The sequence below is a fragment of the Micrasema longulum genome, unplaced genomic scaffold, assembly GCF_059751315.1.
Source record: "Micrasema longulum isolate JH-2025_06_02 unplaced genomic scaffold, ASM5975131v1 h1tg002224l, whole genome shotgun sequence".
NCBI lineage: Eukaryota > Metazoa > Arthropoda > Insecta > Trichoptera > Brachycentridae > Micrasema > Micrasema longulum.
In genome coordinates this window covers 10,135-154,313 of record NW_028279384.1, presented here as the reverse complement: position 1 = coordinate 154,313, position 144,179 = coordinate 10,135, and the positions used below count along the sequence as shown (strand labels likewise).

Here is a 144,179-nt window from a genome sequence, read left to right as displayed (position 1 = left end):
TTTCTTGACTTAACCTAATAAATTAAAATGGTTTATACAATTTAATTTTAAAAAGGTGTAAAATTTCATACCACAAAGTGAAAAATGTTTTATTGTGTATAAATATTTATTTCTATAAAAAAAATGTTTTTTGTATAAAAATGAACATCCATATTTCTTCAATTATTCTATCCGATTTTTGTGATGTGCTGACTGCTTCATTTATGAAACAAAAAGAAATACAAATATACTTCTGATTGATTTGATATGAAACATCAATAAATTGAAATCTTGATCAGATAATAATATGTACCTCATTATGTCATAGTTATTTATAAAGAAGTTTATGGTTTACTTTGCAATTCATGCAAGGTCAGTTTATCAATATGAGTTGTTATTTCTAAAATCACTCGTCATCCTAACATGCAAAATAACATTATAGATTTGGACCAAATTCCCAGCCACATGTTGTGGTTGTACTACATTTTATTATGTGCATTCTTCAAATGATAACTTGTTACCCGAAGTATTGATCCAGTTGCTTTGTCTCAAAATATTTTTTCATTGCCTCGAATTCTTTCCCAAGGTTTTAATTGTATTTTGCATCGAATAATTGTATCAACAGCAAATAAGTCAACAATATCTCGAGTATGTCCAAATGTTTACAGACGAGGCTGGATTTCACTGCCTCGGAAGTTATTAAGATTGAAATTTATTGCAACTGAGAGGGAAAACATTTTTGAGAAGGGAATATAAAACTCTTAAGGTTTCAGCCCTTTTACTTTGCAAAAGTCGACATATGGAAGAGTTGAGGAAATATGGATGTTTAAACATAGGCAGAATAGTGAATGTCACACAGCATGTAAAGTGGCCACTTACACCAGCCAATGATAGGTCATATGCTCTATAAATGCCTAGACTTCCATATTCCCCTTTCAAAAATGTTTTCCCTCTGTTATAAATTTCAGCAAATAAGTCATTTACTTAATTTTTTGTAATTTTTTTAAAACATGCAAGTTTGTTAAAGATTTTTTTTCTCTTTAATCTTTTATTTATGTAAGCGAAGACCACTTTTATTATTTCTAATTCTTAATTTAGATAAACGGAAACCACTTTTATTACTTATAATCTTTCATCTAGGTAAACGAAGACCACTTTTATTATTTCTAATTCTTAATTTAGGTAAACGGAAACCACTTTTATTACTTATAATCTTTCATCTAGGTAAACGAAGACCACTTTTATTATTTCTAATTCTTAATTTAGATAAACGGAAACCACTTTTATTACTTATAATCTTTCATCTAGGTAAACGAAGACCACTTTTATTATTTCTAATTCTTAATTTAGATAAACGGAAACCACTTTTATTACTTATAATCTTTCATCTAGGTAAACGAAGACCACTTTTATTATTTCTAATTCTTAATTTAGGTAAACGGAAACCACTTTTATTACTTATAATCTTTCATCTAGGTAAACGGAGACCACTTTTATTATTTTTAATCTTTCATTTAGGAAAAAGGAGACCACTTTTATTATTTTTTATATTTGAAGCAGTAACTTTGTGGTTATTTATTATAATAAAATAAATAAATCAATTTGAGATGGATACACTCAAAACTAGACAGAAGTGGATAGAATTAATCAGTTAAGTATGCTTTGATATAGAAGCTTGTATAGCTTTGAAACCGGTCAGTAGAAAAAATAAGTGGTTAAAAACAAAGTTGTTTTATTTATTTTATTATTTATATATATATTTTTTTTAAAGGCATTTTTAAGGCATTACATCAGATTTTAAATCAGTTATTATGACATATGAAGGCGTTTTTTCTTGAATTTTACAATAACGAATAGCATTTTACTGTAATTTAGAGTTACGACTCACTCAGATGGACTGTAATATGAGTAAATAATATAGTTGTAATACAAGCCCGTCTTATTAGAGGCTTGTATTAATTACCACGGTCTAGTGAGCAGCATTTTGTGCCAATATATTCTGTTCACACTCAAATCTTGCGCAAGTGACACGATTACGGCTCTCGCTCGTATTTCCCACGTAACTGCTTTTGCCTCTCCCGGCTCACTCCATTAACAACATCCATCTCACTGAAGAAATAAGGAAGTTCAAACATTAGCAGAATGATGAATGCTACGGTAAAGTGATCACTCGAACCTCCGATCTTCATAAAATCCCTAGAGGATTTATTCTAGTACATATTTTTTAATATTTTTTTTATGGGAGTTGCTTATTTTTTGCCTCGCTTATTATGTTCAAGGCTTATATTAAATGCAAAAGTATGTTCCTTCTAATTACTCTGACTGGTGAGAATCTGGTGGGATAATCGGCTGTGGCCTTGTTAAGGAACTCTCCGCATTTGCTTTAAGAAGAGGAAACCACAGAAAACTCATTCAGGAGAAGCCGGACTATTGACAGACATCAACAGATCTTCTGTTCCACTTTGAGAGTGTTTGGCATTTTCTATTCCAATTTTTATTTACTTCAACAATTACCTTTACTATTTTTACCATGTATGATATTACCTCATGCGATAAGTCCTTATGACTCATTACTATTAATCTAGTAAATATTACGACAGAGATGGAGAATATTCAATAGATATGGGGCTTATGACCTGTCGCTGACTGGTGTAAGTGGCCACTTTACGAATGGTGGAATTAAAAAAATATGGATGTTCAAACATAAGCAGAATGGTGAATATTTTACAATGTGTAAAGTGATCACTTAAATCAGTCAATGGCAGGTCATAAGCCCTGTATATGCCTAGACTTCTATTTACCTTTCTCTTCATTTTTTATCTATTTATCTACCATACACATGATTTTATACCATCGTTAATTATCATTAACGAATTGTTTATGTTTATATATTGAAATGATATATTTTTTAATTTAATTCTAGACATCTGATGAGACGGAGTTTTCTTCATCCCCATACTCGTACGGTGATGGACCCACTAGTTACGTCATCTCTAAACCGATACAAATTAATCTTTCTGAGCCCGCCCACAATCTTCACAACACATTCAACAAAATCAGTGGTAATTATAATGACTTTTAATGTAGGACTTTTAGTCCCATGGAGTTGGGACCTATGTCTCAAATTATGTACAGTAAACTTATGTATGTAAATAAATCAATAAAATAGATAAATAAATGTATAATATCATATTTCAGTGCTGCAGAACAGCGTTTATTCATTTTATTTAGAAACGTGTTTTAACCTTTGTTATTCGCTAAGTCTAGAGACTTTTGTTTGTTTTACACACATACACACATACATAAATACATTTATTAATTAACATTTACTGTAAAGTACTAAGGCCGGATATTTCTTTAGTTCTTTTTCTTCATTTGAAGGTCTTCCGTGTTAATAATGGTTTTAAACAATCACAATTTAATGTCAATTCTCCCAAGTAATTTGTAATTCAGGGAACGACCAGGAGTTAGTTAGTTTTTTATCTAGTGTGGGGAAGTGATCCACAATCAATTTGATGTCAGAGTTGTTTTACCGGCAGGACAGGTCTTCCTACATTTTCAACCTGCAATGTCTGGCCGAAACAAAAAAATTCAGCTTTGAAAAATTATATTTTTCATATTCTAGAATAAATTAGTTTCCTTGATTTATGAAAAAATAAAATACTACCGAAATTTTTCGAGACTCGAGTCAATAAGATTGATCACAATTATTAATTTAAAAAAAAACTTGTTGCATACAAGTGAATTAAATGGATTTGTAATTATGTGTTTTTAGGGCACTGCAGATTAAACAAACACCTTGCTAGAATGAACCTTCCCGAAACTTCTAGATGTAGGTTCCGCAGTGAATATGCGGAAACACCTATACACATTATATGTGAATGTGATGCTTTACATCATAAAAGGAGCCTCATCCTCGGGGGACCGCTGGTTGTTACCCAATAGCCCGATATTTTACGGATCTGGGCTTGGAAGGGGAGATTTAGCAAAATGAGAACTCTCGCCTTCCATTTTATTGCCAGGCTCTTTGAAGACCCGAGCTAGGATGGCGAGAACTGTTCACGGGAACCCGTCACAATAGATCTTCACAGGTCGCAGTGACGTCGGGAGCTTGCATAGCACTGACCCCCTCCTTTAAGAATAAAAATTATAAGAATTATGTATTTTTATTAACAGGTTCAAGTCACAGAAACGACTCCTTGGCCAACATGTCCCCTCCCAGTTTAGTAAGCTCCATAGCAATGGATGGCTCCGGAACATTCAACTCGGGAACATTCTCTCGCCAAGGGTCCATCTGCTCGAGGAAGGATATTACTCTTAATGGTAAAACTATTTAATTCACTATTTGAAATTATTTAAATAATTTTATTCAAATGTTAGAAATTACTCGATGCATAAAATGAAGAAAATGATTGATTATTATGTTTTGTTAGTTATCAGTATTTCTCTGTCCTAGCTGGCTTTGGATTATACGCCTGTGGTACGGTTCCAAGTTTTATTATTGTAATATGTATCTACAATTTGATTACCTTTCACAACCTTATGGTGTTTTTTTTGTTGCATTCGGCAGATGAGGAGGAAGCGAACTTCGAGGACCGCACGGCGCAAAACTCCCTGCATTTCGATATGACCAGCAGTATATTGGACGACAAGGAGATGAACACCAGCATGTTATCTAACTGCCACGGGGACAGTCTCATCGGCTCCCTTCCGCCCAGCCTAGCCGGTTCCATGGACTCCAGCCTTATCAATTCTACCTTCTGTTTACAGAAGAAAGATAGCATGGAAAGTAGTCTCATCAACTCGGGCACTTTTAACACCTTCCTCGAACCCTCCGAAGAAAATCTGCCTAGCGGAAAACCCAAATTCCAATTACGAAAATCATTCCTCAAGCCGGAACCGGACGACAATTTCGACAAATTCCTCATGCTCAATGCGAACTGTAACACTGAAGACTTACGAGGTTTGTCCGGCGATCTTATGAGATCTGTGGAAAAACGCAAGTGCGACGCTTACAGAAAAGACAATGAAAAAGAAAACTTGAGTTCTTCCATTAATAAAGACGATTCCTTCCTCATGACCGATGGAATGAGCGATTCTTTCCTCAAGGAGACCGGCAGGGAGAGCCTTAATATAACGTATAATAAATTACCGCAAGCGAACCCGCTAAGAACGCGGACTGTCACGAGACCGCAGATGGAAATGGAACAGACCATAGTTCTCCCCAACCAAGTATTATCCCCTAAACATAATAATCAGCCGGAAAATAACAACACCTTTACGAAGAAGTTAAACGGCACGTACGATGCTATTCCGAAAGAAAGAGAAACACCCAAACGGAATGGCACCTTTAGGAAGTTAACTCCTCCGTCAATACGAAATGTCACGGCTACTCTGATCAATACGGACATAGACGATGTCAAAGACGTCGATCCGGGTGTGGTGGATAGCAATAAACAGTGTTACGTTTCCACTGAAAAGCTTGTTAACATATCGGGGGCTGAGGAAAGTACGGAGGTATCTCCTACTGAGAAAATCGCCTGGACAATGCAGAGGAGAAAGGTACATATCGTTATATCAACATTATTACATACAATTTGTATTCCTTAACTATCATACAGGAAAACTAGAATAAGGCTAATTTCTTTGATCACTAATTGACTTTGCCGCAGTGAGGAGAGGGGTATAATGAAAGCTTTTAAAATGTTATTATTTTCAGTGTTTGACTGTAAAGAAATCTTACATTTTTCCTAAATTAGTATATCAAAAAATTACAGTCAATTTGCAATATTTAAGAAAAACACATTGTCTTTTCGAGGAAGGGTGTGCACTTTCGCCATCATTAAAAATTTAACTCACTAAGCCTATATATGAGGTGTGTTAAAACAAAGACGATATTCTCCACTCTTTTACGTTTTGAGTAATAAGCAGTAAATGTTTTTTTAGTACTTTTCCTATACTACAAGGATAATTTATTATTTTATTTAGTAATTGTTGCCAGAAGTTATATTTTATTGCTTAAGTTATATTTTACTAATCAGCAAACTATGAACTTATTTTTAATTAATAGACGGTTTTCAAAATTGTATGAGATACTGCCATTTATGCTCCGAAACCTTTTCAGTTGTCTTTTGTCTCTCTATCCATCGCCGTATCTAACTCATTTCAGACCATTGGTGGAGATTGCCGTCTCGGTTTTAACCACGGGTCTTCATAGAGTGTACATTTACATCTACAGCTGGAGCTGGCTTAGTGTTGTGTCTTACGAGGTATTTGTTCATCTTGTTAATACGATCGCCTGATGCTGTTTGTTAAGCAGGATAGTCTGACCATGGCGGGGGGATCGAGCGACAGCCTGGAGCAGAACAGCAGTGGCAGCTGCAGCCCGCACCGGGTGGCCCGCCTCAACATGGATGACTTGAAACATCTCGCCTACGAGCAAGAACAAAGTAAATATTTCGATAAATTAGATATTCTAAATGTTATTAAATATTTGTAAATAACCATTTACCGACTTTTCTATGTCTATTGGTTTCGAGACGTACCCGTCTCTTTGTCAGGACACCAATTAAACCAACATGCAAAACCCACTATACACCTTCACCATGTTGTTGCATAAAAATATGAAACCAACACGACATGCATTTTAATAAGCATGTGCACTGATTAGGACAAACATGCACTGATTAAATTATGAAAATATTCTGTTGTTTGAGAAATAGTTGAAAAAAGGTAGAGGGGTTGGAGGGAGGGGGTGAGCTTAATAGGTTTAATAGGGTGACCATTACAGTGGAACATCGTATAAAGGACTATACTGAAAGGTTGTTTGATTATTGATCAAAGGAACATTATTTTTTAAAGCTTTCCTAATGTGAAATATTTCCATATTATTTACTTTTAACCCTTTATTATTTGTATGTAAGATTTTACTCCTGCATTTTTATTAAAGTCATTTAAATTGATTAGGTGAAATGCGAATTCAGAGAAATCATTTGTGAAGACACCTCATGTGTTCTTTAACACGAATATCAAAATTTCTTAATGTTCTTCCAACGTAAACTGAAGGACAAGAATTATTTTTATCTTTATATTGTTATTTGTATAAAAAGCGGGTTTGATATAATTTGGTAAAAAGTTGGATACATTTGTGGATATACTCGTAGTATTTACATAAAGAATTCTTCTCCATTTATTATTATTATTATTATTATAATTACTGTTGACAGGATATAAAAATTATTTGATTGGTTTTTTCTTTAGTTTTCTATTTAAAAGAGTATTTATTAAATCAATTGTATATCCATTATTAATAGAATTTTTTTTATTATTAAATTTAATCCATTTTCGAAGTTGAGTTTAGAAAGAGGAATATTTATTAAACGATGCAACATTGAATGGAATGCGGCAAATATTTAATAACATTTAGTAAAATGTTTGACCACAAAGTTAATGCTTTAAATATTAATCACAGAAATTACTCACTTGTTGCAACAGCGACTGTTCATTCATTAAAGACATATTTAAATAAAGCTGCGTAGCAACACAAAGACAGTGTCCCTCTTGTTATACGTTCATGTTGCTGCAAAAATCAACAGTCACTACGCACACTATCGAAACTGCATTTTGCGAGGTTTACATGAGATCGAAAACAAAGATTGATAATGTTTTTCTGAATAAGAAAATCCAGCGTGGAAGGGGAATGATGATGATGTTGTTTTGTTAGTTTATTGAGGATAGAAAATAATAAATATCTGGCTGGAGTACTTGTACCAGAGGAAATGCGGTCTCACTTTTCTTCATACAAACGTATTCCTGAATTATGGCACTAGAGCAGTGATTTTTTTAAGCACTAGATATTTTCCGTTGCCGTATTTGTATCGTTTTGCTTTTTTGATAAATGGTTTCTTATGGGAGCTAGGACCATCCAAAAACCCAAAAAATGTCTAGTTTTATCCGCCGTCTTCCGACATACGGTATACAAATATGGTAAATAATTTTGAAAAGTGAAAAAACGTACCGATTTTTTTTCTAGAAAAAAAAACATGAAAATCGGTTCAGATTTGAGGCGTGGAAAACGAAATGGCAAAATGACGACTTTGTTGATTTAGGTTGCCCATAATCAGTCCGTTTTGCAGTTGTCTTTTTTGCGCTGTACCGGGAAAGGATCTGCGAGAAAGTGACAGATAGACAATGTTCAAATACCTATTTACCAAAATTCCCAGTTGTTGCCTTTCCTCTTAAGACACAATAAAACCATTATTATAAGAAATAATTTAATATTATTTATTAATTTATCTATTTATTAAGTCCGAACATTATTAAATTAATTAATTCGGAATAAAGAATTAGATGGAAAACAAAAAAGTTTATAAAAAATGTTTTATTTTTATTTACAGAGCTATATCAAGTTATCTCCACTCCCATATCCAAACCTTTACAGCGAGAGTTTGGTTCCGCCACCATGCTGTTCCGCCAGAACGCTCTGTCTCCGATCCCCACCCAGCCTCAGGGTATGGTCACTTCCTGCTCCTCCTCATCGGGCTCCAGCAACACCAGCATCTCCCCGACGGGCCCTGCCGCCAGCCCCCGGAGGCTGCTGCCCGTCAAGAGAGAATCTTCCGCGCCGGAGATAAAACCCAAACCCCCGACTTCCGCGAGGATGCCGTCTCCGCAGAAGTCAGGAATCAACGCGTTGAATAAAAGCAAACCTCCCGGAAGTTATGGATCAGATAATGGTGAGAATACTATTTTGAATTTCAGTTAAATACTTGTGTTAACTCTCAAAAGGCTGCTAAAAAATCCCCCTGGAGACGGTGCTGTAACGTTGTGTAACGTTGTGTAACATTAAGGTAAAGGTGACGTGTCCTTAAATACAGGTATTTAAATTTTTTTACGCAAAATATATTTTCCATAATTTATAAAAAAATAAAATACAACTTCATTATTAAAAAGATAAGAGACATAATATATATCGTCACCGTTCATGTAAAAGTTAAAAATTACCCAAATAACAGCATCGCAATTCTAACGTTTGGAGACTAAGGAAAAATCAGATTTTTGTGTTTTGGAAATTTTATATGCACAACACATTTCCTTCGTGTCTTTATAATAAATTACTTTTTAAATTTTTAAAAGCAAATTATTCTACCAAATTCCAAAAGGAACACTCCGACACTACCAGAAGTCAAACTAGAGGATGGGTCATGGGGTCTACCGCAAACTATGAATTCGGGCAATGAAATTTCAGGTTTCTGGGCTTCAAAATGTTCAATATGCTACCCAAACATCACAAAACTATGACCCGAATTCAATTAAATAAATTTGTAAAAAAATAGTTACTGTATTTAGGTAGAGAAAAATCGGAAAACTTACTCGAAAACATTCTATAATAATTTATTTATTTACATTTATAAGTTTATTGTACATTATTTGAGACATAAGTCCCAATAACAAATGGTATATTTAAATATTTCAAAACTATAATAAATGAACTAGTAGGTAGTCATGTTATTGTTTATTTTTGTATAAAAATGTCTGCCTTAAAACAGGTTGTACCTAGTTAGGCAGACTGGACATAATCCAGACAAATCTATTTCCTAAGCATGTATGTAGTAGATAATGAAATTGTAATTTTTTGTTAATAAACCATGATTATTATTATTATTAATATTACAAATATTTATAATAATGTTGTGGTTAAAAAATGTTTTAACGTGTTTGTTTTTTTATGTTTTACTATACAAATACCTAAACACAAGAAAAATGTTGTTTTTAGGAAGAAAACTGTCACGCTTAAAAAATTATAAAAATCACCCTAAAATGTCAATAAATTCTATCTGCCTTTAGTGATTTATTTCATTTCATTTAATTTTTTTCATTGATTGATTTATTTATGCTTTATTTAGTTAGTTCATAACATCTTAAAAACTAATATAAACTTTTATTAACATTACTCTTTTTTTCAAAATGTCAAAATTTTTCATTTATGCTTGTTGAGATTTTGTTGAAAGTCACACCACTGTTTTTCACTTAAAATTAAGCAGAGGATAAAAAAAATCTGAATCACAATTTTAATACCAACTCAACTTAGTCTTTCCCCGATCGCTCTTTCAATCTATGTTTTGATTGGAATTTTGAGAAGTTGAAACTTCTCAAATTAAATTAAATTATAAAATTATAAATACACAGTATTGAAGTACTTGTGTATTTATAAACTGTTAATATTAATTTATTTTTAAATCTCATATTTTACAAATAACTTAACTCCATTTATGTATAATTAATTGTGTATTTTTCTCCTTACATGTAAAAGGCACAAGGCACCATTAATTTGAGTAAAATAAAATGTTTTGCCGTAGGTTTGTACGTGTCGAGATCAGCGGGCGGCAGCCCCGCCAAGTCAGCGATCGGCGGGCTCGGTCGCCTGACATCCGGTCTCCCGGCCTCGGGCCTCCTGGCCGTCGGCTCCAGTGGGGACTTGCGCAGGAAGAGCGCGCTGCCGGCCTCTAAGCTGCGCCAGTACAGCTCGCACAAGGAGCTAAATAGAATGCCACGTGAGTAAAACTTATTCTTAATTCATTTCATATTTCTTCCGCATTCACAGGGGATATCATCATTAGACAGGTGACACCCACCTTCAGTCTGTCGAGGGTGATCATTTATAATTAGTAATTATAATAAAGGGAAGCTATCCTCCCTGAACTTTATTTCAGGGACATGCCAGTATCTGAAGAGATGCAGTCGAGTAAAGACATTGCTCTTCCTGCTGGCATTACCATCGGCTGGATGGTTCTGCAGGCAGGCAGACAGAACAGGTTATTTGACGTATTTTTAAAGAAGGAACAATGAAAAGAAAAAATGTACTAGATACGCACGCACACCAGCAAAGGTCACAATCCAATAATGTTTTGTTTCCAGCTGCTCCCCGCTGGTCGGCCCTGGGAGGCCTGGGGGCTCTGAGGCCCGCCTCCCGAGGGGGGCTACACGCCTCCAACCCCTCCCTATGCCCTGCGCCCCTGATCCGCCAGGCCAGCTACACGCTGGTAGCCAAGGTAAGCCAGAACTATTACGGTATTAAATGTTAGTAAATAATTACATATAACCACTTGTTGACTTTTTTATGTCTACTGGTTTTCAAATTTTACTAACTTTAACTAAACATGGACACCTACTTGTCTGTCGTTGTGCACATGGTCACGACCTTCATCGAACTGTCTCACCCATCTCCTTACCATCGAATGACTTACCACATGTTCTCCATACACCTCGCAGATCTGTCGATGAATGTGGACCGGTTACAGATCTTATCTCACAAGCGGCGAGATTTTCAATTTTATTTGGCATTTCAAACGAGCACCACGAAGCGTACACAACAGTCAGCTATCTCGTAATATCATCCACTCCTCCTCAATAGGTCAGGGTAAGTATCACGCGGGCGTGAAACTGCGATGGCAAGAAATACAATTGGAACATACTTTCTGAATACATCTCGTATATTTTATTTAAATAGAATACAATCTAAACAAAAAGTCTTGACGGAATAAACATTGATATTAAACAGATAAACACCATTGCTTACCAAATTACCGTTTCTTTAGGTGGGGTCCATATTATAAAATATTTCATTGGTGTTTTCAAAATTGGGACCACATAATTAGCAGTTTCTAGAATAATAAAACTAAATCAAGAAGTTTCTTCGACACTTTGTTTACATCGATTGGCTAATGTCAACAGGACTGTGGTAACAACATGCCCCGGAGGGACTTCGCCGGCGCTGCGCCCGAGGGGGCGGGGAGGGAGGCGGGGGGAGGGCTCTCCTACCGCCAGCCCATGAGGGCGAAGCATAATATTACTAATGTGAGTATATTTATTTATTTATTCAAAAAATACAACAAGAAACAACATTTTGCATAGTTATTTTATACAATTATGTACATTTTTGTAATTTCTTTATCTGCACCCGGGGGACAATTACAATCGGAAGGTACGGAAGCCGTACCTTTACTATGACAGTATAGTCGAATATAAATTCTCCCGAGCCATTACGAAGATACTCTACCGACCCTGTATCTTAAAGTACTGAGCGCACCATTACCCTACGGTACATTTACATTTGTTTTGCACCACAACAGGCCAAGAGGCCTAATTACAGTGGTGAATTACATCACAGAGCACCCATGCTTGAGAAAAATCACATTTTAATTTTTGTGTTCTCACCGGGAATCGAAGCCGGAACGTTCCGTGCGTTAGTCAAGCATCTTGACCACTACATCACGGAGGCCGCCAACGTACACGTATCTATGCACTGTAAGTGTCAAAAATTATTATCAACCGAGCTCTTTTCGCTTTTATTGAGATTTATTTTAATTTTCAATCGTTTTGAGGTGGCTGCTTTTTATCTAAGAAGCCTATTTTAAATACGAAAGAAAAATAAGTAAATTTTAATTTGTCACTGAGCGCAGATTAATTTTTGAAAATTTGAGGTAGTTGCAACGCATGCGTAAGATCATAAAAAATAAATAGATAGCCTTATCTTCCTGAAAACACTTTTCAACGTGTCATGTCGGTAAAGCCGGCTTCGTCATACCGAGGTTTTGTTTTTCTTAACTGAGACCTTTTACTGAAACATGATAATATCGGCTGAAAACAGAGATAGAGATGGTAAAAGAGTGAAGTTAGCGTTTGTTATTGTCCCCCTGGTAATGTATAGAGCACTATATTGGGAACTCTTAAGCTTTCTCTGTTTCTGTTGCCTTTCTCACATCTACTACTTGTCCGGTCGTACTTGCACATTTACAATATTACTGTCCCCCTGTTTAGATGGTCGTCCCTCCGAGCAGTCGGCCACCCGCCGTCAGCAGCCAGTACAGCAAGGCCCCCTCCAGCCTCCGGGCCCCCAGTGCCGCAGCATCAGGTAAGGAAGGCGGACGAGATAATACTACGGTTGTCTATATTGGCAGTGAAAGAGATCCTCGCTTGCCTAGTTCTCCGAAACAGAGCCCACCTGTTTTAACCTTCCGAGGATAAATATTTATAATAATAATAACAATAAAAGGATAAATTTCTTCAGAAATCATTTCCTAATACTACGAGGGTTGCTTGATATGCTCTACCCCTGACCTATTTCGAAGAAGGTGAAAAAATGATTCTGTGCCTTATTTTTCGACGAAGCTCCTCTGGACTTGTACGCACTTCTTCTAGCGATGCTCCAACATTTCTATAGCTTGCCGGTAGAACATTTGTCCGACCTTCATCACCCATTCTTCAGCATACAAGGCGTTAGTGTCAATGGCTGCTATTCACGAGGCTGGGTTTAAATCGGTCGAATACCCCCATATTCACTTGATCTAACCCTCGGTGACTACCGGCTATTCCGAAACTCGAGGAACATTTGCGTGGAAGAAAGCTTTTGACAACAATGAGGTCATGTGTTGCGATGAGTGGTCGGCTGGAGTCTTACAAATGTTTTACCAGGAAGCTATAGAAATGCTGGAAGAGTTGCGTACAAATCCAGGAGGACTACTTTAAAAAATAAAGGGAGAACAATATTTTCTCATCCATTTTGAAGTAGGTCAGGGGTAAAAGATATTGAAATCATGCGCGTAAAATATTAAATTTCCACCAAATACAAGATAAGTTCCGAAACCTCAGTTGAATGGAACCCAAGACGGGTGCTCGGTGCCGCATCCAGTGTGTTCATATATCTTCGGTCGGCGTGCCATTCCGCCAATCTACTAAATCAACAGTTTCCACGAGACAGGAAAAACTGCTTTTAAAATCAAACCTAACACATCATTTACTCCGATCCGCGGTGCTGTTCTTCTTCAGAAAGCTCGCCTACTATTCGATGAGAATTGAAAATCCCCCTGTATGAATTTTTTTTTCCAAACTTGTAGATTGGCGGTAATGCACGCCATCCGATGATATATGTGATTTTACTAAAACACCTGACCAATTGTAATTAACAATGCTAGTATTTACCAAATATAACACCCCTTATGACCGAAACAATGTCAATAATATAATACACGCATATTTAATTAAAATAAAAACCTTAAACTCTTCCTTAAATAATTATTAATCCTGTGTTTCGGTGAAAGAACTTGGGATTGTTTTTTTTAATGTAAAGTTATAATTTGGTGGTAAATTAATGTCTTCATTAATTTTTAAAATTAACACAACTGTAATTTCGGGACTGGGCCAAAACCAGACGGATGAGAAATACTGTTCCGAGTGTGAAATAGAACCGGAACCTTGGATGAGTGTTTTCCACAAGATAGCTACTCTCAGGTAAAAATCCTTAAAAAGAAAATCGGTCGGAGATAAGTCCACCTTGTAGTGCGGCGGTTGGCGCGATCGCCTACCGAGCTTGAGGTCCCGGGTTCGATCCCTGGCAGGGTCCACATGAAATATTTGTTTATGAGGCGGTTTCACACTGCAATATTTCATTGTCCCTGGACTGGCGGCTGAAGCGTGAGACTGATCACCCTGCTTTCCTGTTACAGATATGCTGCATTTGGTTTACTAATGCAGTGCCTTATGCACCATCAGGCGTGGATAAGGATTTGATGATGATAATTTCAGGGGATTACCTATTCTGTTGGTGGTGAAGTTGGGGTCAAGTTAAATGTCTGCATTCTCGTGATTTACTCGAATCATTTGATAATACCCAAGAAACATTGCAGGAATTTAACTTCGGACTTCTGATTCAGATCTCGCAGCGGTACCGCAGGCCCGCAACCTGATTCAACAATTTGTAATATGAGTCGACATAATGGAGTTATCTTCCTGAACATGACATTGATTAAATGATTTTTTTTAGAATAAAACATTAGGTGACACTGATACGAATTTTTCTGCATATTTCACAATAATGAATCGCAGAAGCGAGAGGTGATTCAGTCGGTCATAGTTAGAGAGTGAAATTAATGTTTGTCGTCTAATAGTTCCCCAACACGCGATACCGAGTGTCGCGAGCGCCCCGAGTAGCCAGAGGCTCCCCCGACCCAGCGGGCTACCGCGCCCCTCCACGGGAATACCCAGGAAGTCTTCACTCAGGTCAGTATAAGTCCGGTATTATAGACTGATGACTCCCCGACGCACTGTAGCCAGTGCAGCGACTCCGCAGCTACCTCAGGTCAGTATAACGCGGATCCCCGGGTCATCCAGTCGGACATTGCAAATACTCAAGTTTAAGGATAAAAATAAAACAAGCGCGCAAACAGTAACCAAAAGTGTGATATTGCGCACGAGTTGTGATAGTAACCGTAACTGGTATTGAACTGATATTTGTATTGCTCTAACTCGAGGGTCGGTATTAAAATGAACTAACTTTCACTAAATAAACATTTGGCTTGTATTATATAGTGCTCAAATAAAAGAAGATTTGTAGTGGTCAAATGTCCTGCTACAAAACCATGTTGTTCTGGTAACTACATACGATATGCTTAAAGCTAGATGAGATTTTATTTAGCACAGTACTCTCAAACAGCTCGGGTAAGGTTGAGAGTACACAAATTGGTCTATAACTGATGACATCGCTGGCATCATCGGATTTGTGACATCACCCACTCGTGATGTTTATTATGCATTGACCATAGAACACCAAACAAAACTGAAAAACATTGTAAAAACCCCCGAAACGTGGATGTCTCTTATAAACTAACAAAGGGAGTTGTAATGCGGCGTCGAGCCGGTACTTGCTAAGATTACAAAGCTCGGATTTTTCAAGCAATTCCAACCATATGCGTGATAGTTTTATATTGCTGTCACAAAATGAAAATAAAACAAATTACATTAAAAATTCTACATTGTATAAGCTAAATACAATTAGAGAACAAAATAATAATAGAAAATAAAGATATATATACAGAATACGCTTGTATATGAGGAGAAAACGAAATAGAATGAACGTAAATTTAAAGTAAAAAGTGAGATTGCAGACATTTTTTGATTTGTGAATCTCTCTTGTTAAAAATATCAACAATATTCCGAAATTTATTAGCAATAATTGCCAACTTATTAATAGCGTTATTGCAATTGATGTTGGTTCGGAAGTTTTACGTCTTTGTGGTACATGAAACCCCTTTAGTTGCACAATTACTGGGCAAACAAATACTGGGAGAGTCGACTATTTTATATAGTAACATTAAACTAGACATTTCTCCTCTGTCATACGATGATGGTAGTTTTAGTTCTGCTTGTAATTCTTTATAGTTAATCATATCTATTGGGATATTGAGCTCGTAGTTAATGCGTCTTAGAAATTAATATTCTCTGTATCGATTCAAGAAGATTAATGTGTACTATAATACGGAGACCATATTTGAGTACAGTATTCCGCAGTACATATTTTAAAAATAAATGTCTTTGATTGAACAGGGCTAGTATTCTGAATGCTCTTGCGGGGGTAGATAGAGGTAGCGTTGCTAGCACTTGATTATGATACCTTGATTATTTTTTATTTATTTATTTGCGTAAAAACATATATATTACAAAAAAAATTATGATCAACATGTAAATTGAGTGTCCAGAATACCTGCCTAGGTGATGATACACCATATTTATTTTCATATAAATTTTATAATGTGAAACACGAAACTTTGAATTTTTCAAAAAGCACTAAAATCCTCAATTCTTTAAGTGAACATTTCTAATTATATGAATATACCGTGCACGTATCTAATTTGGTTGTGACTTGTTAAATTAAAAAGTTTAATGTGAAATAAATTAATAAATTAATTTGAGTAATGTCAAACTAGAAATTTGATTGCCAGATTAGAAATGAGTTAATACTAGTTTATTTGTGTTCTAGGCCCCCGAGCACGTATTCCCTAGCCCCGCGACCGGGCGACCAAACTCCAGACTGCTACTAGCGCTCCCCTCTTCCCATGGGCCGATGCTAACATTACTCGTCATTCAAAATTAGTAAACTACCCTGTACTCGTCTGTTATTTATTCTGTGTTGTCTATGTTTGTTCTTTTATAGATAAACAACATTTACAGATTTACAAATTATATAAATAAATTGTATTTAGGTTGATATTACTGTTAATGTTTTCTTAGATTTTCATCATTCGCATGACATAATAATATTAGATAGTGAAGTAACGCTTGGAAATTTCAAATACGCATTTACATGTCAACATTTGAGAGGGGAAAACTTTAAGTCTACAACTTTTTAATTCCATGTAGACTTATATTTACGTATCCACAGAAAAATATGCTACTAGAAATTATGTAGTCGAAAAAGTTTATATTTTCAGTTTTCTTTTCAATTCTCAGTGTTGATTTTATTTTTTTTATAAACAAAACCATGATTCCTAATGTAAAAACTGTCACCCGTATTTATGGGCGTCTATTGTTTGAAATATGTATGTAATAGTATTATTTAGGTATTTATTAAATGCATTTATTAATACATATATGAATAAATGTTATTTCGTAGAACTGACGATGAGGAAATTTAGTGGTTTTATATTTTGAAAAATATATATTTTTGATATTATTATCGCTTGATTTTAAAGTTTTGTAATTTTGAAATTACACCGCCCGTGACGTCACGAGTTTGAGTCGGTGAGTTTTCCTGATATTTAAAAGTAGAACCCCGTGCCTGTCAAAACACACTAAATGTTGAAAAACAGGGCTACCCGGGAACCGGAAGTCTATCACAACACATAACAATGCTGATTGGTTATTGTTCGCATGAACCTGTGTCTTTTCAAAGTAGTTCATTTTTATTTATTTAATAAATAATATTTATCGATTTCCCATATCACTGGACTTCCTCATTGAAAATATCTACAATGTTATCTTTTACTTTTGAACTATAAATACGGGAATAAACATCTTGATTAATTAAAAATACTTATAGGATCCTCTAAAATTAAAAAGCTTTTGGGGGAATATTTTCATATTGCATTTAAAATGGGTCTTCACAAGTCTGAATTTTTTAAATATTACATGTTTAGCTTTGTAGCTTAGGGATTGATTCATCAAATTTATTTTAGCTTGTAAGTTTTTTACAATGCTTTATTTTTACATATAAATAATATATTATGTATAAAAAATATAAATGATCAGCAAATAATGTATAATTTTTGTGTACTAGTGCTCTGTAACCTTATTTTGCTCTAAAGGATTCTATTTTTAAATTAATTTAAACCATCGAGAACGTTGCCAAGTGTGTTTTCTTCGATGAATATTAAATGGTAACACTTACAAAAAAATACTTTATTTTAAAATTTCCATTATAAAAATACCATAAACAATTTTATTTGTATTTTGCGATACTTCACACATAAGTAGAGTGAGCGCCACGAAAGAAGTCCTGCAGACTCAGCGCAGCGATCGCCAGATGAAATGTTACCACTTTGAAAGATTTTATTTTCCAACATAAATAAATGTATGTTATTTACAAATTGTACAAAAATTCAAAATAAATACACACAAGAAACTAACTTAAAAATAATTTATCATGTTATCTGTTAAAAGAATAAAATAGATACCAGTCTTTAAGGTATTGTAAAAGTTATGTAAAATTAAATGAAAACCTTAATTATTAAAGCGAATAAATTATTTTTTTACGGCATAAATGACATTTAATAACGCGAGAATGCGATCACTGCTGGAATAGAGGGGGGACTCGACGCCTACGTGCCGATCCGTTACCAATACTCCGAGTAAAGTCGAGAAAAAAATCAATCCTCCCAACCAAAGAGGCTGCTGGCTGCGGCTATGACTGCATAATGAGGCTGCTGGTCTCTAAAATAACTATGATCACAGTAGATTGGAGTTATACAGGACATACTACAGTCACCATCACTTTCTGAATCTCATGTATAGGAATCTGCATCGTTCTCTGTAAACTCTTGCTGTCGATATAATAAAATTGTCAATTTCAATATCTAGCAGTGCATCGTTTTTGAAGTATTCATCTTCTGCATTTTCCAAGTGCTTGCACTGAATACGCCAATCTTCGGGTGTAATAAGCGAATAAGCGAAATCAGTTTCGGTTAAATTGATAATTTCTTTTGGATCTTGTGGAACATTTTTTTCCGCAGCGCGTCTTTTTACTAAGCTCCAATTTTTTTCTATGGGATTGAGTTCACAGTTGTATGGCGGCAGTTTTACAACTCTAGTAATTGATTTATTGCGAAAATTGGTGGCCCTTCGTTTTTTTTAAAACAAATTCTCACGCAGATGCGGGTCGAGAAATTGCGGGGAGCGATATTATTTAGCGGAGTGGGCTGTATTTTAATATCCTCGATATGCGGTATGCAGTTTCAATCGGTCACAACCCCAACGAATGAGATGGATTAGGAATGGATGCCACTATCCTGGTTCGTTCTTGATGGAATTGCAGTGGTCCGACTGGTCAATTACGAGCGGCACCAACACTAGGACAGGCCCCCGATCTGGAGCTGAACACTGGTGGTTGGTGGAAACAAAGTCTATGATGCGGCACATATTCAACAAAATAAACGCGCGATTCACTACACGAGGTCTTATTATGGCGGATAATCAAACGATACTAAGGTGGGAAGTGAACAGATTTTGTGGGTAAAAAGTATGTTGATGTTGTGACAATATTTTAACAATGCATACCCACATAATTCACAACCAAGTTCATATAGACGAGGTTTATTCTATTGTTCCAAAAAAGTCACTCCCTTTCTATTCAGCCATTCTTGCATCTCATATTTACAATTAACCATCGTTGGGGCTCTATTTAACTGAGTGCAATGATATGGAGCATTGTCCATAACTACGATTCTACGGTAAGTTCGGAACTACTTTTTCCCGCATCCATTTTTAAAAATTGATCGAGTTCATATCGTCATGATAATCCGAAGACTTGGATTTTGACTTAAAAATCAATAAAGAATTTTCAACGAATCCATCTTTCGAACCTGCGTGGGCGATTATACAACGATTACCTGCCGATTCAGAAACCAAAAGTCCTCGTTCTCGATCGCTCTGCCGACATTTATTTGCGTGATATGTGGAATGAATATATTTTTCATCCAAAAAAACAACAGGCATATCCTCAAATCTATTTTTCCTCAGAACTTCTATGTATCTTGAACGCCACGCTGCCATATCATAGCGTTCCATTAAAACTTTTAGTTTAGATCTACAATTTCTAAAACGAAAACCAATTTTTCGTAATATTCTTCGCAACGTCGTATTACTGCCTTGGAATTCTATAGCGGCATTTGATTCCATTTGTAATTTATTAACAGTTGGCAATTCTTTCTTCACAATATAAAAGTGATGTATTTTCTGGCCAACAACACTTACGGGACTTCTTTTACGGCGTCAACTCTATGTCAAAGATAAAAAGTTCGTTAGATGTTTTTATTTATTTATTGACATTTTCTTTGCGGAATCAATCGAAGCGTGAAACTATATATCCAAAGTTTTTGTTATATTCTCGGAGCATCCTTGTTTCATTCTCTCTCTGAGAAAAAAATAAATGGTTGTTCCGATGAATTATTATTTAAGAATCCTTTTGTCATGTTCAAGCGAGATGTAGCTTGGAAAATTGCCATGTTTTCAATAATTTGTTTATTGAAAAATTATAGCATACATGCACACCTTCACATGTGTTAGTTGTTATATAATATTTTAAAGATTTAATATAGTAAAAAGCTTTATTGATGAATCGAGTACACAGTGACTGTACGTAAAGCACAGGGTAGCCCGTAAAATACAATGAATATTGTATTTAGATCATCTCTCGCAGGAAGGTAAGGTGATCGGGTGATCTTCAGTTGCCAGTCAAGGAACAGTGAAATGTCAAACTTGTCAACAAAACCCAACCGCGACAACCGGAGTTGGTGAAATAGTTCAGTAATAATATTTTTATAAATTGATTGTTCCGTAATACTTCTTTATCCCTAAATTATTGTTTATAAACTAAATAAAATTTATTGTAAAATATGCAAATAAATTGCTGCAAATCTTTCTCGAGCTCATAATAAAATGGCATTTGGAAAAGACAATAAATTTCCTTGTCCCGGTGTAATAATTTATTAATCATTTAATTTTATTACAAATTAGCTAAAATGAACTGAAATGAACAGGGATACATAATTAGACGCGTGCGAGGTTGTGAAAGTAATGAGATGTCAGAACAACCAGCTGATGTTCTAAATCCCTTACTTGATAAATCTTAATGTTTTTACAGTTGATCATCTCCCTATTAAAATATGTGAGCTGTTATACATATATGTACTTCTCGTACGTGCTGAAAAATAAGCTGAAAAGTTTAAAAAAATATTTATTTTTAATATTTTAGACGCCAGAAGGCGCAGAAATTCTGTACAGAAATTGACAATCAGAAATCATCTCGAGATTGGCTGATTTTTCACTAAAGATGGAAAGAACCACTCAGGAAAGGAATGGTAAAGCCATTTATGTGGCTTAATATCTCTCATTGGTTAGTTCTTAGCTTTTCATGGCTGTTCAGATGCACTATGAGTTTTTCTGGGTTATTATGCCATGTGTTGTTCGCACTCTTTTTGACATTTCGAATCGCATCGCAGCATTAACTACATCAACCCTGATAATGGATGCAGAGAATTTTATTGATATTTACTGATTTTCCATCAATAATATTCTATGTGAAAAATTCTGATTTATTTTTTAAAAAAACATTTTTTTTTCTTTCATTTTATGCTCTAGTGCACGAGGAGATGCTAGTATGTATGCAATAAAAACAAACCTTTGAATAAGTTGGTTTAATAATATAGAGTTTTCTCAAATAAATTTATCCGCGATTGTGTAATTTTTTTATATTTAAATTTATCATTTTACTTTTTAAAAATAAAAGATCTGTTTGTATTTTGTAAAAGTATTTATACAGGATATTTTATAATCATCACTTGCAATATAACTTTGTCTGACAATCAGTATTTGCACATCTCTGCGTAGTTTGTAATAAATGCACTGTAATATACATATTTAAGCTCACTAATTATATTCCAATGTCTATTGCGAACCAATATTAATCTTACTAAAATTATAATCCCAAATAAATGTATATTTTTGCAGTTATTGTGCCTTAAACCAGTGAATGAATCACGTCGCAATATTTCATCCCGATGCGTGAGATGAGATTTTGGCTGTACAAATAAGCTAGTATTCAATATTCCACACACATTATACATATCATATTTGTTCAAAAATCTTTTTTTTTAATAAAAATAAATATTTGAGTTCTTATGATTTACCCAAATATTTAATTTTGAGGGCCATTTTCAACAAGTTGTAAATAACTCACTATTAGAAAATGGGAATCGAGTTGGGGTAGAGTGGGATTCGAACCACGGACTTTTGGTCCGTGAGTCCGAGACACTAGCTACAGGACCACAACCCGATTCACATCTGTACATATTAAATAAATTTTATTGCGCTACTTTCTCAACCTAATTTTGTTTTCAACAAATATGTTATATAGATGCATACTTTTTTTTAATGAGTTTAATGTTTTTTTTCCTATTCTTTGGGTTTTTAATTTATTCTGCAATGGGTTTTAAACATAATTTTCCCATACACATTTCTGTTGCTTTGTTTAAGAATATTTTTCCTTAGTTTTCGAATACATATAATAACAGCCAATGTAATAAATAAAAATGATTAAATTTTTAGCTGAGAAAGTAATACGACATTGTAAAGCCATCTTGCACACATTTTTACAACAATATAACAATATAAGCGTCCTTGAGGTGACAACAAAATAAATTATTTTAATTAAATTACAAATTTAAAAGCTTCAATTAAATTAACTTAACAATAGAATCACCATGTAAAGCACCCTTGAAGTATTTTATTACGAAAATGGCGCTATATAAGTTATCCATAATAAATAAATAAAAATAAATAGATTAGCGCCCTTGAGGTGATTTTCACAAAAATGGCGCTATATAAATTATCCAAACATTATTATTATTATTAAATGATTCAAAATGGTGTACATTAAATTATTATAATCATGTGGATCATTACCAATATGGAAATATCAGCTTTTTTTAAAACATGTTTAAAGTAATGATAGGTCTATGAAATACTATTCAGTAAAAATAAAAAATAAAGTCTCCTCATTGGTGTAGCATAAAAAATATTTTTAAATGAGTAATTTTGAATTCCCACAAAAACGGTCATTGCATTGGCCGCTCCCCTAATACGTCACAATTCATGTCGTCACAACTATCAGTCGCGTTTTTCTAGTGACATATTTTCTTTTTTAAAGATACATGTAAACATTTCTCCACAATTGATTTTGAAAATACAATTAATTATTCTAAATCCATTTCATATTTTTATCAGAATTCGTAGTATGTGATATTTCCCTATTGTTTCAACATATATAAATAATCATTGTCTGATTCAAACATTATATAATATGCACTACTCTTGTCTCATTATTTTACTACTTAGGACATAAATACAATTTATAATCATGCTGCTAATATGTCAAATATATAAATACCTGTAGGTATATTATAAATAACAATTATCACTTTATAAAACCACATGCGCAAAAATAATTCAAAACTACACTACACTCTATTTTTTGACAAAAAAACTATCACTTTAATGACTTATTTTGGGCCATCTTTAAATGCATAATTATAATTGCAATAAATATTTTTCCTGATGAAACACATATATAGTAGTAAAACAGAGCTTTTTTATATATATCTGTATATATATATATATATATATATATACATACCATGTGTGTAAGTAACCTGCTTATATAATAGCTAAAATTTATCAGGTGCCTTATGTTCACAAAACAAAATTGTCTCCAATGTGTTAATGCATATTTTTACGGGAATATATTTTAACTATGTTTATTGTCTACATAATTTATTTCAATAAACTTGATTTTCATTTTTATTCAATCTTTTTATTTCACACAGTAGGTATTTTCATTTTTAACTATTAACGACACCTTGTCATTCCTTACCTTCCCCCTCAGCCGTAAATATTGTTTTGCTTACTCAGCTTGAAATCTTCCGCCATTCTATAACCTCTTTGGCCACTGGGACTCAATACATTGCGTGTTGTCACACTTCTCGAAGATTAAAAAGGGAAAAAAAATTACCGTTCCTTTATTAGATTTCCTTGATTTTTTTACGCTGGCAGTACCAAATTATTTTGTGATTGGTTTAGACGAGTTGACAATGCTTCATTTTAATACTGCTTTAAGTTTACGATGAGAGAAATCCTAATAGGACACCGTATTATTTTCCTTTTTGAAAGACTATATTCAATTTTTCCTTACTCCATTCAAAAGAAAATACAGGCTCAAACAAATTTAAAATTAGAAAATTTGTTAAATGATTCATTAATAAAAAATGGAAGCATGATTTTTAGACGAAAAATCATATGCAGAGAGTCCTGTAAATGCCTACACATTATTTATATTACCTTCTATAAATTTGAAATTTATATAGCTTTCTATGAATTAAAATTTTTGCGACCCACAGGTTGATTAGCACTGCTATAAACATTTGTAAAAAGCCACAAAAAAAGAAGAAGATTTACTGGAACCATAGATGCATTTCATTAGAACAATATCCGTTTTTGTCTATGACCACGTGGTGAAATTTGACAGAATCTATGGTTCTTTTTCGTGGAGTTTTGCGAAAGCGTGGTGTGTCAAAATCAAGTCTTGATTTTTGACTATTTTATTACGATATTGTTGACAGTATCTCAAATTTATCATGTCTGCCCACTTATCATGGATGATCATACGCAACAACAACGCCTTCTTGGTGAAGCGGCGCAACATTAAGAAGCCTTTCAGTAAGGAACCCAACAACCTCACTAACTTGAACTCGTTCCGTTACAACGGATTGATCCACAAGAAGAGCATCGGAGTCGTCGACAGTCCCGACAAGAAGGGGTTCACGGTCGTGTACAAGAAGGCGAGCGCGCGTCGCAAGCCCGCCAAGAGCGTCGTCCGCAGGACCTTCAAGTCCGGCTCCAGGAGGGCGCTGCACAAGCTGCGCAGGCTCATCAAGTGCAACAAGTACCGCAGTGACCTCACCAAGGTCGCCCTCCGCCGCGCGTCCGCCGTGCTCCGCTCGCAGCGCCCCATCAAGCCCAAGAAGGCCAAGGCCGCGGCCGCCAAAACTGAATAACTTCATGTTCAGACACTAATATAATTTTATATTTTAAGATAATATTGTATGGCATTTTACAATAAATAAGTGTCTAAAAGCCTCATTGTTTTCATATTGCGTAAATTATTTTTTTGGTGAGAGTGAAATTAATGAACAAGGGAGTAATAACACCCTGTGCTGGGTGTTCTGGTATCTCGGGGAAAGCTGAAATTTTAATTTATCTGTGTTACTCAAAAGTGACATTTTATTTAAATAACAGTCTTCAAGCGGCTTGAGGTTATTGTAAATATTAATAATCTAGAAAGTTTTTATTTAATAAAATATTTAGCCGAACAAGGTTTTGAAGTTGCCTGTCCGTTGCGGTGCATTTTGATTTTCTGAAATGTATGCGAGTAGAAAAGGATAAGAATCTATCATATTCATCGAGACAGTAATTTATTGTAAATTAAGGTACAGATTTTTTGTTGGCAAACTCAGATTTAAAATGAGACTGCCAGATTTGATAGTTTAGTGCCCCAATTATTTGACAAAATCATATTGACTTCTTTTTTCTACATGAATGTTGTCAGTTACTAACTTTCTTCCCGTCACTGTCCCAACCAAACGTGACCCGTTTATAGAGCCACCCGTATGGACTAAAACTATTCTAGGATTATAATCAGTTAGCTACAGTTTACAGCAAGATAACAGCCTGTAGGTACTCAGGTTGAGAATTGCAAATTCAGCGACAAACTGTCCATTACATGTTTGTTGTTTAACCGAACCAAAAATTTGGAATGCTTTTGTTCTATGCAATCGAGTGAAAGGGCATCTCTATAAGCGGGTCGCAAATTATTACTCCGAGGTCCCAATTTGTTGCCTAGGTACGCTGTCGGGATCGGCTCTTCTCATTCTTAGGTTCAGGATGTCGCTTACATCTTGGTCGTTTCTCTGCAGGATTTTGGAGCATGGAGATAGAACCGTCAACTAAAAGTTCCACAGAGCATCCGGGCCTCTGTCGGCTGCCAGCTCCTCAGGTTCGTTTCTTGTAATTTCTGACATGCTCTAGCGATGAACAGTCTGCAAGATCCGGTCAGTCTAGAACCTATCACCTTGTAAAGTAGGCAAGCGTAGATGTTCCAATATAAGTCTGGGAATTTTGAGACAGCAAATGCTATGTATGTCGCACCATTGGGATCACATTGCAACGTCCATTGTCAGGATTAATAAAAGGCGCAATAACACGGAAAAAATCTATTTACATTTGAATTCCTGTGAAAATCTAAGATTCTTGGAGGATTTACGTCATCTGCCTCTCGCTGTCTTTGCCTTTGCAATGAAAGGATTTCCGGGCACAGCGCAGTAAAAACCGTTGGTAGGTGTTTTATAAAATATATTGTTTTGATTATTCCCTCTTAACATTTATTCATGAAGTTCACTTCGTGTTAATTTAATTGAACATAATATGACGAGTGAATGTGGAGAAGGATTATAAAAGAAAAACTAAACAATTTCAATAAATAATTTATTCCTCATTTTCTAATTAAACTAATGGAAACATTTTCCATTTTTAAAACAGTATGTATAAAAGAAATGCCACAATGGTTGTATGATAAGATGCATTCCTTTTACAATGTAAATATATAACTTATACGGTACACAATATTTCTACGATGTCATTTGATCGATTTAAATCAATAATTAAATTAAAGGCACAGTCATTAGATGAAGTGCGAGAGGCAACTTATCTTTCATTTACAAGACTGAATTCACATTTAGATACAATAATTGAGAGTTTTCCTTTTTCAACACACTTTCACCATTGATTCCACGGCATTTTATTATTAGTTATTAGTTGTAAATAGGGCATTAAATGAACACACCAGTAAAGACATTCAGTGGTTTTTGATTTTTTTTTATTTGTTAATAGACTATCAATGTTAAATATATCTATTTTTTTTAAACCACTGAACTTCCTCATTCCTTGAAAATGTCCATGAAAATTAAAATACTTGGGTAAATCACAATAAAAATACATACTCCCTTTTTATTTAAAAAAAATTAATAGATGTATGTATTTTTTAGGACTTATTCATTGTCTTAATTGAGCGTAACTAACACGGTTTAATCCAACTTATTCCAATGATATTATTACATACTATTTACTCGTCCGGTTGAAAGTGATGATCATTATATGGCACTTTTCCGGTGATGGTGATGTCATGTACCAGAAATTGTTGGTTACACACAAATAATTTTAAATACATAATGGTCCGCTCTTGCTCATGATACATATATTCTTAAACATACAATATTATAAACTTCAATTCTCTAAGCATTATTAATGGAATGTATTAAATAAATACGCACAACCGATACTTCTCAACAGGAAAAATTATAGCAAGCTGATATAAAAGTTTAAGAATATTCCGAAAATTGAAAACAGAAATTGACAAGGTTTCTTATTTGCATAAATTTGGTATAGGAACTAATATTTTTGGTGGATAGTAAATTAAAATAAAGCGATGGACAACGATAAATACTATGTAGTTTCATTCGTCAGTGACAAAAATTGTGTTTCAATAATTTCCGTAAAAATTATGCAAATACAATCATAAATCTAGGGCTACAAAATATAAAATAATAACCTAAAAAATCACCGATTATCCTCGCATTAGCAACAACATAAATATAAACACAATACTCACTAAACGACTAGATCTTTGTGCTCGATATTATAATAGGTACATTAAATAATACTTAGTAAAAATGGTTTTGTTCCATGATGATTACAAATATAAGTGTTTCGTAGCTCACTATTTGCCTCGGTAACAGATTATAACGATTATTGAAACTGTTATGTTTGTTTGCGCAAGCATGTTATGTACACACCAAACGACAATGCGGTTTGGTGATAAACATGTTTTTTTGTTACTGTTTTTTTAAAAATTGCAGTTGAACGATATGAAGAGTAAATGATATGTTCAAAATAATTTTATTGTAATTTTAGTTATTTTCTAAGTATAACAAATAGGCCCTATTTATCTCAAACTCGATAATCAGAATTGTTACAATTTTGTGAGTAACAGTACAATCAATATTCTTTTACAAAAATAATGCTTTTTTACATATTAAATAAACATATTTTTTATTTAGATAAAATTATTGTAAAATAAATTTAAACAGTGTAAATATTTGACTATGGAGATAAATGAATATGATTATGCTGCGAACGTGTGAATGAGGAATTTCATTTATATAATTTGTGTTGATATGAATAACCCGCTTATAATTTAAGCTCACATCATTACACACTATAAATATTATGTACATAAATACATATGATTTTAACGCAGGCACATTAAATTCTTTTTAATATTACAATGAAGATTCTACCTACTACAATTACATAAACATATTCTATTCTGGGGGTCGGTGCTAATTCAATACATATACATTTGACTTACACAAAGAAGTACACAATATTTCGACCGATGTGTATCCGGGGAAATGTTTACATGTAGCCAAATATTTAAGTACGCGGAAAAGATAGACAAATATGTATGTATGATCCGATAAACATTCTGCTTATATTTTCTTTCTACTTTCTTTGATATCTTTCAAACTAGATGAATATATTAAAAAATGAATACTTTTTAATACGCAGTTTTAGGTCACAACATAATGTATTGATTAGCAAATCGACAAAGACAACAAAAGAGCAAAGTGAACACAATAAGTAAAAATACATTTAATAAAGGAACGGAGAATAGTACAAAAACATCAGCTAATGAACTTTATTTTAATTTTAATAAAATAAACTAATACCTCGGATATTTGTGTAAGTAAGATATTGATAAAATATCACTAAATGTACTTGTTGAAGAAATTCATGCAATTTATTTCAAAATCAATATTAATAGAGTTCCTTAGAGATGTTATTTTTGAAAATATGTATTATACTATAGAAGAAGAAGAATGGCGGCCATAACACCATTTATATGTACATATAATTGCTTATTACTGGAGACTGCAAGTTGACTACATGCATAGGTGTAAAGGGAAATACATAAATCATAGAAAACAATATTAATACTACATATATAGGAATGTTATAAAATGACAAGAAAGCAATATTGTATAGGTATTTCTAAAATAATCTACATGTACACACTTCTAGATACATATATGAATAAATTTGTATATAAAATCCATTGAGCATATATTTGTGGCTTATATTGACACTAAATTTGTGCAAAACATAAAGTTGCACAAAATGTCACAGACTTTTGCATTTCGCACGATGGAAATGAGTGTTCATGTTACCGGAAATGTATGAAATACAGCACTATATAAAATTCCTAGGAAATATATTTAATACCCAAAATTGTCAGGAAACATGTTTAATAAAACCCGCTATACACATTTTCTATGAAATTGACTTATTTGCTCTAGTGGAAATGTGTATATAACATTTACATTTAGGGTAAAAGAAATACACAAGTGGCTAAAGATTTCCAACTATCAACACGATGTTGATAAGGTTTATACTATCATAACTTCTGTGACAGCCATACTAGAGAAGTATTGAATCAAATATATGTTGTAAAATGTGACTATCTCAGCGCATTCATTTTTGAATATCTCCCAAATTGATACAATAAATTGACACATTCATAAAATGAACATTTTTATAAACTAGAAACACGTGTAAACATTTAATTTATGTTTGCTTCTTCATCTCAGATGGAACGTATAAAATCAGCAAACTATCTCCAGGTCAAGCGTATGATGGACTAAAATATAACATTCCCTAAAACATAAGCCAGTAAAAAAGTTGTGTTAATGTTTGAGTTAAATCATTTTTTACCTTAAAACAATAAATGTTGCGATAATTTAACAATGTTTTATGTCTATTTAGTTTTTAAATAAAGTAAATAATATTTGTTGTGAATATAAATTGCGCACACGTGGGTAATTGATTTTGACAAAAAAAATTGTTTTTACAATTTTAAAATTCTTACATTTTAAAAATATAATATTTTAATTAAAAATATTTAACGACGGTCCGTTTTTTCCTAAACAACGCTGTTTCCCTGCAGATTCATATATCTTCACCTATTATTCTGACTTTTGACATGTCTTCAAGTTTTTGTTGAATTTGGTCATATTTTTCTCTGTCTTCCTGGTTTCATCCATTTGCTCTACACGCCCGAACCGACACAGCATTCTTTTCTTGATTTTGCGAGGATCTCAAAATTTGCGCTCTATCGTGCATCACTCACTCTCATACACGGGGGTCGGCATCATTGTGAAATTAAGGTCATTCGAGGGACATTTTGCCAGACTAAGAGACCTCGCCGAGCCCACGCGATGTACACAGATACAGATGATATAGAGAGAATCGCCGGCGACCGGATGCAGAAAGCGCAGGACAGAAATGTACGGAGGACTATGTCCACCATTAGACAAGAATGGCTCTATGCTGATGTGATGATGATTATGAGATTTATCCTAACAACTTACAACAAGTGACACACTTAGGTAATTCACATGACAAAATTAAACATTACATATATGGTTAGTGAGATTTATATAGTTGTAACTTTCCACCGACAGTTGTTAGCAGCTGTGGAAAGTGGAAATTATCAGCAGTGGCAGGAAAACAGCGATAAGACGTTCCAAAAGTGGAAAAAAGCCACGAGCAAATTTATGCAATTGATCAAACTGTTTGAAGACTCCAACAATTTTGGGATATATCACATTACTACAGTATGTTGTATGTTGTTACGATGAGCTAGCTAGGTCTCCAGGCAAAGTTTGAAGACCCCTTGATCGCGCCACTCGCCAGATAGCAAATGGACGCTCGAATTTTGCTTGTTTTACTGGTTCGTGGATTTGGCGTTGCTATGCGTTATCTTTAGTTACTTTGCCACTAAACCCCAATACGAATGAATGAACCTACCTTGTACTGGGATTCTTCCAACCTTAATGTTCGAACTTCTCTCTCACGGCAGGATCTATCAGATCCTGTGGTCAGATCGCCGATTGGCGGTTTCTTGATTATTGATTCATACAATAACACGAAACAGTGTATTAGAATGACTTATTTGATAGCTAAAATAAAATGTTAGCAATCATGCTGAAAATATCAAAATCACATGTACATTCGGTGACAGTTCAGTTGTCATCAGACTGGTCTCTGGAGAGAAAAATATTGTATCCACAGTAGGATAATTACAACATTTTCACTAGGGCTCAGTAGGTAGCAATAAATTTAACACAGCAACCTAGTAAATGTGCAATACACAATAAACATAGTACATGTGGCGCAACCACCCCTGGTGTACAGCATTCAAATACATTCTCTATATCTCTAAAAATTTGGTTTTCTTTTTTTTTTATACACATTTCATAAACAAGATTTGTATTTATAATTTTAAGACACGAGAAAGATTAAAATTTAATTTGGAAAAGTTATCAGAATCTCACAGAAATGATTATTTGTACTGAAATATATATATAAAACTATGATTTTGATATAGAAGAAGATCTATAACTTGTGTAATCGAGGAATGCGGTGAAGTGACCAGCACATGTTTATACAATACACCGAACTTCCTTACTTACTTACTTACAAACGAGTAATTAACATAAATCACATTTCCAGAAAAATTCCAAATGGTAAAACAGACATATTATTATGTATTTATATTCTTAACTAGTTCACCAGTCGTTTGTTATACATAGAACATACGTACTCCTTTCTTTTACTGTACATTAATTCTGCTAGTGGTGGAAATAAAAGTACATCAGTCCGCAGTTCATGTTCCGAGCGGTACAAGGAAAAAAATACATTTTATCATCACCACTCTTAAAGTATCAGGTTATGTATTTCATCAGCCCTCGAGCCGTTTTTCCAGACAAAGTGGCGCAGTTGGTTAGATGGCCAATCTAAAAAACTGGCATTGTGGGTTCGATTTCCGCCAAATGCAAAAAAAAACCAAAAATGATTCTCAATCGAGGACCGTTGTCACAAAGCAAAATATCTACAACGAGTAACATTTTCAGGAGAAGGTTTATTTATGATTAAAAGATAACTACTAGGATTTGAACAAAAATACTTTTTTTTAGAAATGTATCCTAAATCATATACTGAAAATCAGCAATATAGAATGAGTGGAACTATTCAATAAAATATTCAATCTTTCCGAATTTAAACTAAAATGATATACATATTTTGCGATAGGAATGTATAGAAAAGATGATTTGCGTTAGGAATAGAACATATTAGCTTACCTCGGTGTGAAATCATTATTAACAATTGTTTTGTTGAATTTTAGATGCCTACATATACCTATGTATATAGGTAGTGGCGTGCGTTCCATATGAGCACATAAGCAGTGCCCACAATACTACTACAATTTTATTAAAACAATAACAAAAAATAATATAAAATATTATTTACTATTTTTAATTTTATATGCCTACATATACCCATGTATATGGGTATGTTATTTCTGAAATATTTTCACATATTATTAAACAATTAAATGATAATTCAATACAATTCGACTAGCTACAACTTCGCACATATAAAAACGTTTTGCTAAAATTTTATTTCACCAATCGATAAATCTCATATAGAAGAATCGATTTCTGTCACTAAACACATTTTGGTTTTTTGTAGACATTTCGCTTTGTGAAAACAATCCGAGTGTTGTGGTGTAATTTTTAAAACTTCTTTCCATATCCCCCCCCTCCCACCAGCTGACGAGCTTCCGATACAAGAGAGTTAGCGGGAACTTTTTTTTAGACAAATTACAAGGAATCAATACAAGTTAATGTATTTTTTTTAATTCAATCATTTTTGTATTCTCTTTGTCCAGGCGAATGAACAATACAGTTCCGTGTGTGATATAGAACGAGAACCCTGGACAAGGAAATCCAGGAGAGATAAGTCCGCCTCATTGAGTAGCGGTTGACGTAGTAGGGTGGACATGAAACGCCGATTTTAAAGGTTGTTCAAACTGCTATATCTCACTGTCCCCGGACTGGCACCTCCGTGTAAGAGATGATCGAAATACGCTGCATTTGAAATAATTAGCGTTTTTGTATTGAACACCGCGCATTCCACCACTAAATGAATGCAGTATTGAATATATTACATTTAATAATACTGAACGTAGTACGGTTTTGGCCATCACTCGCAAGCTAACTTCCCGTCGAAGCTACTGAGCGCTATGGCGAACGCTTGCAGAGCGCACAGCGGGTAGCGGTAGTCCATAGTGAACACGTCCTCCGAGATTCTCCCAAACTGCATCACCACGTAGTCCGAGTCCGAGTCGTGGACTATTTGGAAGTTCTTCACACTGGCTTGAGTCACTCTGGGGAAGAACATTCGCAAATTTTATATGTGAAAATTTAATCATTTCAAGTACACATCATCGAAGAAAAATAAAATACTGAAAATTTCACTACTCGATTAATGCTTAAGTTGAGTCCAGGCGGATGAATAATACAGTTCTGAATGTGAAATGGAACCAGAACCCTGGACTAGTGTTTCGGACTCGATACCTACTCGACAGTAAAAATCCTAAAAAGAAAATTAAAGAAGAAAGTTCCGAGGAGGGCGACTAAAAGGTACTTTCTCTAAGGAATGAAATATATAACGATCGATTAAGAGAGCTTAGTTTGAGCACATTGGAAGAGCGAAGGCGGTGTGCAGTGACTCGATTGAAACATTAAAAATCTTAACAGAGCAATATAATGTACCGAAGTTAAAAAAATCAGTTGGTAAAATGTATAAAATGAAGGCACAAATCATCAGTTTAATTGAGCATTCCTTTTCTCATTATCTCTGAGCTTACCTGCCGTGGAAGTTGAGAACGTAGGACTGCGTGTCGTCATTCCACACGGGCGTCTTGTTGTGCAGCTCGATGAGGTCGTCCGTGTTGCGCGCCTTCCAGCGCTCCAGGAGCGTCTCCGAGTCGTCGGCCGGACTCACGGCCACGCGCTGCCGCTCGAGCGTCATGCCGGGTAGCAGAACCGTCATCTTGCGCGGGCCCTTGAAGCCCAGAACGTTGGTGTCCTGCGAGAAGGGAGCCACAATATCTGATAGGTTTTTAGGGCCAGACTGTGTTTTTGAAAGGGAATTTTGCGAGCGTTTTATTGGGTCTTGGGTCCGGATCTGTTAGGTTAGGGTTTACTGGTACTGTCTTGATAATTTAATATACGTGTGTAGCGTGTTCGAATATTGATTAACTTAATGTTTAAATGTTTTTGAATACAATCTTCTAGTTTGCAAGTAAACATCCAAACTAAATTAGTATGTTTACTCAGTTCATTGACCACCGACACATTAACATTCATGTATTTTGGAATGTGAATTGTTTATCATTTATTCTTTAAATGTTAAAATAGGTATATGTAATTGCTGGTTGGCATTTTTCATTCTTGCTGGAGTGCGATACGGCTGTTGGAATCTTGAATTTCATAGAGGAAAACTGGAAATAAGACGAATGTACTGGCCAAGCGACATCCCGGGTAAATGGCTGCGGTCCCGAATCGGAACTAACACTGTATTTCTTAACTGTCATACAGGGAAACTAGAATAACGTATGCAAAAATTTGCCAGTTGATGCGCCGCCCTTCAATTAATAAATGCATTTGTAGTGTCTAGAGTCGATTATTGTAATGGTATATGTACAGGTCTACCGATGAACAAAACGACTCGCCTACAGTCTGTATTGAATGCTGCAGCGAGACTCATTTTCGGAATCTCTAAGTTCAGTCATATCACTCCACTACTTCGGAAATTACACTGGCTACGTTTTCGGCAGAGGGTGGAATACAAACTCTGTTGGCTTATGTATAAATCACTGCACAACTCTGCTCCAGGATATTTAAGGGAACTATGCATTTCAGATGAACTAGCTCACGGGCATCTTACGCTTAGAACAGCTACGGCGAGAGAAAAGGTTATTATACCTCTACGCAAACAGCGCACTATGTTTGGTGAACGCACATTTGCGATCGCAGGCCCTATGGCATGGAATGCTCTCCCATCAGAGGTGCGAGACTGTGAGAGTGAAGCGATGTTTTAGAAAAAACTTAAAACCCACTTGATCTCTAAATAATTTGAATAAATCCGTAGCATGTGATAGCAAAATAATTTTGAAAAATTAAATTACAAATTTAAAAGCTTCAATTAATTCAAAATTAAATTACAACAAAAATGGCGCTATATAAGTTATCCATAATAATAATAATACTGCAGTGAGAGTGCATGGTAAAAACCTTTTGAATTTTATAATTTTTCGCAGACTGATTGTAAAGATTTTGCTACACCAGCATATAAAAAGCACGAAAGGAAGATAGCAGTTATTATAAACATTTTCAGGAAAAGTCGAGCGTATTAATATTGCACCGCATAAGCGGCACACTCACGTAAATGACAGCTGCGAGTTCCTGGCGACAGTGGAGTTGGTCCCCTCGCTTGCGGAAGGCCTTCCCGTTGTCGTACACCGTGAAGGCGGTCCCCAGCAAATTGGAGCGCAGTTTGCCCGTGTAGCTCTCCGCATTTCGCGTCAGGTCCGTGGGGTCCGTGGATATTAGGTAGTTGGATGTGGTAGATTTCTTTCTTTTCCGACCTGAAACCACAATCCTCGTATATCAAGTAAAAAGGTGCCCCGGATACTCTCTCGATTTAGCAAATATCAAAAGTTACATCGCTCATACATATCAGTGAATAGAAGAATGGTCACGCAAAAGAGAGTGAACAGACAGAAAGAGGACGGCCGAGGAATTTCTGCCTCACCTAGATTCTTACTGAGACAGTGGCCTCTCCGAAAAACAGACCCAACAATGTTAGTGTTAATAAGCTCAGTCTAAAAGAACAATGTGATGTGTAAATATGGAAAGCCAAATATTGCTTTCAGATTGTACCAGCCATTATTTCCAGCGAGAATGCCGGATTACATATTATTCTCAGGAAACATTTTTACAAGTTGATTTCTGGAAGTCTATACGAGGTGTGTTGAAACAAAGACAGCATTCTCCACATTTTTCGTTCCGAGTAATATGCAATAAATGGTTTTATTAGTACTTTTCCCAGACAATAATTAATTATTTTAGTAAATAATTGCTGTCCGAAGTTGCTCTCTGTGTATATTTTTAGTTTTTCCATACATATGGGCAATTTAGCAGATATTTTCTTTCTATGAATAAGTTTTCAGCAGTAATGTTATTCAACCCGATATTCGCAGTCTACTTTATGTAACCCATAAAGTAATACCGAATACAATTATAAATTAAATAAATATGAACGGAAGTATATATCAAAGAGCTATTTATTCAAGTTAAGAACAGCCTTCTTTGCATTTGAATCCGGAAAGCAAACTTCGAAGTACGTTAGATCCATGTACATTTAGTAGAGAATAAGTAAATTACCGGCCAGTAAGAAGACCTTCTTGGCGTAGTCCCTCTCTAGGTGCAGGAAGTAGGTGGGGTACATGCCGCGGTCCATGCCCTTGCGGTCGCGCGTGATGCGACACTTGTACAGCGCGCCCTGCAGCGCCGGCAGCAGCACGAACCTCTCCACCGTCCCCTCCACCACTCCTTCCAGCTCCGAGGGGTTCTGGACCAGAGGCGAATTGTTCATATAAGAAATTAAGCGCAGATTACCATTATCTTTCACTATCGATAATAATGATTTGTAGTTATTCCTTTTTTAGAAACAAAAATAAAATAATAGTTTTTTATTTTAAATCGCAGTCATCATTTGTAAAAATGAATAAGTCCTCGATTTTGTTGGCAGCAGCTGAGAATATGTCGTTTTACACAGAACCACTCGAAAAATAGCCACATATAATATATTACTTATATATTGAGGCGTGTTAAAACAAAGAAAGCATTCTCCACATTTTTCATTTTGAGTAATATGAAATAAATACTTTTTTAGTATTTTTCCCAGACTGCAAGGATAATTTATTATTTTAGTTAATAATTGTTGCCTGAAGTTAAATTTTACTGCAATTTATCAGTAAACGATTTAAGTTTCTTGTAGGTTTTTGATCTGTAATGTAAAGGAGACAGTTGTTGGTGTTTCGGAACTAAATGCATTGAATTAAAAATGCACAAGATACTGTAATCTATGCTACGAAACCTTTGCAGTTGTCAAAAGTATTTTTGTTTCTCTATCCATCGCCATAAGTAACTCATTTCAAACCAATGGTGGAGATTGCCGTCTTTGTTTTAATATTCCTCGTATACACGTAGGTACAAATTTACGATCATTTTTTGTAGCTTACCTATAAAAAAAGTTACCGCTCGCTACTGATCTGAACAAGTGCAAGCGGATACTGACCTCGGTAGTGTTGGAGTGCTGGAAGGCTCTGGCGGGAGGGTTGGGGGCCACGGGAGCGCTGTGCACCTCCTCTGCGCTCACACTCTGCAGCACCCCCCCTCCCTGGGCCACAGGGCGGCTTTCTTCCTCTTCCTCCTCATCTGGGGCACTCTCATCGGCTCCCCCCGATAGTCCGGTGCGCCCGAGTCGCTCCTCGACACTCATCACTTCTATTTGGTTTCCTAAATCTGAAAAACACACCAGGAAAGAAAAAAACACACTTAGTTTCTTCATTATTTGGGCATTTTTTTTTTATTTCTTTGTACCTTAGCTTCTTTCCGTGTCCTGTTTCTTCTATAATGTTTTTTTAAGTTGTTACCAAACTTTTATATGTACATGATTTTTGTAAAAGTTAGCGATTGTTAAATTTGCGATATCTCCGTTAATACCATGTCCTTCTACGATAATATTAATGTTATTCGGGTAACCCCGGTGAGGTCACATTATTTTTATTATTAATTATAGTTTGTAAGAGAAAAAAAAAGAAAAAAAAAAATATTTCTCAATAATATTCCACAACCAATGATTTTGAAAAAAAAATATCAATAAAACTTCTTGGTTAAGTTTTACTTGGTCTAAGTAGGCATCATCGGGACTGACGCCAGTCATGAAGATGCCATGGTTAAGTCTTGTTACATACATTGTTTATTATTCCCTTTCCGCATCTAAGGTACATAGGGCACAGCATCAATACGCCAATCGCGGCGTATCTCGATAATTATTTATATTACACGAAGGTAAGATGATCAGTCTTACGCTACAGGTGCTAGTCTAAGTAGTATGAAATACTCTAGTGTAAAAACACATTTTTAAATAAATATTTAATGTCGACCATGTTGAATAGAATCGAATTCCAGACCTCTTACGTGGTGGGCAAACGCGCTGACCATTTGACCACGAAGTGGACATTTTTATTATTCATGTGTTTATGTAAACAGTTTCTACAGTCTAATAATATTATAATTTATCGTATTCCAAGTAGATGATTTGATATAATAATGACACGTTTCATCTTTTGAGAGCCCATAATATTTTATATACTAAATTTCCTTTTTTTCTATTTACATTCAAATTATTATTAGTCCGCTATATTATTTAGCTATTTAAATTTCATTAAGTTTAGAGGATTCACAGTTCATCTTACAAAGATCATTACATTGAATTGGAATAGACGCATCTTTAGCAGATGTGCATAAACATATTTTTAAAATATTGTTCTTCCTTTAAAAAAATCATCATCATTAAGTGGTTTTAAAATGAATTGTTCATATGTAAAATGATTGTCACTATGCTGAGTTTTATTTGTTACAACTTTTAATAATTTCGCCGTGATCGTAGAACGACGCACGTGATTTTCTTCAACTTTACGTGAGAGCGGTTTAAAATATTTTTTGACACAACTTGATAAGCACAAAAGTATACCATTTGATACTTAGATTAGTTATGTATGTTTATATTTTTTCAAGCCTAGAATATAAAGTTTTTATTTGACCTTTCCAAGATCTAATATAAAAGAAAGTTAATGTTGCGTTTTTCTCATATCTATCATTGTTCTATGATCACGACGGTTTGTCAATTTAGTCCTTAAACACACAATGACAACCGGAACATGTTATCTTGTATCTAGCCGTGTGGCAGATTATTACAACTGATATTAAAGGCAACCGAAATATGACAACTGATATTAAAGGCAACCGAGCTCGTCCGTTCCATTCTGTGGCTATACTTTACTATCTATCGAGCACGCCGGAACCTCTTTTTACAAGGTTTCCAAATAACACGGTACAAATTTAAAATGCTTAGTAGTAATATGGTTATCATCATCATCATCATACCTCTGTCCGCACTCGATGGTGCATAGGGCACTGCATCAGTACAGTAAACGCGGTGTATATGGGTCATCCGTTGCATAAAGATGAGGTGATCAGCCCTACGCTTCAGGCGCTAGTCCAGAAACATGAAGTATTGCGGTGTAGAACCACCCTATTAATCAATATTTTATGTCGACCTTCCCAGGAATCGAATCCGGGACCTCGAGCGTGGCGGGCGAATGCGCCAACCACTACGCTATGAGGCAGACTCGTCTCCGCTGGATTTCCTTATTTAGGATTTTTACCTGAGAGTGGCCATCGAGTGGAAAGCTTCCGGTTCAATTTCACACCGCATGACTGTATTCTTAATCCACTCGGACACAGGGGACATAATATAATAATTATAATAAAGCTTTTTTTATGGAAATATTACACAGGCTCCAGACATCTCAAGCGGAGAAAGTGATGTCGTACTAAATGTGCGTGAACCGGTACATCTATTGTCTGATAGTAATAGTGAATAATCTTAGTTACGATTTTTTTTAGTATTTTGTTATCATGTTATATTTTTCAATAGAATTTCATTTTTTCTTTTTAATCCTGAATTGATTTTTTACAATCTTCTTCTTTTTATAGTATACTTTTACATCGTACGCTTAAAATATATCTACCATGGAAAAAGAGGTTCCGGTGTATTAAAATAAATTTGTCAATCTACATAGTTGCCTTATCGGACCTCTGAGTTAGGGAAAATACACATCAAATATGCATGTTTGTTTTTGATAAAGAAAATCTGCTATTAGGTCAGAATTTAATTCAGGCAGAGAAAAACTAAACAAACTCTGGCGCTGACCAAACACTAGATTCGGAGATTGTGCTTTTGCCATTGCCGGCTCCTCTGCCTCGAACCAATGAGGAAGTTCAGTGGTTTATTAAAAATATTTTATTTGTTAATAGATATTAAACAATACTATTTTATATTGTTTTTACAAATTTTGTGTTTTTATTTAATATTTATTTAGTGTTATATTTTCTCAATTTTTAAAATTGTTTAATTTTTTATTTATTTTATTATTTGGTTTTGCATTTTATGTTTTATTTTTATGTTATTTTGTAAACTTGCCAAACACAAGAGCTAGACTCTTTTTTGGCAAGTATAACCTTAAGTGTTCCATTTTTCTACTGAATGTATTGTTTATTTATGCTAATAAAGGTTTAAAAAAAAAAAAAAAATTATATGTGTATATATATATAGTATTATCAGCGCTATGATTTTTAAAAGTTTTGTATTGCTGAAATTACTCGGCATGTGACATCAGAGGTTCTCTTCCGCTTATTCTCGGTCAGTTCTGCCGATTGGTCCTTTGACGGCAAGTAAACCGGATATCTTTCACAGCTCTCTTATCATTGGTTGATTCAAATGAAACTAGTGAGGCCGTTCAAAGTAGTTCTTTTTATGATTTTTTTGTACATTTTCAAGAAACTTTGCAGTGTAATTTAATGCTCTAATTTTTACTGTCCGCAAGAAAACCTTTTTTGAATACAATTTCCTGCAGGGCTGAAGTTCCTCATTGCCTTCGCACTTGCAAATCATCGGCAGTCCCAGTCAGTTCAGATCTCAACTGAAATCTCACGTCTTTCATATAAATAACGTACCCCCAATTTTAAAATCAGAAAGTATAACATCGCCGGTGATACTGCAATACCGCGCAACTATTAAATTAATTTGTTGGCAGGAGATCCTAAAAAGCGTTCCGTCAATATATTACTTACGATTTTAAACAATCAAAAACACTAATGGAGTATCAGAAAAATTATCATTACTTGGACTAAAAATAGCAATAATTAAAAACTAACAGCTCTTAGATCACCAATTGAAAATTTGCTGATAATATTATTGATATTGGTGAAACAAAAAATGTATGAGGTAACATTAACTATCCACAGAGGTGATATAGTATTATGTATGAGGCGCTAAATGGCATCGGCACGGAGTAAAGTAGCGGAGATGTTTGACTATATTACAAAATATCAATATATTTGCATGTGTATAGAACACAATTATTGACCTTGTCAATCATTTCCAACAGGATGGAGATTGTGACATCATGTTTTTCAATATATTCTATTTCATTGTTACATTTCAATGCTTGCCGGCATGAAAGGAAACAGATGTCATAACAGAAAAGGCTTACTTTATTTTGGTATTATTAACAAATGCCATTATAATATAACAAATTAAAAATGTAAAAGAATCGCTTTTTTGAGCTTCAAATATTTACAAATGTCAGGAAAACATGCGGTGGCAGAGCAGATGAATAGGTATTTAAACATATTTATTTCTTTCACTCTCTCATAGATCTGTGCAAAAATATAACCGCATGTCGGACTGATTATGCCTAGCTAAAACCGAGGTCTTGTATTACCGATTTCCGCACCCCAAAGTTGAACCGGTTTCGCTTTTTTTTTAAAGAAGATTATCAGAATAAAATTTTCTGTGTTGCTACTGTTAGTTAATATGAATTTTTCAGAAAACAACCACATCTTATATTGAATGAAACCTCGTACAAATTCAGAATGTATGAGGTGGCATTCATTTTCGTGACATTTTGACATCATGGAATTTTCAGAAGGTGATTATTACAGTTTTGTTTTAATGAAAGTGGCCTGGCTGTTTTAAGCGGAACATAGAATTGACCTTCCTAAACTCGATACCATTAATATCGCATTTTTCCATAACTGTGGACTGGCTGCTCTCTCCATAACTACGTTCGATTTTATTGATCAAATTAACATTTCACTGCTGCATTATTTTTTAGTTTTTTTTAACACAACCACAGATGCGCGCCTAAAAACCAGATAACTGAAATATTGGTGATTTCTAATCAGAAGTTGAGCAACTAAAATGGAAGAGCGTAGATTTAATATTATTGTTGTGGTTTGGGAATGCATTTTTTGTGCCCTTTTCTTTAGTTATCAACTGCCATTGTAAGGTTAAGTGTTGCACTTAATATTGTAAAGCTTTCTTGGCCACCTGTTATCGCAACAAGCTATTATGTTTTGCCTATTAATAAAGCCTAACCTAAAGGTAATTTATTCTTTTCACACATTTATTAAGTACTTTCACTAAAAAACTTGCAATTTCATTTTTATTGTAAAAATAATTTTAAAAAACACACTTCAAGTTCAACTATGGTCCAATTGTTTACTTCAAACTCTAGACAAGAAGCGATGGATTTTCCTCGGCTTCAGAATCTTCATTGAACTTTTCAAACATTGAAGAGAGCATCGAAGATAAATCAAACCACGAGTTCCTGAATAACAGTTACTTTTATGCAAGAGAGGAATTTGTGGTGTTTATTTAAGAAGGAGAATATTGGCCCTTAAGATTTTATTTAAGATTTATTAAGCCCTTATTATTAAGATTTTATTAATTATTTAAAAAAGAATATTAAAATATCCATAAGTAAGCCAAAGCAGAATAGCACCAAAAGCGAGTTTTTCCAAGTGCTTAAGCTCGAAGGCATATATGATAAACCCAACAAATAAATTAATTGATGATTTATCTCAGAATGTTTGAGTTTGAAAATTTTCATTGATTTCAATAATTAACTCTTTATGTAGATTTCATATAATTTAAATACTTTTAATTTCTTTTGGTGTAATTGGTGTTAAAATTACTAAATAAATACTTTTTATCGTAGGCTTTGCCATATCTGTGTTTTATTAAGATTGTTAACTACTCCATAATACAGTTGTGTACTTCATAACAACTATGGTTTAAAGTTTTTTTTAAATATCTGTACCTTAGAGGATAAGACACGGGAGTCCATTTTTTGTCGTTTTGAAGTGAAAAAATGATGCTTTAAAATGAAGTAAAAATCTGAAATCCATTTTGTTTTAATGCGAAAAACATCAGTAGTCCCAGAAACGCTATTTTAATGTATTATAATTGTAAAATAATCATAATTTTACATTGAAAATTCTTTATAAATTAAAATGATCTCATAATAAGAAAACAATAATTAATAACCAAATAAACAATATTTCTTTTAGTCCTCTCCTGTCTAACTTCGAAAATAATGATATCAAATTACCACTCGTGTAAGGAAAAACGACTTGATTTATTGGGTCCACGTGTAGTATTTAGTGGACATGATAAAAATAAAAAAAGGAATCAATTCATTAGTTACGTAAACCTTGACGAAGAAGCTTGTTTGCTTCGAAACCGGTCGGTGGAAAATAAAAAATTAGTGGTCAAAAGCAAAGTTGTTTTATTTATTTTATTAAAATGATCTCACTCGGTTCAGAAGTTATGATGTTTTGGAAATTGGACGACCACAAAATCTTGTCTCCTGAACATTTCGTCCAATGTGACTTTCAGGTACGGATATACAAGTTAAACACAGATTAACTAGCTATAACGCTATAATTTATTTTTATCTCCAAGAAAATTTTATCTCCAAAAAGCAGCGTACTTTCGGACCATAGCTGTGTGAAATTACGGTACCTATAATTGTTGTAAGAACTAGATGAGAAGAGTACTCACCAAACATTACAGTAGATTATTATTGCTAATTATTATTATCTAATAAGGATAAATAATTGAATATAAATAACGAACCGTCATATGTTGATATTCTATTGGTCTGCAATGGAATAACTTGATCCGGATTTACAGGAGACATCATAAACTGCATCGGCCCATCGTAACCTGGAAGCAAAATATTACTCATCAACATTAATATGCACCCAATAAGCCATTCATTGTCCCGTTATATCACAACTGTCCAAATTGTGTACTTAAATAATGGTAATACTGACTGAATAATTCAATGGAAAAACGAAATTATGAAATGAAGGTCATAATGTATTGTGATGTTAGAAATAACTTAGATTAGTTGTAAACATTTTAGATAACTTTCAAGTTTAATCGTTGAACATATTATATTAACAGTAGATATTTATTTATGAGAACAACCGATATAAAGTAAATATAGAAATTGAAAATATTTTCTGGCGTTTCCTAGTCGGCAAAATAATTTGGGGAACCTTACTCGTGTCTAATGGAAGAATTGAAGAAATACATTATGCACAAACATAAGCAGAATGGTACATGATACACACGGCGAAAGCACTCCCTCCGCCTACCTGAAAACCGTTTTAAAGACCGTAGGTCTTTCTATCAGTTTCGTTCTTACTAAAAAGCGATGTTGTTTTGTCAATAAACGAGTAACTATTTAAAAATTTCAATTTCATAAACCACAATATTAATTGAATTCAATTATTGCTTTCACTGTGAGTTTGGCAAATTATATTGAGGGCTTATGAAATATATACTGTCATTCTTCCTGAGGACCACTTTAATTAACCGTCAAATTCTAATATTTAAGCGGATATTTTATTTTTAATTTATCCCAAGAAACAGTAATTTAATATGCAATAATGGGTCAAGTCTTATGTTTCTCAAATATAATTGTTTTTATATATTATTTATCATTCGCACATTTATAGTACAAACAAAAAAACCACCACGCCGTTTCCCCGTAAGGATAGGCATACATCTTCTCATGCACGCGCGGCAAATTATGCCGACTTTTGACATGTCTATCTTCAAATATTTGTTGAATTTGGTTATGCAATGTCTTTTTTGGTCTTCCTCGTTCTCTGCATCTGTCAATATTCGAATCATAAATCCTTTTAGCCGTTCTTCCGCTGTCCATTCGCTCTACACATCCAAACTGACGCATCACTCCTTTCTGGGTTATGTCGATAATGCTAGTTTCAGCCTTACATAATACACGCACCTATCATACATTATTTTACCACACATTCGCCCGAGAGATCGCATATTGACAGCATTCAGCCTACTTTGACCATTGTTTTTCCAATTCCCTACTTCGCTCCCGTACATAAAAGGTGCATTTATAGATTTAAAAAAAAGCATTCTTCCTAAAAAAAAAAAATCTTGTAAATTGTATTCCTCGGCATGAGATTTCTCAGTGAGGAATACATTAAATAAATTATGTATATTTTTATATCGATGATATGATTAGTATTTTTTTTAATTGTTATTATACTAATTATAATAATAAAATAAGTATATAGTTTTATTTCACTTTTATTTATAAATTTTAGGGAGAGAATCACTTAATTACCCCCGGGCCCGGGACATGGCTGTCGATGGAACTACCAACCAGCGGCCCCTGTTATAGTTTTAATAATTTTTTAATACATGTAATTCAAATACATTTTCATTATAAAACTTCATAAAATTATATAATTTTCCCCGGTTTTTATTATATACATTCAAATAAAACTTAAATTCATACATTTGTTTTTACTTTATACTTAAATTATTTTAATTTAAACTCTTATATTTCCATAATTATATCAAATCATGATTTACAACCCCCGCTTGCACTTGTATATAACATAGAAATTTGTTTTAGTCTCCCACCAGTCTGACGATGTCGGTCACGACGAAACCTGGTCACTGGTAAAAAATTATAAATAAAAGTGGAATAAAACTATGTACGTATTTTTATTATTATAATTAAAATGCAGTTCCACCAAGAAATGTCAGTAGAAAAACTCAATCTGTTATTTTACTACATATGTGAAATATTATTTATACGATATAAATTGAAGGGTCCTCCTCACTGGGGAAACCTGTTCTAAGGAGGACTGTACAATGTTCAAATATGTTTTTGATTTCTTCAATCGTTATTTTCTTTAGCCAGATTTCGATTTCTATTTTGAAATTTTCTGTATCGTTTTTATTTACATCTCAACAATTTTAAAAAAAGACTTAGGTTTAAAAAATCTTTATTATCGTGTCCTCGATTCGAGTGTTAATCATGTATAAGTCATAAGATCTATGTCATACCTAGTGATTTTAGATAAGTAAATATTAGTAGCTCGGTATAACCGACACATTAAAGACATATTGCACAAATAAATAGTACCGAAAAGGAAAAGACACAAATGAGAAGAAAATATCTATAATGATAAGCAAGCATACAAATTCTTTTTTTTTTGTCACATTTAATGTTTTTAATTTATGAAAACTTAATTGGTCTTTTTATGGTAAAAAGTTGTTGTTTTTAATACTTATTTTGTATGACTGTATGTTTTCTGAATAAAATAAAATACTGATTATATTATAATATTAACGGATACATAAATATGCATTGCAGAATTGATTAGTTTAATTGTCAGCGTGATGGATGATAAAAGAATGCAAAATAAACAAAGCAACACAACAAACAAAACAAAAAATGACATTACCATGTAACTCTCTATATCTTGTACCTGATGCGGGTCTATGTTTAGCAGAAGATACTCGGAGATCGTTGGCTTGTACCATGCCAGCATTTTGCCTTTTCTGTCGCATCTTCTGCTCCATTATTTGTCTCTATAAACAAATTAGAAAAACACACCCCTGTTCAGTTGGAATAATTGATAACGCGCGCACCCCCGATATCTCGTAGTCGACTGACAGACGTCACTGCCGGAATTAGGTTGCTACGATATATTAAGAATGTCTCCGAATCGATTGGTATTGTAATAATTTCTGTGTTTGAATAATTGATTGGCCACTTACTTGCTGTTCCATTTTTTGATCTCGCAAATTAAGAGATGTCATTATGAATAAAACTATATTAGAACGAGGCAGTCTTCAGCACTCAGACATTAATAACATGATTTTATAACCATAAAAACTACCAGCATCGTTCTAAGTGAGCCCTAAATCTCTTATCATATATTTCACTTCCAGCAATTCCTTACTAAATAAAACTGAATATTTTGAGTTGAGCACTACCGTTGCCAAGGTAGTTGACGAGGGGCTAGTATGTTAGTAATAGCGACTAGAACCAAAACCACCAGAGGGGGTTGTGCTAGAACCCGACTGCATTTAACTAATATATTTTGTTTTAGACAAATATAACTTTAATTTTATGCACTGCTGTAAACAAAGGAATATAACTACGTTATTTAGACAGCGTATAGTTCAAATTATTAAAATAGAACAAAAAGTTAGTTAGATAGTATACGTCAGTGGATTAGATCAACCCCCCTCAAACCCGTAGAGACGGTGTTTATTAGATATATCACGGGGGCTCAAATTTAATATGGAAAATAACGTATTTATGGGATAGTTTTGGTTATTTGGATAGTGGCGATGAGATAAAAAATAAGATGAGATTTGATTATCTTGGAGGCTGTAAAAATCAAGTTCCGCGTTCGCGCATATGAATAGACGGAAGCTGTCCGTCTCTCTGCTAACTAAAGCTAGGGTTTCCTAGGACAGCGGTGCCCGTATTTTAACAGCCGTAGTGAACGGTGATGCGGTGGATAACCGTCGTAACGGTGACTAGAGTGTGGTTTCCTAGGAAAACGGTGTTATCAACACCATTTAACACCGTTTCACTAGGAAACCACTCTCTAGTCGACGTCACGACGGCTGTCTACCGCATCACCGTTCACTACGGCCGTTAAAATACGGGCACCGCTGTCCTAGGAAACCCTAGCTTAAGAGAAAGCGGGAACATCCGCCGAACGGAAACTTGAGATTGAATTAGAGAATCGCGTATTCCTGGTGCCTTATCGAATATGTGAAATAGAAAATTACTTCGTCATGCGTTTCCGATTTTTATTCCCCGCCCTGATAATGCAATTAAGATTAGAACCAAATGAATTTAAAGCTCAAAAGAAAATAAAGAAAGCTTAAACCTGTTCTGAAAACGAGTAAATTGGAAGATAATAAATCGGGTTGTGGTCCTGTGGCTTGTGTCTCGGACTCACGGACCGAAGGTCCGCGGTTCGAATCCCACTCCACCCTAACTCGATTCCATTTTCTAATAGTGAGTTATTTACAACTCGTTGAAAATGGCCCTCAAAATTAAATATTTGGGTAAATCATAAGAACGTAAATATTTCTTTTTTAAAAATAAATAAATTTAAAAGTTTTAATGTTTTATATACCTATGTTTATTTAAACTAGAACATGGGATTAATCTTAGAACTAGTTACAAACATGGAGAGAAAGAAAAATAATTACAGATCTAGGTCCTTAACTAATGCAGTTCGTAATTGTCACTCTTCACTAATATCTTAATTCTAACACGATGGTGGTTTCACTTATGTGGAGAGATGAAGGATGGTGGTCCGGATGCTGTGTTCGGACGAACACATGCTGGATGATGTCCTGGGTGGAGATCTGCCATGGATAGAGCCTTAGGCAGCTCTCGGGATTCAGTCCCGTGGCGATGGTGACGGCGACAGCCAGCTGGAAGACTGGCTGGCCGTGGTTTGGGCACACACGCTGGCGGTGCAGGAAACTGGCATTCCTTTGGAAAACGATGGATGTCCTGGATGTGGAGGGACCTTTGCGGCTGGAAAGCGGCCTCCGATGACCCCCGTGGAGCAGTCAGATTCCACGAGGTTTGCTACGTAGCACTGGCTACCCTGTACACTAACTTCACTTAAACACCCTAACTTCGACTCCCACGCTGCATCGTCTCCGCGATCGAGGGTACGATCGCGTAGACCCGACTCACTTCCCCGACTGTCGACCGACTCTTGATCGACTGTCCTTCCCGGCTGTTTTCCGACTCTTCTGTTCTAACCGTTTAGGGTGGTTTTATAACTCTCAAACTAGGAGCTCTCTCCTTCTCCCTCTCATTTATCACTTTTATCAGTTGTCTCTTTCCAACACAAACTTATAACTGCTTCGTAATGTTGAAATCATGATGTTTTGCATATTATTTCTTATAAAACTAAATTATAATTAACTAAGACTATAATGTGTATAATATTATAAAGCCAATTAATTAAAAATAAACATCCACTAAACTTAGAAACTAAATCATTAACCTAACTTATACCTATGAAGATTAGAAAAGGAATCATTAATTAAAAAAATGGAAATGATTCGCCTCCTAGTGTAGTGTAGGCGCGTTTGCCTACCAAACTTGAGGTCCTATATAGGTTAGATTCCTGGCAAGGCGGATGTGAAATATTTATTTTTTATTTTATTTTATTTATTTACTTAAGTTAGTTAATATTACATTGTATATTAACTAATATATTTACAATTATAACAAATACTTATTAAATATTTCTTACATAACTACATTATTACAATAAACCTAACATTTTTTTTTAAAATCTGTAAGTTTTCTTTCATTCTTCATACTTTCAGGCATCTCATCATACAGTTTTAACCCTTTATACATTAAGCTATTTTGTGATTTTGTTTTTTTCTTAAGTGGTAGTCTTATCCTATTTCTATTTCTTGTCCTATATTTATGTACATTTCTATTTAATATAATTTCACTTATAAAATACTTTGTCATGAGATTATTAAACACTTTATATATAAATACAAATACATTATACAATAGTCTTTTCTTTATTCCTATCCAGTTCAATTGTTTTCTCATTTTTTCAACACTATTATATTTGTTTTTTTTCAGTATAATTCTCATTGCTCTATTTTGTAGTATTTCAAACTTGTTTATGTCTCCCTCGTTAGCTAAATATAATATAGTAGAGCAATAGTCCCAATGAGGGGCAATTATTGTTTTGTATATAAGTTCTGCACTCTTTTTATTTATTTTTTTTCGAATTCTTCCTAGGAAGAAAATCTTTTTTGAATATTGATGTTTTAAAATTTAATTCTACGATGCAAAGTTTTATAGTTCCTGGACTGGAACTTGAAGCGTAAAACTGACCATCTTGCCTTCATACATATTATAAAATAATCGCTGGTACGTTGCGATTGGCGCACTGGTGCAGTGCCTTTTATGTACCACGGGCGTTGATTAGAAAATGATGGCGCAGAAGGTTATAAGAGTTTTAAGTTTATATGTGACAAGTTAGAATAATCGGCGCGCGTACGAATAAAGATGTATGAAATTTGAAAAAGCAAGGTTTGTATGTATTACTGTGGAATTAATTGCGCCTTTTATTTTGTTATTTTTAAATAAATTGGTAAGTTTTTAAAATACAAATATTATTTTAATGGCCATCGGTTTGCGATTTATTATTAAAAAAGGTTATGTTTCCCCAGCGGAAAACATGGGTCGATATTTATTGTTAAAGTTATTATTTTCAATAGAAAGGGTTTTGGTATTCCAGAGGTAATTCACCGCTCGGTCATTTGAATTTAACCCGAAGTATCGAATCGTAATTGACATTAAAAATAGTTTTTTTCGCTGCTTAGCAACCGTCAAAACAAGGTATGTTTTTCTGATTCTCTTCTGCTTTCTGAAATTTTTAAATTATTTTTATATCATATATAATTTATTCTGATACACTTTCTTTATTTTCCTTCTTATTTTCCTGCCCTTTTCATTTTTCAATCAATTTGCCGGGTGTGTTTTCTTTTAATTGCTAAAAAAACTGTTTTTTCCTCCCGCTTAGGGCTTGGATAGCCCATAATGGAGGATCCCGCGGAGATGGCTGCGAGGCCGAGTAAATAAGTATAATATTTATTATCTAAAAAAAAAATATCGTTAGAAAATTGTCAAAATGTATTCAAACTAGAATAAAAGTTGAGCATTTCAAAAATAAATTTATGTATGAAAGTTCGGATTTTTATGTATTTGTATATTGTCAGACGGTATAGCGTCTGACAAAATATTACGATAGCTACCACAACATGGCTACCGAAGTATACAAAACCAAAGACAAACATTGTTGTCAAATAATATTTGTGTCTTGTGTCAAATTTCATCATGGCCTGCCTTGTGTTTTTGGTTTTGGCATGTTAGGAGCGTGAGCTTGTTGTAGGTTATATTTGTTTAAACTTGTTTATTTTACTGAAATAAACTATTGTTATTGATTTAAAGCAAACTCAAGTAGATAACTCAAACTAGCGATGGGTAAACGTGAGTAATTAGTTAAAATTACGTTTTTAATTAGAATTTATCTTGGAAACTGTGCATCTAAATTTAGGGTTATATTTTCAGAAAAAAATAACGCAGCTGGAAAGGGAGATGCAAAACAAGAAAAGCAGTCTTTTAAATTTAAGGGAAAGAAAGGAAATAAAAAGTTCAACAAGAAACAAAAACCTACATTTGATGTCAATGCTCGTTTGGTTGTTAGAAATTTGTCTTTTAAAACTACAGAAGATGCTTTAAAGAAACATTTCGAGCTGTTTGGTAAAATCGCCCAGATCACGCTGTTAAAGCGGCCCAACGGGGATCTCGTCGGGTGCGGGTTCGTACAATTCGAGGACCTGGAGAACGCCAAGCGAGCCGTCAAATCCACACATTCACAACCCTTTCTAGGTAAGTCCGTATATTGTTACAATGCACACTGAGACCGAGGTGTATTACTTCATTATCATAATTTCCCTACTCGCACCTGTTCGTGCATAGGGAACTGATTCCCAGAATGGTGATATGTTAGTGTTTACTTACAGGTCGGTCTATAAACGTGGACTGGGCTGTGCCCAAGCACCAGTTTGCGCCTCCAGATTACAAGAAGAACACGAAATCTCGGGACGATGTGGAAGAGATGAAATCGGAACCAGAATCTGCTGATGAAACTATTAAAGAAGAAATTTCTTCCATCAAATCGGAAAATGATTCCCAAGAATTCCACAAGAAACGTAAGTTATTGTTATTAAAAAATAATTGGTGCTAAGGGAATAACATTTTTTTAAGAGAAATAAATGTTTGAGTTCTTATTATTTACCAAAATACTTCGATCTTCAGACCATTTCCTATAAATTGTAAATAACTTGCTCTGGAAAACGGGAATCGAGCCGTTGTAAAGTGGAATTATGAGTCCACAACCCGGTATAAACAGATTTTTTAATGTTGCGAGATTAATAAGACTAGTGTGTCATTAAAAAATAATTGATTTTAGATGGGGGAGAAATTTGTTGAAATTGATTTAATATGTTTTAATTTATTTTATCAACATTGCAATTTATCATCTTAATTAAAATTATATATATCGATTATGTTCAGGACAAAGGCTTTAAACGACAATAAGGAAGTTCAATGTTTTTTTTTGTTAATAGACTATTGTTTAATTAGCTTAGTTTTAAGCCAAAATTTTTTATGTATTGTATTATCAGCGCTACGATTTTTTAAAGTTTTGTATTTCTGATATTATTCCGCGTGTGACGTCTCAAGATCTCTTTCACTTCTTCTCGGTTAGTTCTGCCGATTGGTCCATTGACTTACCGTAAACCGGAAGCATTTCACAACTCTCTTATCATTGGTTGATTCATATGAACTAGTGACGTCGTTCAAAGCAGTTAATTTTTATTATTTTTTCATACATTTTCACGAAACTTAAAACATTTTTTATATCCAATTTCCCGTGGGACTGAACTTCCTCATTCAGTAAAAAGCGGTTTCATTATTTCAAATGTGTTTTAAACCATTTGTGTTGATCATATACACATTCTGGCAAAACTATTTGAGTCAATAGACATTTGGTGTTAAAATCCTTTTGCTAAAATGTAAATAAGACATACGGTTTAAAATACATTTGAAATAATGAAACTGCTTTTTTCAGAATCGTGGTTTGAAATCTTTGTCCTGAACACGGTCGATATTGTTATGTAGAAAAAAATATATTCAAATTTGATTCTACTACTACTACCATCAGGCCATTTCTCCATAGGGGTAGGCAGAGAGGATGGACTTCCACACACGTCTATCCTGACATACATTTCTAGCTTCTTCCACATTCGTACTTCTTGTCATACATGTCCTTCGGTTGTGTCTGCTTTTGACGTGGTCAGACTTAAGATTTTGATTTATCTGATCACGCCACGTCTTTCTTGGTCGTCCACGACCTACGTTACCATTCATTCTAACCATAAATATATTTTTTTACCATTTTTTCGTCATCCATTTGTTCTACATGACCAAACCGTCTTAGTGACCCTTTCTTAATCTTATCAATTACACCTATTTCAGATTTGCACTCGCCTGATTTCACCATTCGTAGCCTTGTCATATGACTGTATATTGATTTCCCACACATTTGTCTAAGCGACCGCATTTTGACCTTTATGTAATATTTATAAAGGGTTCAGTAGGCACAAAATAAGTGGAAAATAACATTCTCGTATTAATTTACAAACGTGTATATTCCCGACCCCCTTCAGAAACTGACGGGGTGCTAGATCCTATTAGATCCGGCGTTGCGCCACACACGACTTGAAGTGAAAGATCGCTGCTAATTAGTAATGTTTTTTTGCTACTTTTTGTTTCCAGAAAAAATTGATGAAGCCGTCGAACAGAGGAATGTTAAAAAAGCCAGACTGATTATCAGAAATATCTCTTTCAAAGCCACGGAGGAGTCTCTCTCAAAACATTTTTCCCCTTACGGAGAGGTGACGGAAGCAATATTGTTGAAGAAACCAAACGGAGATCTTGTGGGATGCGGCTTCGTTCAGTTCCAGGATGTCAAATCTGCGACCAAAGCCATTTTAAACACAAATGCTAAACCTTATTTAGGTAGATTTATCTTATTCTTCATTCGCTTGTTGCGGTTGACCCTAACGACCCCAGCCAGGCATTCATTAAGACTGTTTATACTATTGTAGGTCGCTCCATTCACGTAGATTGGGCCATTGCCAAAAACAAATATATGTCGTATATTACTCAACAGCAAGATGAAGAGGAATATCTAAAGAATGATGTCAAGTCGGAACCCGAGTCCGATGACGAAGGGCAGAAGCGAGAAATTAAATCTGAGAGTGATGACGAAAAATCAAACACGGGAGAATCGGAAACTGACCATGGTGAGATTTACTCAAACTTTCTTTAAAGGAATTGAAGGCTGAACAAAAAAATTGAATAGGATTTTTCTTAAGCCTGGGTTTTCTGTGCTGTAATTCACCACTGTAATGGGACCTTCTGGCCTGTTGTGGTGTAAAATATATGTATTCATCATTTTTCATACATACTAAAATTTAAAGTTTTTTCTTGTAATATTTTTAACAAGTAAATTCCAGCATATAACATATGTAAAATAAGAGTTTTATAATTATAATAATATCATTCTAAGTTTACGAAAGATATAACAACACAATTTTGAAGAATTAGAGATACCAGAACCCTCATTCTGTAAATTCATCCATATCGTATGTAGCGGAAATGAAAGCGAAACACAAATCTGATTGCTTTAGAGTGAGATGGATACAGTGAAACCTCTATCTATCGTTTTTAAAGGGACTTATTGAAATAAACTATGAATGCGGGAAAACAATGCTTGCGGAAATAAGAGGTCAATACACAAGGAGATAAGATCGGGTAAAGATACCGCCCTGGCAAACTGCATTACCATTGGCAGGTTAAAATTCTAAAAAAGATAAAAGTTTCAGGTGTAAATAAATGTATTTAAATAAAATTAGAAAGCATAACAAAAACAAAAAAAATATCAAAGTTCATTGCATTGGAAATAATCTCAGTCAACATTATATTTTTGGCTTTCCAAATAATATTTTTTTCGGCATCAGTTATTGAATGTGAGTAGTAGAATGTTTTTAATCGTTCGAAGATAGTGCATGCTTCTGAAAATGAAAAAACAGGCGGCGGCTCCTCTTCATCAATGTCATCCTCTTCAGCTGTCTCCTTCAACGTTGCATCACACGAGCTTTCGATAGTTTCTATCCCACACGTTGGGATATTGTCGTCAAATGTGACAAAATTGTTGAAATTCGTCTGTGTATCAAGTCTTAGCCAATCATCTTCAGAAACCTTAACTTGTTCTAATTGTCATTATATCTCTCATTCTCTTTCGAACGTTCTGCGCATTAGGACATACACAAAATATTAAAATATGTCAAATACGCATCGTAATTCAAACGATGAATGCGTTAAAATGGTGGATAGAGAAACGATCGATGCGATTAATTTTTGTATGTTTTATATGAAATTTTTTCGGAGTTAGAAGAAATAAACGACACATCCGGGAAAACGATTATTCGAGGAACGATAGATAGTGGTTTCACTCTATATGAGAAACGAACGAACTTATGAACTGAAATTGTAACAGAATAAGGGCTCAGTTTCATTTATGATTTGCTTCAGTTGCAATAAATGATAATTATATTTGTCTACATAAACAAAAATGAAATCAAACAGCGATATAACTTGAATACAAACTGACATGACATGTTAATGTTTCAGACGAAGATTCTAAAAGTGGAAGTGGTACTGAAGCCGAAAGTGATGTGGAATGTGATGATGAAGAACTCGATGGTGATGATAATGTTTCTCAAACAACAGAAACCGATCCAAGTAAATTGAAGTAAGCAATTTTTTTATTTATTTAGAAAACATACAGTCATGATAAATATAACAAAACACATTGAAATATAAAATGAAAATAATTTAGAAATAATTATAATAAGTTCTATACATTTTTTTTACCACTTTAATTTTATCAATGACAGAGTTTTACATTGTTGCATAATACCGAGTTGTTTGTTCCCATAATTACATATGTATATAAAACCATGACTGAAAACCCTCGCTCTCACTTGTATATAAATATACAACATAAGATTAACTTTTTTTTTTATGTTTAAAAATGTCTCCTACCAGTACGTCTGTCTATTATAATAAGTATTTCATTTAGAAAAAATCTAAATGAAATACTTCTTATAATAAATTCCACTGAGAAATGTCAGGAATAAAACTTAATCTATTTTTTTAAAACTAAAGAAGTATGAAAGACTGGATTTCACCCCCCCGGGAGTCATTAAGATTAACAAATTACAACAGGGATGGAGAACACCTTAAATAAGGGAATATGGAAGTCTAGGCATTTACAGGGCTTATGACCTGTAATTGGCTGGTTTAAGTGGCCACTTTACACACTGTGTAACATTCACCATTTTGCCTATGTTTGAACATCCAAATTTCTTCAATTCTTCCATTTGTTGATTTAAGTGAAGTTAAAGAGCTGAAACCTTTATTGTTGCGAAGAGATTCATCTGACTAAATTATTTCACATACTAGGCAACGCCTGAAAACAATTTTTTCCCAATCCAGTCTTTTGTCTACGAACATTTGGACAAACTCAAATAAAGAAGTATGGGCAAATTTGCTCTACCACCCAATAGTAGTTACCGTTTAAAGAATATTTTTCAGGAGTGCATTTTTTATTTATTTGATAACCCTTACGGAATACATTCATTTAACAAAATAATTTTTCTTTTCTAATAATTAATAATATTCTATTGTTAGTGGTAATATTTTAAACATATTTTGTAAAGGTTGTCTGAGTCTTTTGTTTAGTTTTATCTGGTAGTTTATTATATAATTTCATTACTACTAATATAAAATTAACAGTATACTCTGAGATATAATTATTCTAAATGTGATCAATTATAAAATAATGTAGTGGTTCCTTTATTGTTAATTACAGTTCAATTTTTGCACATTTTAATCTAAGAAAAAGCCAAACTGTGTTCAGCACTCGGCAACCTCCTCTCTCCCTTTGCCCTACCACTTGACCCGACTTTTCCTCGGACATTGTTATCTATTTTAAGGTGTAACTTTATATAAGTGTTAAAAGGTGAATATTTTCAGGGTTTCTGCAAATGATGCGGAAGACGGAAGAACTATATTCCTCAAGAATGTGCCATTCAGTGTCGGGAACGAAGAATTGGCCGAATATGTTCGCCAGTTTGGAGAGACCAACTATTCCTTGGTCTGTGTAGATAAACTAACTGAACATTCTAAAGGTACCGCGTTTGTCAGATTTCAGGTAAGCTTTCCCTCAGTTGACCCTCGTTAGTTAGTATCGGCAGCCATGATCTTGTAATGTGACGTGTTGTGCGATGTTTAGAACAAGGAAGATGCGGATATACTCCTGAGTGCGGGTCCCGAGCGTTTGACACTGGAGGGGCAAGTAATGGAGGCTTTCCCGGCCATGTTCCGGGATCGTATTCATGGAAAAAATACCAAAACTAAAAAACAACCCAAGGACTCGAGAAATTTATATCTCATCAAGGAGGGAGGTGTGTATTTTGATCCCATCAATATATTGTGGAATATTACTTTAATATACACAGTTTTATTCAAAATACACGGAATTTGTGTATAATATTTTTTTAAATCTTTATTTATTCCTCAATATTCCCTGCAATGTAATCACCATCGGATATACACTATATATATATCTTATACTTATACCAGCATTTTTTCCAATCCTCTAAACATTTCTGCAATGCACTTTTTCAGTCTTTATCTCTTCTATGGTCGTGAAATGTCATTCTCTCAAAGTCCTCTCAACTGTTGAGAACGAGAAGAAATCACACGGGCCCAAGTTTGGTGACTACGGTGTAAAAAGTTGCAAACAAGCCGCAAAACATATGCAGGCGTCGGTCGTTTTCACTCTGGAATAATCTCAAAAACTCACTATCACACCAAAACGCGTCTTACTAGTTTGTCAAAAATCAACTATGTGTTCAAAATGGCTGAAAATAACAGATTAATTATAAACATCTAGGGAAAGAAACAGGCTGTTAAAATTATGTATATAAATTTGAAATATTCCGTGTATATTTTTATCAAACCATGTATATTTTTTATTATTTGTACAGACAATAATATTTCCATCGGTAAGTGCGAAATATGGATGTTTTCCATTTGGCAAGGTACAGTTACTGTATATTCTAGTGATCCTGGCAAACACAAAGGCGGCGGCGGGAGTGTCCGGCGCGGACATGGCCAAGCGGCTGTCGCTGGAGCAGAACAAGTCCCAGATGCTGCGGAACCTCAACCGGTTCATCTCACGCTACCGCCTCACCATACACAACGTCCCCCCGCACTTTGCGGACGCTGACCTGCGCCAGGTCTGCATGGAGATGGCCAATGTGAAGGCCTACTGCCTCAAGGAGTGCCGTGTCATGAAGCACCTCAAGGGACCGCTCGGTGCTGATGGGAAACACATGTGAGACACTATTGAAAAATATATTTTAGCTTCTTGAATAAATATAATAAACTATGTGTCCAGGCGAATGAAGAATATAATTCTGTGTGTGAAATAAAACTAGAACCCCGGATCGGTGTTTTTCTGGGTTTGATTCCTCGCAAGGTGGATGTGAAATATTGATTTTAAAAATTATTTAAACTGCAATATTTCACTGTTCCTGAACTGGGACCCAAAGCATAAGACCGATTACCTTATCTTCATAAAACAGATGTTCGAAATATGCTTAATAAATTTGGTTTAAAAATGCAGTGCCCTGTGCATCGCACCTCTGGATACAAAAAGGGGAATGATGATAAAAAGCTGTTTTTATTCCCAATGAAGTCCTAAATAACCATCTGAAATTATGCTTTGCGATAGTTTTTAGCCATATTTTACACAAAAAAAATTATTGATCCTAAATAAATAAGTTTGCTGGCAATGGACGATTCCTTCAAAGAAATATTGTTTGCTAAAATATTCATAATGCCACGAATGAAGTATTACATAATGCGTAAATTCATTTTTCAGGTCAAAGGGTTATGGATTTGTGATGTTTACTAAACACGAAGATGCTTTAGCTTGTTTAAGGCGGATGAACAATAATCCTTCTATATTCCATAAAAACAGTGTAAGTGATTGCTATTTATTAGTTATTTAAAAAACAATGTTAGATTATTATTCGATTGTTTTTTTTTTTCCAGAGGCCAATTGTATCTTTCTCTGTAGAAGACAAGGGTGTTATAAATGCTAGAAAGAAGAGATTAGAGAAATCTCTTATTAAAAATCCTTTAAGTAAGTCTTACGTATCAAAGGATAATTACAATAATGATAATACTCAGTTCAACAAGAAAACATTCAATAAACCGCAACAAGCGAGCGGTAGAAAACGTAAGTCAGAGCCGACAAATATAGATCAAGAGTTACCGCACAAAAAAAGTAAATTTGACAAAAAACAGTGGAAAACGGAAGATAGAAATAAAAATAATTCAAGTAAACAGGAAGGCCGATACGGGGGAGAATATTCCGGAGAGACGGCTAAACCGGGCAAGACAAGAATGAGGAGTAACTTCAGACTGCGGACAGAGGCCGCGGTACACAAGGACAACGTCAAGAGTGAAAAGAAAAAACAGAAAGCTTCTAAGAGGGCGCAGGATATCCGGACCAGAGAAAAAGTCAAACAACCTAAACAAAAACAAAACACAAACAAGATTACTAAATTGAAAAGATCTTCGCAGATCAAAGATGACAAAACTTTCACAGATTTGGTTAATAAGTACAAAAGTAAATTAGTTTCAGGAACAAGTTCACAGAAAATAAAATCCAAATGGTTCGAACAGAACTGAATTTAAACAATTTATTAAAACCTTAAAATATCAAAACTGTATTTTCAATTCAAAATTAATGTGTCTATACATATACATTTTAAAAGAGAACATGAAGGAAAAACACAATTGTATTTAAAAATATATGTCTGTTTTACACCTCGGTGGGCAGTATTTAGGTAGAAACACTTAACTATTTGTTTCGCAGTTTATTGACGAGAGTTTTTTACATTATATTCTCAGAACGAAGTTCAAAATCTACGGATTCCTAAGAGAGCGGTGCCGTCATCTAACGGCTGTCATGTAGCGGTGGATGACGTCATTAAAGCATCGACTATATCGATCGAGAGCGTTAATAGTGAGCAAAACGTCAAACGGCGGTGCCGTCACAGCGGTGCGATACAAACAGTTTGGGAATATTTTTTCTCCTGCACCAGTGAACATTTTTGTGTCTGAAAATGAGTGCAAACATGAAATCCAATTTTACAATTTTTTTATTGATTTTGTAATAAAATCACAAAAATGTTGAAATTTGCACCGAACCTTGAAATGCACACTGTGCTGCACGATTTTGAACGTCTCGATGAGTCAAAATTCACAAAGAAGTTGTGTTTTGAGATATTTTCATTAGGAAAGTTTGGTCGGGATTATGCAAATTGCTGATACGATCGAGTCCATGCACTATTTGATATGAATTCGATGGTGTCATGGTTGGGGCGGTGCGCACAAAGTAGTTAAATATCTTACTCTCCTCCAAGCAATAGTTTTCGACTTCCAACGACTCCTCATCTTCATAATATACCTATATTTTCCGCAGCAGTACATCTCAGTTTTATAAAATTAAGTCGATCGCTTAGTAAAATTAGGTGATCACGGTTGCCAGACAACGGCACCGCTCTTTAAGTCGACATCTCCAGACGGCTGTCTTGTTACGCCCGCTAGATAGCTTTCTCAGGAAACTGTACTCACCGTAGAGGCAAGGTTGCTAATAGTATTGCATTATTCTCTGTGGTATGCCAACTCGAGTATCTTGCAAATTCTTTCTAAGCAACCTCGACTATTAAGGACAATGCACAAATATTATAAAGTAAGGCTCACCCATAACAATGTATCATTGTTTACAGATTCAGAAATAAAAGGCAATTTTGGTTGTCTTGTTTATTAATATTAAAAAAGATAAAATACACATTTGATTTATATGCACCAACAGACATCGAAAGCTTTTTACATCTAACATTAAAACTAAATACATATAATAATATATATCTTTATATCACACTCGTGATGAGACTATGATTTATATAAAACAGTTTGAAGTCCTCGCATTCTAGATTGACAGGATTATTGGGATATTTTGCAAGCGGTATCGGTAGGGGTAGATGCGGAGCCAACGTGGAAATGTTGCCAGTGATTGCAAAATACACAGTGTTCTGTTCACATCTAATTACAAAGACAATATTTACACACTAAGTATGCTTAGCTAGGTATTTACAATAATGTGTTGGACACGGAAAGTTATACAAGTAGTCGACATACATTAGATGTGATGAATTGACAAAGGGTAACACAAAAACACAATTATGTATTGGAAATAAGCAGTTTGGTTCCACCGTGCGACGATTCCTCGCGTTTTCGGGAGACTTCTTAAATCGCAAAATGTTTATCAAATTATTTCCAATATTCTTAATGCAGTTTTTTTTTAGATTGTTTGTCAATTAAGCAGTCATAGTAATTATGTCTTTTATAAGTATATATATGTATATATATATGATAAATTAATTTATCAATAATTACCTAAAACCCCCAACTGACTCGATTTAATAAGCGTAATTTATAATCTTCAAAGATTGATTTTTAAAACAAATTCTTTTAGTAGATTTTATTAAGAGGTTTTCACCACACCATACAAGCATTTCTTTTTAAGTAAAAAATCAGCGTCGTCCGAGTAAACATTTACTCGGTGTCAGCATTCTCGTGTAGGACATAATAACACGGAGGATTCTTAATATATCTATGTGACCTCACAACGTGAAACAGCTGTCCAAATCTATATACATAGATTGTTACATGTAATTTATTGTGATTATACAAAAGACTGGCCATTATTGGACTAGTTTTTAATGTGTAATCTAGTGTTTCTCAAAAATGACAAATTATGTTATCAGACATGTGCAAACTTCACATATAGTTCACTATTAAATCTATGTTGAAGAACATTGTCTATATAATAACTATGCAGAGATTTTTGTATAAAATGAAGAGATAAATTATTTTTAATACATTTTTTTCCCGCTAGTTTAACACGCACCCGGGTTCAGATGCAGTCGCTATTTACGGGATTTCAATAAAACATTTCAATTTCTTTTAAATATTTTATAGTGATCTTTCATCATTAGTAAAGTTTGATTGGGACTATACGAGCTCGGTCGCCGCATCCCGCGCAGATATACATAATGCATCGTGACTTGTCTCAGTTTGTCAAATCTCACCGAGCATTCTCCTGTCTTAGTTCTGGGACCCTCAACTGTAAAAATGTGGATCCTTCCGTGACACACAGTATTCGGATATATTCAACATGTGCGGGGGATCAACTAGATTTCAAAACTGTAATGCACTATAATAATATACTCGAGATTGCAACCGAATAAAAACGGAGATAAATAAAAAAAATATACAAATTTGACAGTCCTGAAATCTCATCTCCAAAACATGAAGGAAAAATATACACTTTGTTCATATTTTCAGAGTAAGAGCAACAGCTCCCAACAGCAATTGTAATTTTATCGGATTATTGATTTGTCTTGTTAATGAGGAAGTTCGGTGGTTTTTTTTATTTGTTAGTAGACTATCAAACTAAGCCAAACTATTTTTTTTTAAATATGTATCGTGTTATCAGCGCTAAGACTTTATAAAGTTCTGCGAGTCACTATGGTGAGTTCTGCTGATTGGCGAATTGGATTCCCATAAACCGGAAATCTATCACAACACTTCATAATGACTCCGTATATATATACTCTATAATAACTCTGTTATAATAATCAACCAGTGGTTGATTCGGATGAACTAGTGACGTCGTTAAAAGTAGTTTTTTCATACATTTTCAAGAATCTTAGCTGTACAATTTAACTTTTTTCTTGGCAATGTATCCTATAGGATGATTTTGTTTTTCTGATGAACTAAAACACTAGTAACCATAATTTTAATTATTAAATGCATTATAAAAATTCATAAGAAACTTTTGATTTAAAAAAAAAACCCATTTATTTGGGATTCTGAAGCCTTTTTTTCTATCAAATGTGAAAAAAAAAAAATTTCGTTCTGCCAAGATAAGAGTTAATGCTATAACTTTTAACATGCGTAAGAAAACATTTTTTATATCCTGTAGCACTGAACCTTCTTATTGAGTTAGCAGCCATAAGAAAAATGTATCCTTTTCATCAGCAATTTCCCCATCAAATGTATGAATTGTAAATATTGTGAAAATATAACAAATTTTAATGTTCGTGTGATTTATTTGGTGATTTGATAATTTTTTAAAAGGTTTCCACCAGACTTTCTGTTCACTGGCAAAATATTTTTGTAGGTTTTTGAAAATAATTTCCATGAAAAGAATGTCCCTTTTCTTGTTTAATTAATGTCTCCCGTACTAATTAATTTCACCAGTTAAAATTTAAGTCTAATTACACCATAAACAACACAAGGTAATTTTATTTATTCGAAAAAGAAATGAGATTATTTGCGAAATATTAAAATAACTTCGACCGATAAAAAAGACTAAGTAATTTAAACATTTCACATTTGAGACACAACTAACTCCCTGAGAGGAGATTGAATCATTAGTAATTTTATTGATTAAAAAAAAGTTTAAATAGGAATTATTTTTCATTTTCACATACCACGAGGGGCGTACTAATAATGAATAAGGAGAATAACAAATAAATGTAATACTGTTATTTGCTTTACAAGGATCACCAACTAACCCGGTGTAATTGTTCAGAATAGTGCGAAAATCCTATAGACAAAATAACGAAGTTATGTTATAAAATACACCCATACCTAGCTGCATCAATACTGTTATTATTTAACACCCAGCTCAGATACAGTGCATTTCTACGAGCGGGGATTTGAAATATAATAAATATTGGAAAAACTACCCCAGACACGGACGGGATGGATCACACATGTCAAATTAGAGAAATGGAAATTAAACAAATCAAAAATACTTAACCCTAAAATGCCTTTTATAAATACATAATTATTGAGTTTAACAGTTACAGAAAAATCCCATGTAAAATTAATAATGCATACAAATAACATTAAAAAGGTACAATAATAATTTTGAATTCACTAAAAATCTAGTAGCAATATGGATCTGCGTTTCAAAGTGCTCGCTACCGTTAATATTCCTCATTCCATCATCCAATTATATGTACATACATAGTCATTTGGTGAAACATTTCATCTTGAGCGCTAATTTTGAGGTTCTTTATTTTAGTAAGTAAGTTGAATCAAAACAGTAATAATGACATAAATCCCTAGCCTTTGGGAGTCATTCAGTCGGTGGTTAATCATTTCTGAATGATACTATGTACACAGTTTTGATTCGGTGAATTAAAATGTATGATGACAAAAAAAAAATCATCTTAAAATAGAACGCAGTATATTGTTTTAACAATGCGTAAATAGTTTCAGAATTATTTACATAATATTATATCAACTCTGAACATTTGTAGAAACTTTTGGAATGATCGCTTTATAATTTGCAATGATTTTTTTAAAGCAAAATAAATAATTATAGTTTCAGAATACGGATACAGATGCGTTAGTTAGTGGAAGAATAACAATCTCTCCTGCGCATTCCCCGAGAGCAGGCGCCACCCGCGCTTTATATTCAGGTACTGGATTATTGCGCGAATGCAGATTAGGACACCTGCAACATATCAAAATGCGTTCACATTTCATCTGTGTACACCTTAGTTAGTTAATTAGATGAATAGGTATTAGAATATAGTTTTTCTACACTGATACTCTCTCCCGAATGCTGTACGAAAAAGACAACTGTACGTCGGCAAATCAACAAAATCGAGGTCTAGTATTCCTATTTTCCCTATCACAAAGCTGAAACGAGTTTTCACTTTTAAACAAATTAGTTATCATATTTGTATACCGTACGTCCGAAGATGGCGGATTAAACTAGGGGCTTTTAAGGGTTTTAGGATGCCCCTAGCTCTTATAAGAGACAATTTATCAACGGAAAAAAAAACAAACAATACGGACACTCTAGTGCCATAATCCAGGGAGAAAATACAGGAATACGTTTGTATACAAAAAAGTCAGATCGCACATCCTCTTAAGACATTTCTCTAGTTTAATAATCAAATAAAAAGCAACAGTGATGAAATTACAAAATATATTATACGGAGTGAAGTTCATATCTCTCTTTATAGAGTGACAATTGTACTTACCGAAAGCCATGATCAACCAACACAACCAAGAGTTGTCGTGACTGGCGAACTCGGTGGAGTGCTTGACGATGAGAGTCCACTTGGCGAGGGACAGCCCGAAGCCGGAGAGGGCGCCGTAACGGGAGGCGATGGTGTGACAGAAGCACATGAGGAGCAGGAAACCGATCCAGTTGAACAAGAAAGCCACTGGAAGTCAACCGATACAATTGGACAAGGACCGCAAAGGGAAAAGAGATTTGGGTGTATGAAGATATCAACCATTGTCGATAGTGCCTTGACAAACGAACTTCAAATTCCAAAATCAATTAGATTTAGTTAGTTGATTGATGTGCCAAATTATTGAACGATATACAAAAAAAAATATATCATCTCAAAACATGGTTTCTTCTAGATAAAATGTGTAAATTTATCTATTGAATCAGCATGCACTTCAATTAAAATGACATTATTATGAAACGAAAAAGTTTGTTTTCAGTATTACTGGAAACTGCTAATCATCCCAATGCTGATTTATCCGTTGGTTTTTGTTTAGAACTGAACCAGGTATGGATTCTTTTTACACGATTTAAAAAACGAAACACGGTCCGAAAAATTTAATTATTTGTTTCCAACATTATGTTATTTTATTTTATAAACACCCAGAGGGCTCTTACAATAAATAGTTAAAAAGTACATAAAGTATTATGGCAATTAATTTAATAATGCGTAACAGTAATACGATATATTTATTTTTGGTCTTTTTAACACCCCTTGCATGTATTTATTACTCAATAGACCAGTTTCTCACCCGAGATACGGAAGGTTCTGGATATCGCAAGAATTGAAAATGAAGTTTTACCAAATTTGGGTAAATGGGTATGCCATTGTCCGATAGTGATAGTGAATAATCGTTACTACCATATTTTTTTAAATTTTGAAAAATTAGATACGATAAAAAATGACTAAATCTTGAATTGATATTTATGCAAGGAAATTCATCCATCATTATTTTTTAGTATACACTAGGACCACTTTTTACATGGGAGATATGTTCCACAAAGTACCGTGTAAAAAAAGTATACTAAAAATGAACAATGCTGGATAGGTTTTTTTGTATGAAAATCAATTCGGGATTTAAAAAAACTTAAATTGTTTATTACGAGTATTTACTGTACCTTAATTTTCTTCATAGATATAACATGACATTAAAATATTTAAAAAAAATTGTAACTAAGATAATTATCACAATATACGCCGAGTAAAGGAGTGATGTAGGGCATTCCAGTATTGAATAATGTAATTATATTATTATTGAGCATTTCATTTTTGGACTGTTTTATTTGGAAACCGTGCAAAACGATTCAGTGGAACGTATCCCCGGGTGAAAAACGGGAGTCAGGTGGATTACATCATGAACCGTGTTCTGTATTCATCATTTTAGTTTTGTGACATCCATTAAAGGGTTAGCGGGAGGAGTTCTCTCAATCTAGTCGTATTCATTAAACATAATAAAAATTAAGATTGTAATTTTGTGAAAATTTGAGATGTGTAAAAACAATTACCAAAGAAAGCCGTGAAGAACATAAAATCAGTTCCGAGGAGACCATTGTCAGCATCAAAGTCCGCTTGGCCTTCTACAGATTCCATCGTGAGGAAGGCTGTGATCGGCGGAGGCTGCTGGGCTCCGGGTATCTGCAACAGGTGCACCCGGTAATCTACTACGTTATACCATAACAGAGCGACCGGACTGGAGAATCATACTACATACGGCAACTAGGAAAAGATCTTTTCAGCAAAATAGGTGGAAATGTCAATAATTTATTATTAGAAGGTCGGGGTAGAGTGGAGTTCGACCTCGGAGCTCCGATCCGCCGAGTCCGCAACACTAGCCTTGGCCAAGGGACCACAACCCGATTCACATTTTCAGCAAATTTGTCTAGTAAAATGCTCGTATACCGAGGTTGTAATGCACTAAATAAAAAACAGATTAGCAATGTTTCGAGTTTGTTCCAATTTTTGTAGACAAGGACTGGATTCAACCCTGGTTGTACAGTGTGTAAAGTGGCCACTTAAACCACAATGGCATATCATAAGCCCTATAAATCTTTAAGATTTCCATATTCCTCCATTCCTTTAAAAATATTTTCCATCTCTGATGTGATACATTAGAAAACAATATTATTTAGGGTGTTACCACATAGATAAATGTTGGATGAGAGTCAAGGTCGATCGACAGTTTCTACTACACCAAATTGACCGATGTTTTGTCGATTGGTATTCGTCAATCAGCCAAAGCTACCACACCAATCGATCGGTGTGGTAACACCATTAGACATATGAGGGGTGATTTTTACATTTGCGGAACCAGCATTTTATTTTTATTTTTCAATATAATCTCCTCGAAAATCTATACATCTATTACATCTTTGAATAAAGATGTAATAGGTGTATAGATTCCATCTTTTACTGGAGACAAATTTAAAATCAATCTGAAAAAGCACATGATGACTGAACTAACCAGACTAGACGAGACATAAAATGACTAGACAATATAACATTTCTAATGTAACCCTAACGGGTTTTTTAAAATTGTAAATAAATAAAATAAAAAAAATGTTTCTAATCCTTTGTAAAAATACTTTTTATGTTCGCTTGAAAAATGATCATTTACCGCTGCCTGGAGTGACTTGAGGGTATCAAAATGCCTTCCACAAAGTTTCTTCAAATTTGTGAACAGGTAGTAATCGCTGGGTGCCAAATCTGGACTATATGGTGGGTGGACAATTTCCTCGCAACGACATGACGTTATGGCATTGACCGCAACTTTGGCCTCGTGATCGGTGACCCGTGTATTGTCATGAAGTAAAAGTACACTTGTTGCCAATTCTCCTCTTCTTTTACATGTAATTTCATCCTTTCAACGGTGATAAATATCAACGTAGTATGCCCCTGTTATAAAGGGATTCCCTCTGAATTCCAAAAGGTCATTACCATCACCTTTCCAGCGAAAGAATGGAACGACTCTGTATTTCTTTGGTGCAGGGCCGCCCTTTTAGTGCCACTGCATAGACTCCTGCTTTGAATCGCAATTATAAAAATTAACCAATGTTACATTTCCAGTGACAATTCTGTTGACTATATCGGTTGGATCAGTGCAGTGCCACACAGCATCAAAAACTCTTTGGAACACTCAATACATTGTTTTTGATGGGGCGAGAGCATTCTTGGTACGGTACCTTTGACTGCGCTGACCTTTGGCGTACCCAGATGATCGCGCGTAATCTTGTAGACTGTGGTTTCCGCTATTTTTAACATTTTAGCAACTTCTTCTAGTTATCTGACCATTTCCCAAATAGCTTCTTTCATTTTCATGAGCATTTCATATGTTGTGACGTCGTTTGGCCTTCCTGGCTGCTCATCGTCTTCAAATGACTCTATGCCTTGCTTAAATAACCGGTTCCACTTATACACCATTGTTAAAAAGGAAAAACATCACCATAAACCTCTCCCATTTAACTTAGTTTTGAACACTTGTTTTGTTAAGAATTTAATTACTGCATGAAACTCAATATTCGACATTTAAAAAAATACTGTATACTTGTTTCCGCGAAAGTAATCAACGACTGAACAGAATTGAGTGAAATTTACGACTTATACCAAAGATAAAAAAAGGATGATCTTTTTGCCTTATCCTGCAAATATAAAAATCACCCCTCGTATCATGCAGAAAAATGCTCAGATAGCATTCAGCAAATTTTAATGACTTTATTTTCAAGTATTCACTCGTAAATACCCTGGGCTGCGTTTCTCCCTGCAGAGTCTTCTCTCGTTGGACTTCTTCGTACGTGGGCAGCTTACTGTTGGCTGCCACGTCATACGGCGGTGGGGCTGAGAAGTCCGCCTTGGGGGGCGGGATACTGTCCATGCTGTTGTCTGGAAAAGGATTTACCATAAATACTGGACATAATCGGGTATGCGGAATGTAACTTTTCCTAGCATTATGTCTTACGGTATAGCAGTATACTGCTGTGAGGAAATACTGGAGATATTGATTCTGTTGTGCTTCAAAAGAGGGCTGTTCGAGCAATATATAACATGAATCCTAGTAATTTAGTGATGTTTAAAAAAATCAACATATTGACAGCCATACGTCAATATATTTATGAAAATTACTAAAAGGAATAGAGATTTCCTTAGTGTTGACACCAGAAATTAGTAATTCATTTCAACTGTATACGTTTCTATAGTGAAATATCAGACAACATTCAAGCTTTGTCAACAACCAAATGTAAAAGTTTTGTAAAAAGTAAGCTGTTAAGAAAAAAACTACTATAAAATTGTAGAAGACCAAATAGCATAGCAATGAAATTATGTTTTTCCTTATTAAATTTTTTATTTGAATTGTATAATTATAATTGATTAACGTTTGCGGGAGATTCTATGAATCCTATGTCAAAAAACTCTATTTAAATTTAAATAACCACCGTTGGTATTCCAAACAAAATTATAGCGCGGTATAGCGCGTTTTTACGTACTAAACACGCATTATAGCGCGCTGTAAACGCGTTCGGGATACCAGCCCAGGGCCACATTAACCCTTTATAGGACAGTAGCAAATATTTATGCCACTGTATATAAAGGCCATTTTCTTTGTTAATATTCATTTAAAGTGAACTTCGTACGTATGCCTATAGTTATGACGAAAACAAATAAAAACGGCATGAATATTTGTTATTCGCCATTTGCGCATATGATTTAGCATTGTTTTGACATGTTAGAACCATTCAAGCATGTCAAAACACTCTAAAGTCATGTGCGCAAATGGCTGGAAATTATCCGTTAACAATGTAGTTCCGGTGAAGATTTTTATGTATAGAAGTGAAGTATGGAATTGGAAAAACAAGGGTAAAAGTAGGCTGAATGCTGTCAAAATGCGATCTCTCAGAGACATGTACGGCCAAACTACGATCCATGAATTATGTAAGGCTGAGACCAGCACCATCGACAAAAATTATGATTAATATTTAATGATGCTCACACTTACACACACCTGAACACTTACTCCTACACTAATACACATAAACATACATCTACACTTACTCTCATACAAATACACATAAACACACCCTTTTGTTGTAAGACAATTTAATAATATGTATGATTCTTATTTGGAAACTTTGCTGGTCTGTCTTTAAACTGTATTTTTTTGTTCATTGTCGACTGTTTGTTTCTTTAAAATAAATAAATAAAGGAGTTCTGCGTTGATTTGGACATGTAGAGCGAATGGACAGAGAAAGAATGGCAAAAAAGATTTACAATGCGAATGTTGATGGATGCAGAAAATCAGGAAGACAGATAAAAACATGGCATGAATAAATACTTTAAAATTAATCGGCAAGTGTTCATGACAGAGTGGTATGGGGTTCTATTCTCTCTGCCTACCCCTACTGAATAAACTGTGTCAGAGGATAAAACGCCACACCAATCTGTCTCTTGATACAGACCTTGATTCCTTTACATTTATAGATCATCTCGCACGCTGATTATTCTGGCTTTTGAAAAGTCGGATTTGGTCATGTCATTTCTTTTCCGATCTTCCTCATTTTTTACATACATACATATGCATTTAGAAAAATTAGTTATTTTATTTGAAGGATTAACTAACTACGTGTGCTAAGACACATTTTTGTATCCTCCTCCACGAATGCTACAAATATACAAGTAATGGTGCACTCAAATAACATTAAGATGATTTTAATGCACAACTTGTTGTTTTGTAGCATTCGTGGAGGATACGAAAATATGTTTTAAGTGGCTAGCTCAAAAATACTGAATTTGAATGAAAATATGTGTATATTGTAGACATATAATTATGCAGACACTGTTCAAATTACAAAATAGTATTGTATTAATTTCTAAATTACACCTCGACAGGAGCCCACAGTAGCCCCGAAACCGGTCGGTAATGAAACAAGAAATAAGTGATGATATGATAACTTATAAATAAATATAACCAAGTTACCAATTAAAAATACTCGGCACACTTCCACTTGTTCGTTTGACCAATTAGCGCTTTCACCCTCTGATGGGCGTCTTCAGACTCGTAAATATTATACACGTATTTACCAGTTATATAAGTTATTATATCATTACAATGGAATTCCACCAAGAATTGTCAATAATTAACTTAAATCAAATAATAAGTGGTAATTTTAATTAGATAAATTTGAGTTGAATGATAATTTGTCGCAATTGTTGCTTGTAATGTTGTTGCAATAGGTTCTAATCGGACACCACCACCAGCACACTGTTACTTCAATATTATAAGAAGGTGTTCGGAGCTCAGATATCGGGCGGGTGAAGAACCTATTTCTACTGCAATAGGTTGTTGAGACTGCAATATTTCATTGTTCCCGGACTGGCACCCAAAGCGTAAGACCGATCACCACACCTATACAATACCTTTGGTTTACTAATGCCGTGTCCTATGCACCACTGAGTGGGGAAAGGGAAATTATGATGGTGATTAAGAGCTCTACTTTTGAGCCGGAAAAATTATTTTGTTCTAAAGAAAAGCACAAATCAATTATCGACTTTTACAGCTATTATTAGAGAAATATCTAACAGTGTATAAAAGTAAACGTCAGTTAAGATGGCTTACCTGACATTTGTAAATATTGGTTGACCATATTCATACGATTTCTAGAGAAAAGATCTGCGTGAGCCATTCCGGGCGGGGGGACGGCGACGGTCAAGGGCGTGTGTATCGGCAAAACGGCACAGTTATCGCCGCTCTCCGCCACGTTCTGTAACGAGAAAACGCACTCCGTCGGACCATTGTCGTCCCTTACCATTCCCTTACTGATATAATGCACAAATATATTATCCAGATGTCAAATCCGACAACAATAAACATTGATTATGTTGTTAAGGATCCATAATACTATGCAGTTATTACTAACATACCGTTTCATCAGGAGTATTCGTCTCCATTTTAGGATGTATTTATCACAACTGACAAAGAAGAGAAATCAATAATACAGAATCAACTGACAAATTATTTTAGATATTTTGAGACTGCTCGAGACTTCAGGCCAGAGATTATACACGTACTGAAGATAAATTGCTGCAATTATTGTCCTTGAAATAAAACCACAAACAGCATAAGGCTTAGTTTTTTTTAGTTATTAGGGCCTTCTATCAAAACATGATAACATTGGTCGAAAACAAAGTACATGGATACACAAATTATAATAAACATAGAAACAACACAATCAGAAAGGAATAACAATATTAGTGACAGACCAAGAACAATTTTTCTTTGATATACAAATAAAAAGATAAAAAAATATTTATTCTTCTTTGTTTTTTATGGCCTTTCCACCTCCTAACTGTGGTTATCCAGTGTCGAGTTTTTGTTTATTTAGATATTTACTCATGTTTTAGTAATATAAACAAGTTTGTGTCGGTATTTAATATTTAGAAAACTTTCACAGGAGAGTTAGAAAATTAGTGTGGAATGGAATGTTAATGTCGGAGAGGTCGAATAGGAAATCAAGATAACATAATCATATATGGGGCATAAAAAAAGTACTATACTAAGCTGAAATTCTCACTATAAATTTTCACTTAGTCCCGGATTGGATTTTGAACAGGTGAGAACCATTAAAAATCATTTCCACGTATTCTTACGTGTTGTCATAAATTTATAAACTAAAAACTGAGGAACAAGTTATTCTCTCGCGATACGTATACCAGAGTCAACTTGCTTAGCGAGGGCAACAAATTTAATAAAATTAACATCGGAATTTTTGACAATTTGGCTGCAGTTATGTACAGAAATTCTTTTAATGCTTAAAATTTAAAACGTAGGCGAAACAAAACGTGTCCAGAAACTTTCAAAATTTATCGTTCCCAAAGGGACAAAACAAATACCTAGGTAGTCTTACATCGCAAGAGAGAAGATGTTCTGTTAACATGTGTTTGTCCGTTCTGATAGGGATTAAGTTAATTCTACCCAGAGGCGGAGGACCCTGTGAAACAAGTGAGGCAGAGCCTCACTAAGAAATCATTGCTATTCCCCAGTATCTAATATGTATTTAAACTCGCACTAAATCAATTAAAACCATCGTAAGTAAAAACAACATTATTTCAATTAACGATACGGTTGAATTTTGCTTGAAAATAACGAACATAAGATAAAATAACACGAAATTAAAGTTTTTGAAACATGCTAAATACATCTTTACTGCTATTGCATAAGGTTAATTTTTTAATACGCGGGTGACACACATAAATATTAAGCCAACTGAAGCGATGTTTTTGAGAGCTTCTAGTTTGTGTATACGTATTACTCAATGACGTCATACATATTTGTCAGAGTGTAAGTGAGTTTTGTTTATCACACATCCAAACAAGAAATTTGAACTGAATACAAATCTTGTGGAAGGGAGAAGAGCGTAGGTCGCAGGTCGCAGGTCAACCGTCCACCAGTGCTGCCAATTTAGCAACTTTGTTGCTAGATTAAGCGACATTTTGACATTGAAAACGACTTTTTTTTAGCGACAAATAAATTCTAGCGACTTTTAAGCGAGCTGTCAAAAGTTAAAGTAAAAATGGAATCACTTGTGATAAAGAAATTTCACTCCCTAAAATATAGAAAAGAATGGGAAGACAGACATTTCAAGTTTATTTCATTAAAATAAAATATTTTTGTCATTAATATGACATGTAATTACTTATAAAAGCGATTTTCTTATGAATGTTGATAAATCGAAAGTGATGGTTTTTAAGAGGGATGAAAATATAACTAAATGTGAGATCAGTGTGAACGGAGATATTCTGAATCAGGTAGAAGAATTTGTGTATCTGGGAAGTATGTTTACTAGGGATGGAAAGACCGAGAAAGATATTGAATGGAGGGTGAGTGCCGGAAACAGGGTGAACGGTACACTGAAATCTACTTTGGCAAACAAATGTTTATCGCAGGAGGCTAAACTAGCAGTTCACAGCGGAGTTCTAGTGCCAACTTTAATGTATGGGAGCGAAGTATGGAATTGGAAAAATGATGATGAAAGTAGGTTAAATGCTGTCGAAATGCGATCCCTCAGGTGAATATGTGGCAAAACGATGATGTATGATAGGTGCACAAATGTCGAGATCTGTGAACTGTGTAAAGCTAGGGTTTCCTAGGACAGCGGTGCCCGTATCTTAACGGCCGTAGTGAACGGTGATGCGGTGGACAGCCCTCGTAGTGGTGACTAGAGAGTGGTTTTATTTTTTGACGGTGTTATCAACACAATTTTTACAGGAAACCACTCTCTAGTCACCGTTACGACGGCTGTTAACCGCGTTAATGTTCACTACGGCCGTTAAAATACGGGCACCACTGTCCTAGGAAACCCGAGCTTAAGGCTGAGATATGCATTATCGACAGAATCAAGAAAGGGGTGCAGCGTTGGTTTGGACATGTAGAGCGAATGGACAACGAAAGAACGGCTAAAAGGATCTACGATTTGAATGTTGATGGATGCAGAAAACGAGGAAGGCCGAGAAAGACATGGCATGAGCAAGTCCATAAAATACTTGGAGATGAACATGTTAAAAGTAGAAATAATCGGCGTGCGTGCATGAGAAGATGTATGAATGTAGAGGAAGCGAGGTCTGTATGCCAAGATAGTGATATGGCGTTCTATCCTCTCTGCCTACCCCTACGGGGAAATGGCGTGATGGTTTGTTTGTTGTTTGTTTGTTTGTGAGTTTGTGAATACCAGTGCCCTTAGAAGGATTTTTCACGTTAAAGGCGTTGAACAAATTGCTGAAATATTATTTTTCGGTTGGTATGGATAGAAGTATATAGTAGGATTGGAGTATTGTAAACTCACACTATATATTATCTCTTAATCTGAGCTTCACTAGAAATTTGCTATCAAAGACGCCACTGATTCTACCACATTTTTCACAATAGTTAAAATATTCACGAAACCATTTAATTGTTGATATATTTTCACAAATATTTGTTTTGGTGGAGTTATGTTACAATTCACACCACGAGTGTTGCAGTTTTTTTGTTTTGTTTTAAAGGAATAACCCGCCAAGCCTCTATTTTGAGGCTTGTCAGCTGGTGGGATAGAAGGAGTATGGAAGGGAGTAATGAAAAATACACCACGACACCCAGGCCAAAGGAGAAAAAAAAAATCTTAGATTTTTTTCTTGCAACGAATCCGCGACACCAATTTTTCAGTTGGCCGTCTTACGGCAAAAAACTAGTCGGCATAAAACAAAATAAATTTATTTATTACAAAATAAATAAATTTAATCAGCAAATGAATGATGTAAACGAACGTCCAGATAATAATATTTTAACGGTAAAATAATTACACACTTCCAAATATTAGGAGGCGAAACAAAATTTTGACAACACAGGAAAAAAAATTCAAGGTGAAAATATTTTTTTAAAATTTCAATTGCTTGTCATTGTTAAAATTACGTTTTTAAAAAAAATAACGTTTGTCAGTAACGTAAAATAATTACATATATAATCAGCGAAAATGTACGAAGGAGTTTAAGAATTTTTAAAATGTATCTATTTATTTTATTCACATATTACAAAATAAATAAATTTATATTGTAATTTTTGAATAAAAGAAAATTCTTAGCACCTTTCGTTTTTTTTTTTTATCCATGTACACGATTTGCAAATATACCGAAGAAATTTAAAAAAAAAGTGATTCTACCGGTAAGAAATTTTGTTATGATCAACAATATGAATTTTGTTTTTTTTGACACCACCTTCCCCTACCTACTTTTATTTTTTAAACGATTTTTTTTTAATGGAATTAAAAATATTAATGGGTTATGATACTAAAGGGTTATGATACAAATATATTTAAAGTAGTTTCTTGGCAGCGGTTGGTTTAGGCATTTATTATATTTTTTTTATTTCAATGGGAAATAGGTTATTATCACCCGGGAGGAATATCGGATTTAACATATTGTACATGTAAAGGATTTCTCAAAGACTCTTTTAATGTTTATAAATGCTCTAATAATCAATAATTTTATTCATAACTTCCGTTTACTATTTTCAACATCTCAGAAAAGCTATTTTATTCGGTTGGTACTAAATTCGATCATCAAAATCCACCCATCAGTACACCACGAATCGTGCATTTGTTTTAAATGTTGGTAATCCGAATAGAAATTGAAACGACGCGTATTGCTGTCTATGATTTTTTCCCTTTCTCTAGCCAACCTTAAAATAAATGGCGACCGTAAAATGGGGCGACATTTAAATTGTAAGGCGACTTTGATCAGTGGATATGTTGTTTATATTTATCTCTATAACTTCTGATCGTTTCGGTAAATTTTAACTGTTTTTTTTAATGGTAATACGGAATACGCTTTAAATGCAATTGTTATATAACTTTATTTCAAGTAAGATTTCAAGAAGTTTGAAATGGAATCGTTAAGCTATTTTTTTATATTATTTAATGATAAAAGTAATTTCGTGTAATTTGCATTGTCTTGACATCACTGGTATTTATATCACTGAGTGTCCATTATTATGATTGTTTCATATTTTTTTTTTTAACGAATAATAAGAAGTTTTCTAAAATGAGCTGAAATTGATCATTTTATATACACCTTTTATTGCGAGTGACATGATTCGAACTTATTAATAAAAGTTTTGAGACAGGGCCTACATAAAAATATTTTGTTAAAATACTAGGAAAAGCTGTTATGAACATTCGGGCTGCTTCCAACCATTACAAAATATTATTTGAAACACTATACAATGAATAATATAAAGTTAAACATCCTTAAAAGCGTTTTAGCCAGTTTTCCAGAACAGAAGGAAAATTTTATACACCAAGCGATAGTAAAATGTTGGGACTGGGGATTTCCCCTTAACATACGGAATTTCAGAATATAAATAAAAAATATAGTGACTCAAATGAGCGAGTCTAAAAGATTTTCTTTTAAAGGTGAGCAAATAAATGTGAAGCTTCGTTCTCGAACGATAATGGTGAAGTGATTTATCTAGTAAATCAGATAATTGTTACGAAATGCTTGTAAAAAACCTCATACACTTCAATTGCACTTCTTGTGAATTTTTGTCGAACACTGATGAATATGGCCAATATTAATTTCCCAAGTATGTTTCACGTCTTTGTAAGAAACAGATTAGCAGATACAATAATTGCTTTCCTGGAATAAAGTAATGGATTCTAAGTTATTCGGTAAAATAAATGTTTTCAAAAGCTATGAAAGATAAGTTTTCATCAAATAAAAAGAACACAATAACCTCTCATTCTGTTTCGATAATAATGTCAGCCAATAAACAAATTCTTATACACAATATTAAATTTATTAACTTATAATTATATTCAATCATAAAGCAAGGTATATTATGTTATCTTTATCAATTATTTGAAATATTTCATTAATACATTTTTTTTAAGCGCCATAATTATTCATTTTTAAACTTGATTTATATTTTGATTATCATTTTTGAGTTTATATTAAAATTCCATTTTTTGGTTTACAATAATTAGAAAAATAATTTTTGTTTTATGTGTATGTATATTATTTTTATTTACTTAATTATTTCATGAGATTCGACTTAAACGCTTATTAATTACACGCCTTTTCATTATTTCCTAATACCTGAGTGTTTTTTTTTGTAAGTAATTTATTATTGGAGAATGGATAGTATAATTCAGAAAGAAGTGAAAAGTTATATTTATAATTATTTTTTGTGTAGGACTGACTGAAAACACCGTTTTTTTTTATAATTTATATGATATACAAAAAATATTTACTGATTAAAAATAAAATAAACAAATTATTGTAAGACGTCACTCCTCATTTTATACACAAATATTGTTTTTTTTACGTAAAGGGAAACGTTAATGAAAATATATTTATTAAATTTATTTAAAAAATGTCTTTAATGTTGTATACGTTGTAAACTTTTTTTTTTTTATCTAAATAAAGAAAAAATAAAATAAAATGTTTAAAACAAACGCATAAAATCATGATGTATCAAAGCGACCCCGCTCCGAAGGGTTGACTTTGATCACCAAGTTTTTATTATTTTCTCGCTCACACGTTTTAAGTTCGAAACTGATCAAAGTCACCCCATTCCACTTACTCTACTCAAATCATACATTTTTACGTAAAAACTGTCTCGGTATTCGATGACGTCAAACTTAGTGACGTCATGAGTTGTCTGTTTTTATTTACATCCAAATGACTAGACTTTGATCCTTTATATCTCCCTTATTTCTTTACAGATTTCAATAAAAATACTACCGATTGTCTTGTGGTTTTTCAAGTTAATTTATTAGCTAATAAAAAAATCCGTGATAATTGCCCATTCCAATAAAAAGTTTATGCACAATATACCAAAATATTAACTTGTATTTAGTATAAACGAGCCTTAATGTAAATACCAAAGGCTACAGGTTAGCCAACAAAATGACGGAGACAAAGTTTTGTTTGACACTTTGACAAGCGGTTGCCAAATCTAAACATATGGGTGACATTTACAAGTGTTTAAATATTGTTAACCACACATACAAATACTTTATTGATTTAGTTCAGTGATTTATTTTATCGGTATGATTTTTTAGAGAATTTATTCAAGATTCATTTGGTTTTGTTAAGATTACAACGGAAGTTTTTGAAGATGGATCTTATTCGAACACCTAAGGTGAGTCAGCTGTCATAATTATTTTCTTTGTAAAATTACCATTTAGTAAATTGCAGCTTTTACTACAAGAATACATTTAATTAAGTAATCAATATAATATTACGCGTGTATTATCGATCGGTGGCTTTCTTTATAAGTCAACATAACTTATATTCTAATATCAAGTAGGTATGCATTTTCTCATTAGAACTCGCGGTTTATTGCAAATAAGTACATTTGTTTAAATATTGATCGTATTTGTTAGATAAAATAGAAATTTATATCGCATTTTTCAGTGAAGCTCATATTTAATTTTACTCAGATACATCACCGACACTTATGCTACATCCCCGTGTACAAAGTGAGATGGTTCTCCTTATCCATAAGTACTTAGGTTTTCGCAAGTGGAAATATTCTAAGCAGTGTTGACTATCATAATAGTACGAATGCCCGAGTACCGTGAATCCGAAAAGCTGTTATAAAAAAATAAAAATTAATTTAATTTTTATTAATAACCGCATAATTGTGTTGTGAAATAATAATAACTTATTTTTTATAATTAAATTTAGATAAAAGCATATTATTTTTAGCCACAATGTTAGTTTCTATCGAACGGGGACAACTGTCGAGAGGTCAATGACCTTTGTACTGTATTTATTCCTCCAAACAAATTTCAAAGCCTTTCGTGTTTACTGTAGGTACAATAAGTAAAGTAAATATATACCGGTAGATGTACAAATTCAATATTAACTAACTGAACAAAATTAACGTATCACCTGGTGGTAAGTGTATTATTCTCAGTAAGTGTACACACCTACGTTTGCACGTTTCCTATATCGACGAGCTACATATCTATCTAGCTAGCTGCATTATTGATCTTGATAGTGTATTCGTCGAATATGCCGGATACTACTAAAACCAACTCTCTCTTTAAACACGAGTTTTCACTCTATTAGAGTGGTAGAAATGTCATTATTAATTATGTACATACAAACCGTTTGTAATTTTATACTATTTTGTCCAGTTCTGTAGTAAATGTTGTAAATTTGCGTATGCACCATTTAGATTCATAACGTTGTCGTGTTTATTTATTTATTTATTGTGGATAACTTATATAGCGCCATTTTCGTAATAAAATACCTCAAGGGCGCTTTACATGGTGATTCTATTGTTAAGTTAATTTAATTTAATTTAATTAAATAATTAAGTGTTGTTCTACCAGACTCGAAGAAATGAGAGCGTCCAATTTGTGTAGGTGCTATCGCTGACCGTTACATGCTAGAACATTCACTCCGTCGGTTAGCGTACACGTACACCTTGTTCGGAGCAATCGAACGCAATATAAAAGAATCTGTTACTCGAAATAACGCTATCAGTACCACGCAACATATTCAGATGGGTATATCAAATATCTAAACAAAAAGTTAGGCTCGTAAACTAGCGAAGGGAGAAAATAAGAATTGTAATTGTAAATAATGCTACGAGAACCGCATAAAAAATATTCGGATGTATGAAGTATTCGGACAAAACTTTCGGTCAGTGAGTGATCAAAATGTAATAACGAAGAATCTGTAATTCAAAATAATGCATACGATATTCAGACTTATTTCGGGTATTTTGATGTTTGTAAGCAACTTCTCCGCTTCTCGCCTGCGCTCCCTCAATTTACAAACCGTCATTAATATTAGTATGTAGTGGAAAACTTCTGTAAATAGCGCCGTTTTGTAATATATTTATTTTATATAATTGTAAAATAATTTATTTTGTCATCACTGTGAATTTTAGCCGCAATTCATTTAATGCGGTGTCAAATAAGTTATTGTGAAAAGTGCTTTTTTTTTTTATTTTTCTATTTTATTTTTTTATTTTGGAAACATACAGTACAGTTACATAGTTTTATATTTTACACAGTTAGACTTAACTCTAATGGACCAGTGAAGTTTCCATATTATAAAGTAATTATATGTAAGGTTATTAATGAAAGTACAAAAAAGAGAAGGAAAAAAAACATAAATGGAAGTTGTTTCAAAATTAAAATTAAAATAAAAAAAAGTTATTTTAAAGTTTGTAGATAGTATTTATAAATTTAAATAATATCAAATATAAAGAATATTTGTAAAAGTAATTGAAAGTTAAGAATTAAAATAAAGAATGAAAAACGTGCTCAGATGTAAAAATAAAATAAAATAGTAATAACATTGTGAAAAAAGGAAAAACATAAATATACACATACGTATTTTAAGGGATTCAAAGAAACAATGAGAAGAATCTTTAAGTGAAATATAAGACAAATGTTATGTACGGATAGGAGGTTGATGGTTGATGTGCCCGCTGGTAGTGCTTCAGAATCCAATCGGAGGCAATATGTTCTATTAGGGGATATATGTAGATTAGGGTCAGCGAGATTATTTAAGTAATTTGTTTTTATTTTTTGTTAGTAATAAATTTGTACAATTACATAATATTTAAAAGTCCTTTTAGTTCCTGTACGTCATTTGCACTGATTCAAAAGTAAGGTAAATGAACAGTGTTAACCGATGAAGCGACAGAATGATGTTTTTAAGTTTAACCCGATATGAATATTTTATTCTGTAATAAACGGTTAAGGTTTTTGAAATAAATGCAAAACCCACAAATATGTCGTATATCAGAAGAAGAAGAAGAAAAATTATATTAATAATCTGTATTTAATAAAAAAATTCTGTCAGATATACAGATCTGGTGGCTTCCAAAAAGAATTTTGAGGCTTTTAAAAAGTTTTGTTTCGACGAATTGATCATGTCCTATCAATTTAATCTCAGTCAGTGAAGAACTCACTCCCCTCTTTTTTAATCCGATGAAGTGCATATTATGTACTTCTGGATTACCCTCTTTCAGCAAAAAGTTGCTAAGGCTACCAGATTATAGAGAGCTTCTTCGGGCAGGTTTTCATGTTCGGCAATGAGCAACTTTTCCGTGTATGTGGGCACCACCAAGGAGACGCATGTCCTCAGATGAGGTGTGCGGTATGTGGTGGGCAAGCTGTAGATTGAGTCGCAATCATTACAGATGATATTATTGTGCGATGATTTATAAATGTATAAGCGTGTCAGTGTCGTTTATCGAGTTCCTCTACGTTTCTATTTTTATATATTTTTTTTTTAAAGAAAAAAGGAAATATTTGAGTTCTTATTATTAACCCAAATATTTAGATTTTTGGGGCCATTTTCAACGAGTACTTTAGGTTTGTCTATGGTTAAATTATTATTCCTGATAATTAAGTACTTGGAAATCTCGATGTATTGTATTTTATTAATTTTTACATTTGTTACTCATAAGTCAATTATACAAGTACAGAAAAAATGGTTTAACATTATATTGTCAAATGATCGCGGATTATGGTTGAACAGTTGTAAGTCGCATAGGTCGTAAGTCGACGAATAGCTGTATTGTGGGAGTAGAGTATAAATATTTATTTATAAGTTTGCGTTTTTGTTTTTGATTTAATATTTTATCCATGAAGTTCTCATTATATCCATTATTATTAGCAATCTGTTTTATTGTATTAAGTTATTTAAAAAAATTAGTATCATATAGTGGAACGTTAATTAGTCTATGCATCATTCCATCATTTATGAGCTATTAGATGATTTGAGGAATTATAACTAATTGTGCCTGTATATCAATGAAGTTCTCATGATATCCATTATTATCAGCAATCTGTTTTATTGTATTAAGTTATTTTAAAAAATTAGTATCATCTAGTGGAACGTTAATTAATCTACGCATCATTCCATCATTTATGGGCAATTAGATGATTTGAGGAATTATTACTAATTGTGCCTGTATATGTTGGTTTACTGTAGATATCTAAACCCCTTTTTAAATTGTTAATTACAAGTCTGGAAAGTTTATTTTTTTATCTTTCTCTACTTCTTAAGTAAATTTGATTTATTTACGTAATGAATTTAGGAAATTAAGGAATGCCTCAAGTTCTCGGTCCGTCCCTGTAAAGAAACAAAAAACATCGTCCTCATACCTTCTCCATAATATGATACGTTTGAGAAGTAGAGAATTTTAAAATATTTTATTCTCCAGTTCATTCATAAAATATGTCGGCAAACAATGGGCTACTAGACTTTCCCGTCGGCAAACCCCGTTTTTGGCTATAAATTACATTATCATACTAAAAACATTGGTATCTAAACAAATATTACAAAATCTACATAAATCAAAAATCAATTTGATTTTCACTTCAAATGGTGAAAAGATAAGCAATTGATTCAATGAAAAATACGCGGTTTTAAGATAAGGTGTTAATTTCGTTTTTAGACCCATTTCACATGCATCGTCCCGATCCATTCTGCCCGGTAAAATTACGGTGGGTGAATACTTATTTATTATTTTCTTTTTTCGTTTTATTTCTTTACTATCGTTTTATTTATTTAGTATAAAAGAAATCGAGTGGAGATTAGTCGGTCTCGCGGTGTACCGGCTCGTGAGTTTACCTGCCAATCGATAAGTCAAATAATTAAAAAAAGAATTATTATACGATAAAAGTCAATCCACCGTATGTTATTTAATCGGGCGGGGTGGATTTTCTCCGTGGTTGGAAAACGGCCTTAGGCTCTCCTGAAACTTCTGCTTTTTAGAGTTATGACTGTTTTATCGGATGTGCGATTTGTTTTCCACTATCGGAATGAACGTTCGTTTGTTTTCCCGCCGAGCTGCGTGAAGCGCCATTTTCCGCTTTTCAACCCCCCATGTTTTAGTTCCCTTTTCCCGTTCAGTTTGTGGAGACGCTCGGCAGGGGACGGTCGCGGTCGCTCAGCCGGCGCTACCACCCGCGATGTTCTACATATTTTGAAGTTGACGTTTGCGCGGGACGGGTACCTACTAGAGCGTATTATTATTAGGAAATTCCCGGCCAAGAGATATCACGAACCTTCCTTAGAATCAAGAAATAAAACTCCTTCAATTATCGCGCGATTCCGATCCAACATCCCTAGTTGAAAGTACTCAATCTAATATACATAACGACGTTATTTACCTAAGTGCATAGCATAATTAACTCAGCTGAGCGTGTGGCTTGAGAGATAAACGTTTTTTATGTAATATCACCTGAGAAAATCAATTTTACACTCCAAATTGACGCGAGTTGAGTTTCGCATCGAACATTCTTTACTCATCTGACGTCAGTTTTAGTCGAACGAATGTCCTTTAATTTTTACTATTTGCACCTATTTTCCTTTCAGTGCTGCAGAACAGTGTTTTTTCATTGTACCAGTATTTAGTTACATGGCATTTTGTTATCCATTAAGACTTTTCCTCGATGCATATTTTTTTTTCAAAAACTGGTTTGTTTTACACATGTAGGTACATATAAATACATTTATTAATTAACATTTACTAAAGGTACTGCGGAGGTATTTCTTCAGTTCTTGTTTTTCCATTTGAAGATCTTCCACATTAATAGTAGTTTTCGGGAGATTATTGAACAGTCTAATTTAATTTCATCTATGACATTGTATTGCCAGTATCGAAACGCTAATAATGTTGTCCCGTTTTCTCGCCTGTAAATCGCAAACCGATAGTGAGAAATGCGTCCTAAACATTTTTTAGATGTCTCTCGGCCCTCGGCGCCTTCCCAAATTCGTGTGAAACGAGAACGCGGTTTACTTATCATTACCGTTGCCGGTGATACATGCAAAGATATCCGATCGGGCTGCACTTTATAGGCACGGGAAGTTATCCCGGAATCCCGAAAGGAGACACAGTGGGGGTGGACGGTCATCGGAAAAGTAGTTCTCATTCCCGCGTTAGACGGGGTGATGTAATAACGCAATAACGCAATAACGCTCCTCTTCGCTTCCAAGTTCTCATTCGCCTCTCCCGCGCTCCATACTTCAAAGGATGCTTTGGAAAATTATATCCGCACATCGCCAGTTTGCTCAACGCCAACAGTATAAGTAAAATAATATGCAGATTTTACTGTAGAAGTTGTGTACACAACACAACCGGCATTTGTATTTCTTCCGGCGACATTACATAAATGGGCAATGTTGCCGAGTTCTAAGTTCTTCTAACACGAAGGCACTTAAGGTTCTCGAATAAATGAAGATATTGTGTAATAACAAAAATAGACGAGAAATTTATCAATCAAAATATTTACAATAAAATAAATAAAACAACTTTGACAATATTTAGAGTTTGTCCAAATGTTTGTAGACAAGAACTGGATTCAACTCCCTGGGGAGCTGTTTATATTAACATATTACAACAGAGATGAAGAACATTTAAGAGAAACACTTAAACCAGCCATTGACAGGTCATAAGCCCTGTAGATGCCTAGACTTCTATATTACCTTTTCTTAAATGTTCTTCATCTCTGTTGTAATATGTAAATAAAAACAACTTTGTTTTTAACCACTAATTTTTATTTTTCACCGACCGGTTTCAAAGCAAACAAGCTTCTTCGTCAAAGTTTACGTAACTAGTTACGTAAACCTTAGTGAAAAAATTAGTGGTTAAAAACAAAGTTGTTTTATTTCTTTTATTATAATGAATAACCACAAAGTTAGTGCTTCAAATATAAACTTTATACAAAATATTTACGTTTAAACAGCGATAATATTACTATTGACCGATGCATTTATACATTTTTTATACGATATTTACAAAAAATAAATGATTTAGTTTTTGAGATATACAATGCAAATATTTCTATACGTAATGTGGACTCTGTGGTTCCCGTAATAGCTCATCGTGTAAGATCATCGGGACAGATATTGCTAGTTGTGGTAGAAACAAATCTAATAAAGTAGATTATATTTCCTAAAAATCTAGGAAAAAAAGAATATTAATCCTGATAATTGCTCGATTACGATAAAACCGGATACATATTATTATCCACCCCCGACCGAGAAAACTATTTGAAACTTATTTGGTTTCTTAGCTACGATCATATTGCGTTTCGAGTGAAACGAGAAGTCCTAATTTATATTTCCTCGGCGGCTTCTCGACATGGCCGCGATTACGTACACTATCTTCATCGGTACATATAGAGACGGTATACTTAACTTTTCTTATATCTCTATCTACCGAGGGTATGACAAATTTTGACGAACCGACATGTCGATACGTGTTTTCAGGAAGTTAAGACTATCGATGAAAAAAAATGGTAATATTTCATTGCCATGTCAAACATCATATGATCGTACACCGAGGACTTCAAGAATTTAGTCAATATCACTAAATTCTTGAACAAGCATTAATTTGTTTCGAGATGATACAACAAGAATTCTCAAAGAGCGGTGTGACCCCCCGAAGCAATCGCGTACTTTCGAGCTAAGCGTTTTGGTGACTGCTCAAATGCCGATTTAACCATCTGCAAATTTTCTGGGGTTTTTACTGTTCTGGGCGCTAAATTTCCAACTTCTCTTAAAGTAATTCCAGTTTCTTCAGATTGTCGAAACAAACATTTGACCGCGTTAGCAGAAGGGAGCAGAAGCAGACGGAAATGGCACGCGGAGTGCCGAAGTGTCGAAAAAAAAACCCTTTGCGTGACGATCGCCGAACGGTTACTTTCGTAGAACGCGCGTACGACGAAATCTCGACGCAATCCAATCCGAATCACGGTAATGATTAAAAACGGGATGATAGTGGCAATACAATGAGACCACTGGCATTTGCCTACCCCGACCCCGGCCCGAGCACTGAGCACTGACCTCTACTCGATATTGACCGCCGCACAACCGTCGGTAATTTTGTTTTTTAAATGCTCAAAATGTTATCGTACCTCCCAGGAAATACAAATAAAAAGCACGAACGAAATGTATTTCAAAATGAATTAAAAGATTACTCTATAACCGCATTAGAGCATTTATTTATTTTATCACTCCGACAGGTCGGGAGGCCCCAATAGCAGTGATGAATTACAGCACAGAAGAACACCAGGCTTGAGGAAAATCCCATTAGATTTTTTGTGTTCTCACCGGGAACCGAACCCGGAACCTTCAGCGCGCGAGTCGAGCGTCTTAACGTCTTAACCACCACACCACGGAGGCTGCCAAATATTATACCGACAATATAATTTCTGTGACTGCGTTATTTTACGCATTTCGTTGATTTAGGCTTAAGTATGGAGGATCCTGGGGATCCTCCTGATCTTGAGCATAGAAAAAGACCCAGGGCACCCAGTTCCCCTGATTTGCAACCATGCAAACTTCCTTTCCCTGCTCCCGACCTTTCCTCTCCATCATTTACCTATTCGGATAATGCTTCTGGCCCATTCTTGGTGTTCGTTCAATACCAAGAATCTTCGAAACCCCTTCATCCTATCACTTTTGGTAAACTTTTATATACCAACAAAATTAGTAACATTATATTAGGAGGTGTGAGAGTGGAAAACAAATTTAAAATTTCCTTGACATTTAAGACTGCCGTTGCAGCAAACAATTTTTTAACATCAAACTTTGTCGTTACTAACTCCCTGAAAGCCTATGTACCGTCATTTAAAGTAACCAAATTAGGAATTGTAAAAAGTGTGTCCACAGATCTTACAATTGAAGAAATTATTGAGTTAATCGAGGTCCCTTATGGATGTGGTAAGGTAATTAAGGCTCGACGTCTTAATTATAAAGATAAATCTTGTGAAACTGTGACATGGAAACCATCTCAGTCGATTGTTTTGACTTTCGAGGGGCAAACATTACCCAATAACGTTTATTTGTTTCATAATTCTTTAAAAGTGGAGCAATATATTTTTCCAACTATTTTATGTTTTCAATGTTGCCGCTTTGGCCACACGAAAACACAATGCCGATCGATCCCTAGGTGTTACAAATGTGGGGAATCTCACCTCGGAGAAGTATGCCAGACTGAAAACATTAAATGCGTAAATTGCAATGGCTCGCACAGTGCCTCTAGTTTTTCATGCCCAGAACTGACTCGACAAAAGAATATAAAGCATACAATGGCCGCTGGTAATGTGACGTACAAGGAAGCTTCCAATTTACATCCCACATCTACCATTAGCTATGCGGAAAAAACTTCCAAAAATATTAAACGCGTTTCAACTCCCATCACAATGGTTTCGCCTCCTATAAAGTCTACTGCTGTAAATTCAAGACATGTTCAGGCATGGAATTCAAAGGAACATGAATCACTTCTCTCTTATCGGAATGGACAGGCGTCCAATCCTGCGGATGGCTGTGCTCTTCAAAATAATGCTTATTCCCAAAACAATTCATCGAATTCAACATCATCAGAACTTGTTCCATCAAATATTTCTAGTCTAATTGATTCTATTGCTAAACTTCTACTTACTTTGATATCAAATCCTAATTCATATCAACCGTCCAACGCTGCTTCATTTATTCCTATAATTAACTCTCTAATTCATAATATTAAAAATGGCGGTGAAGTGGATACTTAACTCAAAACAATTTACTATTTTACAATGGAACAGCAGAAGTGCTGTTTCAAACAAATCCGAAATTATATCATTACTTCAAGAACATAATGTTGACATAGCTGCAATTTCAGAAACATGGCTTCCACCAAATTTCACTTTTAATATCCCTGGCTATAAGACGGTTCGACACGATCGTCTTGATGGTAGAGGGGGAACAGCATTATTGATCAAATCAGAAATTCCGTTCACTCACATCACCATACCAACACACATAAATTACCAAGTTGTTGCAATAGATATATCGGGAATCTCTTTTGTTTCTATATATATCCCTCCAAAAATGCATTTTGATAGTTCGTACTTCGATTCTATTACTACAAAGCTCTCATCTTCGTTTATTCTTTTGGGGGATTTTAACGCCCATTCAATTTCATGGGATGTAATTCTTCAGATTCTAGTGGTAGAGCTATCTTAGACTTTACGAATAGCCTTAACTTATGCATAATTAACGATGGGTCACCTACCCGTCTTGCCCCCCCCACACAGAATCAAAACGCAGTCGACCTATCTATTTGCACGTCGGACTTAGCGGGATTAATTAAATGGTCGGTTTTAGACGACTCACACTCAAGTGACCATTTTCCAATTATTCTTGCTTTCGAACGAACCTTACACTCAATTTATCTGAACCGGCAGCCAAGAGGTTACGATCTGAGACAGGTTGATTGGAAAGATTTTGAAACTGCCTTGGAAGCGGTTAGCTTTCCTTTTTTTGAACTCGAAGATACAAACTCAATGCTATCATTTATAACTAATGAAGTGTACTCAGTTGCAAATAAACTTATCCCCAAGAAAACGGCAAAACGTAAGCAAGTTAAGTGTCCCCCATGGTGGGATGATGAGTGTACTTCAATAGTTTCTGATAGGAAAAAAGCGATGCGTGAGTATAGGTATAACATGTCTTTGGGTAATTTTTTAGAACTGAAGAGACTTCAAGCATTAGCTAAAAGAACTCTTCAGCGCAAAAAACGTCAAGGTTGGCGTGAGTTTTGTTCCTCACTCTCACCAGAAACACCTGTTTCTCAAATTTGGAGTGCTGTACGTCGATTCAAAGGGTGCTTATCATCATTGTCTAGCTCTTCTACTGATTGGATTGAAGATTTTGTAAATAAACTAGCTCCCCCGTACGTTCCTCAAGAATGTGAAGTATTTTCGGAAGCACAAAAAGTTGTGTCACCAAGTTGGCTTTCTCAGAGATTTACTCTGGAAGAAATGTCTTTAGCTATCAGTCATGCACGAGACTCTACTCCTGGTATAGATCTTATTTCTTATCAAATGATAAGACACTTCCCACATTCCTTTCGCGTTGAACTTCTCAAATTATATAATAATGTTCTCGATTCTTCTGTGGTCCCAATAAAATGGAGACAACAACTTATTATTCCAATTTTGAAACCTGGTAAGTGTTCATCAAAAGGCTCTTCATATCGCCCTATTGCGTTATCTTGTTGTATGCTGAAAATTCTAGAATACATGATAAAGGCTCGAGTAGAATGGCATGTTGAAACTGAACGCCTCCTTCCCTACACTCAGTTCGGCTTCAGGAAAGCAAAGTCTTGTCTAGATAACATTGCTTTACTATACGTGGATATACAATCTGCAAAGACATCACAAATGTGCACTATTGCGTGTTTTGTAGACATAGCAAGTGCATATGACAACGTTAACCTCCCTTTTCTGGAAAGAAAGCTTTGTACGTCAGGTATTCCAAAAAAATTATCACGTATAATATTCAATATGCTTTCCCAGAGAGAGCTAGTAGTTGAAACCCCTACTGGTAAGATTATGCGTACTGTTTATAAGGGCCTACCACAAGGCTCAGTTCTTAGCCCTTTGCTGTTTAACATATATACTATAGACCTACATAGTTCCCTCCCAAGTATGAGTAAAATTTTACAATATGCTGACGATTTTGTTATTTATCTCCACCATAAAAACATAACGCAGGGTGCGATCGAAATGGAGACAATAATGCATTATCTAGAGTTGTGGCTGAGCAGTAATTATTTAGAAGTTGCTCCCTCAAAAAGTCAATTAGTAATATTTTCCAATAAACATAAAATACCGGATATATGCATCAAACTTCAGGAAATACCGATCCCAATTAAGCAGTCAGTGAAATTCTTGGGTATGACTATCCATAGGAAATTATCATGGAATATACACATAGAAGAGGTTGTCGCAAAGTGCGAGAGGAACCTTAACATTCTTCGAGCCGTGTCTCGAGTGTGGTGGGGGGCTCACCCGTCGACCTTAAAAATGTTGTATAAAGCATTGATTCGTAGTCATCTCGATTATGGCAGTTATTTTTTTGACCCTTTGCCAAAATATCAATTGAAAAAATTAGACCAAATTCAGTCAAAGAGTTTACGTTTAATTTTAGGAGCGATGAGGTCCTCACCTATTGTATCTCTACAGGTAGAAACTGGTGAAATGCCATTGTTGCTGCGCAGGAAATATCTTGCAATAAAATTTGTTTTGAAACGAATTGAATTTGAGGATCATCCTTTGATAAAATCCTTGTCAATTCTAACTCAAAAGATGACAAATGAAACAAACGCTCGCAGATCTATTCCTTTATTGTGTTCGTCCATGCAGTATATTCAGTCAGTATTTACAATTTACCCCAGGGACAACTTGCCAATATTTTCTACTCCATTTAAAGCACTAATATTTTCCTCTCAAATAGAAGAACATATAAGTATTGATAAATCATTTGCTCGATTGAATCACCAAGGTAATAACCAAACATTCTTGGCGAATATAGAAGAAAAATGGCCTGGTTCCACATTTATATTTACTGATGGATCTAAAACAGCCCAAGGTTGTGGTGCGGCATTTTATATTCCAACTTTTCAATTAAGTAGACTATTCATACTGCCTTCCGATTCCTCAGTTTTTACTGCCGAGTGCATTGCACTAAAAGAGGCTTTAATGGAAGTTATACACCTTGAGATTCCTATGTCAATAATATTTACTGATTCCCTAAGTCTGATCAAAAAGTTGAAATCTGGAATTTATGGTAGTAATGATGGACTAATTTGTGAAATGAAATATCTTATATTTTTTGCGTTCGAGAGAAATTTCAAGGTGACCTTAGGTTGGATTCCTTCGCATATCGGAATTTCTGGAAATGAAAGAGTTGATCACCTAGCAAAGGAAGCATGCCTTCATGGAAGCATCCCGCACTCCTTTAGTCGTCCTACTGACGATTGTTTACCAACTATAATTAATAAAATCAGATCTGAGTGGACAATTTTCTGGCAGAATTCCTCGACTGGGTTGTTTTATAAGAGTATTCAATGCTCCATCCCCGTTACACCATGGTTTGAAATCGAAAAGCAATCAAAATTGAACATCTCTTTAATATCAAGAATGAGAATAGGACATTGTCTCGTTGCCTCGCATTTATCGAGAATAGGTGTCTTTACTTCGGCAATGTGTCTTTGTGAAAATGACGATGAGACATTAGATCATCTGTTTTTTGACTGTCCCCTCTTCGAAAGAAGTGAATTCCTTCAAAATATATGTGAAGAATATAATACGTTCCCTCTTAACGTAAAATTTTTACTAGCCCAGAATGATTTGGATACTTATTTACTTCTGACTAAATTCCTAAGGACAAATAATAAAAATATTTGAATTTGTTAAATATTATTTGCATAATTTAATTAATAAGTCTAATTGAATGTCCCTCTTTACTTTTGGCCCGAAATTTCATTTTATGTTTACGTTTACTTTATACAGTAATAATATTTTATTGTCACAACTCTTTCATACTGATTTTAACTACCTCACATTATATTATATTTTTTCGTGGGTATGGGTTTTTTTTTGTCGTTCACTGAAGCGTATATTCTTTAAATTTCTTTTTCTTGTTTCTAAGAGCCAAAATCACTCGCAAACGAGTGGAGGCGTGTTAAAAAAAAAAAAAAAAAAAAAAAAAATAGGTGTCAATGTCCAATAAACGCAAGCCTCGATATGACACACTATTGTATCCTCCGGATGTCTGTACAACTGTACACTGTACAGATACACTAATACTCGCATCTTTTCTACGTGTCCGTTCGCATCAACTGACATTTCGCCGCATATGTATGGGTATGAGTATGGGTATGGGTATAGTCCTATAAAGGGATTTGGCGAATGTTCCGAATCCCGGCCGCATCAGAATCCACATTTTTCCCTCGACTGAAGATTAGAGAGACAATAGAGCGCCAGTTGACGCACGGGTATCAGTTTTACGCCACAACTACACGTGATTTAGTGTTGTCATTTTCCCTATTATCATTCTTTGTTTGCAGTTCAACTGCTCTTATCTATGTAGGACAATGTAGGTGGTAAATATTCAGAGACGTTTCGAGAATTACCTATATCGCTCCATTTCTGTAACATTGCTGTAAATATTCCACACGCATATTACAACGAGTATGATTTCAATTCAATTAAATTTTATTTATTCATATATATGTACATTAAAAAATGGAATATCTTAATTCATACATATAGAAATAATTAAAATAATTAGTTATAGTTAAAAAAACCACATAAGTATACGTAATATCCAGAGAATAATATGTTAAAAAAGTAAGCGAATCTTGTAACGAAAAACTCCCTCAGAGACGTGAAAAATGTCAATATCCAAAGTAATATTTTTCAACATAGAGATAGCCCTTCCAACAGGCATAACCATTGGCAGGTTGGTCCTGTATATTGTGAAACAGTCTATGCTGACGCTGTCTAAGGTAACTATCCGGAACATAAAAGCGAATGCTCCGCATAATTTCAGGGTTGTCAATAATACCGCGCAACAATCGAAAGAAGTGCGTAGTCAAATACACATTCCCTCTGGTCTTCAAACTGCTGTAACCGAGCATACCCTGGAGGAACTCAGTGGGATAAAGCCATGGATAATATCCGTACTCTCTCATGTAGAGAAACCGAAGAAATTTCTTCTGAACCTCTCCACCATAAAATAGTACTTCAACTCACACGGTCCCCAAATCATCGAGCCACTCCCGAGTCTACTTCGCACCAACGAGTTATAAAGAATTCTCAGTACTCGTGTACTACCAAAAACCCTGGCAGTACGCAAGACGAATCCTTCAGTACGCAAGACGAATCTTCAACGAACTACTACAAGCTGTTTCGATCTGATCATGAAATGTCAGGGAACTCACTATGAACTATAGTATGATGTATACGATACGGCCAAGCGCAATATTGTATTTTGGTGTTGGAAAATGTATCCTTCGAGAGAAATGTACGAACAACCAATATAAGAATATTATGTTTTTTTTCCTACGAGTTTCTGCATAGTTATACATCGCTAACATTTAAAGGGTACACGATGAAAACGGTCTCACTCGCAAATAATGAATTTTACTGGATACCAAAAAGATGACTAAAAACCTTATTTGTGGTATATTGGGTTCTTACACTTAATACATTTAATGTGTGCTCAAGTGGCCACTTTACACACTAAATTCACCATCCTGCCTATTTTCAAACATCCACATTTACCTAACTCTTAAATTAGCCAATGACGGATCATGAGCGTGAGACGGATCATGACGGATCATGAGCCCTGTAAATGTCTAGACTTTCATATTCCCTTCTCTAAATGGTTTTCCTTCTCTGTTGCGACAAATTTAAATCTAAATAACTCCCTCGGGAGGAAATCCATCCTGCCTACAGACATTTGGACATATTGAAAACATCGTTGAGTGAATACTTACTCGTATATTACGCACATTCATTTAAATTCTCTTTTGAATTTTCTCCATTTTAGGTAAGGCAACGAGGGATTTTATATATTAAATCAAAAAACCTTAGTTCTGGCGCGTTTGATTGTTTATGTGGATGTACTGTGTACTGTGTACGTAATGCGCGGGCGAGAAAGGGTGGCGATGAGAACCTGACTGGCTTATCTTCTCTATATCTAAATGAGAGTCTCTGTAGTCAATAATGATGATTTTCTATCCCAACACTTTAGGAAGTTTGTATTGTCTTATGGTATATCTGTCTGTCTGTAAGTTCTTTGTCTATATTTATTTTAAAAGAGAAAACAATCATTCGATAGTTCATTACGCACGTGCTGAAGGTTGGTTACGGTGTACGGCTGCGGCTGCGGCCGCGGCAGCGGCTGTTGCACTTTGAAATATGAATAGTGGGCTTTCCTATGGCAGTACGTTAGTCACATCATAGGCAGGTCATCGTTCCATGCCCGAGATCCCCGGGGAACTCTGCCGGCTGCCAGCTCCCGTGCGCTCTGATATAAACTGCCGACGAACGGTCAGCAGCGGACGTCCAGAACCCGATGCCTTGTGAAGTAGGCTAGCGCGGTTGAGGCTCTCAGGAGGCAACATGGTGATAGTACATAGGTAAGTATGTAATGTATCGTTTGAAACATTCCGTAAATTGACAATGGTACTTTATATAAAATATCTTCACTACACCAAAAATTGTTAACAAAATCCATGATATGATTATGGCAAACCGTCGAATCGAAATCCGTGAGCTAGCAGAGGCTGCAAACTGAGCGTGTACACCCCATCATACACAAACATTTGGGACGAATAATAAGAGCAATCTGGATTCAGAAACAATCGTTCGTGTGAAACAGCTCTTAATACAGTAATTGATGACTGGAAAGAAGAAATCGATAAAAATAAATATGTATTAGCAGTTTTTCTAGACTTTAAAAGAGCATTTGAGACTATTGATAGAACAAGAATATTTAAAAAATAAAATTAATTGGAATGAGAGGAAATGCCTCAAACTGGTTTCAAAGCTACTTAAATAACAGATATCAAATAACGAAAGTTAAAAATATTATTTCAGATCCGAAAGAAAATAATTTAGGAATACCCCAAGGCTCAGTGCTAGGGCCCATATTGTTTATCATATACATAAATGACATCGGTAAATCTCTAAAATATTGTAAAATCCAACTTTTTGCAGATGATGCACTAGTTTACATATCAGGAGATAATTATGATTCAGTGATAAATAATATTAATTACAATTTAGGAAATATATCAAAATGGTTAAAAGTAAATAAATTTAAATTAAATATATCAAAAACAAAATATATGAATATTGGGAAAAAAATAATACCCCAGGGTTACAATATCAATATTGATAATTTGAATATAAATTCTGTGGACGAAATAAAGTATCTCGGGGTCTACTCGGATAGATATTTAAATTTCAAAAAACATACTCAATATGTAACAAAAAAAAAAAATGGGAAAATTACGAAATGTAATGGATATAAAAAGTAGTATTCTCACATATAAAACCATAATATGTCCACATATAAATTACTGTTCTTCCATTCTTTTTTTATGTAATGAAGGAGAAATTAAAAATAAACAAATTCTTCTAAATAAGGCAATGAGGATTATACTCAAAAGAAATATCTATTCTAATGTAGAAAGAATGCACAAAGAAATTGGCTTGCTCACAGTAAAGCAACAAACTAAACATAATGTAGCAATTTTTATACATAAAATAATTAAGGGGATGAATAAAATAAAAACAATAATAAAATTTAACCAACAATGTCATACTTATGAAGCAAGGGGTAAAAAAAAGATAAGATTACCAATAAGAAGAAAAACAGAATCTCAAAACTCATTGTACAAAGGATTGAAGCTGTACAATGAGTTACCTGAAGAAAAAAAGGAAATAGAAAAAATTGAAATATTTCAAATTAATTTGAAAAAATATGCTATTGAGAAATTTTGATAAAAAAATTGTAATATTATTAAAAGTTTATATTAGTTCTTAAGATGTTATGAACTAACTTAATAAAGTATAAATAAACAAAATTATTCTTATTGATTACTTGCAACAGGGTAAAACAATAACTTAAAATTACTACGCAGTATTATTGAACCGTTTCGACGCCGAATTGAAGAAAAAACGTCCCTGGTTTGGCTCGCATAAAAGTTATCTTCCGTCGTGACAACGCACCCGCTCACAGGTCGGCCGTCGTGCGGGCAAAATTGAACCAATCAGGCCATGAATTGATCGATCACCCACCGCATTCACCAGATCTAGCCCCTTGCGACTTCTTTCTGTTCCCGAAACTAAAACGGCAATGGTTCGGAGGACGCCGTTTTGAAATAAACGATGAAGTGACGGCCGAAACTTCACACTGTTTTGAAGAACTCAAACAAAATTACGTTTCGGAAAGGGCGAAGAAGTTGGAAAGTTATATTGAAAAGTGTATTGCCCTAAAATGGGACTATGTTGAAAAATAAATGAAACAACAAAAATCGTGCGTTTTCTTACTTAGGCTAGCTTTCCGTTAAACGACCCTCGTATATTAAATCTCAACACCTTACAGATTTAAATGCAAACTAGATGAAAGTTCTGCCTTTTCCCTTTTTAAAAAAAAGTCTTATTTTGATGACCTGTTTCTCAAAAATCTTAAAATTTGTGAAAATTAACTCTAATGAGTAAAATTAACAAAAAAAAAAGAGCCGTACGATTACGCCGAAGAATTACGGCAGATTGGAAATAAAATATTTATCTGATGTTCTTATCTCCTTTTTTTTATCAAGATACTCGTATATCTATAAAAAACATCAATATATATAATTATAATACGTCATTCGCTGAATATATTATTATATTTGGTCTTAAAATAGTACAAACATTATAATTAAATAAATGTCCAAATATTAACTTAAATGTAAATATCATTAAACTATACATATATTAATTATCAATATTTCTAAATTATATACTCTATGTACACTCGAAACTTACATTTCATCACAACACTAAGGTGGTAACGAAAAATATTGCAGAGAACAAAACATTTTCAATTTTGGGAAGAAGCATATAATTTATTGATAAGGGTTCGTGCTAAATCACCTACAACGCAACCACTGCACCGCGCCACACACCGAACAACCCAGCAGCACATTTAAAGCAAAACTAAAAGAAAACGTGGAAATGCATTGAAAGAAAAGTTTCTAAACTTTCGTAATTGAAACCTGACTCTGTTTTCTGTAGTGCGACTGAATCTTCACTTCACTTTAGGCCGTTTCAGGTCTATTATAAGTTGAGAAGTATTGAGCATTAGGAAAGGGGAAAAGGGTTCTTTAGTGACGTTTGATAAGGAGACGGAATCTCGTCCGAAAAGGGAAGACTTGCACCATCAACCTTCAGTGCTAGCGTGCCTACATACGAGGGCGGATTGATAATGAAGCTACCTAGCGCTAAATGGCAGCACAAACCCAAAAATTATTTCTTTTTTCCGAATTGCGATCTGTCAAACGGCAGCTGTTAAAATGTCACCCAAATTCATCGATTAGTTTATTTGTTGTAGTCGTTTGAAGTAAACAACTTTTGTGTTTCTTGAAAAATGGAAAAAAGCGAATTTAATGCAGTGATTAACCCTTACGCTGCTACGCAGTTTTTCAAGAATCTAATCAGAAATCTTATTATTAATACATTTTAAAAATATTTTATCGAATACGTTGTTTTCCAAACACACTACTGTTTTAAAAATTAATAGCAATTCCAAGAAAAATCTTCCATTTCATAAATATCTATTTCAAGCCCAGTGGAGTGAGCAAGATGGACAACTCGTGCCGCCCGCAACACATTCTCGTACAGCGGTTGTAAACCCTTTCTTAATGGAAAATAAAAACAAACAAAAATGATCTTGCGCAGCAATCTCAAGGCGCATTGTTTTAATAACTATTATTGAAACGACAGTATTATGTTGGTTTTTTTGTTGATTGCGGGGCAAAGTGCCCTTATTATCAAACCTACCACTTCCATCAACGCATGCTAAACAAAATTTGAGTAAAATATATCTTGGAATTTGTTGCAACAGAGAGGGAACACATTTTTGCCAAGGGAATATGGAAGTCTAGGCATTTACAGGACTTATGATCTGTAATTGGCTGTTTTAAATGGCCACTTTACGCACTGCGAAATATTCACCATTCACGATTATTTTTACATTACTTCAACTCTTGCATCTGTTGACTTTTGCAAACTAAAAGAGCTGAAACTTTTATTGAATTCGGCGAGTTTCATCTGGATAAATTATTTCACCTCCTAGGTAATGCCTAAAAATACTTAAAAAATATTTTTTTTATGCAAATTATTTCGATCAACAATATTTTGAGTATGTCCAAATGTTTGTATGGAGTTATTTAGATTGAAACTTCATGATAACGGGTAAATGTACTAAGAAGTGATGTTATTTCTTGGTAGATGTTATAATATAATTTTAATTTAAAAAATAATGTTTTCGTACAACTGTCTCACAAATCGATATCAGTTCCAAGAAAAATATTCCGTTTCACTAATAGCTAGTTCGCGCATAATGGATTGAGCGAGATAGACAACAGTTGCTGAAATTACAAACAGCTGTGGTAAATTACATATTGTGTACATTTATATATATTTTTAATCTTACTTTATTACTCTAACTGACAAGTTAACTCTGCAAAGGGTCCTTTTTATTGTGAATAAATATACAAAGTATATCATTAAAAATGATAACGGATATTAAAAGTGATATAGAAATAATAATACCTCACCTAGAAACACGGAAGCTTAGCTGCTCAACCTATTCCGAAAGTGAATTCGACAATAACGATCAACTTCTAAGTGATAGTGATGATAGTTTATATGACTCTTATGAAGAGCTCAAAATCGAAGAAGCATTTCTGAAATATTTTTGGATCAAGATCGAGCTGATATACTTTATTTACCACAATTACGTTTTGTTTGTAGAATAGTTTCTAGAATAGAGTTTGTATAGTAATAATTACGTTTTGTTTGTAGAGTAATAATTACTACCTAATGAAAAGCTAAGACATTTAAATTTCACATTACTGTACGTACCCATTATAATAAATCAACAAATGATTTTTTAATATTCAAACGTCCTAATTGACAATCATTTAGGTTCCATGGTGAATTATTTTTATATTTTATGGCTCTTTACTTATTTGTTTATATTCTTAATTACGGGGTTTTCCGGTGATATAGGGACCTTACTAGATAAGAGTTATTATATTAAAGGTAAAGTATTCAATTAGTTATTCATTACGGAAATACATCAATATTTTTGTAATCACTGGATCGGGTATAATAGCAGGGAAGACACAGAATATAATTATTTTTCTCAAATATCATATAAGTGATTAAAAATTCTAAATATTAAAATGATTTATTTTTTATTTCACTGTTTTTGCAATGTAAAAAATTCCCTGTTTCCGTTCCCGGCTAGCTAGAAGTTTTCTGTATTTAGTCGTTTCTATTTTTTTAAAATCACTGCAAATTTAAACATCATGAATAAATGTATAATGAGGAAATTTAGTTATTTAAAAAAATATATATATTTGTTAATAAACTACTAAACAAAGCTTTTTTTTTCAATTTTTATGTATCGTATTATCAGCGCTACGATTTTTTAAAGTTTTGTATTTCCGAAATTAATCCGCGTGTGACGTCACAAGTTCTCTTCCGCTTCTTCTTGATTTGTTCTGTTGATTGCTCCATTGACGATTAGCAAACCGGAAATCTTCCACAACCCTCTTATCATTGGTTGATTCATATAAACAAGTGACGTCGTTCAAAGTAGTTCGTTTTTATTAAAATATTTTTTATTATTTTTTATTAATTTTCAAGAAACTTTGCTGTACAATTTAATGCTCGAATTTTCACCGCGCGTAAGAAAACATTTTTTGTATTAAATTTTCCGTAGGGCTGAAATAGGTACGAAACTGAATAATAACCCGTCGAATAAGTATTTTTTTATGTTTTGAAAATGTTTTATACCACTGACGGTTAAGTGCAACAAGCAGTTCTCGAATTCATTTACCCTTTTGGGGATTATGACGTCAGCATCAGTCTAGTTAGAACTTTATGATAGGGATTAACAACAACGATATATCGTTGTTTAGCAGTCTAAGGGTTAAACACTATTATTTGAAAGGGAAAACGGCGAAAGAGACAAAAGAAAAGCTCGATAAATATTACGGTGAGTCTGCTCCGTCAGATTACATGGTAAAATATTGGATTGGTGAATTTAAACGCGACCGAACAAGCACTGCAACAATACCACCAACAGGAAGGCCAAAAGAGGTGGTTACTGAAGAAAATATCAAGAAAATCCTCGATATAGTTATGAGTTATGAATGATCGCCGAGTGAAGTTGCATGAGATTTGCGTGTTCAACATTTTGCATGAACATTTGCATATGAAAAAGCTATCGGCAAGATGGGTGCCGCGTTTGCTCAGTGTCGAACAAAAACGAGTTTGAGAGACCACTTCACAGCAGTGTTTGAACATGATAAAGCGTAATCCTGTTGATTTTTGGCGTCGATTGTTGCGAACTGTTGATAAAACGTGGGTGCGCCACTATACACCTGAAACCGAAAATCAATCGAAACAATGGGTGGAAGCTGGTGGAAGTGCTCTGAAGAAGGCAAAGGCAGTGAAATCCGCTGGCAAGGTTATAGCCACTGTATTTTGGGATGCACTCGGAATATTGCTCATCGATTATCATGAAAAGGGTGGATCCCTTTTCACGAATCACAGGAAAGTATTATCGTGCATTATTGGATCAATTGAATGATGCAATTAAGGAAAAACGACCACATTTAAATAAGAAAAAAGTGCTCTTTCTTCAAGACAACGCATCGGTTCACACAGCATTAGATACGATGCTAAAATTTCGTGAAATACCCTTCGAATTGGTTGATCATCCACCTTATAGTCCAGATTTAGCTCCTAGTGACTTTTTCCTGTTTCCAAACTCGAAAAAATGGCTCGCAAGAAAAAGATTCAGCTCAAACGAAAAAGTGATTACCGAAACTAACGCGTATTTTGAGAGGTTCCCGAAATCGTATTATTCAGATGGTATAAAAAAGTTGAAATATCGTCTTACTAATACCCATATGCAGAGACAAACCTTAAGGTGAGGAAAGTACATTCTATTGTCTTCACCTTCGGATTATTCTCGGTATTTGAAATTAGAATGTACTTTCCTCACCTTAAGTTTTGTCTCTGCATACCATACAGAAACAAACCTTAAGGTGAGGAAAGTACATTCTATTGTCTGCATACTCTTAAAGCCATATTTCAACAGCGGTGTTAAGCACTCGAAATATTTATAATTAATAGAATTTGAAATAAATATTTGAAGCGCTAACTTTGTGATTTTCTATGTTAAATAATTTAACTAAATATTTTCTTTGTCACTATCACTGAATAAATTTAATCTGCCGGCCGGTCGATAGTCAATCCAGTGAGGAGTGAGGAGTGAGGACACATCCACGAGTACGCATCGCCGTCCGTGGAATCCGGAGCATTCTTCTCCAGCACTAAATTATTTGGATTCACAATAAGAACGCTAATATTTCTATTAAAAAATATTTAAGCTAGATCAACATAATTAATTTTATTTATTTAATTCTTCATCGACAAAAACAACAGTCATTACAAAGAAAACAATATTGACAATTAAACCAAACTTACGGGCCAATTATAGTTATAAATATATTGCTAAATACAAAGCATAATTGTGTAGGGCCGCTCCGTATCACTCATTTATTTAAAAAATATAATACTTATAATGAAATTGAAATAAAATAAATGTTTTTGTAAAATAACTACGGTCTTAAAAAAATCTTATCGCCGACGGATTTCCGCGGAGTAACCCTAGGTTAGTTTATTATTTCAAAACAAGATAATTATATAAAGTTTGTTGAATACAGTTAGATCAAATTATAATTATCATTAACTATTAAGGCTCTTGTATTTTCTTTGTAGTTGTTCAGGAGAGAAAATATACATCGATTTTAGAAAAAAAATGTTATAAAAATGTGGGATTCTAGGAAAAGATGCGTTCCTATTATTATTTGTGCTCGGTATATGTGCAAGAAATAGTTGTTGCAGCCGAGTTGTACGTTGAGAGATACGAATTTTAATTTTCCCGAGTCGAGGGCAATCCAAGTTGTTGTCGACTATTTCGACAATCTTTTTATAAACGTAGAAGTATGGGAAAATATTCAGAAGCCTGTGTGCTCGGTATTCGGCACCTCGAACGTCGCCATAACGTAACTATAGGCCCACTTCACACGTATCGCCCGATCCGCGCGGGCCACATGGCACCGGACAATTAGGGTGGATTGATATAATTAATCATTTATTATTTCGTATTCTTTAAAAATTATTCAGCGGCTACTTTCTAAAAATCCCGCAAAAGGAAATCGAGTGGAGATTAGTCCGCCTCATGGTGTACTCGTTAGTGCATTTACCTGTCATTAGATAGATTACAATACAAGCTATCCACTCCGCGTTATTGTATCATGCCGTGTAGCCTCACTTAAGCTAGGGTTTCCTAGGACAGCGGTGCCCGCATTTTAACGGCCGTAGTGAACGGTGATGCGGTAGACAGCCGTCGTAACGTCGACTAGAGAGTGGTTTCCTAGAAAAACGGTGTTAAATAGTGTTGATAACACCGTTTTCCTAGGAAACCACACTCTAGTCACCGTTACAACGGTTATCCACCGCATCACCGTTCACTACGGCCGTTAAAATACGGGCACCGCTGTCCTAGGAAACCCTAGCTTTAGCGACACTGACTTGTCTGAAATTGGCCTAAAGGTCAATTTTCCGCCCGAGCGTTCGGTAGTCGGTAGTCAGTATTCACCGGGGGTCAAGTTCGATCGCTGGGTTATTAATAGAGGGAGCGATATTAACTCGGGGTGGGTACTCGTGACAGTCGTGACAGTCGTGACAGTCGGGACCGTGACTGGGCTGGGGTTGCCGGTGGCTAATATTGAATAAAACGCCGGTCGTAGGTCGTAAAAAGTCCGATTTTAGGTCGAAAATAATTTTAATAGCTTTAAAATTGCACGGGGGAGGGAAAACATTTATTAGAAGGGAATATGGAAGTCTAGGCATTTACGGGGCTCGTGACCTGTCATCGGCTGGTTTAAGTGGCCACTTTACACAATGTGTAATATTCACAATTTCCGCCTTCCATCGTTGACTTTTGTGAATTAAAAGAGCTGTTAAATCTTTACTGATGTGGGTGAGATTCATCTGGCTGAATGATTTTACCTACTAGGCAGCGCCTGAAAATACTTTTTATACCGGTTAGTTATATCGATAATGTTTCGAGTGTGTCCAAATGTTTGTAAACATGCTAGATTTCCTCCCTAGGGAGTAATTAAGATCTTAATTGATTGCAAACTTAAAAACTTTTGACCACTCGCCACAGCTTCATAAAGTTTGTTTTACCGGAATTAAAAAAAAATCTTTACATGTTATGTGTTTGAAATTGTATATATTTACATAATTTCCGAATGTTTGAGTTTACTGTTTACCATTTTACAATTATTTTTTGGTTTCTAATCATATATTTGTGGTGATATACTCGCGTGTCTGTGTCAACTAATTGCTCGTCCCATCTCAACACAGGACTTTTAGTCCCACGGAGTTGGGACTTGTGTCTCAAATAATGTGCAATAAATATGTAAATACATATAGTATTATCAGCACTATAATTTTGTATATCTGAAACAACTCCGCGTGATCAGTTCTGCTCATTGGTCCATTGACGACAAGCAAACTGGAAATCTTCCTTAACTCTCTCATCATTGGTTGATTCATACGAACAAGCGTCGTCGTTCAAAGTACTTCGTTTTTATTAAAATATTTTTTACAATTTTTTTCGTACATTTTCAGGAAACCTTGCTGTACAATTTAAGGTAACCATTTTTTCCACGCGCAAGAAAACATTTATTGTATCCAATTTCGCGTAGGGCTGACGTTCCTCATTGTATATTATAGTTAATAAATATTTTTATTATTATTATACAACAATAACAACAAAAAACCATCACGCCGTTTCCCCGTAGGGGTAGGCAGAGAGGATAGAACGCCATTATTATTATTATTATTATGTCGTAATATAATGATCCATACATAAAAATAAATGACACCGAGTTTTTCTAAAAAAAAATGATTTACTAGTATCTCGGTAAATAAAAAAAGGTAAAACCAAACAAACAATGTTGACCACTTTAGTCATAATAGCACATTCTACGTGTGCTATTATGACTAAAGCACACGTAGAATGTGCTGAATGTGATTCACATATTCCTTCTGAAAACAGTTACGATAGTCAGAGTGCCATATTGTTTGATCAGTTACTGGGTTATCTTGTACATTTTGGGTTGACCTGTTGCAACGCTATACTGATCTTCTCGTGTTGACCGGTTGTAGCGCTATATTGATAGTCTCGGGTTGACCGGTCGCAGCGCTATACTGATCTTCTCGGGTTGACCGGTTGTAGCGCTATATTGATTGTATCGGGTTGACCGCTCGCAGTGCTATACAGATCATCTCGGGTTGACCGGTTGCAGCGCTATATTGATCGTCTCGCAATAATGAAGTACATATATTTTTATTTAAAGAATTTACTTTTAAAAATCAAAGTAAAAGCGGAATTGAGATTTACTTATTATCAACTTAAAATATTACAATAGAGATGGATAACATATTAGAGAAGGAAATATGGCAGTCTAGGCATTTACATGGCTTATGACCAGTCATTGGCTGGTTTAAGAGGCCACTTTACACACCGTATAATATTCACCATTCTGCCTATGTTAAAACATCCACATTTCCTCAACTCTTCCATCTGCTGACTTTTGTGAAGTAAAAAAGCTGAAATCTTTAATCATGCGGGTGAGATTCATCCGGCTGAGCCAATTCACCTACTAGGCGACGCCTGAAAACAATTTTCCAATTTTTATACTTCTTCTTTTACCAGTTAGTTAATTCAACAATGTTTGGAGTATTTGAGATCTAAATAATTCCCCAGGGAGGAAATTCAGCACGTCTGCAAACATTTGGACATACTCAAAACGTTGTCGTTTTTTTTTAAACCAAATATATATTTTTTTTAAATATACATGTTTTATCCGAACAAATGTAAACTACTGTACACTGTACGGCTGACCACCTACTGACTTACGCTGTATTCCAAGGAATATATTATACCTACATCTTTGAAATACGCGTTATTGACAGAGATAGATGCTATTTTGTTTTTCAATTTCGAATTGATTTTTATACACGGAAACCTATCTAACAATGTACTTTTTTAGTAAATATGCATTTAAAAAAAAAATGCATTATTTATTTTTTTACGCGCCTTTCATTGTACACAGTAATACAAAATTAAATATAACTACTACACTAGTATACATGATGGTAAAATTAAAATAAAACAAATTTCATTAAAAATTATACATTGTATAAACCAAATACAATTGGAGAACAAAATTCAAATGGATAACAAAAATAAAGATATGATACAAAATACACTAACTTGTATGTAAAGTGAAAACTAACTGTAACTAACGTAAATTGGAAGTAAAAATCACTCGTGTTAAAAATATCAACAATATTCCCAAATTGATTAGCAATGACTACCTCGTATTAAGTTGGTTTGGCAGTTTTCTTCCCGGAATAACATCTGTTGCCTTTGCGGTTCATGAAACCTTATTCATTGTACAATCTCTGGGCAATCAAAGAGAGAGTTGAATATTTTATTTATTTGTTCATTTAATTTTTTCATTATAAACAATTAATAATCAAAATAATTTGACCTCACTGTGGTTACCCGTTCCGAGGACACTTAATAACTAAACATTTCTCTTATGTCATACAATGAAGGTAGTTTTAGTTCTGCTTGTAATCATATCGATCGGGATATCGAGCTTGTAGTTAATGTGTATTAGAAACTTCCCCTAAATCTTATATTACACGGTATGTGAACGCATTCCCCGTGTAAAAGTGGTTCCAGTGTATTAAAACAATTTTTATTTAGCTTCTGCGCGCGTATAAAGATGCTATGTGAAAATCGAAAAAATACGATGAGACGGCAAAATAAAAGAAATGAAGAAGTATATAGAGCCATTGTTCGTAACTTGTAATGTGTAAGGCGTCCACGAGTGCTCTAACGACCGCCATGATGGACTTGGAGAGTGTGTTGAGCGGGAGGGCAGTTCTGCAGGAGCTCGGCAGACTCAGGAGCTGGCTGCAGGACGCTGACGGCAAACCTCCCGACAAGTTCTGCGGAGACGACGTTGTCAACAAGGTGAGGGTAGAGACTCGCCGCTAGGACTGCCGGGTGTTCCACAGTGGGTGCCACTGGCCACTGGCCACTGCGCCATAGAGCGCCGAAATAAGCTCTTGGTAACGACCATGAATCGCTCACGCTTACTGGAATGTTCTTTCGCCAAACTTAGCACCTATTAGTTATTATTTATTTTTTAATTTTCAGCATACCTCGGATTTTTATTTTCGATTTAGGTATACCCCGAATCAAATTTACCAATCATTTTTACCAACACGCTTCTGACAGACGTAGCACGATTCGAGTTTATTTATATTTATTATAGAAAGCTCCACAGGGCCGGTATTTACGTACTAATTACGCGCTAGCAACGCCTTCTTTATCCCCGCGAGAGCGATCAGAATCGCACTGCAGAATGTGTTTTTCCTGAAACTTTTTGGTACTCTTAACTAATAAACTCCTTTTACTTACAAAATAAATTATTTTGAGTTCCAGTAAGTTTTACATTAGGAAGCCTTAAATCGTCTTCGCTCATTTTGTGGTTAATAGAGTATTTTTTGCATTTAATACTATTCAAAATATCACTCGGAAGTTCTTACATTTTAATTTCTAAATGAATGAAAGTAAATTAAACGGAATCTTCAAGTTACGCTGTTTGTGCTTCCATCTGTTAGATTATATTCATTTATACGCGCTGAAATTAAATTATACCTTATTTTGTTTTCTTGATTTCTTTCTTTTTATTTTTCGTGCGTCACGTCGGGCCCCCCTGCGTCGCGCGTCGGCCATCACCCGGACTCCCTATCCAGAGCGGCTCCAAACAGCGCCGGCGCCTCGACTGTCGTAATCCCCGTTCAGTCTCGTATGTTTCGGAGCCGAGAGATCTGCTTTCTGCCCCCACCCCGTTGAACTTTCGTAATTAGGCCTTTTGTAATTAGGTTAATATTTTTTTCTTTCCCGAACACTTTTCACGCACATAATTAAATTCACTTTCCATTCGAATAATATGCACGATTGTCTCTGTCTTCCGTTACCGCTACTCTCACCTTCCCCGTATCTCGATCACAGATGTTTATCGATGTCGACTTAAGTCCTTAAGCAACTTCACCGATCACAATAAAAGTGGACCGCGATAGTAAAATCGCGCATACGCATTAGTTCATCGTGGTCACGTGGCTAAATGCTCAACGTCTAAGACTGTGCCCAATTCGACGCGAGTCGAGTTTCAGTTTGTCGTTTGTTTTGCAAATTGCGAGAACCGGGAACTGGATCCGGGTCGTCTTCCCCTCGCCACTCACATCCCTACCGTTGGCGTCGTTCAGCTTCCAGTGGAACTTCCCCGGTTATTAAATTTCTTGTTCAACGGACATTATTTGTAAGTCTTCCTGCGGAGTATGCGAAATGGACGAAACTGGCGCATTGGCACTAAACTTAGTATTCGTCGGGTTATCATATATACTTTTTTCCAAAACTGACTATTTGCACATTTGAACTTTTACGGAAATCTGTATTTTAGACTGTTTGAAGTAGTAAATTGATAAGATGTGTATACACGACACCTCGCCGTGTGTATAGTTGAACTGTAGATAGGGGTGGCTCTGTAGCTGCTGTAGTCCGGGGTATCTCGGATAAAATAGACTTCTCTGGCTGGGTCAGCGGTGATATCCTCCAAGAAGGGCAGGCGGCGGAGTCGAAGGCGGAGAGGGCGTAATTCCAATAAAACACGCTTAGTCTTGATTTATACACAACTTTATTCACAAAAAACACACAGGTCTTATTAAATTATTTGCACCGTGTCGCTGTCGGACAGGGTGCGGGACAGCATACATAAGCCGCGGGAGAGAGTGAGAGAGCGGGGTCGGGCTGCCCCGGATTAATTCGTAGGACGCTCTCTCATTGGCTGGACACTATTATATTTTATTTTTACATCAGTACTTTTAAAGTCATATAACACCCTCGGTATACATTTTAAATAAAAATGAAGTATGTAGGCATCATCCCCGTGTCCCAATTAATACATAAATAACACAGGAAAAGATCCTACATACCGATTAAAAAGGTGACACACGTTTAAGTGGGATTCAGTGAGGCCTAGTACCTCATAATCCTATACATATTTATGGTTAGAGTCGCGATATTCTAACGTCTGCCGGGCAAGGGGCAGCTTATTAGATTACAAAATCGAGACTACTAGCTGAAATAAGCAAGAAAACTAACATGTATATAAAAGTTTGTAAAAACACCGGTGCCGGCCGCTCTGATTGAAGCGCCGCGTGTAGCCCTAGCGACGATTCGCAAAGCTTCAGCTGCCATCCAGGTCTAAAGATTTCTCGGCGCTCAGTCAAACATTTTTCCTCGTGCAGAAACCGCCTCCGTCTATGAGCCCCAACAAGGGCCGCTAGGTTTGATGATGTTTTAAATGATCGGCACTTGCCGCCGCATTCCGCCCTTTTTGCCATACGAGCGGCGATATCCGATACAATGTGGATACAGTTAAGAAGTTACGACTAGTATTTTTAATTCCTAAAAAGAATACCCCGGTCCTATACATTAATACATTTAAAAATAATGTTTTTTTTTTAAATTGACTAATTCCTGGAAATAGTCAATTTTCTGGAGTTTCCCTTTTTCAAACGAAGTATTTCCATATATGGACATATTGGAAATAGTCTGATTAAAAAAATAGCTCATGTTTAACCCTTATCTTGACGGAACGAAAAAAATTTTTTTTCGCATTTGGTTGAAAAGGCTTCAGAATCCCAAACAATTTTTTAAATTTGTGTTACCCAAAGTTTATTATGAATTGTGATAATGCGGTTAAGAATGAAAAATGCTGTTTTACTCGTGTTTTACTTCACTAGAAAAAATGAGATTAAAGATGTCCCATAGTATACATCGCCAAGGAAAGGGTTAAACTAGAAATACCCCATAATCATGCAATTGTCTAGTCATATACATTTTATAGGCAACACTGCTAATATGCATACCTACATGTACGTTCCAGTTGGAGAATGTGCGGATGTTGGACAAGTATAACACGAAGACGCCTTCCAAGGGGACGCTGTACCTGACTGCCACTCACCTTATATTCGTGGATCATGACCTCAAGAAGGAGACTTGGGTGAGTCCTCTCTTCATTTACACACTGAAACAGTATTCTAATTTACATACATGATGTGTTGAATAGTCTCGAATCTCGATACGTCGATGAATGTTAACTTTCCGAAAATGGCCTTAGATTCTAGGGTGAAATTGCATGCTTAGACTTCAGTGTCGCCCATGTACCGGAATTTCATGGGTATTCAGTACGAAATTCACAATGCGTCGCATCATATAGTGAAAATATTTTTTTAGGATATTATTTGTATATTTTATTTATGAAAAATAAGATCTCCCGTAATGTTCAGATCCTGCTCTCTCACATTTCGGGCACGGAGCGCCTGCCGTTGTCCACTGTGGGCTCTCCCCTCCTGGTACGCACCAAGACCTTCCAGTCCGTGACCTTTGTCATCCCGAGGGAGAGAGACTGCCACGACATGCACACTTCCCTACTACAGATGAGCCAGCCAGGTACCGTACTGTCCACCGTCCACCTACCTTCGTCGTGCACACTTCCCTGTTGCGGATGAGCCATCCGGATACAGTACCGCCCGCTCAGTTTTTTTGTTTTTCTTTAGTATTCAAAATTGATCGTAGATTTTTTTTGTTTTTTTTTTTGTTTGATAAAGTATATCAAGTAAAACAATGTGCTTCTTATTTTATTTCATATTTTTTTCAATAATTTTACAAAGGCTTGTAATAGAATAACTATTTCATGAAGTGACATAAAAAAATAAAAAAAAACAAATGTAATAATGATATTTCTTTTTCTCAAATTGGTTTCCTGTTCTCGTGAAATCTTATTTAAATGAACACTGAACAACTCAAAAAAATGTATAAGGACTTAGCTTACCTGAAAAATCAACACCGCTCGGAGACCAGGCATAGTTTCTCCTTTGAGCCTTAGATATATGAAAACGCCACCTAACTTGATTAGTAAAAGAAGCGACCGAAATTTATAAACACCTCTATAATATAAAAAAAGATGATGAGATGCGATTAAAATCGGCAAATATAGCCTATTGTGCACGTACGCACATAATTCAGTAGTCAATATTTGGACTTGAAATCAGAATATTGATTCCGAAAGCTTACATAGTAAGTAATAATTATTGTCTGTATTTCAGTTCATATTGAAGATCTGTACTGCTTCCACTACACCTCCAGCAGCGAGGAGGTCACTAAGGCGGCCGGCTGGGGCACGTTCAGCCTCAAGGACGAGTACAAAAGAATGCGGGTCCCCAATGACCAGTGGGTCCTGTGTACAGCCAATAAGGACTACGATGTAACACCCAACACACACTCAATTTTGTATCCAAGAACTTTGTATTATTTAAATCAGGAGATTTTCTGCCTTACTCACTTTATCTCTTGGAGTTATAATGAAATTATCTCCCGCCAAAAGGGAAATCCATTAGCTCTATTGCATACAACAAAAGATTTCCAAATTTTTTATTTGGTTTTTTGTTTGACAACAAAAGTGTTACAGACGGTTTCGGTTTGCGTTTGCAATTCTCGACCCGAGTACATACGATCCATTGTATTGCTGTAAACTGTAGCAAACTTTGTAGTTGATAAAATCATTGAATGGTTTTTGTCCGTATGGGCGACTATTAGCCGGTGACGTGTTATTACTCTAAGCTTTATATTGTACTGTATTATTGTATTTTAGTAAAATTAACATTATTTATAATAGAAAAACCTTAATTCCAGGTATCACCCTTTGGTAGAATTGTTACCTCATAAACTTTATTTAAATTCCTGAACATTCGCAAAGATAATGATTTATAAATGGCTAAATCTAATAATACAAAAAACAATGCTGGATAAGTTTCCTCGCATTAAAATTGTTTCGGGATTAAAAAAATAAATCTACAGTTTACTATACAGTAAAACCTCGATTTTACGTTCCTCAATTTTACGTTTTCCCGCTTTTTACGCCGAAATGTTTAGGTCCCATTTGTTGACTTACATTCTCATTCAAATATCCCCCCAATTTACGTTTGTTGCGTTTTTCATAACCCTGGTTTTACGAAGAAAATTTTTCGAAACTCATTCGATCTGTCAAAAGACGCCGAGCCGCGCGCCGCCGCGTTTGCCCAAAATGGTGAATAAAAACAAGGTAATTACAAAAATGTGTAAATTTTGTAATTACCTTGTTTCAAAGTAAGTTGTTTAATTGACCATTTTGTTTAAGTGTCTAATTTTGATATTTTACTAAATTGTGACATGATGTTGACGCATGAAGAATAAAGTCTTTACATCAATAAATTACGATGCAGAAAGTTTAAAAATTTGGTAATAGTAATATTTTATGAAGTTATAAACATAATTTGGAAAGAAGATTGTTTAAACAGTCATAAAAGTGTAAAATAATTTTGCCGCGATGTAAATGACATTTGAAATTCTGTGTTGCCATACTAAAAAAAGTGATACCATATAAATAAAATTTCCCGATATTTAGGGAAAAAATCATTGTATGCATTTATGCAAATTCAAACTCGAGTACCCACATAAAATTATTTAAACATGTTTTTTTTAAATTCAATAAAAAAAACACATTGTGGTATTGATTGAAAAAATACAAAATATTTTAAATAAAATCATATGTAAATATGAATAATCCCCAATTATGTCAGTTTTTAAAATTTTTATGCAGTTTTTAATTTCCTCACTTTAGCCTTTTTTCTCAGTTTAACACTTTTTTGTGTCTCCCTTGAAAAACGTAATACAGGAGTTTTACTGTAATTTTATTAAAAAATATACTTAAATGAATCGTAACATATTCGAAAACAATTTGTTTAATTATAAGGCCTTGTTAAATTGATGTTCAAATATTTTTATTGATAAAATTTTTGTTAAATTTGGAATCCTTGTAAAACGTGATTCTGGTGTGCCTATCTATGCCATTTTTTGACACAGCTATGCGATACGTACCCTCGGGAGCTGTACGTGCCGGCGTCCGCTTCGCCGCAGGTCCTCCTCGGGAGCTCCCGTTTCCGCTCGCGCGGCCGCCTGCCCGTCCTGAGTTACCTCCACCACAACAAGGCCGCCATCGCTCGTTGCTCGCAGCCGCTCAGTGGATTCAGCGCAAGGTCAGTCTCGAATGTCCTCATTTGTTATTGTTACTCGCCTTCTTGTTTGTTTTATTGTATTAGGGATGTTTACAGCTATTACACAACAGTAAGTAGAAATATTTTATACCAGAGGCAATTTTAAAAATCCAATTTCAATTTATACATAATATAGAAGGAGAGAGTTTCCACAATTATGTGTGTGCGACGTTTGTTTACATGTCTGCGTATGTGAAAAAATGTTTATTTATAGGGAAAATTTATTGTTTAAAAAATGTTAATGAATTAAAAGCCTTCTTTATAAAATATTTTTATTTACATAATGTTACGATTCAGTATCTATTTGTGCTTTGTAAATTATCTTTTCAAACGCAAATGATTAAAATAGGAAGGCTTCGATACGCAGGGCACCAGGAAAGAATGTGTGACGAGAGAGTGCCCAATGAGATGTTGCGCCGGTAGACCCGAACTACGATGGTCGGACAGAGCAGGTTGTAGAGCCGATGATGATAATGCTGATAACTATCTTTTCAGATGTTTAGAAGATGAACAAATGCTCGACTGCATCAGAAGGACCAATCCCAACTGTGGCTTCATGTACGTCGTGGACACTCGTCCCAGGGTGAGTGCCGACTCTAAGGACCGGATTAAGCAGCTCCGCATACTACTTTACCTCACCGACTTGTGATTGTTTTCAGATAAACGCCATGGCTAACCGAGCCGCGGGAAAGGGATATGAAAATGAAGCATTCTATGAAAACATTAAATTTCAATTCCTCGGCATAGAAAACATCCACGTGATGCGAAGCAGCCTCCAAAAAGTAATTGAAAGTAAGTTTTTCATGAGACATCCATAATAACAATAATTGGTTGACCTATTTATGGTTGATAATGCAGGAAATTACTATAAATAACAAAATAACTTTATTTATTATTATTTATTATTATCATTAGTAATAATGCACTAGCACCTATTAAGCTGATGGGTGTATATCAAGTTTATTAAATATTATAAATTGACGTGTGCATCTCGACTGTTTTTGAATACATTAACTGAACTAGCGCCGATCACTTTCTCAGTTTGCCAGGAAGTTCTTCCTGGGGTTGGATGAGAAGGAGGCAGTGTTTAATTTCAATGCATGACCTCTGCAATGGCAGTTTTCATTCATAGTGAACATTGATTTCAACTTGGGTACATTATATTGCTCAGTTAAGATTTTGAATGTTTCAATCGAGTCACCTCACTGCCTCCGCTCTTCCGGTGAACTTAATCCAAGCTCCCTTAAGTGGTCCTCGTATGATTTATTTCTTAGAGAAACTACCATTTTAGTTACTCTTCTCTGGACTTTTTCCAACAACTCTGTCTATTTTTAAAGAAACGATCATAATAAAAGGATTTAAAAATAGACATTTATTTTATAGACATTTTGGCTATTGCTAGATTTGAGTACATACTCCTAAATATATTAATATTAAAAAATATATGAATTTGAATGAAATTTAAAATTTTCCAGCAATTAATAGACACTATCGATTATAAGACGCCCCACATATTCACAAGTGCCAAAATAGGAAATACAATGCGTTTTATAATCGAGGAAATACGGTAATACTTATAATAAATACGGTATTTAAAAATACATGTTCTTTACTCATTTTGTTAACTGTCTAGCTTGCGAGCACAAGACGCAGTCCATGTCGGGCTTTCTAAGCGGGCTGGAGTCGTCGCAGTGGCTGCGCCATGTGCGCTCCGTGCTGGAGACGTCGTGCGTCGTGGCGGGTGCCATCGCGCGCGGGGTGTCCGTGGTGGTCCACTGCAGCGACGGCTGGGACCGCACGGCGCAGGTCTGCTCGCTCGCCTCTCTCCTGCTGGACCCCTACTACAGGACGGTGAAGGGCTTCCAGGTGACCGGGATTCCCCATCTTCTACTGTTATATCTTCATATCAGAACATTCGGTATTCCGTGTCAACTTCAGCCCCGGATAACTCTTATTGTATAAATAAAATTGCTTTGTTTTTAACTATTTAAAATTTAGTTGATTACTGACCGGTTTTGAAGCTACAAAAGCTTCCCTTTTTAAAAAAATTGGTTAAGACAACCCATCCTAACAACGATGATTTGTGCCATATAGTGCGCTTTAAACGTTAAAAAAAATTAAAACAACAAATGCAAATATATTTCAGTTTAAAAATTTATATAATTTAAAACAATAAATTTGGACAAGTGCAAACTGACAGGACACGAGAGACAAGACAAGACACGAGACAAGTTTAAGGGAAGGGGAAGGGGAAGGTTTAGTTTAGTGTACAAAGGATACGCATCACTAATGGCTAATGGGGCATCCAAACAACGCGTGGTCTATGCATTCCTTGCAAGGCCGCACTCATACCGAGGACTGTCCACAATCTTGATTTTAAGCAGATGCTTATTCACAAGACAGCAGCCGATCCTCAGTCTGATAATATTGGAGACGATTCTTTTAGACAATTTGTAGGCAGGATACCAGGGAGAGGGTCGGATTAAATTTTGTAAATTTTTGTATCGAATTCTCTTGTTTGAATTTGAGGCTTGCCAAAACTGATTCCAACCAACAAACTGTCTTTTTTGATCGAACTGAGTTTATCGCACTTTGTATGTTGAAATTCAAGGGGGGACTTCAATTGAGCGAGGCCCCCCCCTCAACTTCATCAGCCATTTTACTTCCCGAGATTCCACAGTGTGACGGAACCCAAGCGATCATTACCTCCCTTCCGCCATTCATGAGATCGAGGGTGTCTTCTTTGATAGAGCATATAATTTGGTTGTCAGAAAACCAAAAGCTTCTTTATGAGGGTTTAATTTAGTAATTCATATTATTCTGTTTTTAAACGGTGTTTGCTTAATACTAAAATGTAGATAATAAGTCGAGTCTTAACGTCATGTAATATTTTCTATTATTTTATCATCTAATAGAAAATAATCATAATTTTGGCACTGGGTTCTATACGGGGTGTTCTTTAAACCCTGTCACATCCGAAACCACGATGATCAGTATAGGCAAGAAAACATATTAGCATATTTAAAAAAATATTTAGGAAGCGAGGGGGGCGCGGCCGTGCGGTTGATGGTGTATTAGACTCCCCCCTCCCCCCTCCTCGTTTCACCCCTGCAGAAGTCAGCAACCATTTGTTTTTTTTTCTATATTTAATTTTTTAAGATTTTAGTCATTCTGAAAATTAATTTGAATGTGCCAATATGTCTTCTTGCTCATACTGATCATCGTGGTTTCGGATGTGACAGGGTTTAAAGAGCACCTGTATATGTTAAAAATAAAATATTCAATTTAGAAAACTCGGAAATTAAAAGAGCAATAAATAATAACATAAAAATAATAAAATAATTAATATTTCCTATAGCCCACCCTGTCTAATTTTAGAAGGGCAAATGATGCAATTTTAACCCCCTCACCCTTCACTTCATACCGCAAGCACAAAATACTTCATGACACAAAAGACTTATGTATTAATTACCTTCATATTATGTATTGGCTTTAACAGACACTGTTGAGATTATAAAATAGGATAGTTCAAGTTTGTTAGTGAAAATTCTTGGAAATTCATTGCAATTTAGTAAAAAAATAAAAGACAAGTCATACTTAAATCTTATTCTTATTCTTAGTGGTGGGAGTCAGTGCTCGACCTGTGCATATCTGTTGTGACGGATCCCCGTGAATAGTTCTCCCCCTCCAAGCCCAGATCCGTAAAAACCAGTGGTCCCCCGAGGATGAGGCTCCTTTTATGATGAAAAGCATCACATAGAATGTGTAAATGTAGATAGGTGTTTCCTCATCTGTTCAAATCTTACTTTTATTAAAGATACTTAAACATGTATTTGAATTCTCTATCCTCACATTGAATTTTATAGTAAAGATATCAGTCTCCGAGTTGTCGCAAAAGGGAATCGGTCACTTGTTTATTGGAAATTTTTGGAACTTCGTAATTTACTTATATTATAGATAGGATAATATTCGTTACTAAATTCTACCTTAATACGGAAAGCTTCGAAATCAATCGGTAAACTAATGAGTATTTAGTACTAATAAGTTGTTGAAAACAAAGTGTTTTTATTTGAATTATAACTCTGTGTTCATTTACAGGTGTCGTTCCAAATCTATTTCTTTAGAACCACTTTGTCTGTTTGCGGTAGGCTCTGATAGAGAAGGACTGGCTGGCGTTCGGGCACAAGTTCTCGGAGCGGTGCGGGCACGTGCTGGGGGAGCCGCGCGAGCGCTCGCCCGTGTTCGGGCAGCTGCTGGACGCCGTGTGGCAGCTCGCGCGCGCGCGTCCCGCCGCCTTCCAGTTCGGGGAGCGCTTCCTGCTCGCGCTGCATGACCACGCGCACGCCTGTCAGTACGGCACCTTCGTGGGCAACTGCGAAAAGGACCGCTTGGACTTGAGGTACGTTCTTATTCTTATTGCGAATGTTTACAGAATCATAAATATAAAAATGCAGCATGCGAAATACATAATTTAACGTGATCATATGTTTCGTTCAGACTATCGGAGAGAACATTCTCCCTGTGGGGATATATGGCGAGTCACATGAACGAGTACTACAACCCGCTGTATGACCCCTCGTCCGCCTCGGATCTGCTGCAGCCGAATCTTATCAGTCAGGACATCAGGTGACTTACTCTTCATCGTGTATTTCTTCATAGTGTCGATGGGAGCTCAGTAATCCCATCACCGAAAGAAACATGCATGTAAGAAGTGAAGAACACAGTAAAAATGGTGTTGTTACTAGAGTTGTCAACCCTCCCGGAAACAGGCTAGTATTTTTTTCATCTCTCGGCTTCCGGAATCTATTTCTTTATGATGACTACTATTTGTTGCAAAAAGTTCACGGAGTGGTGGCGAACAAAACAAAAGGGATGGTAGACATCAATTATTTGTTTTAAATTTTGAAGATGAATATCGGAAAGGAATAAAAACAATGTTGCATTTATTCATCAATCCCAAACGCAAGTTTTAGATCCCTTAAATTTATAAACAAAAGTTGAGAAAATCTAGATCGCGCCAAAATAATAATAAATAAAAGTTTATCAGTGGAGTTTGTCATTTATTTTTTGTGCTTAGTATGTTTTTAGCGGAGTAAATGAACTTTTTTCAAAAAGTCTTTCTGATTCTGCGCGCTTCTGCTAAAAAGTATAAATTTTAGTAAACATAACTAGTTGTGATTTTATTTTTCATAATAATAATTTTCAAAATTACCTTTAGTGAATAAATGTTTTCCGCTATTTTTTATAAATAAACTCTATTTAATTTTAGTTGTTTTTTATTCTACCTTCCGGATCTTCGAATGAGTTGGCAACTCTAGTTGTAACGGTACGGGTGGGTACTGCAGGTAAATTATTGCGTGTGAATAAAAATATTTTATGCTTAATATTTTTTTTTTTATTTTGTATATATTATTTCGGTATTAACTTTGTATTTTATATTTGTTTCACTTTTATTATTATTTTTTGTGTTATTTTATTTTTTAATGTCGTCAATTTGTATAATTTTAAAATGATTACTCTTTTTAAAACTTGTGTCTTTCAGTCTGTCCATATTTACATTTAAATATTAAAATTTTCTTTTTATTTGACAGTAAATTGTTTTTTAAATCATGGATAAATTTTATGGTATGCAACCCTGGCTCTCTGCGATTGGTCGGTTGAAGGTCAAATGCGGTGTAAAATTTTTGAACAAAATAAAAAAAAGAGTGTCATTATTTTCTCACTAAAAAATTCTAAGGTACTCATCTATATTTGTATTTATTTACTATGGACATTTCCCCGGCATGTGTTCTCATTAGATAATTTAGAAATTAATTTAATTATAAAACAATTAGGCCGGTTAATGGATATATATTATTTGTAATTTGTTTTTGTTTTATTTAAAAAAAAGAGAAATACTAAAGTTCTTATTATTTACTCAAATATTTAAATTTTCAGATCATTTCCTAAAAGCCGTAAATAAATTGTGCTGGAAAAATGGAAATCGAGTTGTGGTAAAGTGGGATTTGAACCTGGGACCTTTGGTCCGTGAGTCCGCAATATTACCATGGGACCACAACCCGGTTCATTAATATTCTACGAGTACTGACTTTGTGAGTTTCCTCGATATAACGAAAACCGTTATATTCCAAAACCGGTCGGCGTATTATTGATTAGTAATTTTGAAAAAAATGAATATGTAAATGAAATGATTTGTGTAAAAGTTGAATTTCTGTTTTTACTAGTAAACCGTGGCACTCTATCAGAAGCATTAAGATTGTTATTCAGTGAGTGCATTGTATTACCTACCTACCTCTCTCTACTACATCTAATAATATACTACATCTCATAGCGACTGTGCTCGCAGCATGTGCACTATCTCAACTTTCCCTCTGTGAATGTTCCATTCATATTGTTTCTCTCCCATTTTGATCAATCGCTTCTATCTTTTCATTTGTTCAACTAGGTGTTTTCATATGTTCCAAATTGGTATTCATGCCTTTGTAATTGTTGCGTTGAAATATAATATTATGTATTACAATATATTCAAACTAGAAAGCTCTCGAATCGTGAAAATAAGTGACATTTAAAATAAATAAATTGAGATAGTAAAAATTGGTATAATTGATTTTTCAATAAAACTTAAAGTCTGATTTTTTTTCTTTTTACAGATATTTGCGCTCAATAAATATGTCTATATTAAAAAAATTATCTGAAAATGGAATCTGACCCGGAGACTAGTTTACGAGGGCGGATTGGAAATGAAGCTACCTAAGTAGGAAAAAAACCTTTTTTTTTTTTTCAAAAACTATTTATTTCTCAACATAGTCTCTTTTTACTTCGACACACTTAGTAAGACGATATTTCAACTTTTTTATACCATCTGAATAATACGATTTCGGGAACCTCTCAAAATACACGTTAGTTTTGGTAATCACTTCTTCGTTTGAGCTGAATCTTTTTCCTGCGAGTAATTTTTTCAAGTTTGGAAACAGGAAAAAGTCACTAGGAGCTAAATCTGGACTATAAGGTGGATGATCAACCAATTCGAAGTGTATTTAAGTTCGAATTGGTTGATCATCCAACTCGTTTTTGTTCGACACTGAGCAAACGCGGCACCCATCTTGTCGATAGCTTTTTCATATGCAAATGTTCATGCAAAATGTTGAACACACGTTCATATGAGATGTTTACCATTTCAATTATCTCATGCAACTTCACTCGGCGATCATTCATAATTCATAACTATATCGAGGATTTTCTTGATATTTTCTTCAGTAAACACCTCTTTTGGCCTTCCTGTTGATGGTATTGTTGCAGTGCTTGTTCGGCCGCGTTTAAATTCACCAATCCAATATTTTACCATGTAATCTGACGGAGCAGACTCACCGTAATGTTTATCGAGCTTTTCTTTTGTCTCTTTCGCCGTTTTCCCTTTCAAATATTAGTGGTTAATTACTGCACGAAATTAGCTTTTTCCATTTTTCAAGAAACACAAAAGTTGTTTACTTCAAACTACAACAAATAAACTAATCGATGAATTTGGGTGACATTTTAACAGCTGCCATTTGACAGATCGCAATTTGGAAAAAATAAATGTTTTTTGTGTTTGTGCTGCCATCTAGCGCTAGGTAGCTTCATTATCAATCCGCCCTCGTAGTTGTTTGTTTTAGTGTGAGACTCGCACGAGACAAACTTTTTTATTCAGTCAAAATTATTATTGTTTACTTTCGACTAAAAAAAAAATTGTCTCGAAAAGTGCAGGTAGGTACTATATACACAATGTTTTGCCGACTTGGAATTGCTAATTTTAGGTTAAAAGTATGTACTGTACATAAGTAACGAGGTGAATTTCTATAGTAATAATAATAAGTCAAATAATATTTTATTCCATATTCCATGATAAAACACATAGTAATATGAAGTATAAATTACAATAATTATTATTTATTTTATTACTTTTTGCATAATAAATAATATAAACCATGGTGTCCACATAAAACCAAATAATGTCACTCATTTTCCTTTCTACCGATTGTTTCAAGTTACAAATTGATCGTTTGCCTGAATTTTACAAATAACTGCGTATGCGTTTTACCAGTTTTTGCATGGAGATTTCTGCTGTTTATCTTTGTGTCTCTATCGTTGAATGGTGAATGCATCGATCGATTAAGAATAAAAGTGGACGGTTGCCATTGTGATCGGCATAAAGATGTCGGATTGTTCCGTAGGTTTTGGCGAGGTATGTACTGCAGGTTCGAGAATGGAGTTCACCCTCGGGAACCGCTGGGAGACTTGCTACTCGCCACTACGGACCACACGTCCTCCTTACAAGATCACATCACCCTCCTCACCAAGGTATAACTTTCGGCCGTATAACGCATGCATCGTTACAAAACTCATATTCTAAACCATAATGCTTACCGCTTACTACTTTTTCTCCGTGTCCGGGCGGATTAGGAATACAGTTCCGTGCGTGAAATAGAACCGGAATCCTGGACCATTGTTTCCCCTGCACGGCTGCTGTCAGGTAAACATCCGGAATAAGGAAACCCAGTGCAGATTATGCTACATGACTGGGAAGGTGGTTCTACACTGCAATATTTCATGTTCCCGTACTGGCGCCTGAAGACGTATGCGACAGTGTGCATGGAGGGAATGATGATGATGATGATGACTCATGATGGTTGAGCCTGAACGTAGAAACATTATCTATATTCAAACTATTTAGTATTCTTCCATCAAAGTAGATGTAATAAATTAAAGTTGACGGAACCATATTTTTTTTCCATCCATTTTTTCTTAGTACTGAGATCCTTTGGAAATCTGAAAAACCATACTCTATTCAAGCAATAAATGTTTTGTTTTGAGTATTCATTATCTTTATTTTTTTACTCTTTTCAGAGCACAAAACATATTAATGAATTAAAATACGGTAAAACCTCAATTTTGACCCTTTTGTTGAAGTGTATAATTTTTTTTAAGGTTATTTTGCATTGTATTTTGATACTTATAATAATAAAAATACTCATATAGTTTTATTTATAATTTTTACCGGTGCCCGGGTTTCGTCGTGACCGACTTCTTCAGTCTGGTCTGAAACCCGGTCACTGGTAAACATTATAAATAAAAGTGGAATAAAACTATAAATGTATTTTTATTATTATAATTAAAATGCAGTTCCACCAAGTAATGTCAGTAGAAAAACTCAAAGTATTTTGATACGTTTTTCAAGCAAATAGGTACAATCTCAATGACGTTCTGATGTTCTTTGGGGTTAGTTTTTCATTATACCTTTATAAGTTTTTCAACAAAACCCAGTTGACACATGTTCAGGGAAAATAAAGTTACAACGTATAAAGTTTAAAAATGTGCTAATAGGAATCTATAATATTATCTATATTATTATTACTCCAGAATTAAATGCGTCTGTTACTTATACTCGCACACAGGAATTTGAGCCTTATTATTGTGGTATCGAAGATGAAGTTTTACTATATTTGTGTTCTTTATATTATTTTTGCTCCAATTTGTCATATAACATCTATTTAATGTCAGATTGTAAAGTTTCAAAATTCAATAACATCAAATAGTGTTTCTCAATTTACTGAAATACGCAATATATTTATTTTATTTATTTACGGACTTAGTCCATTAAACAAATGGCAAATACAAATCTTTATAGTACATACAGGCACAATTAAAATAAAATAGAAATAAAGACAATTAAAGCTAGGAAAATAATAATGTGGGGCCGAGGGGCCGAGGGGCCGAGGGGCCGATTGCCCGACTGTCGCCTGCTAGTATTATACAAATAATGTGAAAAGAAGATGGTTTAAACAGTTACCATAAAAGTGTAAAATGAAGCAGTATAAAAAGTGATACTGGATAAATAAAATTTCCTAACATTTAGGGGAAAAAATCCTCTTATGTATTTTATGCAAATTTTTTTTTTTGTAAAGTAAATTAAAGTGTTTAAAATTATTTAAACATGTTTTTAAATCCAATAAAAAAAACACATTTAAATACAATCTATTTAATATAAATATTTATAATTCCCTATTATGACAGTTTTTAAAAAATTTCTGGCAGTATATTTATATTATTATAGTCTAGTAAATAAATTTTATTTTATGCGATCCTTTTTTTTCTATGCATTTTTGATTTCTTGACTTAACCGTTTTCTTTAGTTTACACTTTTTTTTGTTGCTTTCTTAAAAACGTAAAAGGGGGTTTTACTGTTTTACTATTTTACAACATACTATGTGGGTACACGCTGTTAAAGTTGAAATTATAATTGATCAATTATAAAAATCGATCGAGATCTGAGTCAATAAAATTGTGTAAATAACATTAATTTGAAAAAAAAGTTTTTTTAGAGGATTACGTCATTGAAATCTCTTTTGGGAAGTCGTGAGAAGAAGGCGCACAATAATAAGCCAAAAGTTAAGGAAATCACCAACCATCCGTCTCCAGAAAAGGAAGACACTACCGACTTTGTAGTTGTTAATCGCTGCAACAATGCTAACCAACTTGATAATAAGTAAGTCCCGATTGATAATTGTAACAACCTCAGAATTAAATTGTTTTAATCAATATCAACAAATGAGGCGTTTTAAAACAAAGACGGCAATCTCCACCATTGGTCTGAAATGAGTTAGATATGGCGATGGATTGAGAAAACAAAATACAATTAACTACTGCAAAGGTTTCGGAACATAAATGGCAGTATATTATACATTTTTGACATCAATATGTTTAGTTCTGCGACATTGCATACTAAAAAGTAAACCAAATCTATGTTTTAATTAAAAATATGTTAATAATCTACCTATTAAATATACACAGAGAGAATCTTCTGGAAACTGGAAATTATTAACTAAAATTATAAATTAACCTTACAGTCTGGGAAAAATACTGAAAAACCATTTATTGCATATAACTCAAAATCAGAAAAAATGGAGAATGCCTTCTTTGTTTTAATATGCCTCAAAAATATGAAGAAATAACTCGAAATATGCAGTATTATAACTGTGTATATAGCGGCTACTTGTACATGAGACGTTCCTACCCAGGTACATGTACGAGAAGGCGAGCCTGTCGGAGTCGGCGTGCGCTACGGACGACCACCCACTGAAGGGGGCAGTGCCGCCCCCCGACGACATCATTATCCACGGTGGGGTGCCCGTCACGGACATCCTGCAGATCCAAGAGGAGATCGCTTCCGTCGCCCTAGACTGGAAGACTATTAAGAACGTCAAGGAGTGCGTCTGCTCCACCCCCTTCGACCACTTCAGTCGGAAGGTAACAACAATTACGTATTACGCTTTGTGCACTTGTTCTCACCGTAGTTCCACAATGGGTTTTATTTGATCGGACAGAGTACCAACTGAAAGATTGTTAGCCAAACTGTGCCACATAGAAATCCGGGGAAAGGTTCACGACCGGATTGAAGACTTCTTTACCATGTTCGTGTTAGTGATGGACTGTCGCATGAAGAACCATTGTTAAGCGGCGTTTCGTAAGGGATCTGTACTTGGTTCGGTTCTCTTCATACTCTATATTATAAGTTTACCAGCAATCATTCAGTCAAAGTTCAAAATTTTTGCAGATGGTACAAAGCTGTATGCTAACCCATTCACTCACTCAACTCAACTACAGCAAGACCTGGACAGTACAGTTCATGAATAGACAAAGAAAGTGGCTTCTCCCATTCAATATTAATAAATCCACAGTTCTTCACATCAGCTCGAAAAACCCCAAACTTGTATATAGTCTAAACGGTGTAGATTTAAACCTGTGAAACAAGAAAAATACCTCGGAATAACAACAACAGATAATTTAAAATGGGAATTCCGCATACTAAACATAACAAAAAAATCTAATTGTATTATCTACTTGATGAGAAACGCCTTCCAAAAATGGACTAGATTTGTTTTGGAAAAGTTAAAGTGTACCAACTAACTTTGGTTAAAATATATTTAAGCAAATCAGCTCGAAGCTACTCGCTTCAAATGAAATAATAAACATGCTGCTACACATCTCTACTACACAAGGGTTAAAATAATGGTTTATTTTTGTTTTTAGTATCACTGCTGGAAATGCGGAGGTGTATTTTGTACCCGGTGTATTGACAAGCACATTCCTCTCCCCGGGCTCGCGTCCGGCCGCTTGGCTCCCGTGTGCCGCATGTGCTACGCGCACACCCGGAGGTCTCCCGACCCCGCCTAGTGCGACCCGCTGCTGAAAATATTAAGTTATCATACGAGCCAACTTACAATCTTCATTTAACTCTAGGGAGAGTATCAATTTTGACAGGAAATTTATGGACACGATGATGACGTTGTGGCACTAAAACGTTTGTAATATATTTAATCTGGTAAAAACATTGTAATAAATATGCGTAATAAATCTAGGTATCGTAACATATGAATTTCACCTCGTGTACCTGTGTACGTACGTACGAGTTTATGTATGACTAGGAGTTTTCCAAAAAAGTTTTTTATTTCTGTATTTATACCAACCTTGAACTCTCTAGAGCAGTGTTTCCCTGCCTTCATTATGCCATGCCCCACCGGCATCTTTTTTGATTAAACAGCAGGTAAATTTTCAAATCATATTGTAATATGTTTGTAAACATATGAACCCCTAATGAAATTAAATAAAACCTATTCTAATACATATATTATAACTGAAATGATTACAAAACACAAATTGAAAATGTAATTAAGTAGAATAAAATTAAAATGAAAACAATAATAAAACACAAGTGACAATTGAAATTGAGTACAAACACACACGCATCTCGAAGCCTAATTCATGATTTAATTCAGTTACGCTTGCTACAAGGAAATTTGACGTCCGGATCTAACTTAGTTAATTTCAGTCTTAGGTCCCCTCTATACTTCTATTAGTTATATCCAATCGATTTAGTTTTTAATGAGTAAATCGCTTATGGCGCTAAAACCACATTCCACCAAATAAAATGAGGGAAAGGGTAATAATAATTTTCTGGCATGCAAAGTAATACTAGGATATTTTGTGTTAGTTTCTTCGCAAATCCATGCCATTATTCCTACATCCTGCACAGTTTCTGTGTTTTTAGATAATGATTGAAATTGTAATGAGTTTCATTCTATTTTAAGTACAATTTGTAGTAAATTTCAATTTTGTACATCTCAGGCATTTTTTTGTATGACCGATAAGTATTCTCCTTTATATGTGGAATGCCGACGTGTCCATCTCTGAAGCGTGGTGCCCCACCTCTGAGGCGTTATGCTCCACCGGTAGGGCGTACGCCCCACCTTGGGAAACACTGCTCTAGAGGGTAAAATCCAGTACATCTACTATGATTTGGACATACTTTAAATAAATATATTGTTTTATTTTATTTCTTTTTATATAGGAGTTGCTTTATTATTTACCTTGCTTATAATATCCGAGGTTTATATTTCAAAAGTGGATTTTTCTGCAATTAAATTTATCTAAACTGTTGGGATCAGGTGGGATATACTAATGTGGGCCAATCAGGAACTTCTCAGCATTTGCTCGTGTGGAGAGGAAACCACTCAAAACTCTTCAGGAGAAGCCGGCCTGTTGGCAGTAGTCAACAGGCCTTCCGTTCCACTAGAGGAGTGTTCATTTTACCAATTGCCTGCACTATATTGTATGATACTATCTCTCGTGTGAGTTCTTTATTACCCATCACTGATGGGATGTCGCATAGATCTTCACCCAAGCTTCTGCATCGCGCCTCCAGCTGTTGTCTTTGAAAGCTGAAAAGGGGGCAATGCATCAACAGGTGAGGGACATCTTGAGGAGTTTCATCGTCGCATGGGCAGCTGTCGATCTCAGAGAGCTTGAAGCGATGTAGGTAGCTCATAAACCCACCATGACCTGTAAGCATCTGGGTGAGCTCGTAGCCAGCATTCTGCATTCTCCTGAAATCATAGGCATGAAAAATGGTATGGAAAAACATTTTAGTTATACTTCCGGTAGGTTCACTTAAATAACGATCGTTCCAGACTTAAAGGGTTCTGCTTCTTATTTTCCTTTTGGCAAAGCTGAGCGGGAAATAAATATATTGTTAGTAATAATTTGATTGTTAGTTTATCATTAAAATGACATTTGTTTTCATTTAACTCATTAAGATATGTACATTATCATGGGGTTACCGCCAAAAGTTGGTAAGTCCATAAAACATGCTATAGGTTATCGCAATTTTAAAGTTTGCCATTCTTTCTAAAATCAGATTGAAAAAGTTCGTGCTATTTTATTTTTCATAAGTTCGACTTATTACCAAAACACATTTAAAAACCAACTGTTGCAATAAATGTCATGAAATCAATATAATATTATATTATTTTTCAAAGCGAGGTTGTATTTACCAACTTTTTACTGTTGAGATTCAATACATTCAATTCATAGTAACACAGCGTTTATTGAGTCACTTTGAGGTAAAGGTGTTTGGGAAGTAGGATTTCAAAAATAATTTTATTTATTAAAGAAAATATAGGTACATTATGAAGACATTGAACTATGCATCAAATCTACCTCCACATACGAGTGGCTTGATTCTAAGAATTTGTGTTCGATTACTTCCGAAGCAGTGTTTTGAACAATATAAAGAAAAAGCGCTGTTATGTGCTGATTACTGCTCTGACCGCCACAAGTATCCGAAAATAGTGACAACTCTTTAATCTTATCTGGCAATTCCTTCACCCATTTTAGGAGGGCACTTTCAATTTCTAAACTGCCTCGTTTGCCATTGAGTTCAGACTGAGCTGTACAATACGCATTTTTGGGAAATATCGATTCGTAAATACGCGGATAATAAACGCAGATTTTTCATACATTTTTATAAATTTTTCATTTGGGACGTTTCATTGCAAGGAATCTGCAAAATATTTTGCAAGTTAAATGTTTTAGATAGGAACGGTTTTATATTTGGCCTTTCTCCTTGTCCTCAGCCTTTGCTTCATTTGCGCCTTTGATCCTGTCTCTGCGCATTTCATATTCAGCTCCCAAATTTTCCTTTTTAGCAATTTTTGCCGATTTAAATTTTGTGCACAGCCAGCATCAGTCCTCTTTAGGTACATATAAAGAATAATTGTAATTCTTTTGACGTTTGAGATAACACATTCTGTTGTGTACTGTTCATACATTTTTCGAATTTTTAATGTAGAGTCAAGGTATTGCCTTGAACTAGAGCTTCTGCAGTAATGTGACTCCATTACTGGAAATTTATCAATATGATTTTTAACCTTTACGATGTCTACTTCAGATGTCTTATTTGATGGAGGCTTCGCTCTTCTTCTATCTGGTTTATAAAATATTCCAGATTCATTTACATTCTTAAAACCATGAATTACTGGTCCGTCCGTGATGTTCAAAGTTTTTGTAAATAATTTTTGGCACATTCAAATCATTTCATTATTTTTTGTGAAAAAGTAAGACCTAGAAGTTGTTCGGTTCTTTCTAGTTCCAGTTTTTTTACAAACTCTGAAAGTAGTTTCACTTTGGACAACATTCTCAATGATATAATCTTTTCGACAGTCATATTCTAATAACCAAAATTGGGAACAAAGTACCTTCCTGTTTTCCTCTGTAAATGAAACCGTGCACTTAAAACGGCAAGAAGTACAATTAACTGGTTTTGGCTGTTTAGTTGGCTGAGATCCGTTAAATTTTTCACACTCGTGGTGTTTTTTTGTTGCTATATTTGTAAGGCTTAGAACTCTTCCATCTGACTCATAGGTATTCACGTAAACACACAATTCATCGCTAACTCCATATACCTAAAATGTGGACTTACCAACTTTCGGCAGTAACCCACAATATATACCTATACATGAAAAATCCCTAAATCTGAGAGGTGAAGTATGAAAAACTTTCCTGTGATTTCAAATCCTCGCGTCAGCGAGTAGTACAAAGGACATGCGGCACACTAACCCGGAGCATTCAATGAAATAAAATTTTACATTGATTTCTGAACACGTGACAATAAAGAGAAGAACATTCTACATTGATTTACAATTTCACTTCTAACTGCACGGACAGAACAATAATTATCTATTCATTTGCGCAACTCCAGTAAACTTACTTGACCATTTCATTATGGTCACGCCTTAATGATATCAACAGTAATAATATAATATATGTAAAAAAAATAAAACAAACAAAATCGGGTTGCGGTCCCCGTGGCTAGTGTTGTGGACACACGGGCCAGAGGCCCGAGGTTCAAACCCCACTCTACCCCAACTTGATTTGCAATTTCATATAGTGAGTTATTTACGATTCGTTGAAAATGGCCACCAAAATTGAAATATTTGTGTAAATTATACGAATGTTAATACTTCTTTTTTCAATAAAAAATATATATATATATACACAGAGAACAAAACCAATGACAGATATCCACAGAAATACATAAATTATACATAAATCGTTTTTTTTGTGTGTGTAAATATGACAAACAATATGAAGGTTAGTGTGTTTGTGTAAGTGTGGGAGAGGGTGGGTGAGCGGGTGTTATAATGGTATGAGGGCGGAAATGTGTGTGTATATTGTAACAAAACTTCACTAATTTTACCCTAACCGTACCCGATTTTAACCTGTACTTTGCGTTGCACGTTAAATCAATGAAATTAATAAAATCAGTGTATTATAAAGGATTTTTCATTTAAATTATTTATTGACAATTCTTGATGGAATTCCATTGTAATGATGTAATAACTTGTATTTACATATAAGTTATCAATTTAAAAAATACTTGGTACACTTCCACTTATTTATTTTGACCAATTAGCGCTTTCACCCTCTAATGGGCATCTTCAGACTGGTGAATATTATACAGTGTGTGGATAATTTATATAAAACTAAATATTATCTTAAGTGTAGGTACATTTAAAAATAAGTTGAAAAAAATACAATACGCAATATTGCAATGGAACAGAGTGAGATAAATGATCAAAACACGTGTTGGCGGTGTACTTTAAGAGGATTTTCTATGTTATGATTATTGTTTTATTACAATGTACAGGGTCTAACTAAGGGGGCTAATAAGTATATTGTAATAAAACAATAAATATTTTTCATAACATAGAATATCCTCTTAAAGTACACCGCCAACACGTGTTTCGATCATTTGTCTCACTCTGTTCCATTGCAATATTGCGTATTGTATTTTTTTTCAACTTATTTTTAAATGTACCTACACTTAAGATAATATTTAGTTTTATATAAATTATCCATACACTGTATAATATTCACCAGTCTGAAGATGCCCATTAGAGGGTGAAAGCGCTAATTGGTCAAAATAAATAAGTGGAAGTGTACCAAGTATTTTTTAAATTAATAACTTATATGTAAATATAAGTTATTACATCATTATTATAAAGGAACTTTAAATGTTGGAATCGAAAGAATAAATATCCCAATAAAATGAGAATAAAGCCCCAAAATTGAAATATTTGGATAAATCACAAGAGCGCAAATATTTCTTAGACAAACAAAATCCTCCGCCCTCAAAAAACTAACAAGAACAATTATGAAACTAGTCACACATTTAATGATGCGCATAATCGCTTATGACAGCCGTTAAGGAATAGGTGAGTACTTTTCCTAGCAGAATCAATTCAACAACGTATAAAATTTAAACATAATTTAAATTTGCAGTAACATTATATTAATTTAGTTCAAAACACATTTAGTGAATATATTCCCAAATAATTAAATATCTAATTACCGAAAATAATAAAGAAATGTTTTATGCTGCCAATTCTTTTAAATCAGTTTTTCACATGAGCCCTTCTGCTCTTCTGAAAAAATGATTTCTTTGGTCGAGGAACACGATGGAGGTTTACTTGTTACACATTAAATTATATTTATTTTTGATTTGTAGCTTCTTGTTGTTTATTCCAGTGGTCTATAGTAAGTAGTATAACAATCATCATATTTTCAGTGTGTCCGAAAGGTTGTAGACTAGGACTAGATTCCACCCCTTCGAAAGTTATCAAGATTGATATAATACACCTCACGCACCATAAATAACTTATATAAAATACCATTTTGATTAAAAAAAACGTTTTTCCATTTGATTCTGTTGCATTTCAATATATGTATTTTTAAGCTTCATGGTAATAAGGCAACATTTACATATCATTTCTTTTATAGAAGCATTAATTTCGATCGTTAATAAAATAATCACGAGAGTTGCCGTTGGATAGATTTTTTTTTTTAACGAACGAAAACACCTTTCCGGTTACACTGTTACGAACATTTTTTGTTTAAAATATTTTTTAAGTTTAACAAATGAAAGCATCTTAAGACATAATTATAATATCGCACACTAGAACTACAGGGCCGTAACTGCAAATAATATTATTTTGAGTAATATGAAATTGAATGTTTAAAAATTGACCAAAATTCAAATACAAAATTTTTTTATTATAATTTTTTCTTTGCATTTTACAATAAGTTACAAATACAAGAAAAACTATTACATTAACAAAAAAAAATCGCAAAAAATGGTCTGTGTGGGGGTGTACATTTTATTTTAAATTGAAATAAAAGCTACTGGAATAATTAGGACCGTCGGTATTGTCGGTAACTAAATTTGAAATCCGGACGAAGGATCAACTATATGGTGACGCGGGAGAGAGGCGCAAAAGTTATTTCCTCGGTAGCTAGAGAGCGCATGAACTTATCCAAGGTGGTCCAACTAGCTCAGCCGACACGCACATTACTAAAGACGTTTAATCCACTCACTTTTTTTGTGTCAAATCACTTACACTCGAGTGTTCCCCCTCGCTCCACCAGATATTATAAGCGGGAAGTGATGCGGTTGTTTACTTCTTTCTCAATTTGGCTTTGTTTATTAGGATTGGATATTGGATCACCGATAGAGTTGAATGTGATGGAAAATGCAGAGCTTTTGACAGAGAAAATCCAGAATCGTTAGCGTATGACAGCCATTAAGAGACCCGGTCCTGTATAAAGATTACATTTATGGGAATGATCAATTGTTAAATTAACAACATGATCTCCTTTTAGAAGAAGCGCGGGTTGTTTTACTTTAAAAAGAAAATCTGCTGTAGGTAATCTTCCGTCAATGCGAAGATGCTTGTGTGACTAGTGATATTTGAAGTATGTTTTTTAATCATCAGAATTAATGACAGCAGAAATCCATCATGGACATTCGCTCCTTCAGACTGGGAAGTGCCGGACTCCCACCTGCTAAAATCCCCTCTACTTTGCGGCTTACCGGCAGCTGCGCTCGTCTCTTTTGGCATCTATAGTTGCATGAATTCGATTTGTTCGATTGGTTTATTTTAATTTTATTATTTCTTCGGTGTATTGAGTCACACGGACTAGTAGTCCATATTGACTGACCCCTATGTAGTTCACTTTAACTGCAACACGCATATTGAACATGCTTCAATCTAAAATAATAACGGTCATTCAAAACCACGCGTGTGGTTTTTAATGTTATTTAATATAACATAGATTTTGAAAAATCCTTTTTAGGGTTGATTAAATATCAGTTTGAAAAAATAATGATCAATCGACAAAATATTCAAAAACACTTACCCTTGAATAATAATCTCAAATCAAAATTTTGATAAATCACTCACAACACAGACATGCGTCCTTCCCGGTTGCTCTCGTGAACCGATGTCACGTTTGTGCATGTCAGGATTAGACTAGACCTACTTTTGTTTCGATACAATTTATAGTTTTGGAAATATCGCGGTGGTCTACATAGCCAGAAGAGTCTGTAATACCCAAAGTTGCTCTATATTATATAAAAAAATAAACCGTAAATAATAATAATAAAAATAACATAATAGTAGTAATATAAGTACGAAACATAAGTACTGTGCAGATATTGAGCCGAGAAGCGAGCCACTGTCGCGGGCTATTAGGCACCTCTACACCGGCCCACTCTGGGTACTCCGACATTCGCACAAATACTTGTACACATAAACAACAATTTTTTAAATCTAGCTGTATAATATTGTAAATTTTGGGAGCAATGTATATGTGATTCCTCTGACCAAAGGATGTTGTCATTTTAGGTGGCACATAGCTGTCTCTTTTTTTATCGTGTTTCATTGATTGTTTTGTATTTATTCCCACCATTATTTTATTTATTTATTTATTTGGTTTACAAACAATGAAAAATAATACATAATACACAGAAATATTGAAACAATAAAATAGACACTACCTATTTTACATCAATTACAAGTAAACACTAATTAAATACATATTTAAATAAGAAAATAAGTTATTGTAAAAATTAATAATAAAATAAACACAAACAAAATACATATTTAAATAAAATTAACAATATAAATTATTTTTAAAAAAAATCATCCATTAATATAAAACTAATAAAAATAATCCATAAAATACTAATAAAAACAATAAACAAAATGTGCATCGAAACAGAACCAGCAATGTAACCCATCAAAATTAATCGTAAAAAATGAATGTATCAATATAAAAACGCATATGTGCATGAACGAGAAGTGCCCTAGCGTACAGTTGCCCGATGTCCAGAACGCCCACTCGTTCAAGCACCTCTGGGCCCCGATTACAATGGGAAGTTAACATTTATCTTCAATTTTATCTACAAAGTAAACTTCAGTTTTCTGTATGAAAAGCAGAATATGCATACATTTTTTTCTTTTAAATATGTTTAATTATAGGTTACCGACGAAGATATTGTAAATGTTTATGCAAATATACTTATTTTCGTACACAAATATCAGTTTTTCTTTATAGACGGTCGAAGATAACTCTGTTAACTTCCCATTGTAATCGGGGCTCTGATGTGGGTGTTCTGATACGAACCCGAGTAAACCCTCGAGTTCATTTTTTTTTTTATAGAATAAAAACATTTGCGTTCTTATTATTTACCCAAATATTTCGATTTTGAGGCCATTTTAACGAGTTGTAAATAACTCACTATTAGAATCAGTCAATCAGTAGCATCAGTCACTTAAAACATACGGCCGCAGGCTCGAGTTACGGAAACATCAATTACTCAAAATATTAAGTGATTTTTCAGTTTATGGTGAACATTTTTATTTTTTTATTTTTTATTATTACTTTTAGAACACTGGAAAACTGGTCAAGAAATACTTTTCAATATTCAGCATTAAATGTCGAAATGTCACAATTACCCATTGATATAATTACCTCATTGCAATTACCCGCACTTAATTTCGCGTACACAATTTACACAAAAGCACATTATCCAATGATTTTGTACTGTAATTAATTGTACTGAACCAAGTTTATGTTTATAGCCAGGTTTAACACACTGTGTTTTCCAATCTAAATCATTTGTACTTTCTCGTTGGTGATATTCTGTACTGTCTGTCTTTAGGACAAATTGTATTGCATTCTGATCGGATAATTATATTAGTTGTGCCTTGGTTTCGGTTCGTTCCGAGTATTTGATTTCCTCAGTACTACACATATATGTTATGCATTCCCCTATCCACCACCCGGGGACGTGCCCAATTATTATTCTTGACCTTATGACTTTATTCCCCGCGACTGGGTAGTACCGGACTTACCGGTTAAACTCCCCCTTCTCCTCTGCAGATGGCCTATCATAATACTGCATGTTGTCTATTGGATTATAGTGGGCCTTATTTGTCTGTCTCTTTTTGGTAATCATGTCCTCCATGTATGCTGTTATAACATTCCAGCTTCTAGGAGATTCCAGCATAATCTCAACCATTGTGTCAGCGTTGAAAGCTCTGCCCACTTCTCTTGTTAGATCTTCTTTTTTTTTGTTTTATATTTCGCAGGTGAACAGTGTGTGTTCTGCGTTACCTGTTTCCGCTCCGCAGTACACACACTCCTCCATTTGTGCTTTTTGAAATTTTTTGAGGTATTTTACAAATACCCTGTGCCTCATCATGCACTGTGGGGTGCGGAAGGTAATTTCTCCATGTGTTTTTCCAAGCCAGGGTGCTACATACTAAGTGGTGTGTCTACTAGGATGGGCCATCAATGTATGGAGAAAAAAAAAACATTTTTTTTGCTGTTTATAAATCAATGTTATTGGTCTTCAGTGATATTCTTCACATATATTATTAAATGCTTGGATATTTATAATATGATAGGGAAACAGTGCAAACACAAAAGAGGCTGCCACACTGCCATGTTACTTGATTTTTTATTTATTTCTCATAATAAAACAAAGGTTTAAGGTGAATAATAATTATATTAACAAGAAAAGAAGTAATTACAAATTTATACCCAAAGCGAAATTTCTTGATTACAAGCTACAAAATCTTTTTTCTTTCGAATTTTGCCATAACACTGAGAGTTGCTATTTTAGCTTTAATTAATCCTTCTCTTGCTCTTTTTGAACATAAAGTTGCTGAGGCTTCTGTGACAATTTTCACAGATCTTTCGACTGCTTGCTTATGACAGGGCAAACGCAAAAGAGGCAGTTCACCTTTACCACCGTGTGCTATGAATAACTGAAGATCTTCGTCAGATACTTGTTAAAGTATTGTTGGTTCAGTAATATTTTGCTGCTAATTTATAAGATCGTAGTATGTAGCGGCTCTGAAGTTTATATTGGGAACTTGAAGGAGTCTGACTTTCTCACCTCACATCATACGAACTTTTAGAATCCGACGTGTAGCTAGTACTCTTAGATGTTTTGAGGATCTGTTAACATCGCTATCAATAAGTTTTCAAAGTATCTATGTATTCGTATAACAGGATCAACTATCATTTTAAGTTCATCTGGTAAAATATCGAGAGTGAAATTAACATCCACAGGTGTCGGGAACCATCTTTGCAAGTAGGATGACACTTGATTGCAAACCAAGTTAGAGCATAAACTTTAACAACATATGTTGCCAAAGTGATATTTTTTTCTGAAGGAGTCACCTAGCGTGGGACATTTATCCTGGAGCTTTGTTGGGTAAATCTTCAGAAATCACTCCAGACTCCAGTTGATATTGCTAAGACGATTTTGTACAGATATAATTTATCTGTACTTGAATCTTGTGTGGATAAAAAGGCTATGACAGTAGTGATCTTTTAACAACCAACTATTTTTATTTAGCATTTCTTCACACTTTTCAAGTCCCTTTCCTATTTGACCTGTAAAAGTATGAGGAACTGATGTTGCATGATAAATATATTCAAATAAGTATCTAAACGGCAACTCGTTCATGTGCAGCAAGCAAATAATCCATTACAAAGGTTTTTTCAATCGTTTTTCTAGTAAACGTATTACTCCTCAATATTTTTCGACATTAACATTAGTTCCATCACAGCCGACAGCTTTTGAATGATTTAATGGAATATCTTCTTCCGAAAAAAAAAAACTGTAATTGATTTTTTAACTGCTTTTGATGTTCCAGATAATGGCATAACGTATTCGAAATATTTCGAATCAGGTTCTTTTATTAATAAAATATGTTCTTCTTGAATCGTTTGTCTGTACCATTTACCTCCTTTTTTTAAGAGCTAGAGTTCTATCTTTACGACCATCCAAAGAACAAGGCAACTTGCAAAACTTTTTCTTGCGCCATAATATTTTCTCTTGTTTTTTTTGCTCTGCGTAGCTTGTTATTGTCTAAAATTGGAATATCAGACTTGATATCATACAGAACTGCTATGGCTGCTGCTGCTCTGTCGGAAACTCCATACCCGTCGGAAGTTTTCGCTAATGTAGAATAATTAATGGTAGCAGCGTAGCACCTTCTTACGAGAAGTTGGTGTTGCAGTTTTGGAGGTGACAATATTGTCAGATATAGTTGAAACAGGTGAACTGGATGTGGAGGACATTGACAAACTCAATGATGATGTAATATCAGCGAGAGGTTTTTTGTTTGATTTGCAAATGGGATTTTTTCTAGACATTTTCCGTTTAAGGGGATTTTGTAGTTGTTTTGTTAGAATTATGTCTGTATTTCCAATAATCATTTTTCTGGATGTTCGCTGATCAGTTAAGAAGCTCTGCTCTTGCACGGGCACTTTGCGATCTCTGGGACAGGAGCATTGATTTATTTCTTTACATTTACAGGACGAAATGTCAAACAGCAATTTACTACTACGATGAAACTCTTACTTTTTTTTCGGTATCTTAGGGTAAGATTTGAGAAGGTTGTTGTATTTCAAATAATAATATTTTAACATTTGTACAACTCTTGTGTGTGTTAATGTAGGAATAGAAGCTCTTCTCCATTTTTCTTCAATTTTATTTGTTACTATATCAGCTATTATTGAAAATGTTGGTGGTTTTTTCGTGCTCGTTAAACCATTTCTTGTCCATTCGCAAAATGCAATATAACTTCATCATAAGTTGGCAATATATATTGTCTTTAATATCACGAATTTCACCAAGGACAGGACATTTTAATGATTTTCGAGTTCGATTTATAGTGACAACACGCGCAAATACAACAACTCTCTTAAGTAGCTGGAGCAATACTGACAAATACTGACTTACCGAGTCTGCGCATGAGTGAAATTCGGTGCTCCCCCACCCGTTCTACTGTTTATTGGCTGAAAAAATAACTGTTATTATTGTATCATTTGTGGACCAAACACATTTTCACGCAGGAAAATATTAATATTAAAATAAAATCTCAATTCGTAGTAATATTTATACCGTTCATAAAATAGGATAAAAATGCTCTTTTTCGAAACTTTGAGGCCTACCCGGAGACAAAAGTTGATTCTCAATTGGGAAAGTATTTTGCACACGTAATTTGGACTACATTTGGCACTCTTAGAATCGTATTATGCAAAAAAAAACATATCTGCACGGCCTAGTGTCTACCTGCACTTTAGGGAAGACTCCAGGGTCTCCCGTCGTTTAGTAACTGTGGTTTCTCTCTCGTGTTTTTTCTCCTCATCCGTGATTGGTCTGCTCCTTCGGTATATGTGGGCCCGTTTTTCTGCCATTAGGTTTGCTGGCACTAGACCGGCTTATACCATCGCAGCATCTGTTGATACTGTCCTGTACGCTTAACATATCCGTAGAGCCATTACCCTCTGTTCACTCAGAAGAGTTTCTGCATTGTTTTGTCTTTTTAATATGTTTTCTCGAACCGCGCACCGGTGAGGCACACAGAACTACTCGTATCGGGTAAGAGTATGCTGTGGGTTCCTTCGGTCTTCAGTGCCTTTTCGCACAGGTTCTTTACTAATGTGGCTCCCCATGATTAAGCCGCTGTTCAGCACGACCCGCACGTACGTCACATTTTTTGTAGGTTTTATCATGAAATCTTCTAACTCTTATATGAGTATAGGTGAGCCTTTGGTAGTCCTTTCTTTCTGTTCAGTATTATAGCTTCGGTTTTTTTTGACCAGTTGCAGTTTATTTTCCTTCATCCATAATTGAAATACACGCTCCCTTTGTTTTTGCAATAAACTCTCTACATGTATCTGCATTTAAAGATATGGCTACAACATGTCTACGCCCTCCGCCATTTTTACTTACATGACGTTGTCCATAGGATGTTGCATTGAGTGGGTTCGAGGGCTGATCCTAGTGAGGTATAGTGCGCTACACTTCACAGCGCGTCCCTTACTAGTCGATGCGCATTCGACATAAATATCTTATAATATAATGTTTTAATTGTTTTTTCCTGTTTTCTTCACCTATGATTATCTTTCTGTCTGAAAGTTAATCAGTTGTGGAAAGTTGATCCTATCTCTAAGCTTTTTAACAATTATAATCCACGAGGCCGCATTGAATGCATTTTTGATGTCTACAAGAACCAGGCAGTTCGGTTGTCTCTAGTTTTTTGGCCATATTCACTAATTGAATCACCCCGTCGACGGCATGCGCGGTGGTTCTCTTCTCTCTGATGCCAAATTAATTGTCATTGAGGTCACCTTTTTCAACTCTGAAAATCATAAAACATCGAATTTTATGACGAAAATTTTACATGAAATTAAATTATCCAAAAGTACAGAGAATGGCACCCAATTTGGTCCCAATCACTGAGTGATCATACAGCTGAAATAAAATATTATTGCATCACCAAAATAACGCACTTATCAAAAATAATATGACTTTGAAAACTGGTTTTATTAATTATTATTATTATTGCTCGTTATAGGCAGGCAGCCTTTGATGATGCGCCTATATCTCGTGTACTGTTTTTTGTCTGCGTTCTTTTTCCTTCAAAAAAATATCCAAACGGTTTTTGAACTAGTTGACCGAAATGGAATGGACAATTAGACTTGGCAATTTAATCCAGTCTGAAACTACCCTGCTGGAAAAGAAGTTTTTCTTGGGTTTTGGGTGGAATTGGGGACGATAGAGCTTCCAGTTACGACACCGTAAATTAATTTAATTTACTTTAATATCATTCATTTTTATTTTCCAACGCAGTCATTAACAAATCAAATAATAGAAAGGTTGCCAAACTGAAATATAAAGGCAACGACTGACCTCGTGAAAAAAGAAAATTAAAAAAACACAAAATTATCACTACAAATTCTGTTGCAAAAATGAATTTCTAAAATGGAAATTATAACAGTAGGCATGAAAAACAATTTATAGCTCCTTCTTGCGATTAAATTAAAGAGTACCTATGTACTGTACCGCTTACCCTAGAAAGTTTCAAACTATTGTAGTATCATGAATAATAAATTATTGTATTAAGGCAGCTAGCTCTTACAAAACTATTGTCTGGTTTTATTACTAATAAATAGTAACATGCATCACTCAAATTTGGGTGCTTTGCCGAGAAAAAGAAAATAATAAAAAATACATTGTTAGTAACTTTGTCGGTATTGGCTCAGGCCGTCGGATAGTATGTACATAATATAGTATTCAACAATTTCTAATAAACGAAACCTTTTGCGTAACATTAATTCTGGTGGGTATTACCAGCTCGTAGAGGATGGAATTAATATTTTTAATTTGTTAAATAACACTTTTCTTTCTAAGTTATTATAAAGTCCTATTTTTTCCGGTTATAAAAAAACCAATTATGCAAATTGTTAAAGGATGCCTATGTACTTCTGTCGTTTTTTTTTCATACCCGAGCTAGAGCTAATGGTCTCTTCTGCTTTAGTAGGTACTCCTATAAGCTCAGTACGAGAAGAAACCGGATTTGTAAATGTATTATAATTATTGTTAAAAAAGCAACAAAACTTATATTCTATAAATTCAACTAAATCATTTGAAAATAATTATAAATGTGATTAAAAGTTCATTTCCATGAAATTTATAAAACGACAAATTGTCGATGTAAATAATGATATATTTATGCTTGTGTACGAGTATAATATTTTTATGGTCAATAAAAACAAATTATGTAAAACAGTGTTTCTTATTACATTAATAAATGTACATTGAACAGTGTTGTTCTTCTTAGTGTAAAAAATCTACATATATTACATATTATATCATACACATAAGGTATCATCATCACACGAATCACTGAACACAAGCCTCTCCCGTTCGTACATCCCTGTCTTGCGCTTTCTGCATCCAGTCACCAGCAATTCTCTTTATATCATCTGACCATCGTGTGGTTCTTTTGTCTTCACGAGGTCTCGCTCAACTCGACCACCCTTTTAGTCCAATTTTGTTCTTTTAATCTGGCCACATGTCCCGTAAATGTCCATTTAAGCTTAGCCAATATTTCGACTACGTCCCTATTTTACTACTCTCGACCTTTTCCGTATCTCGGTGTTTCTTATCCGGTCAGAGTGTTTTAAATGTAGCATGGCTCTTTCACGTTTTCTCTGTTAACTAAAAGCTACTCGGAGCTTGCGTATAGTCAATTTGGCGAGTGTAAGTGTTTCTGCTCCGCATGTCAATACTGGAAGTACACGTTGGTCATAGTATTTTTTGTTTGGTTAAATTTATTAACTATGTATGTACCTACCGAACCGTAGTAAGAATGTTGCAATTCTACCGTCAACAAGGCAGTAAGTTTAGAACTGTCAGCGCGAGTGCGCGTTGTGATCTCTGTGTTCCCGCGCGATACTTTATAAAATATTTAATCTTCGTCTTGTTCTTTAATAAACCGTGTCGAGCGCATCACATAATCAAGACCGCGCGTTAGTGCCTAGTTCACCACAAACATCTCGCCGAGCCCGCCGCGAGAGTAGTTCGAAGTTAGAAGTTTTGGAGAACCCCATACCCCATACCCCATACACTACATAAAATCTGCGAACCGGCGATAGACAGATTATGTACCTACCTTTACTAGTTGACAGCGACATTTCATTCTCGCGCCTACATGTCATCAGATTCTGGTGAGTGGCGCAAAAATATTTTCGGACCTTACAGCTGGAACCTTAAATTTGTAAATTATGTTATCTTACTAAAATAAAGAAAAAAACCAAATTGCAAGAATTATTCGAATAGTCTTATGATAATATTTGGGCGTCTATGGTTATTTGGGTTCAAACAAAACATTTTAAATAATTTTATTTAATTCGAAAACAAATTTCATATTTAAGGGCGTTACTCGCTAGTTCTTCTTCTTGTTTTTTTTTTGGCTTTTTCACCTCCCAACTGGTTTCAGATTTTATTTAATTAAATATTAACACATGTGTTTGGTGATATATGCAAGTTAGTGTGTTAGTATTTAATATTACATACACTACAAAGATGACTTATTTACAACTTAATACCATTTATAACTACCGTCAGACATGACAATTTTGCCCAGCTAAGGTAATTTTGCCCAAAGCCGAAATCCTTAAAAAAATCATCTATTAAAGTAAGAAAAATTACCGGTATCATCATTAGAATTACATTTGGTAAGTACATTTTGATAGTTTCATGGCAAAACCAAAAATTCAGTTTACCGCCAGTTGATCACTTGAAATTTGAAGTTAAACTTAAAGTTCTGTTTTTCTATATCTATAAATAGTGTCAAAACTTTTGTTGTTGCGGAGTTTGAGTTGAAACGAGGCAAGTAGGTTTTGTATATTGCATTGCATAAATAATAACAACGCTATAGAAAGTATTTTTTTTACAGTGGATATTTAAGTGTGTGAAATTACCTTTGATTTCTTAGCTAGTGATTTGACCATTTTGCTCACGTCTAGGGTTGTCATTACATACTACTTTGAAAAAAACATAATCCAGACAAAATCCCGACTACAGAAAAATAATACAAGTATAAGTATATTCCGAAGAAAATGCAAGTATAGTAGTCGTCGCGTAACTTTTCCAAATGTGATCCACAATTTTAGCAATATCTTCATTAGTTAATTCTTCGATAGAATGTGCAGTGAGATGTTCAGTCCGTCTTTTTTTTGTTTAGACCATCTAAAAGTTTTCTGGGGCTTACCAGAGTTGAAGTTCTCACAGAGTTCCTGGATGTCGTCTTAGGTGTGCTTGGTTCACTAAAATTTCGACTTGTCGCATCACAAACGGATTTTTCAATAAAATCTGGCCACGTAATGCCCGAATCCAACCAGTCAGAATTATGTTTTAGAAAGTCGGGCCCTTTCGATCCAGACTTTTCCCACCTTTTTTGTAGATTATAACAATATTTTGTGCAAAATGACTCTATATTTTTATCCTGATTTTCACTCACGTGTTAATACGGCCTTTAAGATATTTAATAAGACTTCACTATTTTTTAAACTTCCATTTTGTTTCAGTTTCACGGAAAAATCTAGATTAGTCAAACGTTCCATGATTTCGAAAATTCTCAAAATTTGAGTAGGGATGTCCGTCTATGTTGAATGTAATAAACACCCTGAACCATAATTTGTACTGTAATCAGTACTGCAGGTAGCAAAACCAATGACATCATACATTTCTAGACTTATGACTCATTTATTTTGGTACGTGCAATGCTATGATTGGTTAATTCAAAATGCAGATAATAAGATGTCACATTAACCTTGAATTCTTTCGTAGTAATTCGGGTCTGTCAAAGAAATAATAATAACAAACGAATTGCGGGTACCTTGGATTTGTAAAAAAACGCGCCTAATTCTTCACCTCGTTAGGTTGTGTGGAAGATAAGACATAACATTGCAGTTAGTACTATTTTAATAACTAATAATTTTTATTTTTAAAGTTGAAAATGTCGATGTTCCGAAGGTTTCCGAGATTCAGGCTTTAGTGATAATATAGCTGATATGATGCATTTTATGATATAGAAAGCATTTTTTTTAGAAAGCTTAAGAATAAGGAATAAAATATTATAAAAAAAACTGTTCATCTCCATACATAAAAAAAGAAAATCGCAAATACCTTATTAAATAATAGCTTCATCATAAAAAGTTACTTGATATAAAATATTGCTATTTAGTAAAGGAATACGCGGGTATATATTTTTTTCAAAAATAGGTACTTGATTTTTGAGCGACGTTAAGTCTATGGAGCTTCATTCCCAGCCCACTGTGCGGCGTAAGCCCGCAGGTTTAAAGAAGAGGCAACTTGGGTTCAGGTTCTCCTGAGGCATGCGCAGTACGTGTCTAAGCCAGGTCCACCTCCGCATCCTCAAGACGCTCGTTATAGGAGGCTGCTGGGTCCGTTCTCGGACTTCAATGTTAGTTATAAAATCAAAACAACTTATACCTAATATTCTTCTCAAGCATTTACTATCAAGACTCAGATGTTTGGTGTTTTGAGCTTTGGTAAGGTGCCAAGATTCGCACGCAAATAGGAGTACTGGCATTATACAAGAGTTGAATAATCAGCATTTCGTTTTGACCGAGTTTGACCGAGAATAGACTAGAGTTCCAGACAACATGCATCATGTCAAAAGTTGCTCCAGTAATTCCTAGGCGGATTGCGAGCTCTTTGTGCAAATCCGCAATCCAGACAAATCCGTATTGACTCTGACTGAGTCTTTCGTGGTTGTGGAAGTTCCAGTCGATTCTGTTTATGAACAGTTTTTCCAGAACCTTGCCGAACACTGGCAAAAGTCCAATAGGTCTGTTTATATCAGATAGATCTTCTTCGTTCGCTTTGGGACTAACAACAGCAATCGCCTTTTTCCATTGTGTAGGGAAGTGCATGGATCGTAAGCAAGCATTATACATTCCCAGCACCAATTCAGTCTGAATTTTAAAGATGTGAAGACAAATATCGCTTGTTAAATTGTCTTGTCCTGGTGCTTTCTTTGGATTCATGTAAACAAGTACATCATTAATTTCCTTAATTGTAAAAGATTGATCATTTTCCTGTCCCGTGTTATATTCAGATGAGCTTTCGATTCTTATTGCAATTTGTTCTTCATTGTCATCTTCGGGTTTGTCATCTGGGAAAAAATTGTCAATGAGCCCTCTAGCTGTTTTTTCTGCAGAGTCTAAGTGCAAGTCTCCGTTTTTTAGGGTGGCGGCAGGAATGACCTTTCTTGATTTATTCAGAACTATATGAATTGTCGCCCACGCAGTTTCCTTATCTTGTTGTTTGCAGTAGGTTTTCCAAGATTCTGTTTTTGCCTTGCTTATGGTTGTTTTGTATAATTCTTTAGTTTATAAATATTTCAAAAGGATGGATGGTCTTCTGGATTGACTAGAATTTTCGAGCTTCTGTTTGATTCTTCTTAGGTTAATCTTCATTTCAGACAATGCTTCACTCCGCAACGGACATTTTATTATGGGGTTTTTTCTTTGGGATGCTTTTCGAACAAGCTTTTTGTGCTGAGATGATAATTTTATCGATTC

At 34.6% G+C, this 144,179-nt stretch overlaps 6 protein-coding genes and 1 pseudogene across 8 annotated transcripts in view; 4 read left to right on the top strand and 3 right to left on the bottom strand.

Moving 5' to 3' along the window:
* The window catches only part of LOC148272702 (uncharacterized), a 30,496-nt gene extending 13,471 nt beyond the window's left edge, over positions 1 to 17,025 (top strand). Inside the window, exons 4-14 of the mRNA XM_088239693.1 lie at positions 2,903 to 3,041; positions 4,156 to 4,302; positions 4,550 to 5,541; positions 6,299 to 6,428; positions 8,376 to 8,714; positions 10,338 to 10,532; positions 10,897 to 11,030; positions 11,713 to 11,835; positions 12,799 to 12,892; positions 14,925 to 15,036; positions 16,793 to 17,025. Of these exons, the coding sequence (XP_088095819.1) occupies positions 2,903 to 3,041; positions 4,156 to 4,302; positions 4,550 to 5,541; positions 6,299 to 6,428; positions 8,376 to 8,714; positions 10,338 to 10,532; positions 10,897 to 11,030; positions 11,713 to 11,835; positions 12,799 to 12,892; positions 14,925 to 15,036; positions 16,793 to 16,853 (2,466 nt within the window). The 3' untranslated portion in view covers positions 16,854 to 17,025. The remainder of the gene's footprint in view (positions 1 to 2,902; positions 3,042 to 4,155; positions 4,303 to 4,549; positions 5,542 to 6,298; positions 6,429 to 8,375; positions 8,715 to 10,337; positions 10,533 to 10,896; positions 11,031 to 11,712; positions 11,836 to 12,798; positions 12,893 to 14,924; positions 15,037 to 16,792) is intronic.
* A 1,747-nt stretch (positions 17,026 to 18,772) lies between these two features.
* On the bottom strand, positions 18,773 to 20,351 carry LOC148272701 (uncharacterized; annotated as a pseudogene).
* A 4,215-nt stretch (positions 20,352 to 24,566) lies between these two features.
* On the top strand, positions 24,567 to 25,218 carry RpL28 (ribosomal protein L28). The gene has a single exon (XM_088239687.1). The coding sequence runs from the start codon at positions 24,717 to 24,719 to the stop codon at positions 25,134 to 25,136; it is 420 nt and encodes a 139-aa protein (XP_088095813.1). The 5' UTR covers positions 24,567 to 24,716; the 3' UTR covers positions 25,137 to 25,218.
* A 7,746-nt stretch (positions 25,219 to 32,964) lies between these two features.
* Positions 32,965 to 47,166, bottom strand: ktub (Tub domain-containing protein ktub). Of its 2 annotated transcripts, none has more exons than XM_088239686.1 (8): positions 46,921 to 47,166; positions 46,629 to 46,731; positions 43,939 to 44,028; positions 37,465 to 37,691; positions 36,549 to 36,735; positions 35,547 to 35,749; positions 33,968 to 34,188; positions 32,965 to 33,484 (listed from the first exon to the last, which is right to left on the bottom strand). In XM_088239686.1, the coding sequence occupies exons 1-8, from the start codon at positions 46,960 to 46,962 to the stop codon at positions 33,301 to 33,303; spliced, it is 1,257 nt and encodes a 418-aa protein (XP_088095812.1). In that variant the 5' UTR covers positions 46,963 to 47,166; the 3' UTR covers positions 32,965 to 33,300. The 2 variants fall into 2 exon arrangements, with proteins under 2 accessions (XP_088095812.1, XP_088095811.1); XM_088239685.1 differs by having other exon boundaries at positions 46,605 to 46,731; positions 46,921 to 47,158.
* A 3,904-nt stretch (positions 47,167 to 51,070) lies between these two features.
* LOC148272698 (RNA-binding protein 28) lies at positions 51,071 to 59,656 on the top strand. The gene is made up of 11 exons (XM_088239694.1): positions 51,071 to 51,211; positions 51,293 to 51,613; positions 51,748 to 51,936; positions 53,564 to 53,806; positions 53,896 to 54,093; positions 55,484 to 55,604; positions 56,891 to 57,068; positions 57,150 to 57,321; positions 57,983 to 58,256; positions 58,806 to 58,905; positions 58,979 to 59,656. Exons 1-11 carry the CDS (start codon positions 51,202 to 51,204, stop codon positions 59,618 to 59,620), a joined length of 2,448 nt encoding a protein of 815 aa, XP_088095820.1. The 5' UTR covers positions 51,071 to 51,201; the 3' UTR covers positions 59,621 to 59,656.
* Positions 59,657 to 63,304: 3,648 nt separating this feature from the next.
* Positions 63,305 to 72,288, bottom strand: Ndfip (Nedd4 family interacting protein). Its single transcript, XM_088239696.1, has 6 exons — positions 72,010 to 72,288; positions 71,705 to 71,849; positions 68,837 to 68,976; positions 66,606 to 66,735; positions 65,065 to 65,250; positions 63,305 to 64,529 (listed from the first exon to the last, which is right to left on the bottom strand). The coding sequence occupies exons 1-6, from the start codon at positions 72,034 to 72,036 to the stop codon at positions 64,426 to 64,428; spliced, it is 732 nt and encodes a 243-aa protein (XP_088095822.1). The 5' UTR covers positions 72,037 to 72,288; the 3' UTR covers positions 63,305 to 64,425.
* Positions 72,289 to 78,551: 6,263 nt separating this feature from the next.
* Positions 78,552 to 124,945, top strand: Mtmr6 (Myotubularin related protein 6). Of its 2 annotated transcripts, XM_088239691.1 has the most exons (15): positions 83,507 to 83,607; positions 106,084 to 106,353; positions 109,337 to 109,453; positions 109,740 to 109,902; positions 110,559 to 110,716; positions 112,354 to 112,526; positions 113,040 to 113,127; positions 113,204 to 113,336; positions 114,178 to 114,410; positions 116,693 to 116,943; positions 117,042 to 117,170; positions 120,755 to 120,881; positions 122,903 to 123,066; positions 123,599 to 123,827; positions 124,611 to 124,945. In XM_088239691.1, the coding sequence occupies exons 2-15, from the start codon at positions 106,189 to 106,191 to the stop codon at positions 124,752 to 124,754; spliced, it is 2,274 nt and encodes a 757-aa protein (XP_088095817.1). In that variant the 5' UTR covers positions 83,507 to 83,607; positions 106,084 to 106,188; the 3' UTR covers positions 124,755 to 124,945. The 2 variants fall into 2 exon arrangements, with proteins under 2 accessions (XP_088095818.1, XP_088095817.1); XM_088239692.1 differs by lacking the exons at positions 83,507 to 83,607; positions 106,084 to 106,353 and adding an exon at positions 78,552 to 78,760.
* The last annotated feature ends 19,234 nt before the right edge of the window (positions 124,946 to 144,179 follow it).

What these genes read in the sequence shown, in the direction of transcription:
- RpL28 (XM_088239687.1), top strand. Translation starts at nt 24,717, where the DNA reads ATGTCTGCCCACTTATCATGGATGATCATACGCAACAACAACGCCTTC.
- ktub (XM_088239685.1), bottom strand. Translation starts at nt 46,962, where the DNA reads ATGACATCTCTTAATTTGCGAGATCAAAAAATGGAACAGCAA. An exon ending in ATCAAAAAATGGAACAGCAA is followed by an intron (nt 46,732 to 46,920) that starts GTAAGTGGCCAA and finishes ATTTGTTTATAG; the next exon opens with AGACAAATAATGGAGCAGAA. An exon ending in AACTCGCAGCTGTCATTTAC is followed by an intron (nt 34,189 to 35,546) that starts GTGAGTGTGCCG and finishes CCCTTCTCGCAG; the next exon opens with GACACCAACGTTCTGGGCTT.
- LOC148272698 (XM_088239694.1), top strand. An exon ending in CCGCGTTTGTCAGATTTCAG is followed by an intron (nt 57,069 to 57,149) that starts GTAAGCTTTCCC and finishes TGCGATGTTTAG; the next exon opens with AACAAGGAAGATGCGGATAT. An exon ending in CTATATTCCATAAAAACAGT is followed by an intron (nt 58,906 to 58,978) that starts GTAAGTGATTGC and finishes TTTTTTTTCCAG; the next exon opens with AGGCCAATTGTATCTTTCTC.
- Ndfip (XM_088239696.1), bottom strand. Translation starts at nt 72,036, where the DNA reads ATGGAGACGAATACTCCTGATGAAACG. An exon ending in CGAATACTCCTGATGAAACG is followed by an intron (nt 71,850 to 72,009) that starts GTATGTTAGTAA and finishes TTCTCGTTACAG; the next exon opens with AACGTGGCGGAGAGCGGCGA. An exon ending in TTGGTTGATCATGGCTTTCG is followed by an intron (nt 64,530 to 65,064) that starts GTAAGTACAATT and finishes GATATGTTGCAG; the next exon opens with GTGTCCTAATCTGCATTCGC.
- Mtmr6 (XM_088239691.1), top strand. Translation starts at nt 106,189, where the DNA reads ATGTGTAAGGCGTCCACGAGTGCTCTAACGACCGCCATGATGGACTTG. An exon ending in CTCAGTGGATTCAGCGCAAG is followed by an intron (nt 112,527 to 113,039) that starts GTCAGTCTCGAA and finishes CTATCTTTTCAG; the next exon opens with ATGTTTAGAAGATGAACAAA. An exon ending in TCGTGGACACTCGTCCCAGG is followed by an intron (nt 113,128 to 113,203) that starts GTGAGTGCCGAC and finishes GATTGTTTTCAG; the next exon opens with ATAAACGCCATGGCTAACCG.